The sequence below is a fragment of the Echiichthys vipera genome (genome assembly GCF_963691815.1).
Source record: "Echiichthys vipera genome assembly, chromosome: 2".
Classification (NCBI taxonomy): Eukaryota; Metazoa; Chordata; class Actinopteri; order Perciformes; family Trachinidae; genus Echiichthys; species Echiichthys vipera.
In genome coordinates this window covers 28,728,568-28,865,506 of record NC_139827.1, presented here as the reverse complement: position 1 = coordinate 28,865,506, position 136,939 = coordinate 28,728,568, and the positions used below count along the sequence as shown (strand labels likewise).

General features: G+C 43.1%; 5 protein-coding genes across 9 annotated transcripts in view; all 5 read left to right on the top strand.

The window, feature by feature from the left end:
- Nucleotides 1–55,894, top strand: part of maml3 (mastermind-like transcriptional coactivator 3) — a 121,626-nt gene extending 65,732 nt beyond the window's left edge. The window contains exons 4-6 of the mRNA XM_083931732.1: nucleotides 47,499–47,765; nucleotides 50,069–50,147; nucleotides 51,651–55,894. Of these exons, the coding sequence (XP_083787858.1) occupies nucleotides 47,499–47,765; nucleotides 50,069–50,147; nucleotides 51,651–52,753 (1,449 nt within the window). The 3' untranslated portion in view covers nucleotides 52,754–55,894. The remainder of the gene's footprint in view (nucleotides 1–47,498; nucleotides 47,766–50,068; nucleotides 50,148–51,650) is intronic.
- A 9,830-nt stretch (nucleotides 55,895–65,724) lies between these two features.
- Nucleotides 65,725–89,149, top strand: naa15b (N-alpha-acetyltransferase 15, NatA auxiliary subunit b). The gene is made up of 20 exons (XM_083924310.1): nucleotides 65,725–65,839; nucleotides 73,517–73,601; nucleotides 73,702–73,806; nucleotides 75,271–75,428; nucleotides 76,012–76,146; nucleotides 76,656–76,809; nucleotides 77,597–77,716; nucleotides 77,811–77,906; nucleotides 78,124–78,230; nucleotides 78,462–78,534; nucleotides 80,340–80,509; nucleotides 80,613–80,765; nucleotides 81,899–82,027; nucleotides 82,177–82,390; nucleotides 83,297–83,490; nucleotides 83,613–83,721; nucleotides 83,829–83,927; nucleotides 84,155–84,298; nucleotides 86,787–86,884; nucleotides 87,667–89,149. The coding sequence occupies exons 1-20, from the start codon at nucleotides 65,786–65,788 to the stop codon at nucleotides 87,862–87,864; spliced, it is 2,595 nt and encodes an 864-aa protein (XP_083780436.1). The 5' UTR covers nucleotides 65,725–65,785; the 3' UTR covers nucleotides 87,865–89,149.
- A 2,068-nt stretch (nucleotides 89,150–91,217) lies between these two features.
- LOC310959205 (ras-related protein Rab-33B-like) lies at nucleotides 91,218–97,056 on the top strand. Its single transcript, XM_083930472.1, has 3 exons — nucleotides 91,218–91,489; nucleotides 94,755–94,933; nucleotides 96,553–97,056. Exons 1-3 carry the CDS (start codon nucleotides 91,271–91,273, stop codon nucleotides 96,878–96,880), a joined length of 726 nt encoding a protein of 241 aa, XP_083786598.1. The 5' UTR covers nucleotides 91,218–91,270; the 3' UTR covers nucleotides 96,881–97,056.
- Nucleotides 97,057–101,613: 4,557 nt separating this feature from the next.
- Nucleotides 101,614–110,022, top strand: LOC310955137 (uncharacterized protein). Of its 2 annotated transcripts, none has more exons than XM_083924892.1 (4): nucleotides 101,614–101,789; nucleotides 104,687–104,784; nucleotides 105,903–105,975; nucleotides 108,597–110,022. In XM_083924892.1, exons 1-4 carry the CDS (start codon nucleotides 101,717–101,719, stop codon nucleotides 109,139–109,141), a joined length of 789 nt encoding a protein of 262 aa, XP_083781018.1. In that variant the 5' UTR covers nucleotides 101,614–101,716; the 3' UTR covers nucleotides 109,142–110,022. The 2 variants fall into 2 exon arrangements, with proteins under 2 accessions (XP_083781018.1, XP_083781017.1); XM_083924891.1 differs by having other exon boundaries at nucleotides 104,684–104,784.
- Nucleotides 110,023–117,765: 7,743 nt separating this feature from the next.
- elf2b (E74-like factor 2b (ets domain transcription factor)) lies at nucleotides 117,766–135,472 on the top strand. Of its 4 annotated transcripts, none has more exons than XM_083938839.1 (10): nucleotides 117,766–118,091; nucleotides 124,079–124,221; nucleotides 124,334–124,586; nucleotides 130,185–130,298; nucleotides 131,122–131,304; nucleotides 131,751–131,837; nucleotides 131,942–132,134; nucleotides 132,219–132,632; nucleotides 132,752–132,911; nucleotides 133,343–135,472. In XM_083938839.1, the coding sequence occupies exons 2-10, from the start codon at nucleotides 124,147–124,149 to the stop codon at nucleotides 133,946–133,948; spliced, it is 2,085 nt and encodes a 694-aa protein (XP_083794965.1). In that variant the 5' UTR covers nucleotides 117,766–118,091; nucleotides 124,079–124,146; the 3' UTR covers nucleotides 133,949–135,472. The 4 variants fall into 4 exon arrangements, with proteins under 4 accessions (XP_083794965.1, XP_083794963.1, XP_083794964.1 ...); XM_083938837.1 differs by having other exon boundaries at nucleotides 131,939–132,134; XM_083938838.1 differs by lacking the exon at nucleotides 117,766–118,091 and adding an exon at nucleotides 120,463–120,731 and having other exon boundaries at nucleotides 131,939–132,134.
- Nucleotides 135,473–136,939: the final 1,467 nt, after the last annotated feature.

Below are 136,939 nucleotides of genomic sequence, written 5' to 3'. Positions count from 1 at the left end.
CAATCATCACGTTTTGCATTTCAGGTTCCTGTAAAAAGGGTCTTTCATCCGAGTGGACATATTTATATTAGAAGACATATACGCTGATAATAACAGTGTCTGTGATAACAGTCTGGCTGTAATTCAAACAACCGCTCTGATGTGGAAAAGAGGAATCTGTAATGATTGGTCCACATTATAAATTCAGTGAAAAAATGCAATAAGCTGTGCCATGCACTCCAGCAAGGGGCGTTTGCAAACACTTATGTATTGCAGTGCGTCCCAAAGTGGGGGCCTCAACACCATAGGGTGCCATGCGTACGTGCTGCACGATGCATTAATGTCCCCTGTTAATAGGCTGCATCTCATTTTCTTCTGAAAATTTGGATTTGGGAAATCAAAGGATTGTATGATATGCATTTATATATTTACCCTAACATATAAATGATCAGTTATAAGAATTTATTGAACTTATCAATAGCTGTATCGGCCTCAAAAATCCCAAATCTGAGTGGCTCTTTTACCAACCACAATGTGAAGGATGGAGGGAAGGAGCAAGAGGGGAGTGACGGAGGAAGAGAAGCCCCTGACCAACTAATTTCTCTCTCTCTTTTCTCCATCTATCCTCATGAGCAGGAGATATTACCTTCCCTCCCTCACGTACACACATTTCATCTCCTGCTCACCCTGCCCCCCCCCAACACACACACACACACACACACACACACTTACACAGACACACACTTACACAGACACACAGACACACACTCACGCAAGTGAATACCGCTCTCTCTCTCTCTCTCTCTCTCTCTCTCTCTCTCTCTCTCTCTCTCTCTCTCTCTCTCTCTCTCTCTCTCTCTCTCTCTCTCTCTTCCATCCCTCTCTCTCTCTCAGGCACACGTGTCAGGGCATCTCTCCAATCCTGTAGAAATGCTCTGGATATGGGGAGGGGAGGCAGGTTGTGACGGGGTGTTCGGGTGGAGCGGGGAGGTGGAGGGGGCAGGGTGGAGGTTGCTGTTTTCATGTGTGTATTTACTCTCTCTCTCTCTCTCCGTGCCTTCTGAGATGCTTCCTTTTAAGACAAACGCAAGACAAACTGCCTTCTCTGTGCTCCTGCTGTCCATTTTTTCATACGTGTTCTCTTTGCTTTTTCCTCTCCTCTTGTCTCATCTCCACCTTTCTTTTAATCTCCTCTCCTCTCTTTACATTTCTTTTTCCTTCCCTCCCTCCATCCTCCTCGCCTCCTTAACCACTCTGCCCTCCCTGCGCTTAAGGGGGGCTGTTAGTGCCGGGCTACACTTCACCACCCCCGATCAATATAGTGTGTGTGTGTGTGTGTGTGTGTGTGTGTGTGTGTGTGTGTGTGTGTGTGTGTGTGTGTGTGTGTGTGTGTGTGTGTGTGTGTGTGTGTGTGTGTGTGTGTGTGTGTGTGTGTGTGTGTGTGTGTGTGTGTGTGTGTGTGTGTGTGTGTGTGTGTGTGTGTGTGTGTGTGTGTGTGTGCGTGCGTGTGCGTGGCTTATATACATTCTTAATATATATAAATGTATGTGTGTGCATGTCTGTTACATCAGTGTGTATATGTGTGTGATTTAAGACTTATTGTGAAGTTATGTAAGGTATACGCGTGTGCGTGCGTATGTGTTTGTGTGTGTGTGTGTATAAAACACAATAATCATGCATGATAGTGAGTGTATTATGCAAATGTATTGCGATAAGAGAGGGCACATAAGTGTGTGTGTTTATGTATCTATATATCTCGTGTGTGAGAAGCATCAGCAGCAGGAGGGAAAACAATTCCCATGGTCCACACACACACACACACACACACACACACACACACACACACACACACACACACACACACACACACACACACACACACACACACTCTGACAGCGCCAGAGAAAACACACTGAGACAGACCATCTCCACCCATTCGACACGCCCTGGGGGTGTTAATACAGGGTTGGAGAGGAAATATCAATACTAACCTCCACCAACAGGCTGCTTTTTCAGAGGAATGTCACTGTATGGTGGTGGAGTGTGTGTGTGTGTGTGTGTGTGTGTGTGTGTGTGTGTGTGTGTGTGTGTGTGTGTGTGTGTGTGTGTGTGTGTGTGTGTGTGTGTGTGTGTGTGTGTGTGTGTGTGTGTGTGTGTGTGTGTGTGTGTGTGTGTGTGTGTGTGTGTGTGTGTGTGTGTGTGTGTGTGTGTGTGTGTGTGTGTGTGTGTGTGTGTGTGTTTAACCAATTTTCCTCTTTAATATTAACCTTATCTGTAATATTGACCTGCAGGCCTCATTGTGGAGGAAACCAGTCATGACACAACATGTCTGCAGGCACATGGTGTCTGAGTGTATGTGGCTTTAAGTGTGTGCATATGTAGAAGAGCAGCCATAGCCGTGTGTGTGGGGGTGTGGGGCTGTGTGTGTGTGTGTGTGTGTGGGGGGGGGGGGGGTGTATCATTCTTATGCTGTGTCTGTGGGCAAAAGGGATGGAGGAAGGGAGCTGCAGTCAGAAGGCTGCATACTAAACAGACTGCTGTCACCCTGCCAGCACCTCACACACACACACACACACACACACACACACACACACACACACACACACATAGTACACACACAAACAGTCCATACACATACACACACACACACACACTGAGAGACATGCACGCACACACACAGACTCTCCTCGTGCCAGCTCAAACTTTGGCTGCCTTGCTCGGCTGCCGGTTGCCATGGCAACCATTGCCCACAGCACCTTGCAGCCCAAATCAATGGCAGCTCAAAGATGAGGGTAGTTTGTGTGTGTTTGTGTGTGTACAGGCGACAGCCTGTCTCTGTCCCAATGTTTAAGGCAATAAGCAGGTTGTACTTGTGTGTACTTTAGTGATAAATATGGCATAAGGCTCCACTGCAGATTGCTTTAACAGCGCATCAGTGTTGTACAAATTGGATGTAAGCCTAGAATAAACGGAATACAATTTCTTGGACATGTTGAGAGAGATGGGAGGGGAAATTGTTGGCTATTAGAGAGTGTATGAGGTCAGTCCATTAATTCAGAGTAATAATGTGCTTGTCCCAACTTGCTAATCACCTTGTTTGTGTTGATGGCTCTAAATCTGTCCACCATGCCAAGTGACACACACACACACACACACAAAGACAAACGCCAGAGAAGAATGTGCTTGTCCCAACTTGCTAATCACCTTGTTTGTGTTGATGGCTCTAAATCTGTCCACCATGCCAAGTGACACACACACACACACACACAAAGACAAACGCCAGAGAAGACACAGATGTGACCCCGCCCTTGTCTCCAAAATGCACCCCTCCCTCCCCATCTGCTCAGTCAGATGCTAACACACACACACACGTCGCCACTTACCATTTACACCAATCACCACTGTTCAGTGACATGCTCCAGTAGGTATACACACACATATGCATACATGCACAAACACAACAAAAGCAGCCACTCTTGTAAAGTCATACGGTTCACCTATGTGCCTCTGTTGGAGTCTCTGCATTCATATGCCAGCCTCTCCTCTCAACCCCCACCCCACCTCACCTCACCCCACCCTACCCATCCCACACGTCTATCACTCCTCATCACTCCTCTGTGTGCGCTGAAAGACGGAGGGAGAGAATAGAGGAGGGGGGAAAATGAAATGGAGAAGGCAGACAGAGGGGGTGCAGTACAGGGGGAGGTGTGGTAAGGCTCTTTGAGGATTAGTTGGAGAATTTTGACTGTCTTACAGAAGAGAAAGGAGGTGTTGGTGGTGGTGGAGGGGATAGATTGACTCCTTGGAGCAATTTACCTCAAACTGCTCCGACACAGCTAATCCGCTCTTAAAGGAGCCTAATCCAACAGACTTGTACCTGATACTGGGAAAAGAGAGAAAAGAGAGTGGCAGAAGGAAGACGGGTTTGGGAGAGAGTCAAGGGAGAGAGGTGTGTGTGTGTGTGTGTGTGTGTGTGTGTGTGTGTGTGTGTGTGTGTGTGTGTGTGTGTGTGTGTGTGTGTGTGTGTGTGTGTGTGTGTGTGTGTGTGTGTGTGTGTGTGTGTGTGTGTGTGTGTGTGTGTGTGTGTGTGTGTGTGTGTGTGTGTGAATACATTCACGCTAATAATACGCTAATGACGACCAACAATATGACGTATGCCGTATTCAGTGCCTGTGAGCTACTTTTTAAGCATACGGCAGAATATAACAGTATCACAGAGCTGTATCAGAGAGCAGCATGAGCAGCATAAAAGCAAGGAGTGCTCACTCTGCAGATACTTCTGGGGACAGAAATGTTTCAAACTGATCTGAATCTTGGACTGTCAGGGGGTGCTTTCACCAAAGTCAGTCAGTGGTAGTCATTTGGGCTGCTTGATTCTGGTTTACTCCGTGTTTTTGAGAAGCGTACAAGTCATATTAGCTACTGGACATAGCTCATATTAACTTCTGTTTGGCGTTAACATCCACAGCGGCCTTAAAGTAGCAGTGAGGATACTGGCGTTTTCCTTCATGAGGAACTGTCTGAAAGTGTGCCCCATTATAACCATTTGAACAGTTCATCATGCACCCCGCCTAGAGAAACAAACAGTTTTCTTTCAGACATGGATGTACAACACATTTTGCGACTTAGTTCATTTGGAGCCCCCCCCCCCCCCCCCCCCCCCACACACACACACACACACACACATACACACACAAACACACACACACAGACACACACACTAACACTGTTAACAGTGGTTTTTGATGCTTCTACATAGTCTGCCAAATGATTATAGATAGCAGGACACTGCCATGTTCTAGAAACTGCCATCTAACTCTTACACAACACTTCTGTCACATCTAGGAAGCCAAGTTTATATCTGAACTGTGGGTGTTTTGTTATTAATCAGTGTCCCAGACACGGTTCGTTGACATGCACATCAGTAACCCGAAAATGTTTTTTTTCCCCGGTTAAGGGAATAATCAAATTATTGAAGTTCCCCCAAAAGAGTACATGAGCGGGGTTGAATGGGAAAATGATGGGACTAACTTGACCTCCGGTACAGTAGGTGGCGCTCCATACAGCTGGTCGAAATACAGATTTTTTTTTTTCGGGTTCCCCTTTGTCAAAATCACAAACGGGGGAAATGGCCGACTTTTGGACAGAATTACGACAGAAACGTGTCTTCTTGGTAGTGATGTTACTTGCCATGGCGAAGACCTTCCTCTGTTTAAAGGTAACGCTCTATTGTTGTTGTTTTTTGCGCGTTGCTTCCTGGTTTATTCTATTTCCGGTTCAAAAGCCACCGGCGCAGAGTGGGGAGGGGGAGGTATAACCTACGGAGCATGCGGAACACGATATTATTCCAGGAAGGCTGTTTATATGCATGAATAATCAAAGACTGTTTACATGCCCCAATAAAAATAAAGGAGTTCTCTAGGTCTGTTAACTGTGGTATGAGAACTCCGATTTTACCCGGGGTACGGTTTTTAAATGGTGTTTTAGAAACCGGAGTACGCCCTTAACCCGAGTATAATCGGATTTCTAAACTACGTGTAAATGCACTGACAGACAGCGTGGCTTAATTAGGCACAACAGCCGCGCAACCAACAGGCAGTGTGAAAGGAGCTATAAGGAAGTTCACCACGCGTCCTTGCGAGGTGTGAGAAGCTTAATGACGAAGGGCTGCTTACAGGGGGCAGCTGACGATCAGGACCATATATATATATGTTCCTCAGATCAATATGCTCTTAATATGACACGTTAAGGAGTGCTTTCAAAGGATTTATATTTTCTCAGTGATGTTACATTCCCTAGGTCAAACGTTCAATGTATGTTTCGTGCGTGTTTCGTATATTTTGTGGTCCATACCAATCTCTTCACAATGAGGACCCTGGGAGCAAAATACAGTAACTGGAAAGCTAATGGCTAACACACTAAGAAGCTTTGCTTGGAAAGCTTGTTTTATTCAAAAGATGCACAGTATTTATTGCATTGACTCATGTCTCTTAACTGTAAAAAAAAAAAAACATGTCTCTTTTTGTCTTTTTTGTGCAGTTTATACTCACAACTTATACACGGCTAATAAACTAATCCGGACTTTCTGTCTCTCCGTTGCCTCAAAAACTCACATGACAAAGTTCACCACAGTTCAATCCGCACGGAAATTTCACGCCAATTTATCTTGTGTTACTCCACATACAATTTCACAATTTAAAAACGTTGTCTTGTGAAATTAGGTTTGCATTACGGTTTCCTTTCCTCCTGTGCAGCAGCTAAAACAAGCAGTTAATACAGTGCTTGAAAATGATATAACGTATCATCATGATACCAACACAATGCAGAGACCGGAGTAAGAAGTGCAGTTCATTTAACTTTAACAGGTCCAGATGAAGAGATAGGGAGAGAGAAGAGGGGAGAGATGGATGATTAAATGGTAAAACTGAAGGAATGAATGAGCTGAATGGCAAGGAGGACTTATGAGTCATATGTTAATAGGGCAACACGGAGAAGCGGGCTGCACTGGAAAAAGAGAAGTGAATGACAACATGGAGACGGGCTCATGGGCTGTGTGCTGCTTTAAGGCGGAGAAGGTACACGGTGAAAACTGATCACAGCATGAGAAAGATCACATGATGTTCATTCAAGAGAGAGGAAAAGAGTGACATGGACACAGAGAAAGTGAGAGCAACCATCATACAATTGTCCAAGTAGTAATGAAGAGCAACGGCAGCGCAGGCAGAGAGCAGGAGGGACGGAGTGATCGAGGAAAAGTAGACGGAGGGAGCTCTGGTCTCTCATTAGAGCTCTGAGGCCGGCTGTGGGTCCAGAGGCACACACACACACACACACACACACACACACACACACACACACACACACACACACTGAAAACCCACCTTGACACGTGCACTTGGCTTATGTCTCTCGTTTCTCTCTCTTTCTAGAGATTTGTTTCGCATTTTTCGATTTTCGGTTTCTCGTTCTGGTGCTCAGACAATTGTATGTGCACAGGGAGATGCAGAGGGATTTTTTCAACACTTAAATTTCTACCCTTTTCTACCCCTCCATGCACATATCTTCTCCCTCTCCTTTATTTCTTGACTTTTCTGCCCTCTCGTTCTCTTCCTCCCCCTCACTCCCAGGTAGTTTCCCCCCTCAGTATATTGCTCTCCACCTCCTTACCCCTCTTCTTCTCTCCCCTCCATGCCATCTTTCTCTCTCTCTCTCTCTCTCTCTCTCTCTCTCTCTCTCTCTCTCTCTCTCTCTCCACCCCTGGGCTTCTCTCCCTCTCTGTGTGCTGTGTATTTCAAAAAAAAAAGGAGCCAAATAAACTTGAACCCAAAGAAGGTGATTGATGGTTGCAGGAAGCTCCCCCTCTCCATCTTTTCCCTTTTTCCTCCTGTCTTTATTCCCACACTCCCTACCTCCCTCTCCTCTCTCCCACTGGCACTGTGGCTCCCGCACATTCACACAGACATACTGTATACACACACACACACACACACACACACACACACACACACACACACACACACATACACACACTGTTTGTATAGTTTGATTAATTATTTGGGTCTACAGGATATGCTCATGCAAGTCATATGTATGTTGGAGTGTTTGTGACAAGATTCACAATCATTTCAGAATCATGCTTAGTTGGTTAAAGTAGTGATCTTTCTTTTTTTGTTGTTGTTGTTTTTTGTCACCCTTGGACTTTGCGCAGCGTTCATTCAGTCATACCCAGTTCATGAAATTGTGTTAAATGGGACTGGACAGGCAAGAGTGCAACCTACAGAAAGTTCGTCAGCTGAAAATATAAGAAACAAAAGAGATCACATTACTGGACACACTGCCTGAGCTCTAAAGATTAAAAACAAGAATAATAACATCAAATACTAAAAAGTAACACTTTTGTTAACAGCTCACTACATTGGTCAATGACGATGCCGGGCCAAAATAGATATTAAAAGGGTGAAATCAAAAGGTGCAGCATCATACCAAGTGAAACTGACTGTTGCCTTCAGTTAAATACGGATATTTTGGCTGTGACTGTGAGGTTTCTTTATAAGCCCCTTTATCAGATATTATCTACAGGTCTGTTTTTAGGCTGGTTTTCCTCTGATTCTGCCTGGTGAAGTTTGTTTTTTACTGTCTTGGTGGATACTGAAGACAGAAATGTGAGCTCCTGCTTTATTTGCAGCCATTATCGTGTGTGTACCATCTCCAGCTTCAAGATCAGACTCCCCTGTTCCCAGCATGACCTCAGCTTTCTTATCTGAATAGTTCATATGAGATAAGATGAACTTAAGGTGTCCCTGAGGGGAAATAACATTGCTACAATAGCCACAAACATAACTGTAGTTAATGTCATTTAGCTTCAAAATGTGTATAATGGGCATAAAAAGTAAACTTATTTATAAATACTTACACTATTTAGGCCTTATTTTCACTGGCATGATGTGTCTTACAGATGTATACATTCATATAAGTGATTCAGCTGATGTTGATGATTATTGAAACCCTTCATTTTAGAATTAAACAAGCCAATAGGTTTGACAAGCTGCCGCATTCATTTGTACCTCATAACAATAAGGGCTGGAACCATGTATATCAGCCCAAATCTCATTTGTGTATCTATTCATATCATACAATTAAAAGTTAATAACACGCCTGTGGTACGCCCACACAGGTGTTTTCACGTATTGCACCCTATTAGAGCTCTGTGGGTGCATACACACGGTCCTCAGGTGACATTTCTGTCACACCGTCTTAGCTTAGGTGCACATTTTATTGCAGAACAATTGACACCTTTATCATTATAATTGGTACATGTAGTTTGGTGACTTTGCATAACTCACAGAATGGGAACTTGAGCAGAAGTCTAATGAGCTGGAAGAAGTGAAAACAGGTGTGCAGGGCAATTAACTTTGCCCAAACTATTGTCCATGGGTGCAGATCCGGGGGTCGTGTCGTTTCTTACACAGACGCTGGTGATCAGTAGGTTTTAAAAAAAGGGCTTTGTATTTTGATATTCATCCATATCAGTGAATCATGCATAAAGTAGTCCCAGACACTGGGAGAAAAGGAAGATGGTGAGAAGAACTGGTGGGGGGGGCCTTTTAATTATGATTTACTAATATAACAGTTACGTAAGCAGCATTGATATGCGCTGTTGGCTGTTTAGGACAAATAAACAAGAAAGGTAAGCACAGTCAATGATTCCATGTGCAGTACTTATTTGAACCTCTACCAAGTTGTGATTTATGGTGGCATGGTATGAGTTACATACCCATCAGATCTGCACCCCTGCTATTGTCCACCAGTGATGTACCTATGACTGACAAGTGACACGCTTATCTTTGCTCACTACTTGGGTTCCACAATAACCACCATGACTCAGACTTGTTTTTCTAATTAAGATAACAACAGAACAAACTAACAGATAAAGACAAGTCCTAAATAACCCTGTTGACAGCTAATGTTAATGTTACCTCGTCACCAGCTAACAAGATGAAAAGATTTATATTGATATAGCTGAAGGTTTAATTGGGAGATTGTGACTAAATCTCAGCCTAGCCTAGCTAGCAGCCTATACCACATAACACCACCTGCTGCTAACAGAGCTGCAGGCGGCAAAGTGTTTTTTTTTACCTGAGAAGACTATCTTTCACTAAGCGTGACATTACAGATACCAGGCGGCAGAGCATTAGCTCCATCCATACTAACAACTCATCACAAGGGCTGTTTGCCTGAAGCTATGGCTAGGCTTATGTGTTAGCATGCTCTGTCCTGTGTTGTTATTCTTGTCATGATCAGCAAACACAGCCACTGTCTGTCTCTGTGTGTGTGTACTAATCCAGTTTATATGTTTGTACATGTGTGACTGTACCGGGTCCATCAATCAGCTGGTGTGACAGCAGCATTGGAGGGAGGCAGTGCTATCAGGCATGGCGCAGGACACCTATCAGGGGTCTTATTGTCTCATCCGCCGTGATAACACGCAGAAAGAGAGAGAGAAAGATGGAAGGGGGGAGAGCTGTCATGGGCAAAAACACTCCAAGAGCGCAACGTGTGTTTAAAGCTCTCATTGTGTGCAAAAACAACAATTGATTTTATTTTTTCTATAAGTGGTGGCAAAAGTTAATCACTGATTAGTGGACACACGTGGGGTGAGGACTAATTAACACCATTACAATAAAACACAATCCAATCTGCATATAATGACGTCTTTGTGAGGCTTAGAGAGCTGTGTGTGTGTGTGTGTGTGTGTGTGTGTAATACACATTTCTTTTAGCTCCCCTCCCATCTGTTGTTTCTGTCTTATATCAATATTTCTCAAGCTTCAACATCTAGTCCAATTGCACAAATAAACACACACCCCTACCAGGAAAGATGCGCTGTCATGCTAATTCCCGGACCCTTTCATACACACCCACACATTACAAGTTTAGGGGGTGTGATACACACACACACACACACACACACACACACACACACACACACACACACACACACACAAACACACACACAGAGCAGTGAGGCAGCCCCAGTCAGCCAAAGATAATTCACTTTAGATACAGAGCTTCAATTTGGCGGCAGTCAGTCTCACATGCTTCATGTCATTCTGTGCTACTCTTTGCACCAGCGAAATTCCTGGTGTGTGCGCGTGTGTTAAATGTGGTTGAAGATGCTATTTTTGTCCTTGTTTGTTTCAAGTTAGTGAATGTGTGGTTTTTCTGGCTGTATGTACCCTTTGTAGCGTACTACAGTATAGACACTGGGAGCAGGAGTGGTGGGATAATGGATGGATGGCTGCAGCCTTATCAGCTGCTCCTCTTCAGTAGCTCTGCTTTTCCTGGTTTCCTGATTTCACTGCATTTGTTTTTAGTGACTGGTGAAAGCACGTGACTGGATGAAAGTGAGGAAAAGCATGTCCCACATAGTGTCAGCATCATGTCTTGAATCCATTGTTGAACAGGAAGAGCAGCTTCACAAGTCGAGCTCTTCTCTGTAGGCACAGAATTATACATGTTTGTGATAAACACTTTGATGGATGAAGCTACTGATCCTTTTTTTATGTTGAGTTTATTTTTTCTTTTGGAGTATGTCACTTGAGGACTGATTTCTTCCAGTTTGCACTTGATGCAGGCAACTATGCATTGTAGGATTTGCCTGGGTCCAGAACTTTGAATGCACCCACCCAGTTGACCTATTCGTCAGGCATCATGAAATTGCGGTTTCTCAAATGAAAACACATTTAAACCAATGAGCACCACGGGAGGCTAACACCGTTGTCAAGCTGTGTGTTTACATACACAGCACTTACTGGCCACAACTGTTAAGGCAAGGCGAGTTTATTTGTATAGCACCTTTCCATAACAAGGTCATTCACAGTGCTTCACGTGAAACATTAAAAGCATTAGAAAGAAACAAAAATATCAAAGGCACGAGAGGCAGTTTCTGAAACGGAATTTTTAATTGTCAATTTTTAAATGAGTACAATTTTGAAGACGGGTGATACAAGTTACAGTGCAGAATAGAAATGAATAAATGGTTTTGTTTACTGAAAGGCAGCAGCAAACAGAAAAGCCTTCAGTCTTGATTTCAAAGAACTGAGCGTTGCAGCAGACCCGCAGTTTTCTGGAAGTTTGTTCCAGATTTGTGGAGCATAAAAACTGAACGCTGCCTCTCCCTGTTTGGTTCTGACTCTGGGGACACAGAGCAGACCTGTCCCAGAGGATCTGAGAGGTCTGGATGGTTCGTAGCTGAGCAGAAGATGTGAAATGTATTGTGGTCCTAAACCATTCAGTGCTTAAACCAACAGATGTATTTTGAAACCAATATGATTTACTCTGTTGGTCTTAGTGAGGACTGGAGCAGCAGCGTTCTGAATGAACTGCAGCTGTCTGATGGACTTTTTCGGGAGACCTGTAAAAGTTAAACTTTTGCTTACGTCATAGTCTCTGTTGCTTCCATACAGTATGGTCACTGCTGCTGCAGCTGTAGAACGGTGAAGACATAGTTTTTAGCATCACAACTGCCACAAAATGACTCGTTTCACTACAGAATCATATCCATTTCATCCGATAACATTTGAGAAGGCCAGAAGAGCCGCATCAGTGAATTATTTTATCCTCTTTCATAAACTGAACGTTGGCCATCTTGGACCCAAAATCTCTTGTGATCGGTTTGGGAAAATCGAACCCCCTGTAAACGGAGTGAAACCATTCTGTCTGACATCAGGCACCCGTAGGACAGCTGTGCCTGTACAAAATAAAATCTCAAAGTCATTTTATAAAGGCTTCCATGTGTTCGTAAGTCGTGTCCCCTGAAATGTCCCCCTTTTCTCAAGATTACGTTAGTCTACCTACGGTGAAATTTTTCAGACATTCACAACCTTGGAGACTATTTTTAAACGGTAAAATGAAGTGAGATGCAAACTGTCTCAGACAATCCTCCTCTGAAGTCACCAAACTGAGCCGTTCAGGAGTCCTAGCAGAAATGTTTTCCTCTTCACTTACACTACATTTCTTATTTTCCATAGTTTGCATTTGAATTCAGCAGATGGAGCAGAGTAGAAGTTGTATTTGAGATGTTTAAAGAACTTTGACTCATGCAGGTACACGGCCACTTGATTTAGCTCTACCTGTGAGTAGTATAAAGCATGTGTTCTGTGCTGCTGCCATCCCAAGACAGGGAGAGGAAGAGATCTCACCTTCACCATATATTTTCTGACCTCTCCTTGTCTACCATCATTTTGTCGAAGGTAAGCACTAAAACACATTGTCATTCTCTGTATCTCTCACTTTCTCACTTTGCCTTCTCTTTCCTCCTCTCTCTCTCTCTCTCTCACTCTCCCTCCCTCCTTCCCTCCCCCCTCCATCCAACTCTCCCTTATTGTAGTTTTTGCGCAAGAAGGCAGAAAATCTGCTTACCCTACACATAGGGATGTTTGCCAGTCTCACACAAAGTTCAAACTGCTTGGGAAAGCAGAGAATTACCTGCACCATCACACTGTGTGTGTGTGTGTGTGTGTGTGTGTGTGTGTGTGTGTGTGTGTGTGTGTGTGTGTGTGTGTGTGTGTGTGTGTGTGTGTGTGTGTGTGTGTGTGTGTGTGTGTGTGTGTGTGTGTGTGTGTGTGTGTGTGTGTGTGTGTGTGTGTGTGTGTGTGTGTGTGTGTGTGTGTGTGTGTGTGTGTGTGTGTGTGTGTGTGTGTGTGTGTGTGTGTGCTTACTGTATGTGCGTGCATATTCTCTCCCGTGGCTGTGTGTGTGTACAGTAAACAATGCCTGTACATGTTTGTGTGTGTTTGTGGCTCTCCCTCTGTGTTGACAAGGACAGTTTTTTTTTCTGCCCCGAGGCCAAACACCTTCATGTAGGAACAAGAAAGTGGACTATTAACACCTTTTTTTTTTGAAGATCAGATGTGTTAATTGACAATTCAGCACAGTTCATTTCCTTTATTCTGTATTAAGGCCAGTTCATACTTCTGCGTTGAATCTACAAGAAATCGGATTGGTTCATAGCTGTGATATAATAATATAATGGTTACGACATTTACTTCCTTTGCACAAATGAATATCACAAAATTGGAACCTTGCTGTCAGACAGCCCTTTCCGATGGGGAACTGAGTCAGTTATTTAGGTTCTCTTCAAAGCCACACGACTCCTTTGACAAGAAGAGTAATTCTACCTCACGGAACACTGGTCTGCAGCTGCCTTGATCTGTTAGTTTGTGTTATTGTGTGACTTTGGTGAATGCTACCTGCTAGTGTAGATACACCCAGGAGGTAACACTATTATTTATTAATAGAAACGTATTTAAATTGTAATGTGTCTATAATAGAGCATGTGAGCGGAGCGGAGCAGTGATCCGCTCCTCCCTCACAGAGCTGTTCGTTCCCTGCCGTCATCATCTGGTCACAACTCAAGGTGGGAGCGGTACCGGAGCAAAATTGGAGTGGGAGATATGGCAACACTTTAGCGTTGTAAAAAATCTGCTCTGCTAGACTGCTCATGCTCACATGCACATAGTCTATAACTTGGATATGTGTGAGGGACGAAAACACCCCGAATCTGTTAAGTATGGTGCAGATGTGTTCCCTACGACATAGTCTTCTGTGCAGAAATGTAACCACAAGTCACGGCGGCAGCAACCAATGCGTGGCAGCATTTCCCGCTGCTCCTTCTGCTCTGTGAGCTAGGACAACATCAAGGAGAGGTTAAGCAAGGAAGTTCATAAATATGTACATTTATTCGCACACACACACAGACCATCTCCTCCAACGTCTTTTCTCTTTTTTGCGTTGCAATCATTTCAGAAATAATCACTGTTCTTCAACATTTATTGACTCCAATTCCAACATGATCCGCTCAGTTTAAGTTACCGTTGTTTGTAGTATACGAAGAAATTCAATACAGCGGCATAGAAACCCCAACGTCAACTAGAATGCAAACACACCAGTCTTTAGTAAAAACAATTGAGAACAAGTCTAGCTATTATGCTGAGTCACAGAGTGGTAATATATCAAAAATAGATAGCACGCACATAATGAGTCAGTACAAGTTGGGGACAGCGACATAGCCTCATATCGCTACAAAGACAACCAAGACGAAGAGAAAATACCAGAGTGGTGCCCAGAAAAGTCACAATAGACAAACAACAGAAGAATTTACTGCCATGCTTCCTAAATGATTAGTGTTCAGATCAGCAACCCCCCTCAGCAGAGGATATTGTGTCTGTCTCTCACTGTTAGCAGTGGGAATCCTGTCCGTCAGCATGTCGACCACAGAGAGTACCCCTGACTGCTCCCACATCCTTGGTGCCCCCGGTCCAGCACCTCGGACAGCGTCTGAGACACACAGACTGTTAATAATGATCCACCTGAGCTGAACAGGAGCAAGGCGCTGATTTATTGACAGTATTAAATCTTCACACAGAACATCCTGTTTTTCACTTCCATGCAGCCTTGTTTCAGACAGCTCCTTAACATGAGCCTGTGCTGAAAAATGAAATTGTAAAGAAAAAAATGGGGGACCAAAGGAAGCACAAAATGTGCTCCCCCTCTGGTTGACAGCAGGGTAGCAGGGGTAGCTCTAAATCCAGAAATGCTAAATATCTGCATTACATCCTTTTAATACATGTGTGGCTATGTAGGCTAATCCACAACAGCACTGCTGCTGTGATAGAGCCGGGTTCTGCTCAGCAGTAGCTGAGCTTGCTGGCTGGACGGCAATAGACTACAGATCATGCTGACAGTATCATTCAGAAGACTATTTCTGGCCAATAGAGGTTATATGTTTCTGTTTTGAAAGAGACAACACGCCGCGCACACACACACACACACACACACACACACACACACACACACGAACGAGCCACCATCAGTCTTCAGTAACCATTTGACATCTGGGCTCTATTTTACGTCACACACAAGGACATTTGGGTCTCTTTTGGCCCGTTTTGGACACGGAAATATACCCACTTCTGCACACCTCAATGCATGCATCGCAATGTCATCCTTAAAGACCTGAAATAGAAATGTTGCAGTAGCTGAACAGGTGTCACATGGAGAAAACATACACGGAATCTGTTTTTCTCATATGGACTCTTGACAATATCTGACAAATCAGGTGCGGACATAGTCCTAGGTTTCTCTTTCACACATGTAGCGCACAGCAGAAGATGCTCCGTATCAGACATGTTCCAACTTGCTGTAAATATTCTGCTTGAATGAGGGAAGGATGGTCGTCTGGGTAGAGCGTACAGGAAGCAGGAGTATGATGCAGATCACATTGTGGTCACATGGCCATAATTCGGTCACAAACAACTGAGTCTCTTGCCGTTCCTGAATTTGTCTGACAGTTTCAGCGTTGGTCTTTACCTTCTGAAGTCTGAGAATCTTGTCGTCTCTCTGCTTATTATTCACTCATTTTTCTTGCCGTCCTTCATGTAAATCAGCCTTCTTCTTATCCTCAGATGTTTTTTTTCTTCCTCTTTAACTTGAGCCGCATGATAGAAACGTCATCAACACTACACAGACTTTGTACTATGGAGCTGGCAGGGTAAAATAAGTTTGAAGTGTAATTCTGCCGCAATATCATGGCCTTTTTCGATAATTACATACATCAAATAAGCCATCAAGTTTTTTTCATGCAACAACTATTAACGGAGAAATCTGGTAGAGTCGCTAACAGCCGATGTGGCTAATACTGATCAGCTTTGGGCAGTGTGGTGAAGGCATTAAAACGTCTTTTTTAACCACTAATGCTGCTCAAAATAACACCAAACCTCTGCAGCAGCATGAGAAGAGTCCTTACACATAAAACAAAGAACCAATGGGCTCCTTCCTTTTGGACTGACTTTGCTAATCGACTTGAATGGACTTTACTACAAGAGGAGCTGGTACCTGGGCCAATAGCTAAGTCTTTCAAAACACTCTTTTAATAAACTCCAGGTTCTCTAACTAAGTTGTTGACGCTTTGTTTTATGTGTAAGGACTTTTATCATAATACTGCAGAGGTTGGATGTTATTTTGAGCAGTGTTAGTGGTTAAAAAAGCCGTTTTAATGCCTTCAACATAATCTCCCGAGCTAATCAATGTTAGTGGTTAAAAAAGCTGTTTTAATGTGTTCCCTGTGCTGCCCCGAGCTAATCAGTGTTAGCCACGTCCGACTGTTAGCGACTCTCCCGGATTTCTCCGTTAATAGTTTATACACGAAAAAAACTGTCTTGACGGCTTATTTGATGTATGTAAGTGCTGAAAAAGACCATGAGAGGATTTTGCGCTGGAATTACACTTTAATGTCTGATCGAAGTGATTTGGATGTTTGCGTTCTCACATTCTCTTTGAGGGAATCTTTCAATCATTTCAGGGTGGCACTGCCGGTGTGAAAGGAGCTCGGGACACACACAATGAGAGTAGACATCAAATGTGATTTAACATTATTTATTTTCAGATCTCTTTGATGTGTGTATGTGTGCCCCAGTAACCACAGTATATTGAAAAACCAAGGAACCTCATCCATGTGTCCTACCCCAGCCCCTGAGGATGAGCCGTTCCACTGTGGCCATTCATCAACGCACCAGGAGCATTCTTCTTTCATGTGGGGGGTTTAAAGGAGCAGGTTAGGTAACATACCTGCCTGCCACTGTGATTTAAATGAGCTTTTTTTTTTTCCACTGCAGGAATTTTTCCCAGAATGCTTTTCAAGAATTTGGGAACTGTGGTTGGCTGCAGCTCTTACCCTTAAATAGGTAAAAGTCTCTGTTGTCAGTTTTTGATTCACAGCTCATGGAGGTGGAGTTTTGAGCAACAGTACGAGAAGCATAGCATGAAAACGGAATCATAATCTTATTCAGACCAGGTGACATCAGTGGGTCAGGTGCAATCTGCACGCCTGCACACCTCTACATCTTTATTGTCAAGCTGATTGCTGGATGTAGATGGAGAAAAATAAATCATTTGTGTGTGTGTGTGTGCGTGACAGTTATGCCAGAGTCGCTGCTCACCGGACCAGTGGTTTGCCACTAGCACATCTATTTGTTTTCTTACTCCATTTCACCTTGACATGGATGGCAGGCATGGGTTTATGACATTGTGTGTGCGCGTGTGTGTGTGTCTTTCAAAAGGCTGGTATATATTTCTCCCTCTCTTGTGGAAAGCAATCTCCCAGGTTGAGCTCATAAATCAAGGTGGGGGATGGAAATGGGGATGAAGACTGCGTGCAAATGTGTGTGAGTATGTGAGTATTTCACCAAGCTCATACCTGTCGTTAGCGGTGGTGGAGTTGCATTTGCTTTGCTTGACGTCAATGCAGTGTCAGCCTCTTTGGTGATGACATGACCGATCCCTCTCATTCCCTCCTGTATGGCCTCCCATTTCCTCCTCGCGGCGGGATTAGACCACAGGGCGCCCCGTTGAAAATGAATAGCGATTTAGGAAACTAATGGGCTGTAATGGACAATGTGCCCTCAGAGCAATGGTAATGCAGTCACTCATAAGGTAAACTCCTCCCACTCCCCGCCACAGTGCGAGATGAGAGAAACCTGTGCTGGGTGTGTGTGTGTGTGTGTGTGTGTGAGGGAGAGAGAACGATGTCTGGTTTTGCTGATGACAAGCTCAACGAGGTGACCTGCCTGCTTCATCTCTCTTCTCTCTCTGTCTTTTCCAATCCCCATCTTGTACTGTTGACTTTGTATTTTAGATATATAAACACAGAATTTGACAGTGTGAGGTGAGCAGATACTCAAAGAACTCTATGGGACTAGATAAAGCGTGTAAACACGTTCCCGCATGCAGACGCCCAATGTAGTATAAAGAGAACTGCGTATGTGTCCGCTAAGGTTGTGAAATGAATCGATACTTATATTCTTGCAAAGAGGTAGAGCAGGTCGTCCTCCATTCAAAAGATTGACGGTTCGATCCCCGGCTACTTGGGTCCGCATGTCGAAGTGACCTTGAGCAAGACACTTAGTGCGTTTACATGCACATCAGTAACCCAAAAATGGTCTTTCCCCGGTGAAGGGAATAATCGGATAATTGAAGTTCCCCTCGATAGATGAAAGGGGTTAAATGGGAAAATGCTCTGCCAACTTACAGCTGGTCGGAATGCGGCTTTATTTTCCGTTTCACCTCTGTCAAAATCCCAAGCGGACGACTTTTGGGAAGAATTGCGACAAAAACGGGTCTTCTTGGTAGTGATGTTACTTGCCATGGCCCCGTCCTCCCTCGGTTTAAAGGTAACGCTCTATAGTTTTTTTCCACGTTGTTTTCTGCGCTGTTGCTTTCTGGTTCATTCTATTTCCAGGTCAAAAGCCACTGCCACAGAGTAGGGAGGGGAATTATAACCTATGGAGCATGCGTAGACACGAAACCCGATATTACTCCAGGAAGGCTGTTTATATGCACGAACAATCGGGGAAGGAGTTCTCTAGGTCTGTTAACTATGGTGTGAGAACACTGATTTTACCCGGGGTACAGTGTTTACATGGCGTTTGAGGAACCGGAGTACGCCCTTAACCCGAATATAATCAGGTTCTTAAACTGAATGTAAATGCACTGACTGAACTCCAGATTGTACCCATGCAGTGCATGGATGTGTGAATGCTTAGATTAGATTAGGTGATGGGCACTTTTCTACCCCTGCCATCAGTGTGAATGTCTGTGTGAATGGTGGAATGTGACAAGTAGTGTCACATTCAACCTAGAAAGGTGAAGACTAGAAAGGTGCTTTATAAGTACCACTGCCATTTAAACGGCGACGTGTATGCACACACACATCCATACTAGATACTAATGTAAGAAGGCTGTGAATATGCAGTGTGTATGCTCAAAGTAGACAGCTTGCATGTGCTGTCAGTGGATACTATTTTCCCTCAGGGCGATGCACTCCCAGTTGAACATGTTAATATTTTGTTAACATATTAATATCATGTTAATATAAAGTCTAAAGAAAGCTGTCTTAGGTGACGTCACATTCCAAGTTGCAGTTCATCATTTTTTTTATTAACTAGTTTATAAGTAATAAATTACGGTTATTAGTAGTAGTCCATACTTAAGACTTGGTGTGTAGTATGGATTCAGGGCGCACTAATAATCTTGACAGCTGTTGTAGCCAGCTATCATGTCGTGAATCACATTTAGTGTTTACTTGTTTGTACACATTGTACCATCTAGATTTTCATGACTTAGATATTCTGTACAACAGCGGATAAGTCAGTAAGTGATTAAATGACTGTGATTTATTGCTCAGCCCTGATTTGCTTCCTGATTTCCTTGTTTTACGATCGTGGGGCCAAACCTTTTTGGTTTAACTTAATGGAAAAGCACAGCCAAGTGTTGTGTTGAACCTGTTGGCTTTTCTTTTTTTCAGCGCCGGTGTATTTTTCAGACAGCAGGTTAGCAGCGCTGCTTAGCTTGAAGGATGCTTGTGTACGGTTTGTCTGGTTTAATACAATGTAAGCTCTCCTGTCTCACCATTGTCAAGGAGTCTTAGGAGTGCTTCTTATCCAAAAGCTACACCACTGAGCTGATTAGGGAGGAAGTCTGTGTGTGTGTGTGTGTGTGTGTGTGTGTGTGTGTGTGTGTGTGTGTGTGTGTGTGTGTGTGTGTGTGTGTGTGTGTGTGTGTGTGTGTGTGTGTGTGTGTGTGTGTGTGTGTGTGTGTGTGTGTGTGTGTGTGTGTGTGTGTGTGTGTGTGTGTGTGTGTGTGTGTGTGTGTGTGTGTGTGTGTGTGTGTGTGTGTGTGTGTGTGTGTGTCTTTTGAGGCTCCTCAAAAGCTGCCTTTTTCTCTCTCATGTGGCTTCTCTGGTATGTTTGGTATTTCACAAAGCCTCAGATCCTCCTCTCCTCAACGGCTGGGGGAGGTGTGTGTGTGTGTGTGTGTGTGTGTGTGTGTGTATGTGTGTGTGTGTGTGTGTGTGTGTGTGTGTGTGTGTGTGTGTGTGTGTGTGTGTGTGTGTGTGTGTGTGTGTGTGTGTGTGTGTGTGTGTGTGTGTGTGTGTGTGTGTGTGTGTGTGTGTGTGTGTGTGTGTGTGTGTGTGTGTGTGTGTGTGTGATCTTTTCTCTGCCTTATTTTCTTGTGTTGAGGGGGGTGGGGGTGAGTTGTAAGGGAGTGTGCATGACACTGTGATTAACACACGTACGCACGCGCGCACACACACAAACATGCTGTGGCTTTGTCGCTCAAAGTTCCTTTCCTTGTTAGCGTGCATGGTAGGGATTTCTTGGTTGGCTGGAGAGACAGCGATTGTGTGTTTATATGCACATATGCTGACTGTGTGTGTGTGTGTGCGTGTGTGTGTGTGTGTGTGTGTGTGTGTGTGTGTGTGTGTGTGTGTGTGTGTGTGTGTGTGTGTGTGTGTGTGTGTGTGTGTGTGTGTGTGTGTGTGTGTGTGTGTGTGTGTGTGTGTGTGTGTGTGTGTGTGTGTGTGTGTGTGTGTGTGTGTGTGTGTGTGTGTGTGTCTGTGTGTGTCTGTGTGTGTGTAAGGAGACCAGGATGTAATTAGACACAATAGCAGTAGCTAATGGAGCAGCTGCCTCTTTGTAAATGTTGCTTGCTGCTGCCATGTGGACACACACACACACGCACACACACACAGACACACACGCGCACACACTTTTTGTGACCCACCAGTCGCTCAGGGCACCTCACTGCGTCTTCTCCCTCATCTTTTCTTTCTTCTTCTTTCTGTCTTTCTTTTCCCTCTCGTCGTCTCACCTCTCTGTCACCTCTACGTTTTCTTTCTTCTTCTGCCCTTTTTCTCCCTTGCTTGTTTTTTAACTTTTCGCCTTGCTATTGCACTCTCTGTTCTCGCAACACAAAGGACTCTCTCTTTTCAAGCTCACTGCCTTTTTTCCTCTTCTTTCACTTTCAACTGCTCTCTTTCCTTTGCCCTCTTTTTCCTCTCCCTGTCTCTCTTTCTCTCTCTTTGTGTGAGCTCTGTTCCTTTGTGTGGCACTATGTCTCTATCTCTGCTCTCTCTGCCTCACTTTTCCTTTTCCCTCCCTCCCTCCCTCCCTCCCCTTTTCTTGGCTATCAGACCATTTTTCCAGCAATGAGACTCGTCACCCCTCCCCCTTTCTGTCCTCTCCCTCCATCCCCTGCCTCCTCCTCTTCCTCCTCTTGTGGCAGAGCTCCTATCAGAGAAATGATAACACTACGTCACTCTGTAATCTGGCAGAGGAGGGCTGCAGCAGCACACACACACACACACGCACGCACGCACGCACGCACACACACGCACACACACTGAGCTCTCTATTTTCTCCACTGCTGCTGTAGCAAGGACCAAATCTGTCTTGTTTTCATCTATCACTCTCTCCCTCCTTTTTTCTCTTCCCATCTTTCCCTCTCTGGACTTGAGACCTTGATGTGTGCGTCTGTGTCAGATAGTCACAACAGTCATCTGCGACGTCACGCTGCTGTAAAATCTCCATAGTAACATGACCTTGCCCATCGCAGCCCTCCATCTCTCGCCCGTGCTTCCATCTTTCATCTCTCCTTCTTTCTGTCTCGCTTCCCTTTGACAGGCAGCTGTCTGGTCCAATTGATAGGGAAGTAAATCTATCTTTGACCCCGTCGTGGGCGGGCCCTGCCGTCGCTCTACCCCTGAGAGAGCGAGAGAGAGATGGAGATAGAGATGGAAGGGGTGGGGTGGGGTTGTTTGTCTACATGTAACAAAAGGTCACTAATACAGACACTCACACATATTCTCCCATCATACCTTCACCAAACCTTCAATCATCCGTTCAATTGTCTGAATCTGTACCATTTAGGAGTTCCTGGAATGCTCCCCGAGTGGGCAGAGACATGACTTTAATTGAGCCGCGGTTCATGATGTTCTTGGGCGCTGATTGTTTGTTAATGCCTGCCACTGCCATGTCACCCCAGACTGGAACGACACAAACGGTTCCTGCTGAAATCGCACAAACTTGCCCTCCCCCTCCCACTCCTCTGGCTCGATCTCTCTTTCTGTCACTCTCTCTTTTCCCTTTTACTTTTTCACACTCCGCTATCGTTGAGTAAAAACTGGTCTGCTTTATCTTTCTGTCTCCCTACCTCACCAGCTCAGTTAAGGTGCTTGAATACAAGAACAGCAGTGAAAGGATGAGTCCAGTTTATTCCAACCTGAGTCTTATTTTTGTAAGTTAGGCCATTGTTTCGATCAGCAGTCATAACATTGGACTCACAAAGTTAGTTCAGATTTGGGAACAAGGCAACATCGCTTAAAATAACTGAAAATCGTTCAGATTTTAAACCCCCCGTCCACTCAAAAATGTGATTTATGTTTATGCCCTTTAAACCGTATGACCTTGACAAAGTTTGTCCCTAGAGAGTTGTTTTCACATGGCTATCCTGAAGGGGGAGATGTCTGTGCACTTCCAGAAAACCTTAAATTCAAATGTAAGCCAGGCGAGCTATAGTTGGCACGTCACAACCTCGAAAGCCAATCAATAGCCGCAAAGAAACCTGAAACCTCCAGCTCAGAGCGGACAGTCAGTACAGAGAGAAAACACACTGTCATCACAGCTGTCAGCCACGGACGGTTACAAACTAACAAGCTAACAAACAACAGAAACTGATAAAAGATGCTAACTACACTTACAATTCGGTAGGTCTGCTACTCTCTTATTTTAGTGCACAGCATATTCCTCATCTGAGTCTGGGTCAGAGGCTCAAACATCCACGGCTGAATCTCTCTGATCTTTCCAGCCTCTGAATGCGCGCTGCTCTGTCACCAGTCAACATAATGTTAGCACGGGTGGTGGGCAGGATGCTAGGTCAGATTCACGATTTCTCAATAAGGGAGAAAATGTAGATGTGCTTCCAGCCCCTTTTCAGAAAAAAACAAACTTTTTATGTGGTCAAACCATGTTAAACTAAATCTTAATCATAGCTGAGTCTTTTTACATACTTATAAAGTTCTGTGGAGGGGGACTTTAATGGGATAGTTCGACATTTCAGGGAATGTGCCCATTTGCTTTCTTCCCAAGAGTTTGCTGAGGAGATCATTCAAAGTTTGAGATAAAACCCCAAAGCCATGCAAACAGAAAATCACTAGCCAAAGTGTCAGTCACACTTTGCAGACCAATTTCTTACTTTGACCTTGCTCCACAGTTTTCTTGTCCAGTGAAGGGTTGTTGCTGACATATTGGGTTCTTATTTTCAGTTTTACCTCCAAAGAAATGGGTTCCGATAACCTGGCCAATCTGTTGGCTCTCCCGTCTGAGGGTCTGACTGCTTGTGTTTCTTGGCTTTGCCCTGTTGGACAGTGATGTCAGCTATCACTTTGACGATGCGTTTCAGTTCTCAGAGAGTGGACACGATTATTATGTGATTATTTGATGACTTTTGGTGGTTTGCATGCTTACTCACAGAAACGCACTCGCCGACAACGGTCACGTGTAACACATATAGCAGGTGTTTTGATACGAGCACACGGTTACCTGGTGGGTGACGCACCCCAAGCTGTGCGTGTGGTCATGTGAGATATAAGCCATACTCAGCAACAACCACACCATCAACTCATGTCCTGTGTGGGGTGCGGGGGAGGGAGGCGGTATATGTTTTCATTCCTGTTACCTTGTATCTTTTCATCCTTATCCTCTACTCCCTTTCTCTCATCTGTCCCTCCCTTCCCTCTCTGTCTCTTTTCTTCCAATACCTCTTCTCCCTTGTTCTTTCAACCATCCTCCTCCCCTCCCCTCTTTCTCTCTCTCTCTCTCTCTCTCTCTCCCTCTCTCTCTCTCTCTCTCTCTCTCTCTCTCCCTCCCTCCCTCCCTCCTTCCCTCTGCAGAAGGTCAGGGATACGAGGACGAGCAGAGAATCACATGATAGTTTCCCTGAGTACTCAAGCTATGAAAACTTCCGTTCACAAGCAAGTGGAAACTTTTCATACCACACAATTGTTTCACTCTCGTTGGTAGACTATTGTCTCAAGTTCAGTCCTTTTTTGAATGTGTTTTACGGCCTGTAAAAATGGGATCATCGTTGTCTCTGCATATGTCCCACCTCTGGTGCCTCTCTCTCTCTCTGTCTCTCTCTCTCTCTCTCTTCCTCCACTAGCAGCAGCAGCAGCAGGGGGAAGCAGTATTATTCTTCTCTGGAATGTCGCATCGGGCTAAATTTAGAGCCTTAGTTTCCGTTCTTCCTTCTCCTACCCTCCTGCTCCTCCTTTTCTCCCTCCTTGCAGATGAAACTGAAATAGCCGGTGTTATGTCCTGACACTCACCTGAGAATACAGACCCTAAACGCTCCTGTCATTCTCCAACTCCGTCATGCCTGCCCAAAACTTGGCATAGATACTGACCTTGCTGCGCTGTCATATTAATTTGACTGTCTGTGACCTCCTAATACCTAGTTGCATGTTTTCCAAAACTAAGTCAAATCTGGTTTCATATTTGATTAAAAAAGTTTCGCCCCCAACCATCAACATACAGTCTCTGCTCCACACAGAGAGAGCGACTTTAGAAGCGTTGAACAGATACATTTAAATTTTGTTAAATATATCGACTGACACCCGTGTTTTCTCCCGCTGTACAGGCCGATGTGTTTTGAAGTGCATCTACATCGACTGATCAGCTCAGTCTGTGTGCGTCACTTCCCCTCACTCACTGCACTGGGCGGGGAAAATTAAGTCAATGAATCAGTTAAACAGTGTTGGTTTCTTCCCATGGAGCCTACATGAAAACGTCTTTGGTTTATTAAATGTCTGTCAGTCAGCTGGTGAAGGGAGGTTATCCAGGTTAAACCGTCCTCCCAACTCATCACACACGGAGGCTTCAGGGTTGTCAGGTTGGAAGAGCGCTTACGTGCCGACACTGTTACTGTAACTTGTAGCCTGATGTTTGGGAAAGCTGCGGGGGCCCACGTGTTGCATGTTACGTACGGCATATAGTGATGGCACTATCTTCTTACAGTGCTTACATAGGCTATTGTTCCTGTCTTATCTGTCACTCTGTTATCCTTTAGCTACTAATGTATTGATATTGTGAGACAACTTTTCAGCTCGATAAGAAATATAGTAAATTTTTAATATCGCAATATTTTGTCACATCTCTATTTAATATTAATCATTTCTCACTAACTTTTTGAACGTGCATTTGTGAATTTTAAAAAACTGAACGTCAAAATTATAATCTGCCTGATTTTCATCGAGTTAACTGTCTTTTAAGTTCCTAGCTATCAAAGAGTGAGTTAAAACAATGATGATTGACCATATGACCCACTAATGAAAGCACTTGTTGCATTTTTGCAGAGTATTCCAATATCCGTGTCTGTGGCGAAATGCTGACCGAGGTTGGTCTGCTGGTGAAACTCGTCGTTGCCAGTAATTCTGCGTTCACTTGTTATCAGAAATCGTGAACTTCCAACTTCTGAGTCAGGCTTGAAGTATGGGCAGAAGTGTAATAGGAACATGTGTGTGTGGGGGGGGGACATATAGGGGACGAATGGGAAGTAGAGAGGTGAATGCGTTTCAATAAAGTTAACAAAAGAGTACAGTCAACACCGTGAACGTGACAAGATGAAGGGCTGAGAAAGAACAGGCTCGACCGCAGTTACATCTTACCACCAAAGAGGCCACTAGAACAAGGCATCTCAAATCTTACAGGTTATGACTTAATTATAATATAATTCAACTGAGAAAGTTAAAAAACTAGATAAATAAATACAGGAAATAATGTTTAAATAAAAAATTGAAATGGGTATTTCATAAATATATTTATATATTTTTTATAGTGTTCTTCTACAACCCACTGAAACTCCCTAAACATATTCAACATTTGGATAAACTATATTCAACATATTTTTAACTTAAACTGTAAAGGAAAGGACAGAACGAGAGGCATCATTGTGAAACAGAATGCGATGGATTCATGTTTTTTTTCATGATTATCTCGTTTTCATGATCGATGGAAGCCAAACTCAAAATTTAAAATAGAGTTCCATTTATCTGCAAGCCCTAATATTTCTTGGTCAAAAACACTGTCTTGATAGCTGTGAGTCCAGCTGAAACATTGTATGTGTGGATATGGCTTAAAAGTTAACAGATGCCATTTCGCCGGGTACGAGCTTGCTAGCATGTGCATCACACACACACACAACACATGGAAACAGTGTGAAGTAGTTAGAGAGTGTGCTGGGCTCTCAGTCGGGAGATTGCCATCCAGGAGGAGTTGGTAGCTGCATTTCTTTCACTTTGGACAGAGCCAAGTTTCCACCTGTTTCCAGTCTTCATGCTAAGCTAGGCTAAGTGAAGGTTTAATGTCCCCACAAGTCCTTGTAGTAGCTGTTTTGGAGCTTTCAGTTTCATCCCCTGATCTTCATTGGCAGAGCTTTGCAGGCGTCAGATGGAATTGTTGGATTTTTTCGAGCACTTAGTGAGCATCATGTTATGTGAACAGAATAACCTCTAAATGGACCTTGAGGTGAGATTGCTTTGGCAGAGTTTGAATTCTGGCCAGTTGATACGCGTCAAAGCAAAGTTTTGATCAACATTTCTCTCGACCTCCTGCAGATATGTTACAGTCACATGCTGGTGGGGCCATTAAGAACCACTTTGTTGCCCCCTTAGCAACTGTTCACTGCTAAGGCTGCGTTCACACTGACATCCAACATTTTGTGAAACTCACGACCCTCTCCTCCCGTGGAGACGCTGTTGCTTCAGCAAAAACGTTTGCCTTGTGTTGGACATTCACATACATTTATGGTGAAATTCACATTAGGGTTAGTTTGTAACGTGAACTTTGACTTACGATTGTCAAGGTTTGAAATAAGAAAAAATAAATGTTGTATAACTTTCCACAATAAATGTAACATAGACCTGTCGTCTGCCGTTTGTCGTACCTGCACCCTGATTGGTCCTAAATGGCTTGATGTCAGAATGTGACTTGTCTTTGTTCCCTTACAACCCTTGGACACGTTCTGGGTTTTGCAAATGTGTGGCTCTAATTGTATTTTTCTCTGTGCTACCTTGTGTGTATTTGTATGTGTGTGCATTTATATGTGCTTGTACATGCGTAACAATTTATCAATACAGCCCCTCTCTTGTAGCCATTACCACTGATTCATGACTCACTCCTAATGGTCAAATCATTAACATTTTTGAGACCACAGGCTGCCGTGTGGATGTGGAGTGTGTGCATTTCTCTCCCTCCATGTTTGCCCATAGAGGAATGTTTGTGTGATTTGTGTGTGTGTGCGTGCGTGTGTTTCTCACTGTCCTCGGGCCGCTCTAAGTATTGATCTCCATATGGTCAATGAGCAAGGCTAATGACGCTACAATATGCCACTCTCGCCCACCCCCAATCAATCTCAGCAGCCCCAGCACAAATGGACCTCTCTGGTCTGTGAGAGGCCCTGACGCATTAGCCCACCTCGGCGCCATTAGCCAGCACTAATGAACACCTTCAGGTTTGAAAGACATTGTCGCTCCTGAGCAGATAGGTGAGCATGTTATCTCCCCGTTATGCCCCTGTGTTGCAGGGAGGAGAGGATGTGCTCACATAAACACTCATAATCTTACATACACTGTGTGCACACTGACACGCACGCGTTTTGCTAACCATCGCATCATTACTTTTCTAAGGGTTGTGTTGTCATTGATTTCTCTGCAGCAGAAACTGGAGGCATAAGATTAGTCTCCCAGGACAAACGCACATACATGCACACAAAGAAATGTGGAACGTATCAATACACCGGGTCAATAATCTGGGATATCTCATCTGTTAAAGAAGCATCCTATTTGTGCCACAGGACGGGAGGAAGGATAGAAAGTCAGAGAAGAGAAATGAGACGCAGGGATAACCCTTCTTCCGTCTACAGCAGGTTCTTCTCTTCTTCTGTCTCCTGAGACTCAGAGAGAACCAGAAAAGCAGAAACCGAGTGAAATCAAGAGAGAGAGAGAGACGTTACTGCCGCACCGGTGGCATTACCTTCACCATTAGTCCCCGTAGGTTTCCCTATCACTCACTAACACCAGTACGGCACAGTTAAACACTTACATGCTCAGTGAGTCATTCATTGCACTCTTTTACTCCCCCCCCCTCTCTCTCTCTTTCCTCTAACTGTTTGAGGTCTAAATCCCTCCATACTCAGCGTCTTAACCCCTCTCTTTCATTTCGCCCTCTTCACTCGTGCTTGGATCTGCCCAGTAACCATTAGCTGCAGCGTGCCTGCGTGTGTGAATGTGTGTGTATGTGATCAGTAAACTAATGCTTCTCCGAGTGCCACGTTCCTGGCACGTGCGTACCTCACAGCCACAGTAAAATACAGGAACTGCAAATGAGCTCTCGGCATAGACACAAGTACACACACACACACACACACACACACGCTTCCTCTTTTACAGTTATATTTTCTCTTTCTCTCACAGACACAGGAACATAAAACCATATGTAATTATATGAACTATGAACAAACATAAGGCACCTACAGTATGCACAAATTCTTCCATAAATGAAATCAATAATCAATACAATTCTTGCCATAAATCTCCTTACCTTTTCCCAGCAGAAACATCTGTGTTCACATTCTGAAGACTATGGCATGAAGTTAAAGGTCCCGTATAGTTAAAAGTGAGATTTCCATGTCTTTTTTTATATAAAGCAGGTGGAGATGCTATATAAATACTGTGAAGTATTAAAACACTGAAGAAATGCACACTTTGAAGGAGCCGTCAGGACCTGTACACTTTTGATCTCACATCTACAGCATACTATACTGTATAAAGGTAGAAAGTGACACTACAGTTTTGTTACAGTCATTCCCCGGCTGCAAAGATGGCGCAGAGGACAGATGCAGAAGACCCAGAAACACTGACCAATCAGAGCAGACTGAGCATTATCCAGAGGCTTAAAGAGACGAGTGCTACATCAGAGCATTTCAGACATTTCAGAGGGTGAATGCAGGTATATTCAGACAGACAGTATGAAGAAATTTAAGAATGTGTTTTTTGAACATTAAAGCATGTAACATGTTTTAGTAGAAACCCCAAATACAAGTTTGAGCCTGAAAATGTGCACATTAGGTCTCCTTTAATGTCAGTTAGCTATGATTAGCTAGCTACAGCTAACAATATCAGTAGAAGCAGCGACCATAAATGAGATGCCTGCTTTTGTCTACTTCTGTGTGAAGTCATGGACCCATTGTAGCTACCTAACATAGGTTGTATGAAATGATGTCAGTTTCTGAGAAGAAATATCATTTTATGCTTTATTTTCAATTTTGTGTTTTAAATCAAACTTCACATACGGGGGAAATGAAGAAAACAAACAACCTTTGCCCGTACCACACACACAAACCCTGCATCTGTCTTTTCTAAGTAGCAATTATTAAAGCCCAGCCAGTGTTTTCAGATGATTTCCCCTCATTGACATGCCAGTGTCTGCATTATCTGCAACGGTAAGAGCCTAAATGAAGCTTTTTAATTGTTAGTTTATGTAAAAGCTGCTCAATGCATGGGTAAACAGACGTCACAAGTTCATCCCCTGGGGTTTGCTCTTTTCTCTTTCTTTCCGTCTTTGTCACTTAGCGGAGTGGTTTCAGATGACTTCAGACCCACACCTCCTCACCCCTCCCTCTTCTTCTCTCTTTACGTCCATCTCCGTTCATCTGCTTTTTTTTCCCCACCTCGTCTTCCCTCTATCTTTCCCTCCGGTCCCTCCCACCCGGGCCATCAGGGTAGTGTGAATCCTTTGGTAAACGTCTGTTGCCTTGCAGAGCTTGTCAGTAAAGCCAGAGCTAATTAGCGGAATCACAGAATAATTAGTTTTTCTTCTTGTCGTTTAATTCCCACCACCCTCCATCACCCCATCCCTTTCCTCCCACCTTGCCTTCTTCCCGCTGTCGACAGTCAACAGTCAGTACAGTCACGGAGCTACACTGTCACTGACTGCATTCCTTTACTTTCTATCACCCTCATAATATCTCACTTTCTCTACACCTCTCTCTGAATCTCTCGATACGTCTCTTTCCTTCTCCTCCCTCTGTCTCTTTCTACATCTCACAGTGCCTGTTTCTCTTCTACATCTGTCTCCTCTCTCCCCGTGGAGTGTTTTCCCGCCCACAGCTTTTTTTTGCTATTGAGGTTTCTCTTGCTGTTGTTGACTTAAACACATGGTCGAGCTTGTTTTCTCACTCCGTTTCTTCCTCCCACTCTGCTTCCATCTTCACCTCCCTCTTCTCTCCCTCTCTTCGGCTCACTCTTGTTTGTCCCTATAGCCAGTGTTTGTTTACACATCTATTTCTCCCTCTAGGTTGGCCGACAGTCCACTCCTTCAAAAATGATTTCCCCTATATATCCCTGCCTCCCTACCTCCCTCCCTCCTCCTGCCGCCTCTCTTCATCTCCTCAGGGTGGCTGTTTGCTCCCATCCTTTATCAACAGCTTTCCCTCCATCCTTTCTCAAGTCATTCCGCCACCCATCCTTCACTCAGTTCTCTCCCTCTCTCTTAACCACTCCTCAATTGCTCTTGTTTAGAAGAAATGATAAGGCCGCGGGAGGAAGGGTCTCCGGTCACAACCGAGATAATTGACTCTTTACGGCTCATTTTTGTGTTGAAAGCGCTCCGGTTTACTCTGGTTTAGCAGCCACCAGAGCCCCACAATGTGGAGTCAGCCAGTGAATGTCTGCTGTTTACTACTCAGGTACTTTCAAGGAATTTGTCGCATTAATGAACAGATGGGTGCTCTTTGATGATCCGCGTCTGCAGTCTGCTCATGCTTTATGCTTTGCTCTTACCACACCGTTGGATTCATCATAGGCAGGCTCACATACGCCTAAGGTGGTGTATGTTTCATTTTCTGAAACGTAAATGTTTGTAATCAATGTGTAATGCAAGGAGGTTGCTAGTAGTGACAAAGCCACGGACAGTATCACCAGTTCCTCTCACCTCTACAGAGCATTTAGCCTCTTTTAGCTGAATGGTTTTTTTACGTCACAAAAATGTGCTGTTTTGGTTCACCCTCATCTCCTATTTCCAACAGTAGGGTTACGTTGCACAGCAGCCAAGTTCTCGCGATAACCGCCTTCACATGTCATCCATCTTGTCAGTAACGCAGTAATGCATTTGTGTTTCGGCTAGAAGTCATTGTGACTTCAATACATGAGGCGGCCGCTTGTTCAAAACAACAATTGCGTCTCCTAAAGAGGTTAGCCTTTTTATCAGAACTGGAGAATATGGCACTGAAAGCTTTTCTCGATGGAAATGATGTTTTCTCTCTTCTCTTGATTGACTTTGGCGAGAGCTTGATAGACAGATGGCTCATCCAATCACCTGCCAGGTATGTTTTGAAAGCGCTTGCCCTTTCCCAATCAGTTTCCAATAAGCCCTCCTCAAATGGTTCTGTGAAATAAACCATCTGACGAGTCAGGTGAGCAGCAGGAAGCTGTTTGCAGCAAAACAAGCACTGATCTACCAACTGTAGGCTACCTGCCCAGCACCAAATAAAGTTAACAACTAGTTGGGGAACATAGTGGAGCCTTTAGCAGCTAAAGAGCCAGAGCTATACTGCCTTTCACAAGTTTTAATGGTCTCACATGCACATACAGATGCTATTTTATAATAATGGTTTGCAAAAAAAGTTGTGTTTTGTACATGGAGAACAAAACGCTGTACAATGGTTCAACCAGACTGACACCTGAAGGGGCAGAAGAGACAAAGATACCTCTGAGCAAGAGTTGGATAAGAATAGAAGAAATCATCAGTCATGGGTTGTTAAGCTTTAAATAAGAACTGGTCCCTGGTTTCAGTGTCAAGTGCACATTCATGCAGCCGAACAGACTCAAATTAACAGGTAACGTGTTGCTTTTGTAAAGCACTTCTTCACACTTTTAGAAATAGAAGGTTAGTCTAGGGGGAGCACTATTGGAGCTCAGCTGAACAAATCACTGTTGAAACCTCTTCAGAAAAAAAACTTCCCAATTCACTTAGAGCCCATTTGTACCGTTGTGGTATAAACAACAAAATGATCCAGGGTCACTTACGCTTTTCTGGACTGGAAACAAGTTGGGGGGGTCACAACAGTATTCTCAGCATGCTGCCACATCGTCTAAAGTGAAGTTTGAACCATTTAATTCTTCTTTTTGGGCCAAAATGTAAATAGTAAATGTAGTGTCTGAATTTTACTGTTTTATGGCCAACTCTGGCTCCACCTTAGATCAATGTGTTTTTCAAACGTTTTTGTTTATTTTTGCATTTCAGCTTTGGGTTTCATTGATCAATCTCAAATCAGGACCTGTGAAGACTGTGGTACAGTAATTGAAATGATGCCTACTGCAACAGGGTTATAGGGTTGGAATCGATTGAAATAGCCTTCGCAAAACTAGATAATGCTAGTAAGTTAGAGTTTTAGTATGTTAGATTTTCATCTAGTTAACTCTATTAAGTTACTATCTATCAAAGAGTGACTTCAAACAATGGTGATTGAGCATATGACCCGCTGATGGAAGCACTTGTTTTTGCTGCTTTACAGAGAGTGTCTGTAGGGTCTTTCCTGCACTAAAATCAAAAGCGGTGCTATTTACATAGTTCCCCTTGTCACTTCGGACCTCCTATCAGTGTGGAGCATATGATGCCATCACATTGCATCTACTGATGTCACACAGTCAACACTGTTCGGTATAGAAAGGAATTCTGGGAAATGAGGTCCCAGAGGCTCACCCGAAACTACATCTTACTGTCAAAGTGGCCGCTAGAAACAAAGTATCTCAATTCTTACGTAATACAATTTTAAGAGATACTGCTAAGTAGGGGTGGGAATCTTTGGGTGTCTCACGATTCAATCCAAAATTGATTTTAGATCCAAAATGATTCTCAGTTCACAACTATTTAAAATCGATTTTTGAATCAGTACGTGCTTTAGGATCCACTCCGGTCCTCCGTGAGGCAGTGTGGCAAATGATAAGGTACTTTATTTTTTGAAAAAGTTATCAACTGATTGCAATAATGTAAACACACAATTGTAAATCTATGCCCAAAGGTAATTTATTAATGCTTGATTTGCACAATTTTTTCGCATATCTCAATTCTCAGTGACAAGATACAACATAGATACAATTATAAACGTGGCTAGTAGCTGCCTTACTTTTCAGATCCCTGGCCATTTCAAAAAAAAAAACTGTACATTAGTGATACTGCAAAACTGGTATTTTGCCAGTTTGTAATTTTTAATACGATATATTATTTTAGTGTACTGTATATTTTGAAAGACCTTTTATCCTGAAATTCCACAGTGAAAAGTTCTGCAAATATTATGCAATAAATCTTATTTCCATATTTATTTGGTATATGGGCCTGGTTGTGTAACACTTTGTTCTGAAAAACTTTTGGCGCAATTTGGCGACTTGTATTTACCGTGGTGTTCTCGAGTAAAGGTAATACTTCATCCCCAAGTGAAAGGAACGACGGTAAAGTGTCGACCCTCGCTCTGAGCAGTTTCACGGCATTTACAATAAATGTCAGAATACGGGCACACAGGGCGGCCGGTGGCACAGTGTAAAGAGGCTGATCTACGGAAGCCGCAAAATGCGCACGGTGAGACGGGAGAAGAGTTTGTAAAAATAGATTTTTGGAAGTAATGACTCGATTTGGAATCATAGAAGATAAGAATCGTGATTTTTACATGAATACTTTTTTTTGCCCACCCCTACTATTAAGCGATAATGATACCTTCTGTGGTTCTGTCAGAGGGCTTTGTACTGACATTTCCGTGCAGCCACTGTGCTACTAGTGGTCTATAACGATCTACTGCACGTGTGTGGAACTCAACTCAACAAGCGGCTAGTATGATCAGCAGAGCACCACATCTGTGGTGTCCGCAGCTGTCCGTGTATGCGCCCGTTTGGGAGTATAATTGAGCCTTTAGAGTAACGCCTTTGATTTCAGGGCTTCAGGAACACTTCCACAGTCTGTTTCGAACAGACTTGCTTACTAGAACAGGTGTGACTTCACAAGCCGATCAATATTTTTCCCTGTCAGACTATGGAGAACATCTTCAGCCACAGTAAATGTGCTAGCATGGTGTTTGAAGATACCCCGCTGTAATATGGATACCAGCTGTAAAGATTATTGAAACAATATATTAGCTCTCAGCATCTTCCATCTACACACACTACATACGTACATCCGCACACCTACAGACAGACAGACAGACACACACACACACACACACAAACACACCACCGCAAAGCCCTTTTGTTACCTCTCTCTCTCTCTGTCTTTCTCTCTCTCTCTCCCTGTCCATCTGTTCTGCTGAGTCGTGCGATCAGGAGAGGGTCCATACATCACCTCTCCACCTCCCTTGGGACAACGCAGTGGAGGAGGGGAGAAAAGGAATGAGGGAGAGATGGGCCTGGTGCGCTCTGTCTCTCTCTCTCTCTCTCTCTCTCTCTCTCTCTCTCTCTCTCTCTCTCTCTCTCTCTCACCCTCTCCCTCCCTCTCTCACTTTCTCTCTCACACACTCACACACACACCAGCAGTAGCAGCTGTTAGCAATGACAGCAAATTGTTTTTCCTGCGCCTATTTGTGGTACACTACTGATTGGAGAGTCCTTTCCCCCCTTGTGTAACAGTGCAAGCACAGTCACATCCATGCACATCCACATCTGTCTGCATGTGTGTAAGAGTGTGTGTGAGTTGGCGTTTTAGCTGCATTAGCAAGAGACTGAGACCAACACTTAGTTTAATGGAATTTCCATTTTCTACTTTTTGAGAACAAAGTGACTCTCATTGAGAGTCACATAGACGGAAATGAGGTGAGCGAGGAAGAGACAGAAACAGAAAGTGAGAGGAGAGGAAAGCAATAGAAAGGAGCAGAGTGTGTGATTGATGGAGGGAGGGGTATCACCAAATAAACAGAGAGAAAGAGACAAACAGTGAAATGGAGATAATTTGGAGGAAGACACAGCAATGCACCGAATGTGGGAGGGAGGGAGGCAGACGGAGAGAGATGAGTAGAATGCAATAATGTGATAAAGGAGCTGAGGAATGGAGGTTTTTCTACACTCTGACGCTTTTAGTCCCATTTCTACTTTTTACGGCAGATTTCATCATATTACCAAAGGCCATTTTGGCTCTATTGTGGATAATAGGCTGCTGTGGAATTATTGCAGATGCTGGCTTAGATAATGGTCACTCTCTCTCTCTCTCTCTGTTTTCACATTTCTCTCCCTCGCTCTGTCTCCCCTGCATTACAGAGGGAGAGGTAAGGCAGAGGAGGTAAAGCAGGAGAGAGATTAATGGCATACAAAGATGGGCAGAGTCGGGGGCGATGGAGATAGCTCGAGGTGCAGCACTTAGAAATGCAGCTGAGACAAAAGCAAGTAAGGGCAGGTTGTGCACTGTAGATAGCGTTAGTGTGTGTGCTCTCACTGATTTGTGAATGTTTCCTTCTAATACAATAAGTGGACAAGAAAATTGGATTTATTCATCATTATATCCCTTCTCCAGAGCGAATACACCAGCCAGAACTGTGCTGCAGATGTGTTCCTGAAGGCCCACAGTATGTTTAAAACAACAAGTACCAAGTACAAGTACCAGTACTGCTGGTGAAATGTTTTCTTGTGCCGATCGTATCCACACCATATCTGTCACAGTGTAGTAGTGCATATACAGTATATATGTTATATATCGTACAGAATATACAGTATATAGTGTATCTAAGCGCATCCCGCTATCTCACTAGAATGAATAGAGGGAAAGAAAGGTAGGGGGTAGTTGGAGGGGTGGAGAAATCAAGATGGAGGTAGCGCGAAGAGGATGGAAGCGGAAGGGAGTTGAATGATGTGAGAGGGGGAGGGAAAAGGAGGAGAGGAAAGAGTGCCTGAAGAAACGCAGGAAGAGAGAGATGGAGAGACCGAGGAGGGATGGCAGGGGGGACGGAGGGAAGGGAAGGGGGAGCCTATTTCCCAGAGAATACGGCACTCCCTCTGTGGAAAGAGGGAGGGAGTGTAGAGGAGGAGAGGAGAAGGCATAATGAGGGGGCTATGACAGAGGCAGAGATAAATTTAGAGAGGTGGATGGAGGGAGAAACAAAGAGAGGTGGAGGTTGTACGGCCGTTCGGTAAAAATGGAGAGAGTGAAAAAGAGGAAATGGGTAAATGGTGAAAGGGAGAGGGGGTGAAGATGAAGGCGCAGAGTGACAGCCGCTGAGGCAGGGACGGATTCAGACATTAAATGAGCTACGGCCAGAATAAAGATGGATGGAGCGTGGATGTAGAAAAACCAATGTGAAACCGGTAGAAAAACAAATAACAGCAGGGGTGAAGAAGGAAGGAGGAGGAGGAGAGAGAGAAGGCAGCGAGAAGAGGAAGGATCAGCCCTTGGGTGAACAAAGAAGGAAGGCATAAATGGAAGATGGATGGAGTCGAAGGGTGGACAGAGAACAAGGGAGGAAGGGCAGCGTGGGGCGGAGGAGTGGCTAGATGGAGGGATCTAAAAAGAGATAGAATATAAGGGAGGGATTTGAGAAGAGATGAATGAGAGAACGATGGAAAAGGAAAGAGATTGAATGAGGCGAGGAAGAAACGGAGGGAACGATTGAATGAGAGCGAAAAGAAAGACAGGAACGCAGAGTGGGCGGTGAGATAAGGGAGGAGGAAATTGAAGGAGGCTATTCAGAGACATGTAGGATGGACGGATGGTTAAAAAGGCAGTTTACTGTCATAACGAGAGAGAGGGAGGGAGGTAGATGGGAGGATGGACGGATGTGTGGAGCGTATCTTCACCTCCGCTAAGAGGCGTGTTATAGCGCTGATCGTAGCTGTGAATAATTCAAACCCTCTAGTTGGGAATTCTCTGTGGGAAGAGCCCGGATGTGATAACCCCACACACACTCACACTCACACACACATCAGGACACACTCACCTCGCTGTGTGATTTGTTTATTGCTGCCTCTAGCTACAAGCGTTGTATATTACCCTCAATGCACAGATGTATACGCACAGGAGTAATAAAGGAGGTTACAATATGAAAGCACACAGGACGAGAGAGGAGAAGAGAAAGAGCAGTCCACCTGCTGTGGCTCTAAGCTGTCACTCGGATGTACCACTCTCAGCCGCCATGATTAGATTATAAACACATCTCTCTCTCTCTCACTCTCTCTCTCTCTCTCTCTCTCTCTCTCTCTCTCTCTCTCTCTCTCTCTCTCTCTCTCTCTCTGTCTCTCTCTCTCTCTCTCTCTCTCTCTCTCTCTCTCTCAAAAAACTCACGCCATCCTCCGTTTTGAAACACACACATTTCAATCCCTCGCTCACACTCTCCCAGTCATTGCCTCTGTCCCGTGCGCATGTGTATCTTTAAGGTCTCCATAGCGACCGTTTCCAGGGTGATTTACTATAGCACCTGGTCCCTCTCAGGGTGGTACACTCGTCTACTCGCCACAATCACTCCCTGACCACCAATGATCTCATCCCTTTAGTCCGCTCACACTCCCTCCTCCTCGCTTGTTGTCATGAGCATGATTTACTCCTGTCTTCTGTCCTCTCACTGCTCGTCATATCCCTCTGTCTGACACACTGTTTATCCACCTCAGTAAAATTCATAAGCGGGGAGCTCTGAGCATGGCAACTCTGTAGAAGGGCGTCTAAGTTGCTCGACAAGATCCAAACAACAGTGAAAAGTAGGGCTGAAACAACTTCAACAGTTCAGTTCGTAAATCCTCTTTTGAGTGCAGACTATAGGAAACTTTACATGTATATGCTGATCCTTGAACAGTATTTTCATTTTGCACTTAGTCATAATCTGTACGATTTGAGATACGTTGTTTCTAGTGACCTTTTGTGCGGGTAAAATCAATATTTGCGGACGAGCTTGTTCTTTCAGAGCCTCTATCTCGTCACGTTTACAGTCGCTCTGTGTCGACTTTTTTTTTGCTCTTTTGTAAACTTTATTGATTGAACTTTATTGAAACACATTCACCTCTCTACTTCCAGTCAGTCCCCTATATGTTACACTCTCACTAAATCCACACACACACACACACACACACACACACACACACACACACACACACACACACACACACACACACACACACACACACACACACACACACACACACACACACACACATGTTCCTGTTACACTTCTGCCCTTACTACAAGCCTGACCCACGAGTTTGAAGTTCCCGATTTTTCGATTCCAAGTGAACTCGGCATAACTGTTAGTGACGAACTCCACCTGGCAGACCAACCGCTGTCAGCAGCGTCACTTACAAGGCGGCTTATTTACATGTAGGGTGGGGAAAGTCGCCACAGACACGGATATTGGAATACTCTGCAACAAGTGCTTTCATTAGTGGGTCATCATTGTTTTAACTCACTCTTTGATAGATAGGAACATAGACAACTAAATAGATGGAAATCTTACAGATTATATATTTAAGTTCTTAATTAAATGAGAAAAGGCTGCTTTTTAGATTAACAAGTATTATAAATGTTTTTCATTCATACAGAGGTACTCTAAAATAGGCTTTACCATATGGTCATATAGACTGTTTATTGCTGTATCATGATATATATTGTTATCAAGATATAAATTAACTTTATCAGGATTTTGAAATAGTCAGATACCTTTACTAGCAACCTCTTTTTAATTTCCCCCGATCCAGATGTTTTTTAAATGGCAGCCCACGAAACTTCTTCATACACTATGTCTTACACTGCTTCCTCCACTACGCCGTACTATTGATGAAGTGCAGACGTTGCTCTGTTGTCAATGAAAGGATTCAACAAACGTCACGTTGAAGAGGATGTCACAGCAGTTTCACGTAACATCGCTATGGTGATCAACTGAGAATCCCCTATTCAGAAATGGCACAGTAGTGCTTTTTGCTAAATGCTAAACTAGCAGGTTAACATACTCCCGTAGCTAACATGCAGATGTTTAGCAGTCATAGTGCCTACCATGTTCACCATCTCAGTGTTCAGTGTTAGCATGATAACACTAAGCACTAAACACAAAATACTGGGAACTAGTTTTGCAGGTAGTCTGTCATAAAGAATGTTAGAGCAATTCAAATGTTAAATTGGGGACTGTAACATGAGAAATGTTGCAAATGCATTTTGTGTCATTCTACAGAGTGAATATTAAAGGCTTGCTGTCTCTGTACAGTATATATTACTATAAAGACAAACATGGATGAATGGAGTTTTTGTTGGGTAAATTGTAATTTAAAGAATACCATGTGAAACGATTGCAAACAAGCATGAACTGACATTCCAGGCTTTTTGCTGTCTGTGGGTGGCATCCTGTGTGTGTAGAGAAATGCCTTGGTTAAGCACAGGGCCTCTAAACAGCATTCATGCTGCAGGGATTCATTTACTTAAATTGATCCACTCCTGCATGCCTACATGCATTTCACAGCATCCCTGCATGGCAACGTGTTGGTTCAGTTATGGTTAAAGCATGATCCCAAGAAAACCTGTTATCCCAGGCTAGTGTTTTGTGGGTCCGTGAGGGGAAATTGGAGGAAAATAAGGGTGCGTGCGTGTGTGTTTGTGTGTGTGTGTGTGTGTGTAGATTCCGAAGATTCAGAAATAGGCCAGTTAGGGTTTAGAGCAGAGAGATGTTAAGAGATTAAACAGACCTCTGTGGGGAGCAAAACTCCTCTCCAGCAGTTTAAATATAACTCTCTTCAGGGACAAACTGAGTAAGAGTGTGTGTGTGTGTGTGTGTGTGTGTGTGTGTGTGTGTGTGTGTGTGTGTGTGTGTGTGTGTGTGTGTGTGTGTGTGTGTGTGTGTGTGTGTGTGTGTGTGTGTGTGTGTGTGTGTGTGTGTGTGTGTGTGTGTGTGTGTGTGTGTGTGTGTGTGTGTGTGTGTGTGTGTGTGTGTGTGTGTCAGTCAAAGTGATGTCTTCTTTACATATGCCGCTGTGGGGATAGTTTGATACTGTGAGGTCTGGCTCCACCATCTGCTCCAGGTTAGTGTGTGTGTGTTTTGTATGTACATGTGTCGTTATGGTTGTGTGTCAGGTGCTACATAATACTTAATAATACTTTTAACCATGCGCTCTAATACACAACATTTGTTTTTTTCTTTATTACAAATACTTTAGTCCTCGACTTCACACCGTGTTAGGCAGAGAGAAACTGAAAACATATGTTTACACACGACTTAAGATGGGAACAAACTAACAGCCAACAAGCTGTGAAGACTTTATTCCTAGACTATAACCGCAGACAAGCACACTGCAGTCATGAACCAGCCAAACTACATGATGATGTTCATATTTGTGCAGATTCCATTTGACCACTTTGAAAATGATCAAGATAATTGTGATTTGAGGCTCAGTTGGGAGGCAAGACCATCGTCATGCCTTACACTTAGGCTACGTTCACACTGCAGTTCCAAGTGACCTGAATCTGATTTTTTCACTCATATGTGATCCATATCTGATTTGCTTTTGACAGTGTGAACCGCACAAGTCACATTGAATCTGACATTTTCAAATCAGAATCAGGCCACTTTCAAATGTGATACTGAATCAGATACGTATCAGATTTTTTTGACAGCGACCTCAATCTGAAGATCCAGGTCGCATTTAATGTGACTTTGATGTAATTCTGAGCTGCGCTGCATGGTTTTGTTAATGAATGACAAATAAAGTTGGTTGAAAATAAAGTGTGCCACAGGCAGGAGCTAGAACAGAATCCAAACAAACATGGAGGACAGCAGTGAAGCCGGCGGCCAGTGGAGGGAGAGTGAAGTGTTAGACCTCAGTAGTATTTGGGGTGACACTTCGCAAGCTAGACTATATACAATACCGGTTGCCGTTGCCATGTTCGCTTCCATAACTACCATTGTGTGGTGATGTCATCATTGATCAACTGTACATGCGGGTCACTTCAGGAGCGTGAGCTGCTCACACAGCGAGCCGTAGACAGGCCACATTTAAAGATGTAATGTTAACAGACAAACCAAAAATCGGATTTGAGCAATAAATCGGCATTGTGCATCAATACCTGCAGTGTGAACGTAGCCTTAGTTGCCAAAGGCAGACTATGGTTCTCATCTGACTTTAAACCTCGTACTTTCCTGTGTTTAGTCCTGGGAGTTACAAAACTTTTGTAACAGCCTGATAGTGTGAATACACACACGCTCTGTCCGTCTCTTTCAGCCCCCCTCCTAAAAAAAGTCACGTTTGCTCTGATTGGTCAGCATTTCCTGGTCTTCTACACCTGCACTCTCTGTGTCTCTGCACCGTCATTGCAGATGGCGACTGACTGTAACGGAGTACAGTAGCACTTCTACTATAAAAGATGAACAATAAATGCCTCTTCATCAAAAACTAGAAAGGTAGAAAGTGCCAATACAGTCATTCTCCAGATGTAATGGTGGTGCGGAGATGCAGAGAGTGCCGGTGAGAAAAGACCCGTACACGCTGACCAATCAGAGCAGACTGGGCTTTTTAGGAGGGGCTCTTAAAGAGACAGGTGCTAAAACGGAACGAGGGTGAATACAGACAGACAGTATGAAAAAGAAGTTTTTAGAACATTAAAGCATGAAAACATGTTAAAGTAGAAAACCAAAATACAAGTATGAAATTTAAAATAAGCATAAAATGGGACCTTTAATTCTGTATATTATACAAATCTATTAGCAATCATAAATATGATGACAATGATGCATTTGTATATAGTGGCTGCCTTATATTGTTGAATATTATACTACAGATAATGTATTATATCATCTGGAATAATCATTTGTAATGTATACCGTAGAGGTATCTTTTATCTGCATCGACAAAAATAGCTACAACAGCAGTTATATTCCTCTCTCTAGTCATCTTACATCCATCAATACTTGCAATCTACACATCCATTGGTTCAGGCTGCAGGTGAACGCAGGAATGCCACTCTAGCAGACACTCTCCATGAGGTGTCCAGTCCCACTACCGGTGTCTTTTAGAGCTGTTTGATTTGCATATTTCTACACATCTCAGACGTCACCAGCAGGGTTAGAGTGTAAGGTCAAGCAGTGTGGCGCTCAAGGACATTCAGACATTGATGAGCGCTGGCTGTGAAAGAGATGTGAACCTGTGACCTTCAACATTTAACCCTCTCAATGCATCTGCACCAAAACCACTGCAACTGCTGCAGCATCCACAGGTTGCTTCAGCTTTTCTGCTGATCCAAATACAGAATAAAAAAATACTGCAGGCAGATGTATTTCCTGTTCACTTTCTCAGTCTGATTAGAGCTGTAGTCTGCGTAAGAGTCTAATGAAGCATCTCCTCATCCATCCTGCCCTCACTCTCTGTTTCCTGCTCTACTCCTCCTCACACTCCCTCCCTTCCTTCTCTTACACAAGTGGGTGACAGATGTGAGACTCTGGAGAGCACACAGACAAGAAGCACTCTGCTGCCAGGCGCTGCTGCTCTTATATACTGTGTGTGCGTGTGTGTGTGTGTGTGTGTGTGTGTGTGTGTGCAGTTGTTTCGCTGAATGCCTTTATGCATGAACTGTAAGGCATCCTGTAGTGCTGTAGTAGTCTGTCCATCTGTTGGTCTTCATTCTTTGAATGTGGTTACACGTACTGCGCTGTGGATGCGTGCGTGTGTGTTATTTCATATTAGCAATTACAGCCTTTAATTTCACCCCTGTGTACAGTAGTCACTATGAGATGAGGTGATTTAATTCCGACTTGAGAGTGTTAGCCATACTAGTGTCAGTGGCGATTGCATTAAAGACTGCAAGGGAAGCTCAGCTCCCCCTTAAATGTCACCACACAAAAAAAAAGTGGTGAAATGTGTGCTGCTGTGTGTACATTTCATTGACTAAATACGTGCTAGAAAGTCTTCATCTTTTGTTCAGAATCAGCTCCTTATCACAGGTAACCGGCGCAACTTCCTTCTCATTCATCCCCACAGCGCCACAGAGCTTTACACAGTCAGATGCTCAGCTTCTACTGACTTCAATAGGGAAGCGTAGAGCAGGTTGTTCCACTGCAGCCAAACTAGACCATCATTGGATAAATGCTGGGCTTTGTCCCGCCCATCGGACGCTCAGCGTCTCTGGGGGTCTATGGGACAGTGAGCTGGCCTGGACTATCGGCTCCTGCATGATGATTGGATGAGCTGTCTGAGGCGGAATCCTTTTTTCATTGACAGTTAAATGAGCGAATCATCCACCGGAGCATTTTCCAAGTTTTTCATTCCGTTGTTCTGAACTGATCTGGAGACTTTGCCGATCCCCAGAGACTTTGTCTTTGTTAAAAACAACTAGCGTTGTGTTTGGTGACTCCGTTCCGTCACTCACACTCACCCTCACAGGCGGTCACACTTCACAGTAACCTGGCGCAGCAGCTCCAGCTGGAGCGACAATTACAATGCAGGTCGAGGTGCTATATAAATACTGTGAAAGTATCAAAGCGCTCCACAGAGAGATACACGTAGCCTCTATTCAGAAACTGTGCAGTTACAATGCCGTTACAGTCATTCCCCGGCTGCAATGCCGAAAGTGCCAGAAGACCCATAAACTCAGTGGGAGAACTCAATCAGAGCAGACTGGGCTTTTTCAGGAGGGGCTCTTAAAGAGACAGGCACTTTCAGACAGAGGGTGAATACGGATATATTCAGACGGACAGTATGAGAAAAATAATGTGGTTTTTTTTTAATTAAAGCATGTAAACACATTATAGCCGAAACCCAAGATACAATTATGAACATGAAAATTAGCTAAATATGGGACCTTTAAATACACACACACACACACACACACTAGACACATATTGCTGCTCCACAAGACACAGGAATGAAATAGACAATCTCTCTCACTATCTCTCCCCCTTATTCTCACTTACACACATGCACACGCTCACACACACATTTCCGCTCACTTCACGTGTAATGTAATCACCTGGGCTTTCCATGCTTCCTAACTCAATAATGCTGACAGCCTCCACCACACACACACACACACTCACATACACACACACACACACACACACACACATACACACAAACACACACATCCTCCGGAACATCCTGTGATACATTCACCTCCACCTTTTATTCGTCCTCTCTGATCCTTCTGACCACAAACTGATCTATCTGCAACGTATAGCAGCTTTTGTAGTTTCTAACCGTTCCTCCTGTAGGTAGGCGCTACCCATTGAGTCTCATTAACCACTTACCCACTTCTGTTGAGGAGCACAGAGCTCGGGGACTGACTTGAGCCCGTCTAAGGTGCCAGAATGAAGGGTCTGGGGGCCGGATGGAGAAACGGAGAGAGTTGGATCGACAGGGTTAAAATAGAAAACAGACTGCGGAGGCTCTTAGAGAGGGCATTCCGCAACATTCAGGAGTGGAAAGAGAAGATGGAATATGTACATTAATGAGCAGAGAAAGAAGAGATCCAAAGCCAAAGTAAAAATTTCAGATGAAACTCAGTGTTTGTGGAGGGTGACCAGGCGTGGTGGCCATAACCACTCCTCTGAGCGCCATCTGCTCTGCGCCACAGCGACTGTTGCCAGGGTACCTGCTCTCCTCCCCTCTATCCCACCTTTTATTCCTCCTCTTGTGGCTCATCACCTCTTCGTTTCATCACCTTTTATCCTCTTTTATCCCCCAAAACAAGATCTCCTCTTCATTCCTTCTTTTTCTCCTTCTGACCACTCCTCTTTCCTCACACATTCTTCACTCTTCCCTTTAACTGATTTGAGGGTACCTGCTTTCTATTCAATAAGCTCTATTGGCGTGACATTTAATTTAGTGTTTATTAGCAATGCTTCAACGAAGTACTAGTAACACTAAAAGACCACTGGTACTACTGCTAATTTATTAGCTCTTTTTTCATCCTTTCCCTCATGTGCCTCTGTCTTTTGCATGTCATCTAACTACATATGGTGTATAGATGCAGTTCTTTAGCTAACTGCTGCTGTGCTACTACTGCCACTTCACCCGCAGCACGCACACACACACACACACACACACACACACACACACACACACGAACACCAACTCCCCCAAAAGCTTTATTTCTCTGAGACTTTTCCCCTCCTCCTTCCTTTGAAATCCATCTCTCTTCCGTTCCTTCGTTCCCTGGCAATTGTGCGGACATGACTCAGGGCCCCCTGTCTACAGAGAGAAAGAGAGAGAACCGAAGAAAGAGAGGAGAAAGGAGTTTGATGGTGGAGTGTTTAGAGGGAAGGGAAGAAAAGAGGTAGAGTGAGTGTGGTAGAGGGAGAGATCGTAGATCAGAACCGTCATGATTGAGCCATCTGCTGAGAGGAGGCCAGTGAGACTCAAACACACACACACACACACTCACACTCATGCTTAAAGATCACCACTGCCACCCGTTGGTCATTTTCTGACACTACGCCTCTCCTTCCCCTCTCTGCTCCTTTCTTACATCGTCTCACCGCCCCGCTGCCATCCGGTAGGAACATGCCAACCGGAGATGAGACACGTAGCTCTGAACATCGATCAGTCTGGTCTGGCTGTCTGTTGAGCCAGTCTTAAGCAGCCGATTCTGTTTGCTCCACAGGGTTTTTTGTGCTCTAATATATGAGGTTTATCTCCACCTAACTCCTTTCTAAGAAGAGCGGAGCCTCTATACGGATTATGAGGCTTTGACTCTTTCAAAACATATTGAGTAGTGATGTGTTACAGACTCTTGCCAATGCTACGATGCGCTACTGTAATCCTGCTTTTGCTGTTTTATTCTTGCCCTGCAGTTAAATGGGATTTGTTGTGTACTGTCTGTTCCTCTGTGTAGCTGTGGGTGGCTGTGTGTTGTTGCATTTATATGTTCACAAAAACTCTTTACTGGCCTGAATCATTTTTTTCTTCTCCTCTTGGGCCTTTCCCCACTCTTACTGCCGGCAGGCCTAAACGATGTCCACTCTTGTTCAGCTGTCTAACCTTTAATAGATTCATAAACACTCCCCTCCCATTGGCTAGAGCAGGCCATTCTATCCTATTAGAGATTAGCATACGGCTGAGTGGAGGAGGAAGTGCTCTTTATATGCTAATGAGGAGATAATGTATGCAGCGAAGACCAACCAATGCCCCATTGGGAGGACTCAGGGTGGCCTGACGAGCTGAATCTTTAGGCAGTCCCGTCCTTATCTTATATTTCACTCTCATTCACAGACAGCTGCACTGTGTCTATTTTAGCTAACATACAAAGTAATGATTGACTGTAGTTGTATGGCTAAAAAAGACAAAGACAGTGCAAAGGTGCCACTGTAGATGCAACAATGATGGGAGAGTCCTGTATATGCATTATTTTTGTACCTTGTGTGATTGTGCGACATGCGAAAATGGCTACGTTACGTGCAAAGAGTGAGATTTCCATGTCTCAATGTTTCCATTTCCAGACTTCCTTTTTTTATTATAAAGAAGATATATGTGTTGTATAAATAGTGTGAAAGTATTTAACACACTCGATCCACAGAGAAATGCAAATAGTCTGTATTCAGAAACTGTGTCTTTAAACGAGCTGTTGTGTCACAACTATACTATGTATGGGTAGAAAGTGCTGTTACAGTCATTCCTCGGCTGCAATGACAGCACAGAGATGTGGAGAGATTAGATGCGGAAGACCCCGAAAAGCTGACCAATGAGAGCAGACTAGGCATCACTTTGCTTAGCTAAGCAGCAGCTATGTGTAGCCTTATTAGAGTTTGATTCTCTGTCGGACCCGACCTGCTGGGTTGGGCTGTAATTTCTCCAAAATCTGCAAAGTCATGCAAATATTCCTGTTTTTTTGTCTGTGTAATGTACTGAATAATGTAGCTGTGTACCAATGCGTATGACCACCAATCTCTGGTTTTTGATTGGGATCGGGCCGGGCTTGGACAGAAACTCTACGAAATCTCATAGAGTTTTCGTGCCCTTTCATAGCTCTAAGCTTTATGTTTAAAAAATAAGAACGGTATCCATCTTTTCAAACTCTTGGCAAAAAATCAAATAAGCATGTATCCCAAAATGTTTTAGTATTTTTTTTTCCTTGTTTGATTGATGCCTGATTAATTGCTCAACAGCACATCTGACCAGCTGCCCCCTCCTCTCTGCCTTTACAGGAACAAGGTGTGGTGGGAATGTCACGACCACCGGGTGCCATCCCGCCTCCTCACCCTGCTGGGGGCGTGGCCTCAGGGGTGGGGCCCAACCAGGGGTCAGGACCACCTCCAGGCTACGTGGGCAACCAGCAGCAGGCGGCCATGATGAAACAGATGATGGCGATGGAGCAGGAAAAGAGGGTGCAGATGCACATGATGGAGCAGCAGAAACAGCAGCTCTTCAGAGAGCAGAGACAACAGCAGCAGCAGCAACTACTGGCTGAGCAGGCGAGTGTTTTTAAATGAGCGTGCTCATAGCATAATGTTGTGTAGTGTGATGGTGTGGTGATGAAACAAAATGGCTAGGCCTGTTTGATTCATCTGTCATGCATTAAATTCTAATTGTGTTTGTTCACACACTCCCGTGTCTGTGTCGGCAGCTCTAACAAGAGCAGCTCATCCTCTCCTCTTCCTTACTGTTGTCTGGTTGCATGTATAATTACCCTCAACCAGCCCCCTCTTCACTGCTTTCTTTTCATCTCTGCTGTGTGTGTGTGTGTGTGTGTGTGTGTGTGTGTGTGTGTGTGTGTGTGTGTGTGTGTGTGTGTGTGTGTGTGTGTGTGTGTGTGTGTGTGTGTGTGTGTGTGTGTGTGTGTGTGTGTGTGTGTGTGTGTGTGTGTGTGTGTGTGTGTGTGTGTGTGTGTGTGTGTGTGTGTGTGTGTGTGTGTGTGTGTGTGTGTGTGTGCACGCACCACGTGCCGCCTGCTGTGATAATGTGGTGTTTTCTTTTTATTTCTCTCTCTGTGAGGGAATCAAGTGTTAAAGAGTTCTGAACTCTGAAGTCACCACCCACTATGTTGGTTTTAATTGGATCTGCAAAAACATACACAGACACACAAATATGTGTGTGAAATGAAACCCATCCTGCTGGGGTTTAGTGTCTGTTGTTAAATGGATATCATACCTCCATTTCAATGAGCAACACCTTCTGCTTTCCAGGCACACATTCAGTAGCTGCTTTTTATGTTGCAAGGACCCAGACTATTAGGTCTTGCAATTACGTTTTCAACTACGGCTGTGAGAGAGCATCAGGGCTGCCTCTGGTTTCATACTTGAACACTAGTCACTAATGTTGTTATGTGTGTATGAGAGCATCATGCAGATACTGTACACTAATCTAATGCAGTCAGCACACATCTGTCTCACTTCTGATATGCCAAACATCTGTCTGTCTCTACTTTACCAAACATCTGTCTCTACTTTACCAAACATCTGTCTCTACTTTACCAAACAGCTTTCTCTACTTTACCAAACATATGTCCCTACTATACCAAACATCTGTCTCTACTTTACCAAACATCTGTCTCTACTTTACCAAACAGCTTTCTCTATTTTACCAAACATATGTCCCTACTATACCAAACATCTGTCTCTACTTTACAAAAACATCTGTCTCTACTTTACTAAACATCTGTCTCTACTTTACCAAACAGCTTTCTCTACTTTACCAAACATATGTCCCTACTATACCAAACATCTGTCTCTACTTTACCAAACATCTGTCTCTACTTTACCAAACATCTGTATCAACTAAACCAAACATCTGTCTCTATTTTACCAAACATCTGTCCCTACTATACCAAACATCTGTCCCTACTATACCAAACATCTGTCTCTACTTTACCAAACATCTGTCTCTACTTTACCAAACATCTGTCTCTACTTTACCAAACATCTGTCTCTACTTTACCAAACATATGTCTCTACTTTACCAAACATCTGTATCAACTAAACCAAACATCTGTCTCTATTTTACCAAACATCTGTCCCTACTGAACCAAACATCTATCTCTACTTTACCAAACATCTGTCCCTACTATACCAAACATCTGTCCCTACTATACCAAACACCTACCCCTACTATACCAAACATCTGTCTCTACTTTACCAAACATCTGTCTCTACTTTACCAAACAGCTTTCTCTACTTTACCAAACATCTGTCTCTACTTTACCAAACATCTGTCTCTACTTTACCAAACATCTGTCTCTACTAAACCAAACATCTGTCTCTACTAAACCAAACATCTGTCTCTACTTTACCAAACATCTGTCTCTACTAAACCAAACATCTGTCTCTACTAAACCAAACATCTGTCTCTACTAAACCAAAAAACTGTCTCTATTTTACCATCTATTTTACTTTGTCCGTGTACTTTTTGGAACCACATTCACAACACAACATTAAGATATGGACAAAGGAAGACTTTGCACATATAGGTCCAATGCAAGTATTTAATGGTAACAAATCAGGCAAATATGTTTGCCCCAATGAAGGTCTGGTGAACAAAAGCTTGGGTTTATCATTATATACTATCTCTGGAGCTTAGACTTTAGTGTGCATTTTGTAACAGTATTTAGTTCTTTAAATAACAATATTGAATGTTCATCAATTCTGTTTTGTTTAACTGTTCCTTCTGTGCGACCCTTTTTCTTGTCTGTAGCCCATAATGATACCAAATCCTGAATTATGAAATACATATGAAGGCATGTAAGACATTTCTAACCTACACTCTTTAACAATTCTAACAGCTCCAACAGCAGCAGCATCTCCCCAGACAGATGGGCCAAGGCCAGAGGAATCCATACCCTCAAGTCAGTCAGTACCAAGGTGAGACAGACAAACGCATGCATCCATTTCATCTGTGCAACAAGCACACAAGTTGTGCATTAAAAACAAGAATGGCAGCACCCCTATAGATTTTCTAATAAACAAGTCAAGGCCTGACCTAAATTCTTGGCGGCATTAGTAAATGGATTTTTTGGTAAATCGGTTTCTAATTCTTTGCAGAGCATCCTGATGGTACTAGAGAAAAAACTTGAAAAAACAACCACACATGTACACTTGGTCTGCAACAAGTATGGTTTACACAGCCAAGACATTTAGACGTTTAACAGATTTTATAGTTCACTCTGACATATTTAGAGACAGACAAACAAACACTTGCAAACAGTATGTATGCAAACAGCAGAGCTGACTGAGCATCACCCTGAAACCAAAGCTTGTCCTGTCTGTCTGTCTGTCTGACACATCAGCGCTCAGATGCTCTTCAGCCTCTTTCTCTCTCTCCTCTCTCTCACTCTCTCTCTCTCTCCGAAAAAAAATAGAATATTCCTGCTCTGCCTGTTACCACGGCAACATGTCTGTCCTGGATCCCCCAGAGTTCCGGTGAAGTCAGAGAGATGGATGAGAGGAGGGAAGTGGGAGAGGGGGAGGCTGGCAACAGGAGGAATAGGTAGATGGTCTTGTAGGTAAAAGGAAAGGTTGGCAAGAGAAAGAAAGAGAGAGAGAGAGAGAGAGAGAGGGAGATGAGTGGGTGGGAGGATGATGGAGAGATGAAGAAAAATACAGAGAAGGAGAAGGAGAGTCAAGTCAGAAGCCATTTATAGCCTTCAGAGAGTCTGTCTGTAAGTCTAGGAGATAATATGGAGAGGAAGAGGGGGCTTCAGCATGAAACTCTGGCCTAGAAATGTTTCTGTTATTTCAGCTCTCCTGCAGAGCATCAGTGACTTGAAAGCACTGACCGCGCTATTATCACCTACTGTCAGAACATAATCATACTCTCTATACTCATTTATATTTACATGAAGTAATGTGTGGAATAAATGATGCTGTTGTGTCATGTTACATTACCTTCAACTCTGCTCACTCCCCACTTACTTATGAGTCTGGAGTGCGTGATCCTCTTCGTTCTGACTCCTCTGTTACAGTTCCCGTCTGTGCTGTGAGGTGAGGGATTAGTGGAATGATGTCAGATGTGGGTTTATTAGAGGATTTAGAGCCATTTCCACGCTAGCAGACCTGCTCAGCTCTGCCACCACCCAGGCTCTGATAGGAAAAAGTGGGGAAGTGAGGTGCTGGCGCCTTGGTGTGTAAAGTTTGACGGATTTGAACTAAATTGGGAATGAAGCGTTCGTTTTCAGAGTAAACAGGTTGTCATGAAACATAAATCTTTGCCTCAGCACTGAGTTATTAAGTGCCATTTGGTGATTTAAGTGGACCTAGTATACAGACTCCAAAGCTGTTTACAAAAGTCCAACTCCTTTGTGATTTCTGTCTCCATATGCCTCACCCAACTCAGTTGTTTCAACTCCTCTGATTCTTCTCCTCTAGGTCCTCCTCAGGATCTGGCATCCAGAAGCCAGGCTCTCCAGAACATCCGGGCCGCCCGTCTACTACAACAGCAGCAGCAGAACCAGCAGCAGATGGTCCAGATGAGTTCTGTTCAGGGCCAGGGAGGCTCTGTGGGACCCCAAACCGACATGGGCTTACCCTATGGCAACCAGGGGTCCAACCAGGGTTCCCTTTACGGGCTCAACCCCTCCATGAGCCAAATGATCCACCAGCAGCAGCACCAGAGCCAAAGTGTCCAAGCCTCCATGGGTCTTCCACCACAACACAACCCCGCCGGAGGGCCGCCCCGGCAGGCAGGTACAGGTCCGGGGGTTGGAGGTATGCCCGGAGGCCCCGGAGGTGGAGGAGCTGGAGGGTATGGAGGACAGGGGATGTTAATGAACTCCATGACCCAGCAATCCCTCAAAGGCCCTCCCAACGCCAAAGCCCAAGCACAGAGACTGCAAAGCATGCTGGGAGCAGGAGGAGGAGGCGGGGGAATGGCGGCGGGTGGCTGGCCGCAGCAGCAGGGACAGAGTCTGCAAGCCATGGGGGGAGGAGTCGGAAGGACTACAGGAGGAGGGGGAGCGGATATGGTGGCGTTCAGCTCCACCCAGGGTTATGGGATGCAGCCAGGTCAACCCCAGCGCATGGCCAAGCAACATTTTCAGGGTCCGGGCCAAGGCATGAGCCAGGGAATGGACCCCAGAGTGGGCAACCCAGCAGCTGGTATGGGTGGCCCAATGATGGGCCCTCACATGGGCGGTCAGCCCAGGACCAACCAGGCCCGGCCCATGGTCATGAACCAGGGGATGAACCAGGGGGTGATGGGCCAGGGGATGACTGGGATGGGGGGGTTCGGGCCAGGCCCTGGGGGGCCTGGAATAGGGGCAGGAGGTGGAGGAGGTGGACCCTATGGACCAGGGGGAGTCGGGGTTGGAGGTCAGCCACCGGGCTACCAGAGGACAGCCAATCAGGACATGTCATCCTATGGATATGGGGGCGGGCCCTCAGGGGGAGGCGCCTTCGGATTGGGCGATGGCTCAGGGGCGGAGCTGGACTCAAGCGACGGTTGGATGGAGGAGTTTTTCCCGAGCCAATAGCCAGCGGGGAGACTGGAGATGAGTTTTTACTGGATGAACTAAACATTAAAGTAGGAAAAAAGTTAAAACCTGAGAAAGTAAATCAAAAAGGATGACACGATGTGGACTGGCATGTTTTTGTTTTGTAAAACATGAGCAAGGTTATAAATGAGTTTTTGTGTGTGTGTGTGTGTGTGTGTGTGTGTGTGTGTGTGTGTGTGTGTGTGTGTGTGTGTGTGTGTGTGTGTGTGTGTGTGTGTGTGTGTGTGTGTGTGTGTGTGTGTGTGTGTGTGTGTGTGTGTGTGTGTGTGTGTGTGTGTGTGTGTGTGTGTGTGTGTGTGTGTGATGGAGAGAGCGATCATTATGTCTCGTGCATATTAATGAAAAAACAATATAGAGATTAAAAGGTGTGTTTCATTAGTTCCCTTTTTTCTCCACGGAATGAATTTTTCTCATGTTCCCGCGTTTGAAAGCGAGCGCCGTTTACACAGCAGCGCTTCGAGCTTCAGCAGAAGCTGATTGAACACCGCAGACTGATGAAGGGGAAGGAGGACTTGTTCTCAAGACAGCAATTTATTTGTGTTTGTGTGTTTGTGCCACCCAGCTCAGTGCTTCAGATCTCTCAACTGTGTGAGGAGCTGAAGGGAGTAGAAAGCACTCTCAGCGCTCCCATTTCCTCTCTTAGATTTGTGCCCCCCATATATGCACACGCACGCACACACAAATCTGTCGCCTTGGCGCTCTCTCACTTTGTTCTCTCTACTTGATCTCTCTCTCTCTCTCTCTCTCTCTCTCTCTCCCTCTCACACCATCCTTCCCTCTCTCCTCCCGCCTTTACCACCCTCTCTCCAGAGACACGTTCCTCGCTCTCAACACTCCTTTCTGTTTAAATTGTGAACATCACAACAGAACAAATGATGTTCCTCTATTGTGCCACACGAGCACACTCTAGTGCCCTCTAGTGTTTTTGCTAGGCAACCGACCTGGGGGTGTTTTTGGGCTTCGGGTTTCATTTACTGTGCGTGGATGACGGGTATGCAGTCAGAGGAAGACAGAGTGAAAAGCAGAGAAAAAGGGAGAGAATAGGCAGCTAAAGAATGCATTTGGACATAAAAGCTCATACACACACACACACACACACACACACGCACGCACGCACACACACACACACACACAACAACAAACACACCAACAAACACACCAACAAACATCAGCCTGGGAGGATGAGCGGATGTGTGAGAGGCAGCTAGCGTAGCTAATATTACATTACACCCTATGCCTGTGTGACACAAACCACATCACATGCATCAGGCTGACACAAAGCAAAACGATCGCTGGGCACTGAATGTATTCAAGCACCACAAGTGACTTCTTCTTTTTAAGGAAAAAAAAAAAAAGCTCATTGAAATCCCACCCACACGTTTTGTTTGTTACTGTGTTTTATCTCCAACAATGATGCTGGCTGTGTCTTTGTCGATTAAAAGTAAAAAGAAAAAATAAGAAAAAAAAGAAGAAGAAGAAGAAAAGTTAGCCTTCTTTTAGTTTGTGTCGTCTTTTGAAAATCTGTTTGTCCTCCCGTCACAGCACAACCTTCCCTTCCATTGTGACACAGTTGGTTGTCAATCACCGTAGCCCTGCTTTACATCGCGGCTTCTCTTGTACCGCAGCTATAAAACGCCCTCGCTCCAAACTAGAAAGTAACTGTGCTACACTGTAACACTACTGTGAAGAAATACGAGTTGTCCCCTTCCAGCGCTTTACTAGGAAACTGAACCACTGCTAAGCCTTGAGTTTGTTTTATAGACCGTAGAGAAACCGATTGGGCCTACACGGTGACAACGGTTAGCGCCAGTTAGCATCAAAAAAACGAGTGCTTCCTCTGAAGTCAGCGTCCCTCCTTCTCTGAGCTTACTTAAGTAAACTATAGGCGTTACACCATTTCATTCATCATCAACAAGCTGTCAACTCTTTTGCCCTAATGGTTGAGTCATAAATATGTGTCAAATAGGTTTTAACACAATAGTCGTTGGTAAGGTGACAACTTCCTTCTCTAACTGTTTTGTAAAATGGGTTAAAAGATGGATGAAAGTGCGTTTGTACTTGCATTACTTTGTATTTAGCTCATCAGAGTGAAAGTTTGGAGGACGATGCTGTAATCAACAAACCAAAAAGCCTTCTTCTCTGTAAACTTACTCCTTGGCATCAACACATATGTTCTCATGGTTGTTGATGTTGTATAATACAAACCCTTTAAATACAAACTTTGACAACCACGCCCATATTCCTGTAAACGTTGCTACATTTGGTAGCACCCACCACAATGAGGTTCTGTACTTCGATTTTGTCATGTTTGGGGGGGGGGGTCCTTCGTCTCAGCGTGTGGAGTCTGAAGGTCGACGGCAGGCGGATGTTTAGGGTTGTGGCGTTCCCCGTGTTTTATCAGGGGAAGATGGTGAAGTAAATCAAAACTCTGTTTCGGTGTCTAGATAAACTCTTGGATTGTTGGAGCCTTCTCTGTGCAGGAAAAGCAGTCGAGAGCTCACCGCTTCAATAGTTTAAGTGCTCATGCATCCGAAACCTTGAGAGCGCTCCAGTACTCCAGGCAGGCTCAATAAAAGGTCAGTGTAGGACCAGAGAAATGGAGGCGGTGTGTAGGAAAACACCTGAGGTTTACCCCTCCAAACTGGAGGCAGCAAGGTAGAGAAACATTTCTGGGTCAGTGTTAAGATCCCGACCTCTGGGACCTTTGGGACCTTTCAGTGAGGGTTCATGATATGGTTTGAAATCCCTCCAGGACGAGAAAGGAAGCTTCCTCCAATTATCATTATGTACCGGGACCAAGTCTGTAGACAACATTTTAACAAAAAATTGTTGTTGTTGATGTTCTTCGTTTTATTTTATTTGTTTGTTTGTTTTTTTTTACTGGTGCTGACATATATGTGATTATGAGAAAAAGTATATAAAAGATAATGGCTATTTGTAAATATGTTTTTACAGGTTTAAATACATCAGATAATACAGTCTCTACTCTGTAAAGAATTTACTGTTTGTTGGAAAATAGAGAAGTATTTTTATTTTGAAGTTTTTTGGTTTTCACGTTTAACCCATCTGAGCTATGCCATTGCACTTCAGACAATGTCTTACTACTAATTTGTATTGTAAACCTCCTTTCTTTGTTTGAATTTTTTTCTTCTTTTTTTTCTAGTTTGAGATTTGACTCTGTTCTTAAGCAGTGCTTATTTCTTTTTATCCTGTACAGAATTCTGAAATGTTAACAAAAGAGAATTACAAGACTTTTTTTTGTTTGTTTTTCAAAAAGATACAATAAAGAGAGAATGTTCTCGCTGATCATACGAAATGCACGTTTCTGTAGTTCATTTGTTACTGCTGTCATTAGACCACAACTGACAACATGTCATAAAAGAGTATAAGACAAGTGAAAAATACAGCTGAATACATCAAAAATATACATGAAAACACTCACGCTAACAAAGCCAGCTCACACTACTTGATGGTTTTTAGTATAAGAAAATATATTTATATATAATATATATATATATATATAATTTATAATCACACACATAGATACAGTACTACAATGTATGGAAGGTGATACAATAACACTCACTTGATGTTCTAAAGAAAGACAAAGTGACAGTAGCTAGCTAACTTTGTTCATCTGCGGGCTAAAATGATTTAGCTAACGTTACCGTTACAAGAGTTTAGTAAGTGATGCTACAGCTTTATAGCACAGAATATGGAGAATTAACGATTCATTTAAAATATAATTAAATATTAAAAATGCACTGGCTGTTTTATGACGAAAAAGAAAAAAGAAATGATGAAAAGTTAGATTATTACCCGAGCAGCAATCTCTGGTGCTGAAAAATGAAGCCATCTGAGAAGTGCCAAAAACTTCAGCTCCTTCAACGGCTACTTGAGTCTGGCTCCAAAAGTGGGAGACATAGACATAGACATAGACATAGACACATCCCATGTTAAAACGTCCAACTTTACAGCAGAAATAATCACATTTACAGCCTGGTACCAAAATTGGTTTTGGTCTCTAGAGCTAATTTCCCCATTCATGAAACTGTATGGGGGGAATTCTTTTAACTCACCAATTTAAATGATATTAAAGTGTAATTCCAGTGCAAAATCATCCCATGGTCTTTTTCGGCACTTATATGCATCAAACAGGCCAAAGTGTTTTTTTCGTGTAGCAACTATTAACAGAGAAATCTGGAATCAAAAACTGACAACAGAGACTTCTACCTATTTAAGGGTAAGAGCTGCAGCCAACCACAGTTCCCAACTTTTTGAAAAGCATTCTGGGAAAAATTCCTGCAGTGGAAAAAAAAAAAAGCTCATTTAAATCACAGTGGCAGGCAGGTATGTTACCTAACCTGCTCCTTTAAACCCCCCACATGAAAGAAGAATGCTCCTGGTGCGTTGATGAATGGCCACAGTGGAACGGCTCATCCTCAGGGGCTGGGGTAGGACACATGGATGAGGTTCCTCGGTTTTTCAATATACTGTGGTTTACTGTGGTTACTGGGGCACACATCAAAGAGATCTGAAAATAAATAATGTTAAATCACATTTGATGTCTACTCTCATTGTGTGTGTCCCGAGCTCCTTTCACACCGGCAGTGCCACCCTGAAATGATTGAAAGATTCCCTCAAAGAGAATGTGAGAACGCAAACATCCAAATCACTTCGATCAGACATTAAAGTGTAATTCCAGCGCAAAATCCTCTCATGGTCTTTTTCAGCACTTACATACATCAAATAAGCCGTCAAGACAGTTTTTTTCGTGTATAAACTATTAACGGAGAAATCCGGGAGAGTCGCTAACAGTCGGACGTGGCTAACACTGAGCACATTAAACAGCTTTTTTTAACCACTAATACTGCTCAAAATAACACCAAACCTCTGCAGCAGCATGAGAAGAGTCCTTACACATAAAACGAAGCGTCAACAATGTAGTTAGAGAACCCAGAGTTTATTAAAAGAGTGTTTTGAAAGACTTACCTACTGGCCCAGGTACCAGCTCCTCTCGTAGTAAAGTCCATTTAAGTCGATTAGCAAAGTCAATCCAAAAGGAAGGAGCCCATTGATGCTTCGTGTTATGTGTAAGGACTCTTATCATGCTACTGCAGAGGTTTGGTGTTATTTTGAGCAGTATTAGTGGTTAAAAAAAAGACGTTTTAATGCCTTCATTTGAATGGTCCGAGCTAATCAGTGTTAGCTACGTCCGGCTGTTAGCAATTCTCCCGGATTATTTGATATATGTAAGTGCCGAAAAAGACCATGGGATGATTTTGCGCCGGAATTACACTTTATGCGGGAAAAATAGGGAAGAGGAGTGTTTTGTTGTTTCACTGTATTGTATTGGTTAGTGATTATTGTCCATCTCTGGGATCCATACACCACCACACTTTGTCTGCGAATAGGCCCCACACAACAACATCAATATTACCCACTTAGCTGACAAGCACGTCATTTCATTTCATTTCAGGGTCGCCAGACTGACGGAGACAAATGCACGCACATTCATGTAGCGCCTATAAGCAGACTGACTAACTGCTGTAGAAATGTTTTGTCTAACAGACCTGATTTGCATAATTAGACTTGCATATGCTAAAGAGCAGAGCCTTAATTCTGTCTGGCAGTAATAGCGACGATGAATCATGGGCTCCCTGTTGTTGTCAGCAGACAGACAGACAGACCACATGCAGGGCCAGGACCTTTTTCTTGTAATTCATCTTTTCCGCCCCTTTCAAGCTCACTCCTCCTCATCCTACGTCAGCCACGCCCCTTTTCTTCATCTCTCCTCCTCATCATGGCCACCTTTCTCTACCTCTTCTCCTCACACTCCTGCTACATCGCTCCTTTCCCCTCTACCTAGCTGCTTTGTTTCTTCTCGACACTCTAACCCCCACCCACCAGCACCACATACAACGAGACACACACACACACACAAAGACACAGACGTACACACATTATCCACGACACTCCTGCTTTCCATTTGACATTGATAAATGGAGACTAACAGAGATGACAACATCATTACTCATGTTCAGTAGCAACACCACCTAGGACAGAGACAAACGAGAGGAAGAGAGAGGATGAAGGACAGAACAGGAGGAAGATGGGGAGTGAAGGGGTGGAGGGGGGAGGGGGGAGGCTGCAGTTGGGGGTGTCTGCTACAATCCACCCCCAAGCACACACCTTAACATCTCCAGAGGGTACGATGTTGAGGTGTTCATTACTGTTGTGCAAAACTAGAACAACTGTTGCTCGCACAAGCAACTTGGAAGATTGAAACTTATAGTTTTACTTCCAAATCCAATCTCAACAGCTTCAGAGCAGTAACTACTTCCTCTATCACTGAATCTGATGCTCCTTTCAACTATCCATTTGTTATATTGGTCTATCATACTGTACATTACAACAGTTTCATGGAAAACAATAAATTGTATTTTTATGCATTTATTCATTGTTTATATTGTTTTATATCTATTACAAAAGCTGTACACCATTTTATTTTTATTTGAGAGGCTAAAACTGGCAAATATTTGGTATTTTTACTTGAGAAATTGCTAAAATAACTACTTTTATAAATAAGAAAAAGTGATATGACAAGTGTAGTAAGGAGAATGGGAGGGCTTTATTTTGTATCTATTTTGGTGGTGGTGGTGGGGGGGGGGGGTGAGAAAAAAATCTTGCACTTCATTTACATTCAAAGTATAAAAATACAACTTTTTTTTTTCATTGTGAATTAGAAAATGGTCAGAGGGTCACCCGGCCCCCTAGGCCGGACGGGCGGGGAGGGTGAGAGGATCGCCAAAGTCAAAGGGCTTCATCCTCTGAGCAAGATGAATGCCTGCACCAAATTTCATGGCAGTCCATCCAATAGTTGTTGAGATATTTTAGTCTAGACCAAAGTAGTGGACCAACCAACCGACTCTCGCAAGCGTGGCTAAAAAGCTAGATCATTTTGCAGTGCAAACAGTGATGTTGCAGAGTGATTTTTGCAGCCAAAGAAACAAAAACCCAACTAATTGTGTAATGCACTGTGCAAGTGGCAGGTAAAAGGCCTCACAAACTCAACCACAAGGGTCTTTCTTGCTCGTCAGCGCTCAGAAGATCTGAAGACTATCCGCACTGTAAACAAGTCAGCCATAAGTCCAAGTTAATGACAGCCAGTTTCCTCCTGTAGCCACTTACACACACACACACACACCCCATCAACCTCGCACACACTCCAGAGGCACCATTATGGGCTCTCATCACAACGACAAATGATGTGTCACAAAAAGTGGGAGATGAGTTAGAAGAATCATTCACTCTCTCTCCCTCTCAGAGAGTAATAACGTGAAGAAATGTAGCTGGAGAAATGTGGATTGAAAAGACATATGGAGGGGGGAAAGAGAGGACAAGGGATGGGATAGTGTGGAGTGAGAGGAAGAACGTGTGTGTGTGTGTGTGTGTGTGTGTGTGTGTGTGTGTGTGTGTGTGTGTGTGATGTCAAGTTGATGAATGTGGTAGCAGAAGCCATTGTGGTGGTGGAGGACTTGGAGGCCACCAGATAACAGCAGAGCAAGGCCTAAGCTGTCTCACACTATGAATAAAACACGGTGAAAGTCTCTCTCTCTCTCTCACACACACACACACACACACAGATTTCTAATTACCTTCAGATCACTATATCTTTATGTATCATTGAGTTATTTAAATGGAAAGTATCAGAATATGGAGTAAGAGCTCTGTATGCTTCCCCAGCTTGTTTAAGATAACCTGCATGTAGATGTATATGTACTGCATACAATATACACACACTTACACATGTGTTTGGTGAACTGCCCACTCTCCCTCACAAATTAAAAGTAGTACAAAGTTTGCTTGTTGGCTAATTATAAACAAGAAATGGTCTGCTTGTGAGCAGCGGTGTGGTTTCAGTTCTGTTCTGTAGCCATGGCGCCCTTTAGTGGACGCTGGCAGGAACTGGGAGAAGCTTCATCCTGCTCACTGTACTGCTACATCTATACGGTATGTGTGGAGCGATGAACACAATCAAAATGTTACACCAATTAAGGGGCAATCCACCAATTTTTCACATCAGTGTCAATTACCTAGTCATAGTAGTGAAAACAGCTGTATAATATCTTCTGTGGCTCTAGAGGAGCTTACCAAAGTCGAAGAAAATAACCCTGATGCTGTCATAGTGATGTCACCAGGGTAATCTCTGCTTGGACTAGATATGACTGTATTACAGATAGCCAGTGCAAAGCGCCAAGTGTCGCAATCTCAGGAAATGGAGTTTGACAGACATGGGTGTTTACTAAGTATTGGACATTAGTTTTTCAATGTGGACATTAGTATTCGTTCAATATATCAAGAAAAGAAATGTCTTTGTAACTGTCAATACCTACTGTTTGCTATTATGACGTATAAGTGTATCACATCAGCCACCAAGCAAATGTGCACAGTGCTGCTATAACCTAATAACATTCAGCGCACTCATGAGGTTATTTTTTTGTATGATTGTTTTAACAACCGATAATCGTGGGCTACCCAATGTCTATTTGCCACATACGGTTTGCTACAGTAGCTGTTTTAGGTAGTCCACTCGTCCAATAAGTTAATGTTATGTTAGCTAGCTAACATTAGCTAACATCACTTTTTTCATTGAAATGAAATGACATAATGTGAATAAATGGGATTAAAACTTGATGTGCTATTATGAGGTGGCTAATTCCAGCCACCAAGCTAATGGTAACATGACAATGTTACATTACAAGTTATTTTGAGTAGGATTGTTTCATCCCTATGTTCACCGGGTTGTATGTTTCCCGCTCAGAGAACATAGGACCCTTTTTCCCAAAAGGATCCTATGTTCCCCAGTTGCATTTGCCTATGCCACTGCTGATTTAATTTAGCATTTTGTTAGAGTTAGCGGTTATGGTTAGGGTCAGGGTTAGGGGGTAGGATTAGGGTATAAATAAGCCTAGTAGTAGGCGGGAAATTCGGCACTGAAGCGAGAAGGGAGAAAAAAACAGCAAGGAGGAACAAATAGATTGAAATAACTGAAAAATAATAATAAATGAATAAACATAACTAAACGTGACTAAATTTTACAAGAACAGAGCTTTAATACATTAACTCATCTTTGAACAATTTTCCCGCCTGAGTCTTGTTAGATATAGGTTTTCTATGGCATAGCTTATGTTGCAACTTAAGTATATTCTTTAGGCCCAGGAGCACAGAACTCTACTACGTAAATTATGTGCAGAGTCTGATTTGTGCTACGTTTATGTTTCATATCTTGTTAAAGTGAAATTTCAGCATCAAATCATCCCAATGTCTTTTTTCGGCAAATACATTCATCAAATAAGCCATCGAGACAATTTTTTTTGTCTGACAACTATTAACGAAAAATCCCAGACAGTCGCTAACAGTCACTAACAGCTGAATGCGGCTAACAATGATTAGCACGGGGCATTACAGTGAAGGCATTAAAACCGCTTTTTTTTTTAAGGCAAGTTTATTTGTATAGTTTATTTTGTATAGCACAATTAAACAACAAGGCAATTCATAGTGCTTCACATAAACATTAAAAGCATTGGGAGAAATAACACATAAAACATATAAAAGATTTAAAACGCATAAAAGGTCATTTTTAAAACATAAAAATGGTTACAGTTACAAAAGTTACAATGAAGTTTACTGAAAAGCAGCGGCAAATAGAAAAGTCTTCTACTTTAAACAACTAATGCTGCTCAAAATAACAGCAAACCTCTGCAGTAGCATGATAAGAGTCCTTACACATAAAACAAAGCACCAATGGGCTCCTTCCTTTTGGATTGACTTTAGTAATCCACTTGAATGGACTTTACTATGAGAGGAGCTGGTACCTGGTCCAGTAGGTAAGTCTTTCAAAACACTCTTTTAATAAACTCTGGGTTCACTAACTATGTTGTTGGTGCTTTGTTTTATGTGTAAGGATCTTCTCATGCTGCTGCAGAGGTTTGGTGTTATTTTGAGCAGTGTTAGGGGTTAAAAAAAGCTGTTTTAATGGCTTCACCGTAACGCCCCATGCTAATCACTGTTAGCAGCATTTGGCTGTTAGCGACTGTTAGCCGAAAAAAACTGTCTTGATGGCTTATTTGATGAATGTATTTGCAGAAAATGACCCTGGGATGATTTTATGCCAGAATTTCATTTTAAGTTCTAAAAACACAACCCCAGTAATAGAAACCCCATTACCATAACCAGGCTATTCAAAAGTCAATATGGTCAACAAGGCAACACTGTCAAAAAGAAGAGATTTGAGACTAAAAACAGTGACTTTGGGTGAGACCCACATCATTTTGTAACCCATTCTTCACCCGAACTTTAGAATGAGTATTTTGTCCTCCAGCTCCATGAAGCTCTTATCCATTGAGACCAAAATGCATGTTATCAAAAACCAGGATGCCAGTATATAAACCTGAGGACCGTGTCAAGGACAAGATGGTGCCACTGCCATTTTGTTTGAAAACTACCCTCCTGAACTCAAGTGCACCTTTAAAGTGACCCAGAAGGTTGTCATCAGGGGGCTGGAAAGTAACACCATTTGAGATTTTGGACAGTATTGTTTCCTCCATTGCCCTTATGCTGGACTTGATGCATTATGCGTAAAGGCTTTGGACATGTGCTGTATCATCTCACATGGTCTCGGACTGTCATTTCACTCAGAACATCATGTGTTCTAGCTTCTCAAAGTTCTATCAAAGCTCCTGATTCATTTTCACCAATCATCTATTGGGAAAATATTCACCTTATATTTTGGTTTAATATGTCAGAGCACATAAAAACACCCACTTTGCTTTATTGGGCACAGGAGTGAACCGACTTTTGCTCTTGAATGAGACAGTGGGAATCATTTCTGCCCCAGTCAATATCATTGTATCATTTTTAATATAACCCTGCATCTCCACTGTGCCTGTAAAATTACAATGAAAAAAATGTCCCACGGTTGAACTTGAAGGAACTTGAAGGAATGAAGAAAACAAAAGAAAAAAGGTTTGAGGTGTTGAAATAGTGTCAGGGTGTCCATCAAAATGAATTGAATTACTTTTTTGAATTATCAAGTTTCTATATTGATATCAGTCCAGTGCTGGTTGGGCTATAGACAGTATATGCTATATAGACTCGTCTATACACAGGGATGACTCAACTGTGATTGAATCAGTATTCAAGCCAGTTTCAATCTTTTCCAGTTGAGTTTTACAACAATCTGGAATAGAGCCAAACCAATATATTGGCCTATCACAGACATATCAGAATCTATAGGTATCAGCGTATATATGCACTCCAATAAGAAACCCTTTTTACAGAACATATAACACGGCTATAGCTACTTATTTTATTTTAATTTTATGATATTTGATTGATACTAAACATGATGTTTTTCAGCTATTTAATTTTATAGCTATATTTATTCTTTATTTTCTCACTGTTTATTTTGGTTGACAATGTATTACATATACATTGCATATATAAGGTATAATAATGTAAAATAACGTGAAATAGTCTTTAATAAAGGTACTAATATATATTTATAATATAATAAAGGGTGTTGGATATTATTCTGATTTTATTCTGTTATCTTGTTGTGCGAATAACAAGTTATGTTTGTAATCATAAACTTGAAATTAGCTTAATCTAAGTCGTTATCACGAGAAAACAAAAGATTGCTTCCTCTTATTTCTTATGATGCAAAGATTAGGAGTGCCACGTCGTCATGAACTGCAATCATCACTCACATCATCACTGATGCTAGCACAAAATATAATTCAAGTAGTTTTAATCTTTTTTTCCATATTTTGTATATGACCTGTGTTGACATCTTATTTTGAAAACTGGACGTAGTCAGTATATCCATCCACTAATTTCCCCAAGTCTGTCACTGTCAGCTCCATCTGATTATTTCTGATCTCTGACAAACATAAATAATAATAAATATATTAACTTGTGATCTCAGGATATCGGCATAACAAGCTGTTTTTTTTCTTGTGCACACTTTAGTCACTTTGAATCTGAATATAAGACATAACAGCAATATGAAATGATGTTGTGACATCACAACTAGAGGTCCAGTTTTTAAACGTATGTGATATGTTATACTTTGGAGTTCCTTTTCAACATTCAGTACAATCATTTCATTAATTTGGAATTAAAAGACATTATCTGCTATGAAAAAAAAAAAACAATACAGTGGATTGTCAACTTACTAATTCTACAGGGAAAATGTCATATCCATAAAACTAAATTCTCCAAATCCCTGCCAAACTTTAATCCCTTCAAAATTGAATTTCAAAATTATTTTGAGTATATCCAAATTATTTATAATGACAAATGCGCTTATACCGCTGATATATTACATTTTTCAAAGAAAATGTTATAATATAGTCCACTTTTTAAGTTAACTTCTTTGTATGTATCCATTTATGCTTTATTTATTTTCTGCCTTCTTATTTTATTGTGTATTTAAGTAGTCTCTTTTCCTATGTAAAAGTATGTTATGTCATTATAATTTAAGATTGTAACGTTTATTAAAAGAAGAAATGACAGATATACCATTGTTTATTGTCATGTATTATGTTGAATTGTTCTACAATCTTTGTATTATGATAGTTGTGAAAATATGCAAATAAAGTAAAAAAACAAATGTATGTGATATGTAGGTCTACCTGTGGCCTAGCTGTTACACTCCTTAAACTGGAAATTCAGAGGAAATACACGTGTGTGGAGAAGCAATCTTCCAATTCCTTTTCAATTCAAAAAAACGAATTAATAAAAAAGCCGCGGCCATTTTGAAAGGTGTTGGAGCGTCCGTCACCATGTGAGGAGGAAGTGGAGAGAAGACGGAGCAATCGAGCGGAGCTGAAGCAGGCGAGCCCGGGCCATCCCTCCCCTCCACTCCACTCTACTTGTCTGGACTACCTGGGCTAACTTTAGCTACATGTGCCGAGGTCGAGGGGGGAACTGATCTCAACTGCAACGATGCCGACTATTACTCTACCGCCGAAAGAGAACGCGCTCTTCAAGAGGATTCTGGTGAGTTAATGGTTAAAGAGTTACACAACGACAAGTGTCGTCAAATAAGATAACTGACTGGATTTATCTTGTGTCAGTGTAGCTGTTAGCTCTGCGGCTGCTAGCGTCAGCTCTAGTGTGTTAGCAACATGGCTTCATTGAATGGACATGCTAACGTTAGCCCGGCCCTGACATGCGCTGTCACCGTGCGTGAGGCCAAAATGGTTGTTCTTGACTTTGTTGTGATTTTGACAGACCTCTTCGTGGTGATTAAAATACGGTACGGTTGAAATCACGTTGATTTTGTTGTTAAAAGTTAGTTAGCTGCAATAGGCCTCACTTCTATAATACAACAACCGATAACTCACGATGGCTAACAGCTACCTCAAATGTTAGCCGGTGTAACGGTTGTGTCTGCTGTTGAGTTCGCGCTTATAACGGTTTTTGTTTAGTTTGTTGTTATGTGAATGCACAGCAGGTGTTTTTACAGAGTATGTCTGTGTTTTTGTTTTGTTTTGTTTCAGACGTGGGACAAGTTAAACAGCTAACAAGCTAAGCGAGCTCAGCCCACTGACTGGGCATCTGACGTTAGCTCATAATATTCGGCTAACATCAGCTAACCAGCGTTAGATATCATGGTTTAGCAGACTTTGGGTAATTGTTAGTCTTAACCCGCCTGTGTGGGACCCCCGCCTGCACATATTACCATCACGGGTTTAGACAGGGTTAGGTCAAATTGGTGGTGTTTGTGTTAAACGTGAGGAAGCAGGGAAGGACCGGTGTGACTGTGTCAGCAGATCTGTGGCTGCTTCAGGCCTGCTGTGCTCTGGCAGCTACCCACCCCTCATCCATCCCTCCATCCCTCTCTAACACATGAGTTACTGCGCTATTTGTTTGCTATCTCCACACTTGTATGTGTGTCAGAGGAGCTGTTGGACAGGTGGATGAAGTCTACTTTTAATTGTTACAGAATAATTGACAGTTCTTTTATAGTTTTCCTTCTCTTCTACCGTGCTTATTTGTTGTCACTGTTGTTAAACATCTCTGCATGGACGCCAAGCGACATACTTTTCCAGGAAACTGTGTGGAGTATAACCTTCATTGTTTTGAAAGGCAGGGGCTCTACCGGGAGTTGGTGGCTGCTTATCAGCACATTGGCAGAGGGCATTCATTCACTCTGGGAGGAAAAACAGACCTGTGACCTGCACTTGATCTTGAAAAGTTAGAGCCTGTATTTGCTACATACCCTAGACGGGGTATTGCATATCATCGAACTGTTATTGGGCCACACTGTTTAATATGTTGGACTGGAATTGTGTATTCTGATCTTGCTCTTCATTGCAGAGTTAACCATTAAGAAAACTTAGATCACGGTAACTTTTCTGTGGAACACAGTTAAGAATTTGGGCAAGACATAGTTTAACTTAGTTTATTACAGCTGGGATTGGGATTTTTTTTGTGTTGGACAATAATTCAGGAACAGAAAGTTCCAAAGCCTTCACAACAATACTCGAGTATGGTCTGGTAGTCTTAATTTCAGCATTAACATCTACGCTGAGAGTTTAATGTCAAACTTTTTTTTCAGCTACACATCTTTGTCCAACACTGGCCGTTAATAAAGTGAGGTGACCTGTCCTTGTCCTTTGAGATCTGAAAGCATTTCGTCTGGTCGAAATTGTTTTGTGAATGAGAAACTCCAGGGAAAAAATTACTGAGATTACCCTTTCTGCAGTGGGGAACCTGGGTCATGATATGAGATTTGAAGCACTTTTCTCTCTGGCTGTAGTCAGAAGTAGACCACACCCCTATTTATTTTTGCTTTCCCACACTGAGTGCCCAAATGCATTATTAGAAGCTGGCAGGTCTCCAACTTGTGCATGGTTCTGGAGCTTGTTGAGTTTCAATGTTATTCAGCTGTGGTAAGGAGGAACACTTTTCCTTGCCGTTAGCTTCACCTAAAGTTGGATGTTGCACCATTAATCTCATTAAAATAGTGATTTTCATCAACGCTTTGTTCTGACATGATTACTTTTGGGCTAAATTTGAGTTTGCAAATGTCAAATCGATGTTGCAGACAGAGGGCGGTAAAATAAAAAAAAAAGAATATTTCATTGCACGGATACCTGTAGCGACAGGCCCACACCAAAGGGCCCCTGACGTTAATTTAGGTTCAGTGCTCAACATGCTGTGTTACTGGTTCAGTAGAGTGGAACTGAGTCTGCTGTTTAGAGATTTATCCAGGACCGTCTAGATGTGCGAGTAGTGTTTGGTGCCAAGACCTTTCTAAACTATTGTTTAGCATGCAGTGTTTCCCCTACCATTATATTAGGGGCGCGTTTCAGTAATTAAACAAGTTGCACAAAGTGATACTATAACTGGCTAGCTCCTATAGATCCCTTGTATTCCTGTGAATGTCCAGGCGACGTGGTTATGTGATTTTATAACATTATAAGAGGGGACATTATTAGGCTACCTTTTGTGTTTAATACTGATGCAGAGAAGATGCAGATTTAATTTAGTCCTCAGATGCTTATATAATGCTGCATGGTGGTTATAACTCATATATTCATTCATGCATTTGTTTATTTGTGTTTTATTTCAGAAACAAGTTTATCCTCTGTACTACTTGCATTTGCTATTACTCTGGGAGTAAAGGACTTAAATCAACTAATGTCTGTGTTCTCTGACCAGAGCTCTCTAGTGGCCACAATCACATCTCACTAACCAGTTTCAAGGGTCATATCCCCAACAGCACCAGATAACAGCAAAAGTCATTTAAGGATACCTTTCCTATAGAACAGGTCTATACCATGTCCTTTTATTAAACAAACTAAATAGCCTAATTTATACGATGGTATGTCATTTCTGTCTTTGCATGGTTAAGTGTTTACGATTATCCTCTGTATCGCGCACAGTGGAGTTCAGTCCCGTTGCGCACATACACAGACAGACACGTGCGCCCACCCACAAGTGGACACACTCCAATCAGCGGACAGAAAGCACGCGACTGAAAATATGTCACGTCAACCACCTGAAAAGCAGACAAAACATCTGTGTTTCCTAAAGAAATGTATGGATGTTTAGTTAAATGTACAGTTCAAATAATTGTTCAATTATTGACTGCTGTCATTAAAAGAAACGCATAAACAACATGTTTCCTTTAAGTGTTTGTGCCTGTCGAAAATATACATAGGAGAACCCACAGGGAGAACATGCAAACTCCACACAGAAGGGCCCCAGCCGGGATTCGAACCAGGAACCCTCTTGCTGTGAGGGTGGGTGCTGCATAACAAAGAAGAGTCTGAAAAGCTTATGAATGCGTACGGCCCCACTGAGCAGGAACCACATTTTAACTAAACTGCCTTCTAAAGAAATTAAGTGTCTGACATTGGCACCCGCCAAATGCAAGTAAATTGTGGGCAGTGGTGTGTCAAATCCTCAGGCCATTCATCCCTTTGGCATGAAAGTCATGTTCAGTAGTGTTAGGGTATGATTTAATAAAGCTGACGTTACACATTCGCTCACAACTGCTGTATAAAAACAACGCTGTTGGCATTAGAACCTGATTCACTTTGATTGACAGGGACTCCCGCCTACTTGTGCGTGTCCAAAGTAGTTGCATGGAGCTAAAGACGCAGCGAAATGTTAAGTTACGGTAGCTTGCAACTGAGTTAATCTGAACGATCTAAATGTCCTTCTTTCATTTAGGCACATAACATTTCTGAGTGGCAGACAGAAAAAATACTTTCCTGCTGTAGTGGTTGGCAGTGAAAAGGTTAATTTCAGACCCTGGTTGACACCCTGGTACAGCATCAAAAGTTGTAATACAGTTTTGCATCTTCATCTTCAGTTGCTCTTCTTCACTAATGTGAACATAATCGATTAATTGAGAAACTAAACGACAGAATAATCCACAATGATGATAATCCTTCTTAAGAGCCTCAATGATAGGAATGTGGCATCGGTACTTTGGAAAATGTTTCCCCTAAATCTATTGTTTGCACTCGCTGCAGCTCAGGCCGAGTTATTTTGGATGAGGCAGAGAACATGCTGGATAAGCACAGCTGGTGGTGTTAATGTTGCTAAATTTAAATTAAATGTGTATTACAGTGTGTGTGTACTAGCATCTGTATACTTGCATAATGCATGTGACTTTTTGAACTAGTTCTTACACTGTAGACACTGTCTTGTCTTGTGTGCTGTGTAGCATGATGTAAAACCTTCTAGTGTAGCTTTTTGCAGGGGCTCAGTGTTCTGTTAGTTTTTTCAGTAGTGGGAAAAAGAAAGACCCAAGGCAAAGCTGAGACTGTGCATTGCACGTCATTACATTGATTATGGAAAGTATCAGGACAATAAAAGTGTTAGCTGGACCAACCATTTTCCCTAGTTCTGTAACAAGTAAAAGAATAGAATCGAATATTAGATGACAGAATGTGGAACATAAAATTATTTCTTTTTATAAATTAAAACGCTTAAACCTAAAAAAACAACAATTAAATGATTATGCAGCTATTTAAAAAAAAGATTTGTCACAGGACATGGAGCATGTTTGTTATTCTTTGGCCAATTTAAGGTTCTTGGCGTTGTTGTGTTGTTGATCATACTTGTAAACACCAGCGCATGTTATGGTAAAGTTAACGTCTCCAGTGTCAATGTTGTGTTGTCATACAGAGATGTGTGAACCACATCGGACAGTCAAACAGTTAGCTTTACCCCTGACTGCCCCGTGCAACTCTGACAGTGAAAAAAGTTCACTTGTCACAAAATAAACACTAGCATGACTTAACTTCACATACAGGGATATTTATAGGGCTGGAGCTATCGAATCTTTTTGTAATCGAGTATTCTACCAATTATTCCTGTGATTAATTGAGTAATCGGATAAAAAAAATTATAATTTTGCGTAAAAATGTATTATAATTTGTGTTATATTGCAAAAAGAAAACATGTCTGGGGTAGACCTATTTGGTGTGGTAGCTTAACAGGGGTGGCTGTGTGTGTTTGTTTGAGTGTGCCTGTGTGTGCGTGAGGGGGAGAGAGAAAGAGAGAGACGAGATGTGTGTGTGTTTGAGGCAATACACTCGCAATTTACCATGAATAAATGACTCTTTAAGCAATTCAAAGTGGTGCATAAAATTATAATTAATTTTGTGTCTCATTGTCCTTTTATGCAGTTTTTCTAGAATACAGTATGTAGATGAAGCAGCAACTGACAGGACAAAAAACCCCACCTAGTTCAACAGTGAATTACTTATAATTTCATAACCAACCTTGGCACCCATGTGTGAGTTTGACGTCATCTTTTTTCCCCATTAGTGAGGTCCACGGTGGGACAGCAAAGTGCCATCTGCCCGCTTAACTCTTCTTATCACTTACACAAACAGTGATCAGCTTAAAAAGAGAGGGGATGTAGTGTTGATTGTGCAACTGCATACTAAATATAACGCCTGGGCCAAAAGCGGATAATTCTTTTAAGGTGGTGTAATAATGTGTGAGTCTTAGTAAAAGAAAAAAAGAAAGTCAGATTCAACATTTAAGCAGGGCTGGTAAATGTTAATGTGGATGGTTTGGGGTAATTATTCTGTAGTACTTTGTCTGATAATGCTCTGCTGTTGTAATAATATCATCGCTGATGAACAACCACGACCCACTCTGAATTCATGCCCAGAACTCTTAAATTTACTGTCTTACCAAGACTTCATGGTTCCTTGTCCTTTTTAAGGTAGTTAAAGCTAGGGAGGCTCTGATCCAATAGTGTTTCCAACAGACCAGGTAGCAATGTTTGGTGCAGGGCCGTACGGAGACCATTTGAGCGGCAGGGGCTCTGACCTCTCCCCTGTGCAGACTGACAACAGATATGTGAACTGCTTTTTATCTGAATCAATAAAAGCATAAACTTCAATGTTTCTTGGAACTAAATAATCAGGATCCAATTTGAGGTTAATAGCATGAGGGGGCTGACATTTATTTGATTAAGGAGATCTATTAGGCTATACTTGTATATATTTATGTGGGACACATGTGGGACACATTAAAGCCACCCAGTCCCTTTGATCTGCAGTAATACTTTTTTATTGGACATAAAAATTACTTTTTGGCACCATGGCGGAAATGACAGACCTTTTCTTCTGCTTTATTATTGTGTTTGTTTGGACAATCTATAACCAGGCCAGGTGCCTGACAACAACAACAGTAACAACGATAACAATACTGCAGCTGGACCAGAAGCCTGTTATTAAACACAGTTTAACAGACTGATCAGTAGGGATGGAAGGATACACTGACTCAACTCACCATGGGATTAGCAACACGATACTGAGTTCACAATATGATGTTTTTAACAAAAAGTGATACAGTCTACAAATAAATAGGCTATTCTCTTCTTCAAGTTTAAGAATGATTATTTCTGAGGTATAAACTGCAACAGTGCACAGTTACTTTTCTTTGTAAAAGTTAAACGGAACATTTATATTTGTTCAAATAACAAAAGCAATTGAATTGAATTAAAAACAAAGAAACTATGACGTTGCCTGTGTTCCTACAGTAGTTAGGAATTTACATGTTTTTTAAAGAATATCATCATATCTATAGTTTTGTGAGTGGCGCGTGTGCAGCCAACAGCCAACACCAGCAACAACATGGAGCGAGCAAAGACTCAGCTGTATGGAGATATTTCACCCAGTTTAGTGAACGGGAATAAACAGAAATAAAGATACAATTGTACAAATTATAATGTGTTCACAACTGCAACAATAGCTCATGTTACGATTTTCTTTTATTAATAGTGCAGAAAAATGACAATTAGCATTAATGCTAACTTAACATTGAAAATGCCATGTTTTTTCACATGAATCAACAGCAGTTTTAAAACCACAGCTTTGCCTTAACATCACAACAACTACGGCAAGTCTGAGTGGACAAACAGCCCTGCACTGTCCAAACACTTTTAAAGGGGCAGCACATTGTTATTGAAGTTACTTTATCAGGTTTAGTTGCTTTTTTTATTTTGAATTCCTATTTTGGATATCTAGTGCAAACTAGATATTTACAAAAAAGTTTCATTACTGTTCAGCTGTTACATTTAATTTTAATTTTCAGAAGTTTAAGCTGGTTCACAATTCTTTACTTTAATAACAAATTAATAAATAAATAACAATTCAGTACATTTGTATCTGTTTTAATCTGTTACATTTGTTTTACAAAGTTATGGAAGTAATGTTTAAGTTAAGCCTGATAACTTTAGTCTAATCCACACAGTGAGGTGTACAGTTTATTAAATCGACAATGGTATTGGATGGCAGCTCTTAAAGAGGTTAGCTTAGACGCTACAAAAGCATCACTGAAGGCTTTTCTTGATGGAAAAGATGTTTTCTCTCTTTTCCTGATTGACTTCGGCAAGAATTGACAGATGGTTCATCCAGTCACCTGCCAGTTGTGTTTGAAAGGTGCCTGCCCTTTCCCAATCAGTCTCTAAAGCTGCCTTCCCGGATTGGAACGCGGGTTAGTTTTGTCTACTCTTCAGTGGAAATGCAAAACAGATCTGGTGTTTGGATACGGGTCTGTACGGGTTACGTATGGTTCTAAAGGTACTTTACCAAAAGTGTGCTGCTTAGTGTGTGTTTTTTCTTGCTGTCTCTCTCTGAAATCTCGCTGTTGTTCTCTTGGCTAAATTAGGTTTCTCTCTCCTCCTTTTGACAGCGATGTTACGAACACAAGCAGTACAGAAATGGACTCAAGTTTTGCAAACAGATTCTGTCCAACCCCAAGTTTGCAGAGCATGGAGGTAAGCAGCAGAGATACAAATGGAAAGATGGATGAAATTCTGTCAATGGGCAATATGCACTGTATTATTTATTGTCTGCGGGGCCGTTGTCTCCCTGCAGAGACCCTTGCGATGAAGGGATTGACCCTGAACTGTCTGGGGAAGAAGGAGGAGGCCTACGACCTGGTGAGAAGAGGCCTGCGCAATGACCTCAGGAGCCACGTCTGTATCCTTATTCATGTCGTGGCACATCATTTGTGGGTTAGTGATGTAACAGTCACGCTCTGGGTTAATCTGCTGTCACTCAGGGTTTTTGCAGCTCCTTAAAAATGATTAAAATAAAATCAAGGAAATTAAGGTAATAATGTCTTAAAAAGGTCCTGAAAATCATCGACTTTTAAACTTTAAAAATGGTGCAAGAACATAACTTAAGTCTGGGGACTTAAGACCTTGAGCTGGTGTGTCTTTGGTAAAACCTTGAGATGATACACATTGTTCTGAGAAGTGTAGTCAGCACATCCTCTCTATTGCTCTCTCTCACCCTGTGACTCCCAGGCCTGAGGGAAATCTGTGCACTTTTCCACCAGATAAGTGCTGAGCAGCCTAAGCCTAAAGTCAACATATCTCCGAGCAGACAACGCACTGCAATCGTTTTTAGCTTCACCAGACATTTTTTATCTGGAGAGCCTGCGGCAAAAATGTGTCTTGTTTATTTAGTGTACACTTTGAGGGATCTATGTTGTGTCACAAAGTGTTTTGTTTTAAAGATCAGGCACATTATAACAAATCATCTCATTTATAGTTGGTGACTTTGGTCATTTAGTTCATCAGTTGTGGCTCTAGGAAATTGTGATACACTGTAGATCTTTTTCATTATTTTCTGACCTATTTATAGACTAAAGATTCAATCGATTCATGGAGATAATAATGAGAATGAGTTAGTTAGTTGCAGCCCTATTTTAAAACCTAGTCAGCAGTGAGAGTTATGTTCAACACATTCTGTTTTCAAGTGTATGTACTGTACTGTATTAAGGTTTACACCCGCTAGATTAAATCAATGGCATGAGCAGTTTTTCCTATTGTTGCATTGAAATTGTTGAAAGAATGTGACTTCTTCAAGAAGTATGCATTCAAAAATGTTGTTGTAGAGGCCAAGGCTATGGAAAGAGGCAAGGACACCAATCAAAGATGGCGATGCTTTGGGGGGTGTGACACATGCGCAGTTGAACTGGAGCTCCGCTGCTTCCGATAGAGCAGACCAGATTTTCCTGCACATGCATCATACTCCCAAAGCTAGTAAAGAGTCTTTGACTGGTGACTCTTTCTACTCCTCTGCAGAATCTTGGAGCACACACAGGGCTCCAAACTGTGACGAGATGTCTCTCCATATCAACGTGTAAGTGGATAAATAGCAACAGAGTGACAGATAAGACAGGAACAATATGTAAGCACAGTAAGAAGACAATGTCGTCAGCACCGTTACACAAACACGTAACACACACGGACCTTTAAGTGACCGATACGTAGAGCAATTAAATCAGTTGTCCCTTCTAACCAGGAGAGGCTCATTGGAGCCCACTGATGGCAGTAAGGAAAACATCTCTGCAATTTTGTACATATATCGTTTTAAAAAGGGTTTGATAACATTAGATAGAATGGAGATTGTTCCTTAACTCCATGTGCGTCCCAGGTTGGCATGTATACGGCCTACTGCAGCGCTCGGATAAGAAATATGATGAGGCCATCAAGTGTTACCGCAACGCTCTGAAGTGGGACAAGGACAACCTGCAGATCCTCCGAGACCTGTCCCTGCTGCAGATCCAGATGCGAGACCTGGAGGGCTACAGGGTGAGTACTTAAGTGGATGCTTTCTATCTTGTTAAATAGTTATTCTAGATACATCTTAGATTATCATAATGAGGGCCCATTTTCCGTCATCCTGCCCCACTCACGGTCAGCTCTCAATAATTTGTGGGAATAGGAGTTTCTGGAACACACACTCCCATCTGTCACACTGCCTCGTCCAGTATGGCACTGATTTGGAGAGGACAGAGCATATCAGCAGATATCAGGTTGCAGTCGGGCGTCAAAATGTAGAACAGCTCTCATGGGACTGCCTGGGATTGAGATGCTTATTTAGTGAGAGGTATGAAGTGGCAAGATGAAAGTCTGGTTGAAAAGAATAAAAATATGGATGCCAGAGGGAAAGGGAGGGGACCTGAGTCAGTTATTAGGTGGTGTTTTTTTTTTGTTTGTTTCTTGTCCCTGAGCCCGCTTAACAACCTGGTGGCAATACCATGAATCAGCAGAATTTCTCTTCTCCACTTTGTGCTGCCCTCCTAGTTTATCTCCCGAGCTGCACATGGCATTATAAATCCTTGTTTCCCATGGTAAGCTAAGTGAACGTCTGTCTGCATATGTCCTTCTGTAGGAGACACGGTACCAGCTGTTGCAGCTGCGTCCAGCACAGCGGGCCTCCTGGATCGGCTACGCCATCGCCTATCACCTCCTGGAAGACTACGAAATGGCTGCAAAGATCGTTGAGGAGTTCAGGAAAACACAACAGGTTAGAACCAATGGCAGCTTTTCATTTGTTTTATACGGAGTCTCGCCTTCTCATTCTTACATGAGGTGAGACATGGTGTTATTATCGGAACTGAGAGCAACGAAGATAACATATTTTGTGTATTGCAGATGCTGTTTAACACTCTGCAGTGTAAGATGAGTAACAGGATTACACACTCTTGTCATGTCTGACTTGGTGATTGATGCATCGGAGTTACATTGCGTGCTTTAAGCCAGTCAGTCCTTCCTCAACACATTTAAATATGGGTGTCATCTGTAGACTGGTCACAACCACAATAGAGCTCTCACGTTCTCCCTCTCTCTGGCTGGCTCCTGATAAGACCGGTCTGCTTCCTGTCTTTGTGCCATCTCTGTAACACAGCAAGCTTGTGTGACTCGGTAACTTCACAGGAGTTTCCTGAACATAGATGCAGATGAAGTCCACCCAGTAGTTTTCCACTGTTGCTTGTAAGAAATGTTGATTTCACCAACACCTATTTGTTTGTCCAGACGTCTCCAGACAAAGTGGACTACGAATACAGCGAGCTCCTGCTGTACCAGAACCAGGTGCTGAGGGAAGCAGGCCTGTACAAGGAGGCCCTGGAGCATCTGTCCAACTACGAGAAGCAGATCTGTGACAAACTGGCTGTGGAGGAGACACGAGGTGGGTCACTGTGCTCCATACTTGTGTCAATGTCACACTGCATCCAAAACATGTGTATACTATTAAATACAGAACTGCTATAATAAACCTACAATAGTAGATATTAGGGGGTCAATTATTTTTTTTATTGTTTTATGTGATTGTCAATATAATAAATACAGGAACATTTAAGAATGTGCTACTTTGGCTCTGGTGCAGCAGCCTCTCTCTGTCTGTAGTCACCGCTCTGTAGCCTCCCTCAGTTTCTCACTCCCGGCCACAGCACAATCCATTTCCTTTTCTTTTTTGATAATGAAAAGTTCTCTTCTCCAATAAGATTTTCATTTTTACTGAAAATGTATATTAGTTCCAAATGTCAGTAATAGGTCTCCTGGATTACAAAAAATCTGTATAGTCCCTTAAAACAACGTATCGGTGTTCCCTAGTAGATGATGACAAAAAACATCCAACCCCTTCAGCAGTGTGTTCTGCCCACCCTGAAACCTGATAGGAAATTTGATGAGTTAACCTTTTAAAAATGTACAATGTAGGCATATTTCCACCCACTCTTTATTTCAGACTGTGGACAAAAAGGCACAGCGATGTTTGTTCATGTTGTGGGATTTGAATGCTCAGCAGAGCAGGTGGCGCTTTGCTCTCTATTTGCTTTGTACCTGCTGCATTTCACTAAGAGAATGTCAGAAGTGACGTGGCAAATGTTTGAACTTCAAGTTGTTGCTGAATTTGAGCAATTTTTGACTCTGTCTTTGTATTTTGTCACCAATGCTCTTCTCTCATGTTTCTGTAGGAGAGTTACTGTTGAAGTTGGAGCGCCTGGATGAGGCAACAGAGGTCTACCGCCGTCTTCAGGAGAGGAACCCCGAGAACTGGTCCTATTACCGCGGCTTGGAAAATGCCCTAAAGCCAGGTATGACACATTATCCTTTTTTGCATCATCGTCACTTACTTATTGTACAAGCTACAGTTGTCAAAACTGCTGTTTCTGTTTCTATTTCCTTCAGGCAGTGTAGAAGAGAGGCAAAAGATCTATGAAGACGCCTGGGAGAAGTTTCCCAAAGGACTGGTTCCTCGCCGGCTGCCCCTGAACTTCCTCTCTGGTGTGGCAAATAATATGTCTCCTTTCAACTAAAACAGGGACTTCAGTCAACATTTCCATCCATGTTATAGGAGCAAGCTTGTAGCTGTATTTTATTTTTTTTATGCTACTTGGGTTCCCAGTGTTTACTCCACTTTTCATTTTTTGACCATGATGAACTGCGATAGACGCAGAGTTAAGTTTTCTGATGTTCTCCATCTCACCGTGTTTCTCTGCAGGTGAGAAGTTCAGAGAGTGTCTGGACAGATATCTGCGGCTGAACTTCAGTAAAGGTTGTCCGCCCGTCTTCACCACCCTCAAATCACTGTACAACGACAAAGAAAAGGTGACAGCACTGCTGCGAGACATGTCAGATGACTGCTCAGAATCTAAGTCACAATGACACTTTGTCCTCACTTCATTCTGAACCAGCTTATATAATGCACTGAGGGAAGGGAGGTCAATCTGAGGGAAAGATTCCAGTGTACCAGATTTAGCTTATTCTGTGGTATTCTCTCACATATGCGTACTCTATACCACTGTGAGGTAATGTACTCTGTCCTCTTTCTCTTTGCAGGTGGCAATAATAGAGGAGTTGGTCGTCAGCTATGAAACCACATTAAGAAGCTGTAGAATGTTCAACCAGAACGGTGAGGAGAAAATGTATAAAACAAGATGCTTATGAGTTTGGTGTCTCTCTACTGTCATTTTGAGTGTGCAGTGTATCGAATTGGACAGTTTAAGGGGGGGGGGGGGGGGGTCGTTAGTGGTTTCTTAAAGTCATTCAATTTCATTCTCCACACATTGCAAGTAGTTTCCCTCAACGTCAGAGTACAGTGAAGTTACCTGGGTGAGGAGCTGGAGGTGTGAAGCTCTGCAGCCCTGTTCAGACCTGTCCAGACTTGTTTTAGTCCTGCTCAGGCCTGGCATTGGCGTTTTCAAATCTTCCCACTCTGGGACCAGGTTACAAAAGATACGGTTTTCAGGCTTTGGTCGGCCAAAACGATACGTCGTTCGGTTACAGGATACGTGTCTTCGTGTGGACGGGCCCTCAATTGCTGTATTAGACGTGTTTACTACGTGTTTAATTGCATATGAAGCGTTGAAGTGAGACCCGATCAGACGTAGTCACTCAGGACGCATGTGAAGACACATTCTAACAGCAGGTGTGAACGGACACACTTAGGCTACCTTCACACTGCACTTCCAAGTGACCTGAATCCAATTTTTTCGCTCATATGTGATCCATATCTGATTTGCTTTTGACAGTTTAAACTGCACAAGTCACATTGAATCTGACATTTTCAAATCAGAAGCAGGCCACTTTCAAATGTGATACTGAACCAGATAGGTATTGGATTTTTCTGACAGTGCATCAAAAGTCGTATTAAAAGCGTCCTGGCACTTCAGATTGAGGCTGCTGTTTTGTAAATGAATAACAAATAATGTGTGCCACAGGCAGGAGCCAGGAACAGATATCCATCCAAATACTCCTCTGTACCGATGTTGCCGCTAGAGCCATCATTAAAATAGGAATTTTCTTTCTCCTCTTCCTCCTTCGTGATATCACCTGCTCACAAATTTGCCGGCTACCACCACACACTGTTTTTAGCATAAAGTCCGGTTGCCATGATCGCTTCCATAAACATGGTCGTGGCTTGACGTCATCAATGATCAACTGCACACGCGGGTCACTTCAGGAGCATGAGCTGTTCACACAGCGATCCGTAGACAGGCCACATTTAAAGATGTAATGTTAACAAACAAAAAAAATCGTATTTGAGCAATAAATCTGAATTGTGCATTAAGACCTGCACTGTGAACGTAGCCTTAGAGCGGTCCATTTGTAGACAAATCCTCCAAGACACAGTAATGGCAGGTCTGAACGGGGACCGACAGCTCACTGTGACTGCTCCTTGTTATTCCATTACTCCCTGCAATATTCAAATCAGATCCACTGAGAAGAAAATGCAGTTACTGATATTGTATAGTTTTGTATGTAAACCTCTGGGGCCAGTGCTAACCTTGATGACAAATGCATTGCGTTTCCTCTGACTGCGTCACAATAAATGTTTTGCCAGTTGAATCGTTTTAATGTGAAGTAGGCAGTAGGAAATGTGGAGTTTAAAAGTAACTTAATCCAACACGTTTAACAGTGTAGCTGATATTGATAATAAATCATTTAAACGGTCAATTACATGTTGCATCGATTGTGAATCCATTGTGGGAATTGCAGACTTCACCCCTAACAATGTAAACTAATAAGAAAGGTTTTTACTGAATGTGAATAATGAAATGTCTATTGTAGAAAAATGCAGAATTTAAAAAGGATCAAAAATGGGTTTGATTTCTTTTAAAACTTTTCTGTTTATCACTTACCAGCTTAACTATTGCAGTCCTTTGTTTACAACCCTGAAGACGTATACTTACACAATCCCTCATTTCACTGTCCCAGATGACGGTAAGGAGGAACCACCGACCACGTTGCTCTGGGTGCAGTACTTCCTGGCGCAGCACTACGACATGATTGACCAACAGACACTGGCTCTAGAATACATCAACGCAGCCATTGAGAGCACGCCTACGCTCATCGAACTCTTCCTTATCAAAGCCAAGATTTACAAGGTAACATACACCACACATTTTGTACGCTTGTTTACGGCTCTCTAAGTGAGTGTGTTGCTGTGCTGATGTCATGACTGTCGTGTTGACCTTCATCCTCCTGCAGCATGCTGGGAACATCAAAGAGGCTGCTCAGTGGATGGATGAGGCCCAGGCTCTGGACACAGCTGACAGATTCATCAACTCAAAGTGTGCCAAGTACATGCTGAAGGCTGGCATGGTCAAAGAAGCCGAGGAAATGTGCTCCAAGTTCACACGGGTGAGAAAAACAGTGTGTGCGTGTGCTTGTGCGTGCGTGGGAAGTTCACTGACAGCTGACGAGCTGTTGGTGCTGGGAACCAACCCTATCTCCAGCAGGTAAAAACTACATAGAACTGTTAAAAATGATTAAAATACAAACCTTATTGTACCAAAGGGCAGCACAGCTTCCAAACCTGCAGAACCAACTGCATTAGAAATGAACATGAACACAGTGAAGCCACACATTACTAACGGGTGACTGGAACGGTACTCTCACCCTCGTTTCACTCCAACTCGCTATAAACGACGGATGCAAGCTTCACCACATAGTTGGTGTGGTTGCAGTGCAACCGCGCTGAAACTCGTTTTCAGCTGTGGTGACATTCGTCTTTGCATGTTGCTCCTGTTTCTACAGTAGCATGCAGCCCATCTCACAGCACTGTAGTAAATGCTATACTGCCCTCGTGAATACAGACTTCAGCATATTCTGAACAACATAATCAGCTGCCCTTATTGACAAATAAATAATAGAGAATCCAAAACAGTTCAGACATATTTGTAGCCGTGTGGCTCTCATTCACTGCTCTCATTAGGAGCACCTGAAACGCTAGTTGCCAATCATCTGTGATCAAACGCGCAATTACGGCGATATAAGATTCTATGGCAACACATATGTTTAAGCTATCCTACCAACTTTGTATAGTGACTTTGGTTTTCATGACTTCGATTTTCATCTCCTTGTCAAGTGAGCAGATCGCTGTGTCAGTAAAATATCTCCGAGCCGGGACGTTGTAGCACGGACGCAAATCCTGGACAATAAAAGTTACGATAGAGTTCGTAATTTGATTTGCCTTTTTCCGTGTTGGGTGGAAGTGCTCCCGCACGCAAGCTCTTAATGAAGAGGGTGTCAGTCGGATTAACTGTTTTTTTAATTAACTGGTGACATAGAGACAGATGTGTCATCTAACCAGGAAATAAACACGTGTCTCTATCTCATTAATTTGTCGTGTCTTCTGAGACTTTGAGATAGAAACGGTTTGCTGGGACATTCGTTGTGCTCTCAGCAGAAACACGTGGAAATATTATCTGTCAGCATGCTTTTTTTTCATTTACTGTACTCATGCGCTTGTTTTTTGCTTTGTCTTTATCCAGGAGGGAGCGTCGGCAGTGGAGAACCTGAATGAAATGCAGTGTATGTGGTTCCAGACGGAGTGTGCACTCGCCTACAAGTCAATGAACAAGTTTGGGGAGGCCCTCAAGAAGTGCCACGAAATTGAAAGGGTGAGCCCTTTATTATCAGGGATTGTTCTTGGTATTCCATGTTTACATGAGACTCCTTAGCTATGCACATGAAATCTGTTTCATGTATGGGTCACATCCTTGATTGTTTTGTTTTTACATCTTCCTCCTTTGCCTCCCTCTCTCATCAGCATTTTGTGGAGATCACAGACGATCAGTTTGATTTCCACACCTACTGCATGAGAAAGATGACGCTACGCTCTTACGTGGACCTGCTGAAGCTGGAGGACGTGCTCCGGATGCATCCCTTCTACTACAAGGCTGCCGTCAGCGCCATCCAGATCTACCTGAGCCTCCACGACAATCCCCTGACTGACGACAGCAAGGAGCTGCAGGCCGACACCGGTGAGGGGCAGTCCCATTTACGCTGCTGGGTTTACAATACATTTTAGAAGCATTTGTGCGTTTTGTCTAGGGCTGAAACAATTACTGGAGTAAATCGAGTTACTCGATTACAAAGAATCCTTAAGGATTCGTTTAATTCCTATCTTGCGCGTTATGCGGCCTGCTCAGCGGAGGTGCGTTTTTGCGGATTCACACTACTACATCCCAGAAAAGGCAGAGAATAAGTTGGGATCATTTCAAACTTAAAAAAGTGGCCAAAAAGGTGCAGTGTGTCCACTGTTAACTAGAACTGGCGTACTAGAACTGGCATACCACAATATGCCGTTGTTAACGGCACTTTACCGAGCGCTGCTGTTTCGGTTTAACGAGTGACCCGTTAACTGGCCACTTTCAGCTGAGTGTGTCTGCGTTTGCTGTAGTGACTGCAGATGTTAAAAACAGGAAGAGAACGGTAGCTGTCCTTGTGAATGCCTCTGTTTAGTTTTTTATGACAATGTTAAAAATACCGCTACCTACCTGATCACTCTTTATAGTTTTGTTTGAGTAAATGTGTCAGTGGTGTTTTGTACGTTGCTTGTTGTTACAGTAAACAGGAAGAGAACAAGTCGCTCTTCCTGATAATATCTATCTCTAATTCATTTTCAAAATAAATCTTTTTTTTTTTTTTAAATAGTAAACTTATTCATGGTAAATTGTGGTTGTATTGCCTACAACATACACACCTGTTCTGTTACCACACCAAATAGACCTACTCCAGAAATAATATATTAGTAATGCTAACTTTTTTTTTTTTTATCCAATTACTCGATTAATCGATGGAATAATTGGTAGGATACTCGATTACAAAAAGATTTGATAGCTGCAGCCCAAATTTTTTCCCTCATTAACGCCCGCCCTCTTCTCTAGCTAACCTCTCGGACAAAGAGCTGAAGAAGCTGAGGAACAAGCAGCGGCGAGCCCAGAAGAAGGCCCAGCTGGAGGAGGAGAAGAAGAACGCAGAGAAGGAGAAGCAGCTCAAGAACCAGAAGAAGAAGAAGGAGGATGATGACGAGGAGATTGGAGGGCCAAAGGAGGAGCTAATACCTGACAAGCTGGTCAAGGTTAGAGACGGAAAACTGCAGAATAGATACTGCTATTGTTGTTGGCGCTGCTCACACAGCTACGCATAGAATAGCAACGTTAAGGTGATCTGTGTTCCCTCTCTGTCACTTCCTGTTAACAGGTAGAAAATCCACTGGAAGAAGCTGTCAAGTTCCTGATGCCTCTTAAGCACCTGGTCAAGGACAAAATAGACACACACCTACTGGCCTTTGAGATTTACTTCAGGAAAGGTAGGCGAGCACATTTAAACGATACTTTAGTGACTTTTCTTACAGTGTGGATGCTACCCCTTTCATTTCTGCTTCACACACATTCACAATCCGTCTTCTCTTTTCAGAAAAATACCTGTTGATGCTCCAATCAGTGAAGAGAGCGTTGGCCATTGACCCAGACCACCCATGGTTACACCAGTGTTTAGTACGCTTCTTTAAAGGAGGTACGACAGAGGGTTCCTCTCTAATACCACAGCTGTTGACGACATATGTTTGTTTCATGTCTTTTGCATTTCTATAACATGCCTTTTTTATGTTTTCTGTTCCTGTTATTCATCCATTCTTTCTATTTTATACCTCCTCTTGCCCTTTGTTCTTCCTCCTGCTTTCTACATTCCTCCCACCGCTGCTCACACCCCTCCCTCATCTTCGACTCCTCCCCTTCTTTCAGTCTCGGAGAGCAAGGAGCTGCCGGAGGTGGTCAGGACGGTGCTGAAGCAAGAGATCACCCGGCTGTTCGGAGACAGCAACGCCATGAGCTTCAACCAGGCCTACCTCACCAAGCACTCAAACTCCATACCACACCGACTGGCTGGTAGGCTTCACTCTCTCTCTCACACACACACACACACACACACACACACACACGTGTTATTGAAGAATAGGGTCACTTTTAGTTTGTGAGGTCAACGAGGTACTGGTGCAACTTAAATATCTGTAACAGTGTCATTTTTCAGTAGTCCACATTCCTCTTTCCACACAGTCTCCAGTAGGGCTGTGGGATTTTATAGATTCTTCGATATAAATCGATATTTTGTTTCCACAGAAAGTATTGATTTTTTGGCCACAAGTATAGATACATTAAGTCCCATTCAAATCCCCCTGGCACTCTGCTCTCTGCCCATTTCCTCCCCATTCGCTTTGCAGGAAGAGCTGGTGTCGCTGTAGAGCATTTCTAGCTGTCTGTCACGCAGAGATGGGGACTCAAGATTTGAATTCGAGACCTGTGCACAATCTTTAGATTTCTGTACTTTTTGGAGCATTAACATCAGAAGCAGAAAGTCAATCTCTCCCATAGAGATGCACGAGCAGATTACACAGAGAGCAAGTCACCTGCTGCTGCTGCTGCTGCTGCTGCTGCTGCTGTAGGGGCGAAGTTAGTTTTAAGTAGGATATGAAACAGACCAACTCTGGTTCAAGTCTATCCAAATATCCAACTTCGAACTAACTTCACCCAGGTCTGCTGCTGCAGTTTCATTGTGTCACAGCCAAAACAAAAGAATCACAGAATGCAACGTCTGTGTTAAGCTCAGCCACATAAACTATCAATGTTCGCTTGTTACTAATGTTAGCTTTGTGAGAGGTTGATTTTCAGATTGGTGTTCATTAAATTACATATTTTTGAAAAGTGTTTTCTTGCCGGTGCTGCCTCCATCTGCTGGCCAACGACGTTAAACCTCGAGAAATACAGGTTCATTCATTCATTAATATCAGCTAAAGGCAAATTTACGTTACAGGTATATTGTTGACCACGTAACGTTAATGTTACTGCGTTATTAGCTTTAACCTTTACACTGCATTTGAGAGGCTGGAGAGTTTTTTATTTATTTCACAGAAAGAGCTCGTTTACATTAAACATCTCTTTTTTCAGTGTCCTGAGACCGACAGCAGCACGAGTGACGTTTCTGACAAACAGAATGAGCAGCCAATATAAACTATATGACCATAAAACAATTAAAATGTTTCAAATAAGTAAGCATAATCGAGCATAATCATGAATATATAATGCAGAGATATTCTGCAAAATTATTATAAAATGTCTTAAAATCCTCCAATGAGAGCAGGACCTGAAGTTTCTGTACTTAGTTCCAGGTAATGGGAGCCACAGACTTTGTTTATTTACACTAGACTATAAGTATCCTCAAAGCAATTTCAGTCAAAAACAACTGGACTGGTTGTTTGTCTAGGAAGACGTTTCACCTCTCATCCAAGAGGCTTCATCAGTTCATGTACGCATCTGACCAGGCTGGGACTGGTCCAACCCCAAGACAGTCGTTGGGGTCACCCGGGCCATGTGACCGGGTGACCCCAACGACTGTCTTTCAGACTCAATAGAGCACTAACGAAGTCGAAACCAACTGCCCACCAACGACTGTCACTCTAACGACGGGCGTGGGCACTTGGAACACAAAGGGGGTCAGTGACATCATCGGCCTTGTGAGAGGTTAAATACCTGGATCTCCACACCAGTTAGTTGGACCAGTCCCAGCCTGGTCAGATGCGTTCATGAACTGATGAAGCCTCTTGGATGAGAGGTGAAACGTCTTCCTAGACAAACAACCAGTCCAGTTGTTTTTGACTGAAATTGCTTTGAGGATAACGATGACCTGGACGAATGAGAACATTCACAGGCACTAGACTATAAGGTTTCATTAGTTAGGACTTTGTGTAATTTGCACTTCAACTCTATTGTATTATTTATTAAAACCATAAGGGACCTGATTAGGACTTGCGGCTTCCCTCAGAAACGAGACTTGACTTGGACTTGCAAAAAGTGACTTGTTACCACCTCTGCTGTCCAGTCAGAGCCAGATATTGTGTAATTGATTCACAAGAACTCACTAAAATCACACTGTCCCTTTTAAAATCTTTCAGAAAATGATGAAAGTGTATCGTATCAAATTGTATCGAGTCGTATTGTTGGCGCGATATGTGTCGTATCATGAGATTAGTGTATTGCTACAGCCCTAGTCTCCAGCGTGCCTGTCATGTCATGCACAACTTTGATTTAATCTTGGGGATAATGAAAAACCTTTCCACAGACCGGAGCTGGTTGTTGTAGGTCGTACCATTGATCTTTTGATATTTCCAGCTTGAGTTTTGTTTCCTGTTTCTCTAATGTGCGTTGTCGAGATTCCTCTGCCCAACCCTGAAATCACTCAGCCAACACTTGTTGTATTTATGATTAGTTTCACATAGTTACAAACAATCTTTTTGTTTTCCAAGTCCCTTTAGTTTTTAAAAGCTTTGCTACAAACACACCCTTTACCTCAGACTCACGGTCACACTTCTCTCTCCTGCAGCTGCTAAGATGATGGTGCATCTGGACTCTTCGACAGAAACAAAAGCAGCAGAGCTGGCCACGGCACTAGACGAGTCCCTCAACAACAGAACCATACAGGTACGCAGTCACAGATTAATGCAACGGGACATCTGTCTGGTATAAAATTGGAATACACACTATCAGTGTTAGTAAGGTACAATATTTGACAGTTTGCACATGCTCAGCATGGTGCGTGGCTTGTTAGATGGCTTTATTACATGTAAATAAAGCAAACATCTAAGCAACAGCCACACCGTCTCCTCCGTCCGGGCATAGTCCAGAGTTTCCCTTTCACACATGCAGCACACAACAGGAGACTGTCCATGTGCGTTACTGCTAGCATTCCATTAGGTTTAGATGTGGGCTGGTGCCTGGGTAGAGCGTGCAGGAGGCAGATCCTGCAGATTACCAACAGAAGTTTGTGAATCTCGTTGTCTCTGAAGTGAGACATTTCCTTTGTCTTTGTACGAGGGAGCCTGAAGAATAAACATTGATGTCTAGGTAATTTCAGGTTAGCAGTGCATGTGTGAAAGGGGCTTTAGTGTTAGTATAAACAAACCTCTTTTTTTTTTCTTATTGACTTGAACTGACCAATTTTTGAACAGTGTTCGGCGGGACGTTCATGTGATACAGAAAACGAGCAAAGATAAAGCGTGCTAACTAGGCTAACGGCTGATCGGAAATGTGCAAAACAACGTTTTACGAACTCTAGATATCAAACGCAAGCCAAAGTGTATGTTGTATTAAGTCGCCATGAGCTGTAAATGAATCTGAGTTGGAATGAAGGTTGACTTTTAAGAAATACAATTGTGTAGATGTGTAGCGCACTCATTTTATTTTCTCTTCCCTGTCCTCCTCAGATATGCACGGAGGTCCTGGAGTGTCTTCGGAGCACCCTGCTGGGCGACTGTAAGGAGCGTGCAGAGTCGTACCGCGCAGAGTGTCACAAGCTTTACCCCTACACGTTAGCTTTCACACCTCCGGGATACGAGGAGAACACAAAGATCGCCAACGGAGATGTTTCCACCGAAACGGAAGAGCTAGCCAATGAGATGTGAGCGCGACAGAACAACGGCAGACGAGAAAAGGAATTGAGCCGAGCACGGAGCCTTGTGGTACGCCTGGCAGCCATTTTGTAGAGCCAGACACGGGAAGCGAAAAATGGGTGTATCGTTCTTTGGCTCAGCTAAATCGGGTCTGTCCTGGCATGGCTTGGCTCTCTCCCACATGGTGAAAATCAGGACTGTGTGTGTGTGTGTGTGTGTGTGTGTGCGCGTGTGTGTGTGTGTGTGTGTGTGCTGAGAGCATGTGTGCGGTTATGTATATTTGTGGGAGGGGAAGGGGGGGGAGAGGAAGATAAGAGAATGGCCATTTTACTTTTTTTAACAAAGCTGAATACGAACATAATACTTATTGGCAAGCTGTCGGGAGAAACTGTGACGGACTGACACGGACTGTCGGATTCCTCGGAGATGGTCAATAACGGTGACAACAAGCACTCGAGTTTGACTCTGTGCTGTTCCGACACGTCTTTCGTGTACCGCGTTCCCCTTATTTTAAAAAGCTAATTTAAATGAAAATAGGACACAGCTGTCACTGGGGGACGGGAGACTGAGCTGAGAGGATCTGATCTCTGACAGATCTGTAGGAAGCTGAGCAGGAAGAGTTACTGAGGCCCCGACGTAGACACCGAGGAAAACCAGCAACAACAGGCGCATGTGCTGTAACGCTCCAGTAAACCGCTGATCTCCGTGTGGCAGTGCAGTGGGGTGAGTGAGGAAGGCCCAATCTCTGCGAGGCACAGCACGAAGAACGTCGCCTCATATGTGAACAGTTTTTTTTTGTTTTGTTTCTGCGTGTGTGTTTTTTCGGTCAGACTGTGCTTCCCTCACGGTTCCTGCTTAAACTTGGGAATATGTAATCCTCTGTCTGTTAATATGGAGCACCTTGTAGCACAGATTAAAAACTGTAAAAGGTTGTGCTCTATTTCAAATACACTTCTACTCTTAACATTTTTACATAGTTCTGAGAGAGTTGGATGGATCAAAGCAATACCATAGACACCTTCCTGTCCATAATGGAGCAATTGAACTCTAACTATGAACGACAATTATTTCTAGATCGGGTTGCAGTGACAGTCACTTGCGGTGTTGCTGTTGTTGGAAATGGTTTTATCTGCATGTGCACAGGGACTCCAACAGTCAGCAGAAACATTCAGAGGGCTCCTCTCTGCTAATTTAAACGGCTCCTCTTAAGGTCAGAGTTCAGCATCCAAGTTTTATTTGTTTCTGTTCCCCCTTCTTTTTTTTCTCCCCAAACTCTTCCCCTTTTTCCTCTAATTTGGGTTCTAATGTGAACGAGGAAATCTGAGATGGCGATGTATATCTCTGGATTTTTGTATTAAAACCAAACGAAAGAAAAACCATTGAGTTCTTTTCATCTGTACGTGTAGTGGTGTCGGGCGGTATGAAAAACAATGTTTATCACGGTTTTCAGCCTTATAGGTTTACAGTGGCTTATTCTACTGTCAGGAGTAAATGGAATATTAAAAAATGCTGTTCAGTGGTGTCATTTTTTAAATGTGTTAGAATATTTCCACACACATTGTTGTGCCATGGTGTTTTGCCCTGATCAACAGAGTTAAGGCTTATGTGTTTCTCTGCCGATTACAGTTACAATTATTCCGGCTATATGAATACATATGTGTATGAAGATTTCAGTTCATATGGAAAACCATCCAGCACTGTTGACACCTTAGGTCAGACAGGAGGACACACTTCGTCCTCAGATGTAGCAACTGCATATTTGTTAGGTAAAATCAGGATAATGTATTAATAAATGAAGAAAAACTCCAATCCGTAGTTGGTTTAAGTCAGGGTCGATTATTGTAATTATTTTCAAAAAGATTTCCCATAAATTAAAAACTATAGGAGATAGTTAAGGTGCTCTAACTGTATTTAGATCATTCAGAGGCACTGACCTGCAGACAGAAACATGAGTGGAGAGCAGTGGTGTAGTGGAGGGCATACGCAGGCATACGGAGTAGATCCACCTGTTGTTCTGGCAGTTTACACCTTATCAGCCAGGAAGACACTGGAATATTTATGATTATAGTATCTTTTATTTCCAAAAAAAAGGTGTCTTGTAAGCCTGTTTGGTTCACCCACTTCCTCCATGATTACATGCACCACGTAGTACCCCCACCTCCACCTCTACTACCACTACAACAGTGACTGGGCAGCAGCAGCAGCAGCATGTTCCTCTGACAGGACAGGAGAGGTGAGGGGGCTGCTGTGGCCACGAGTGTGTCTGACAGCGTGCTCACACTATCCTTTTGGCCGCGGCCAAAACCGGTTTTTCAGCTAAAGTCTAGTACCTTTAAGTAGTGTGAGCGCACCCGCTCCGCGCTCAACTGGGGCCAGCTGGCCCTCCATGGCCCGCTTGAAATAGGTGGGCTTTAGCGGAGCCGTTTGCACATGTACGAGCACGAGCGTGCGCACGTGTACGCGCACGAGCACGAGCCCTACGGCAGTAGCGTTATGTGCGCCTGTTCGGACATGTAAATAGAAGGACGGACCATGCGCGGACATTTAACAACAACAACAATGGTGGTGAAAGGTTCACGTTGGTGTGATGCGGAGGTGGAGTGTTTACTGCAGATTTGGTCGGATGAAAATATTCAAAAACAGTCGACAAGACACACAAAAACTCTGAGGTCTATGGAAAGATTTGTAAACAAAGCCACACACACGCGATCAATGCGTGTGACGTGTTACGGCGTGATGACATATGGACAGCAAGAAGTATTGGCCGAGGCCCTGGTAGTGTGAGTACAAACGGGGCTGGGGCGCGGGGGGGAGAGGGAGGGGGGACAAGTACCCTAAAGCCCGGGTCTCAGTCCGGGAGGACAGTGTGAGTCCGCCCTGAGGTGAGGACTTGATGCACACGTTTAGTTCAACATGTAAATCTCTGTTCCACAATAATCAAACTATTGTATCTAACGGATAACAGAAACAGAGGGAGATATTGTAGCTCGTTTTGGCCGTGCACATCTTTGTACCTCCTCAGGCAGGTCCCACATGATTAAAGATTGTTTTTGGATAAATCAAAGGCTGGGGGTCTTGGACTCGTACCATATTAACCAGTCACCAAACTCAGGCCACATGCTGAGGCCTGCTCGTCATTTGACGCGCTCTCCCCAGTCACACACCAATCATCACCATGCTGTCAAGTGGAACACCCGCAGCTCTCCCTCCTCTCATTCACGCTCCTCTGCGCCGTGAAGCGTTTTAACCAGCTCTTGTGCGGAAGCCACCTAAACTAAATGTGTTTAGCCCCAGAAGGCGTGCGTCTTGTGTGTGTTCCTCCTGGTGATCTTTAGAAACCGTTACTGGAGAAAACGTTTCAGGCGCAGCGCGTTTGTGCGCGTTTGTTTCCCCGTGAATCTACTGTGAACCAAGGTCAATGGAGTCGTCTCTTGAGTTTTCCAACTCTTTGGGCAGTGTGTCCTCGCTGCTGAGCCGCTGCCGGACCTTTAAAGTGCTGGTGATAGGAGACTCCGGGGTGGGGAAGACCTGCCTCACACACCGGCTTTCCGCCGGAGAATTCCCCTGCAGAGTGGAGGCTACCATCGGGGTGGACTTCCGCGAGAGACAGCTGGATATCACTGGAGAGAGAATTAAGGTAACTGCAGTGAAGAGTACACACCAATAAAAACCAAATAATGAAACGGTGGACGCATTAGCTTATGAAGTGAGTGTGCGCAGGACTGTGCCAAAGGGATGTTTCCAACTGGTGCTTTTGCTTCAAAAGTTAAACAAACCCCCTGATAATGAAGTGATCAGCGTCATGTCGGCTCTTCTGGGTTGTACACTGGAGAACAAATGGTTGATACTTGATTTATTATTTTCTTTTTATTGTTTTATTGTTCAGAATGTGATAGAATATCCACTGTGGCTAAACTACTGCTGTACCCGCATGTTTTTTGAAATAACCAAGGCACTTCAACAAAAACCCACTACACTGCACCCCAGTGTGGGTCTCCAGCGTATATTTATCACAGGTAATTTATTTTCACAGTGAATCTGTGCTCTTCATGGGCCCAGTTCAGCCTTGACAAATAAAACAAACCTCTCTAACCACCTCCCCAAAGCAATTTCAGTCAAAAGCAACTGGACTTGGTTATCAGTCCCAGCCTGGTCCTGGTCCTGGTCCTGGTCCAGTCCCAGCCTGGTCAGATGCGTACATGAACTGAAGAAGCCTCTTGGATGAGAGGTGAAACTTCTTCCTAGACAAAGTCCAGTTGCTGTTGACTGAAATTGCTTTAGGGGATAACGATGACCTGGACACATGAGAACATTCACAGGCCTCTCTTACCACCAGACTCGATGTGTAGAAGAGGGCAGAATATTCCCTGCAGGTTATCCAAGTGTCTGTGCTTTTCTTCTTTTTTAACCCTAACTTTCTCATGTGTTATACTTTTTTGTTCTCCCTTTATCTGCTCTTGGCTCTAAATCCTCTCCTGTCCTACCCTGCAGTGTCAGTGTGCTGAGGTTGTTTGTCCCAGACTGAAGGCCTGTGATTTCTGTTTGTGTGCAGAACTAATGCAGCCTGTAAATCCCTGTGGAGACTGCATGCTTGATTGTGGTGGCATGTTAGCTGATCCACCAACAGCCTCGTTCACCCATCTTTTAATTCAGCTCTGATTTTGAATCCTGAAGGTGGCTGAACTTTAATTTGGGCCCCATTGCGTAAAGGCACGTGGAGATGATGATTCTATGTTCAAAGTGTGGGTAGTCGTTGGCTCCGGCTGTTTCCTGAGTGTTTTGAAATGACCACATGACAGAGGAAGTGTCTGTGGTGATCAAGGATATGTTTATAGCTTCAGGGTAGAGTTGGTTTCAGGACATTAACTCCCAACGAAGCACCAACTACGTAGTCAGTGTACACAGAGTTCATTAAAAGAGTGTTTTAAAAGACTTACCTACTGGCCCAGGTACCAGCTCCTCTCGTAGTAAAGTCCATTCAAGTTTATTACCAATCGCAATTCAAGTTCCAAGTCACATTGATTCTGACATTTTCCAATCAGAATCAGGCCACTTTCTAATGTGATAATGAATCAGATACGTATCGGATTTATTTGAATGCGACCTCAATCTGAACAGCCAGGTCGCTTTTAATGTGACTTTGATGTAATTCTGAGCTGCCCTGCATTGTTTTGTAAATGAAATACTAATAAAGTTAGTTGAAGAAAAAAAACAAGTGTGCCACAGGCGGGAGTCAGGAACAGAATCCAAACAAACATGGAGGACAGCAGTTGAGCAGGGACGGGGAGAGTGAAGTGTTAGACCTCAGTAGTATTTGGGGTGTCACTTCGGTGCAAGCTAGACTATATACAATACCGGTTGCCGTTGCCATGTTCACTTCCATAACTACCATTGTGTGGTGATGTCATCAATGATCAACTGTACATGCGGGTCACTTCAGGAGCGTGAGCTGTTCACACAGCGATCTGTAGACTGGCCACATTTAAAGATGTAATGTTAACAGACAAACAAAAAAAATCAGATTTGAGCAATAAATCGGAATTGTGCATCAAGACCTGCAGTGTGAACGTAGCCTAAATGGAAGGAGCCCATTGATGCTTCGGTTCAAGTGTAATTGTGTTATTTTGAGCAGTATTAGTGGTTAAAAAAGCTGTTTTAATGCCTTCACCGTATTGCAACGAGCTAATCACTGTTAGCCACGTCCGGCTGTTAGCGACTCTCCGGGATTTCTCCTTTAATAGTCGTTATACAAAAAAAACTGTCTCAATGGCTTATTTGATGTAGGTAAGTGCCAAAAAAGACCATGAGATGATATGGCGCCGGAATTACACTTTAAAGCTGCAGTCGGCAAGTCTGGCTAATATGTTGACTCCCCCACTACCACAAGCGCTTCCGCGCTCTCCACGAGCACTCGTCAGTGCGCGTGCACCAGATTGCTGTGAACGCACTTGCCCGTGATTTCTCTCATCAATAAATGGCATGGAGAACGCTACATGGACGTAGGCTGGCTAACTTACTCAGATGGTGGATTTTTGCAAATGAACAACGAGCTCTAAGTGCACGTAGAGGTTTTTTTTTTCTAAAACCAGTGAATATCTCATCTCATCCTCATCCACTTATCCAGGGTCGGGTCGCGGGGGCAGCAGCTTTAGCAGGGGACCCCAAACTTCCCTTTCCCGGGCCACATTAACCAGCTCTAACTGGGGGATCCTGAGGCGTTCCCAGGCCAGTGTGGAGATATAATCTCTCTATTTGACAAGCTTACTAATATAGCTTGCTTAAAACCCACCAGAGTAGACCAAAGTGCTGTACAAGTTAAAGTGAACGAGGCAATATGGTAATATGTGCAAAAAATATTAACAAACACAGAATTAAAACCACCAAGAGCAACTAAAGGTCATTGAAAACATGTATGTCTATAGTGTGTCTCTACGTGTGATGAGCTGAACACTAAATAAAAAAATAAATAGTTTATACAGAGTTGCAATGCCTAAGGGTGGCCTCTGTGGCCTTGTTAAGAGCCACTGTTCTGAGGATCCAAGAGGCCGAGAAGTGGAGTAGCAGCAGAGAAGTTCTGAAAATATGTTTGTGTGTTGTTTGTGTTCTCCAATGTATCAGCTATTTCCAGAGGTATTTATATGGTCTGTCATTGATTTGAACTGACATTTAGCACTTGATTTATCTAATTCAAGGGGGAAGAAAAGGAATCCGCTTGCGTGTGTGCGTGCGTGCGTGTGTGGTATTTCAACACATGACTTATTTTCCTCCCCTTGACTTCCCTCTCATCATTTCCTCTTTGTCATGTTTTGTCTCGGCCTCCTCCTCTTCAGTGCCAACCTATAATGTCAATCTCATCACTCTCCTATCATCCCTCCACCCCCACCCCCACCCCATCCCACCAGCTCCAACTGTGGGATACAGCAGGACAGGAGCGCTTTCGTAAGTCCATGGTGCAACACTACTATCGCAACGTCCACGCTGTGCTCTTCGTATACGATGTCACCTGCCGATCCAGCTTCAGCGGTCTGACTGCCTGGGTAGAAGAGTGCAGGCAGAACTCCCTCGGGCAGGAAATCCCCAGGTAACTACAGCAGCTCTCTGTGTGTACTGCTACTCAACAAAAGGAGAGGAGTCTTTGGGCGCACTCACACTGTCCATCCGTACCGTGCCCCGTGCTTTAGGGTACGGGGGCCCGTTTGTACTCACACTACCTGGGCCTCGGCAAATGCTTCTTGCTGCCTATACGTCATCACGCCGTAACACGTCACATGCATTGATTGACATCATCGTGATGTGTGGCTTTGTTTACAAATCTTTCCATAGACCTCTGAGTTTTTGTGCGTCTTGTCCGACTGTTTTTGAATATTTTCATCCGACCAAATCTGCAGTAAACACTCTTTTCTATGTCCGACCAGGTGAACATAGAATGACGTCAGGACCGCCGTAGGCCTCGTGCTCTTGCGTGTACACGTGCACACGCTCGTGCTCGTACATGTGCAAACGTGCTTTACAATGCCCACCTTTCCCAAACGGGGCGTGGCCGGCAAATCAACTAGACTTTAGCCGTGAAACGTGCTTGGGCACAGTACGGATGGACAGTGTGCGTGAGCTCTTTGTTGCTTTTTTAAAATCAGATCGAACCTTTCTAGTTCAGTCTACGACCATTTTCCGTTTTTGAGTTCTTAAAGGTTCATACTTGTGTATTGGGTTTACCTGTACTCGCCCTCTGTCTGTTGTAGTGCCTGTCTCTTTAAGAGCCCCTTCTGAAAAAGCCCAGTCTGCTCTGATAGGACAGCATTACTGGGTCTTCTGCATCTGCACTATTGGCGTCTCTGCACCTTAACTGCAGCCGGGGAATGACTGTAGTGACAGTTTCTTACCTTTATGTAGTATAGTTGTGACATCACAAACATGCAGAAGTCCTGACGGCTCGTTTAAAGACACAGTTTCTGAATACCACTGTGTGTGTTTCTCTGTGGATTGAGTTTTAGAATAAAAACGACATGGAAATCTTTCCTTTTACAACAATGGAACCTTTAATTGGTCAAAAAGTGATTTCCAGATTAACCAATAATGAAATTAATTTGTTGCAGACTAAGATAATTTGCCTTGTATGAAACTAGGATTACACCTCATGTAAACTGTGAGCACAAGGCATGCGCCGTGTGCCACACTCTGCCTTTTTGTGTAAATTCCACTTACCTTGAGCGGGTGTCTATCACTGCACGGTCTACAGTCACCACAGGTTCAGGGGATACTCTACAGGAGACACCTGCCCACTTCATGCTCCGTCTGCTGATGTTACCTTTTTAGAAAGTGTGAAACAAGTGATGTAACGAGAACTCAAACACATGTAAACAACTGGTTTGATAGCACTCAATCTCATGACATAAACCCTGTATTTTTATAAAGACATTCCCCAAACAACATTCAAATGACTTCATGCATTGTTGGATGGTAAGCATCCCTGGATTGCCAACAACAACGTCCCATGAGAAGACAGTTTCTGAATACAGGCTGCGTGCATTTCTCCGTGGATTGAGTGTTTTGATACTTTCACAGTATTGACAAAGCACCTTGACCTGATTTATCTTTTTTTTTTTAAAAAGACATGGAAATGTCACTTTTTACAATGTTAGACCTTCAAATTCATCATAATCCTTCATTTGTCCCATTTTGTGCCGCTTATTCTCCTCCCAGGTTCCTAGTGGGTAATAAGAGTGACCTCCGTGACCCCAGCACCACTGACACCCAAGTGAGCCAGGAGCAGGCAATGGGCTTCGCCAAAGCCCACGGCATGATGTTTTTTGAGACGTCCGCCAAGAACCCGCCGAACAAAAGTGTGAACAGTCGAGGAGGTGACAGGGAGCTGCAGTATCAGCAGGATAATGTGGAGGACATCGTTGTCGCTCTCGGCGCCAAACTGAAGAGACAGAAGAAACCTTTGGCAGTAAACCCAGCGCTGTACGGGTCCTTTAAAGTCCTGCACAAGAAAAAAGCTGAGAAGGAGCTGTGGACCTGCTGCTGAGAGAGCCAGAGTGGGGAGACTGTGGTGTTTTAGCTGTTTTTAAGTATATGATTGTGTGTGAACGTGTTTGTGTGAGCGAGAGAATGACCATTTTGTGCGTCATCTTTGACTAAAGACAAAAGGTGATTTTTAACATTTCAAATACAGTAGCTGTTATTCCCACACAGGACAGTGACGCCTTTCTTAGAAATGAAGTGTATATTTGTGATCTTATTGTTTACAATCGCTGCAAATAAACATGAGTGCAAACATTATTTGGTGGAATCTGGCTCATTATATGTGGCTCTGGAGCAAAGTGGTGCTATGATACAATGTAATCCAGGGTTTGGAGGGTTCCCCACCACAGGACGGCATCCAGATGGACAAAACGTCACAGCAGTCATGTGCGTGAGCTTTGAGGATCACATGTCATGATTGTGCGTCCAATCGATGATTCAGAGGTCGTCACATGAGGACAAACTTCTGCTCAATGGTCTACACGTGTACGTGTGTGTGTGTGTGTGTGTGTGTGTGTGTGTGTGTGTGTGTGTGTGTGTGTGTGTGTGTGTGTGTGTGTGTGTGTGTGTGTGTGTGTGTGTGTGTGTGTGTGTGTGTGTGTGTGTGTGTGTGTGTGTGTGTGTGTGTGTGTGTGTGTGTGTGTGTGTGTGTGTGTGTCAAACTGGTGCAACATTCAACAGCCCACTGATAAATGTCTTACTCTAGACTCAGGAAAGACGATAACTGAGTATTTTTTTAAACACATGTTCTTAATAAAATGTAATGTACTGAGAAAGTCTGAAAGGTGGAAATAAAATAACGTGTAGAAAACAAAATTCTCTATTTCGTAGGCTGTTTACTGCAAATGGAACAGCTCCATCATTTCTGTCTGTCCAAGGACATGGAGAAGACAAAAAAAGTTTGAACTTCTGACATAACACTCTATCACTCTAACCGACGTGATTTCCACAGAGTTCAATACCTCAGAGCAAGCTAAAGAGGCATTCTACTCATTTCACACATTGCTATACTACTAAGCATGTGAAAACAGTCTGGAAGAGCTAAGTGAAAAAATAAACTACAGAAATATCACAGTGATGCTTGTTCAGGGTTATTTCATTTTGAAGGATATAGACTTTGAGCAGAAAGCCTTTACAGAGTTACAGGGAATAAAAGTCAGCATATTCCCATGTCTGCTGCTTTGATTTTGACTTATTTTGTCCCTTAAAGTGTAATTCCGTCGTAAAATCATCTCATGGTCTTTTATGACACTTGCACACATGAAATAAGCCATCGAGACAGTTTTGTGTTTGTAACAACTATTAACGGAGAAATCCGGTAGAGTCGTTAATAGCCGGATGTGGCTAACACTGAGCTCAGGGCAGTACGGTGAAGGCATTCAAACGTCTTTTTTAACCACTAATACTGCTCAAAATAACAGCAAACCTCTGCAGTAGCATGAGAAGATTCCCTACACATAAATCAAAGCATCAATGGGCTCCTTCCTTTTGGATTGACTTTGGTAATCGACTTGAATGGACTTTACTATGAGAGGAGCTGGTACCTGGGCCAGTGGGTAAGTGTTTCAAAACAAAAGAAGCCATTTTAATGCCTTCACTGTACAGCCCCGAGCTAATCAGCGTTAGCCATGTCCGGCTGTTAGCGACTCTCTGGGATTTCTCCATTAAGTTTATACACAAAAAAAACTGTCTGGGTGGTTTATTTGATGTGTGCAACCATCGGAAAAGACAATGGGATGATTTTCCGCCTGAATTTCGCTTTAAGTGCCTAAATATGTTACGTCCCAAATATTGTCTCGGGCAGGGGTGTCCAAACCCTGCTCCTGGAGAGCTACTGTCCTGCATGTTTTAGGTTTCTCTCTGCTCCAACACACCTGAATCTAATGATGTGCTCGTTATCATGAAGCTGGAGCTTGTCACAGGTTCAATAATCATTAGACTCAAGTGTGTTAGAGCAGGAGAAACCTAAAACACGCAGGACAGTGGCCCTCCAGGAGCAGGATTGGACACCCCTGGTCTAGGGGTTAAAGCACATGTGTCAAACTGATGCAGTAAAGTGTCGCTGTGGCTGCAGGTTTTCATTCCAACCAAGCAAGAACACACCTGACTCGACTTACTCAATCACCTGAACTGCCTACAGTTTTTACTTGGTTGGAATGAAAACCTGTAGCAGTGGCCTTTTACTGGATCAGTTTGACACCTTAAAGGGACAAACACAAAACCAAAAATTAAATGAATCCGATGGGAAGGGAGTCAAAGAACAGTTACTTTTAAAAAAAGTAGATCAGGCTTATATTAACCCTGGGCTTGAACACAAAGAACACATGGCTGGCAACCCACACAGCTGTCACCAGATGCAGGATGGGTGCGAGAGTCAGAGAAAGAGCCATCACAGAGCCCCTCCTCCTTTTAAGGCCCTGCTGATTGGCTGGAATTGATGTCAGCCACAGCGACCAGGTGGCGAAAGGAGGGACCTGCAGCCAGTGAGCACAGAGAAAAGAAAACAGCAACCAGAAAAAACACACAACCCTCCCAGCCGTAACAGCATATGAGTAAAAGTGGGTGAGAGGGGTTATTACTGCACATTGAAATGAATGATATCAAACATGCAAAGACATTTATTGAGCACAGGATATGTTTTTGTTGGCTCAAATGAAAATATGTTTTGCTCGTGTATAACTTCTCTTCAAAATCGAATCTATGTGCTTGCAAAATATATATTTTTTGTGCTCAAAATCTCACATTGCTCCTTCACAAATGTGGCACAAATACAACTCTCACCTCTGACGTCACAAGCGAACATGGAGGTGACTCCGCTAATTGGTGGCTGAGCCCAAATGGTGCCGTTTCAAAGGGACGGGGCTAACATGACCTGCCCGGCTACCAAAAGAAAGAACTGAGAAGGTCACATAACTACACACACAGAGGGACAGTGAGTGCTATTACTCCACTAAATCTTTATATAGAAAATATTTGTTGTTATATATTGTAAATGACCCTTTTAAATGACTTGAATGTAACTGTATTCACGAACTGGCTCTAAACAAGCAGTAATCCCCTTTTTCTTATTTGTTTGTATAAGCAAAATGTGCAGTTTTAAAAGAGCCTTTGCTTGTCCTTTCACTCAGCTCTTACGATGCCTTAATGATCATGCTCTGTGAATAAAATCTTCTGGGAGCATCAGTTCCAGAGCTGGAGATGTGGAATATACTAAGCTCAGCACAGGAGGAGGACGAATAAGATAATTTAACACAATTCACACTAGATGTTTATAAAGAAACGGTCAACTATTGCTGCATTAAAGGGATCAGGCTGTCTTTTCCCTCACTGCAAAAGTCAAATGGGACACAAGGTGGCAGGAACTCCATTCTTTCACAGTCAGTTCTCCTCTGAAGTCATCCCAACACCGTCTGCCAACAGGGTTTATTTTATGGTCAGCTGTGGGCCGGATATTTCTGTCCCTACTCAGAGGAAGAGCATCCTCAAAAGAACGAGCGTGCTTGGGAAGCAGCGTTCTTCATTCTGTTGTCCTCATTCAACTTTTAAAGAATTAACAATGAATATTTCAATATTATAAATGAACTGGAACTGTGACATCTTTGCTGTCTGAAAAACTTTGAGCGCTGATGCAGTGATGTGTGTGAACATCTTAATATTAGGATAAGAGAATACAGCACTTTATTATTTTGGCTCCTCCAATCAGAGCCATGCATGGTACCGTCCCACAATAGCTCTGGGACAGTGTGTATTATGCAATCACAGTTCACTGTCTGTTCACATGCAAACACATGGGACTGTAATCCACTGTAAACCAGCATGAGGGATGGCTGATCCTCCACAGTGCAGTCAACAGGACTTTAGCACATAATGCATCATGCCACATACACATCCCACATAAAAACAGCATCATCTACCACAGGAAAAAGCACAACGCTAGATTTGAATTATGTTCTTGACACTGAAACTGCACTGAAAGGTCATAGAGAGTGAAAAAGTGAGCTAGGACTACCGTGTCTTTTTCCATTTATTATAAAGAAGTTTGATTTGCTGTATAAATACTGGGAATGTATCAGTCAGCACAGTCGTTCCCCGGCTGCAATGATGATGCAGAGATGCAGAAAGCAAAGATATCAACGACCCAGAAACGATGACCAATCAGAGCAGACTATGCTTTTTCAGGAGGGGCTCTTAAAGAGACAGGCGCTAAAACGGAGACAGAGGGTGATCACAGGTATATTCAGACAGACAGGATGAGAAAAATAATGTGTTTTGAACATTAAAGCATGAAAGCATGTTCTAGTAGAAACCAAAAAACAATAGGTCCCCTTTAATTATAATATTTATAGTGTCATGAAGCATGGATGGAGGGATTCAGGGAGGGGAAGGAAGGGATCTTTTGCAAAAAGAGATTTATTTTTTATTTTTTACTAAATCATGTTTTTGTCCAATCCTGGAAATATGATTTAAATCGGTGTTTTTTCCATGAATCATGTTTATTCTTGTTTTTATTGTGCACTCAAACTACTGTTGGATTATTTCATCCTTAGACTGGCTTTCATCTGTTTGTGTTTTTTTCTTCCTCCATACATTCCGCGACTTGTACAAATGAACTCTTTAAATCCATCGCATCACAACACACCTGACGCAGCAAAACACGGCCGCTGTTCTGCCAGCGCGCCTGTAGGGGGCGTGCTAACGTGCCCATCACTTTCAGAAGGGGGTGTCCTCTGTGCAATCGGCATTGGACAGCAGCTGTGTCGAGTCTTCCTCCTCAATCACCTTTAAAACCAGCAGGAACACCCGGACACGCACTCACTCACCTGCTGACAACCGAGCAAACATGTTCTGCAGACGGGCATTGCAAAGAGTCGGGCCGCTGGCACGGAGGGCTTTCAAGCCAACATCCAGAAACGGTGAGTGCTTACTGCCCCCTGAATGCACTTTATACACGTTGTGTCGTCAAATGAATGGAAGTAGAGTAAACCTGCTCGTCTGGATCGAAACGAACTGACCGTCTTATCCCTGAGGTTGAAGTGTCTAAAGCGCGGTGACGCGTGCGACGACGTTTTTAAATGAACTTCTGCAGCGGAGACTCATTTTAAATCTCTAATTTTCATGCAAGAAAATGTGCAAAAGTGTTATAAAGACGGAGAAGTTCATAATTCTCCCGTTTTGAGGTTTTCCATTGTGCAGAGCAGCAGTCGGGGGAGGTGTGTCCTGCTTTGGGAACACACCGTTCTTGCATCAGTTACGCAAGAGAGCGCATCTCGCACACACACGCACACGACCCAAACTCTTTAAATCGAGGTTTGAAAACCAAGTTGCATCGAGTGCACTTGACTTTTTGCACTTTTAGTTCAAGTTTTCAAGCCTCGAGCATAGTAGTGTAAAGAAACAACGTTTCACGTCGATTCTTTGTCATGGTGACACGTTGTCCCAGGACTTCTGATGGGCTGGACCACATGGTTGTGCCCCACAGGCCTGGGTAACCTAGAGAATCACATAAAAACAACCCTTTACATAAGCCCTGACATTTAGTCTGCAGTCAACACTTTACATCCATTACGCATTTATTTATTTATTTTGATGATGCATTTGTATTTTCTCCATCACCCTGGAGCGTTTGCATGCGAGCTGAAGAGGATTTGAGGCTTGCTCACTCGTGTTTTCTGCCTGGCTCATCCTTTTACTTTGGGATCTGCGCATGTGGAATTCAGCCTGAGGTCAAACTGCTGCTTTAATTTCCTGTGCCCCAAAAACAGACCAACTTCTTGTGAAGCTGACTGATGGTGCATACAAAATCAATTATTCCTGCAAAAACAGAGTTGGTCTTTATTGGCTTTATTCTACAAAAAAAAAGGATTTTTAAAAAAGTGCATGTGTGTTACAGGGTGTCAGCTGTCCTGACCTGGTTGTCCTCCAGGTCTACATGTCCCCTCCCCTCCCTCAGTCAGTCTCACATGTCAGCTGACAGACAGCAACAGGAGCACATACGGCACATGTGTGTAACCACAGCAGCCATCTTGTGTGTTGTTGCCTGACATGTGTGTCCCTTTTTACAGGCTTGAACTTCACTGCAGGATTAACTGATTACATGTATAAATAACCCGCTCTTGGCCTTGTCCCATCGTAGCGCTGCTGTGTCATGGGTATTACAGGAGGAAGGAAGGAGGACTTACTGCTACATTGGCTCAGCATCCACACCAGGGCAATGTGTGACTGGCTAACATGGTGTTGGGGGTCATACTGCTGCCTGTTGTTGTAGGGTGACCAGATGAGACTGGGTGAAACTCAAGACACGGGAGAGTCAGTGATAAATTCAGTAATAGATTCAGTGTCAACGGTAAAACGTGAAAGTTTAAACTCAATACTAGAATGGGCAACACTAATGTTTGGCAAGAATCAATATTTTTGAACTAAAGCTCATCAAAACTCCGGGTTATTCTAATTTTCAGGACAAAAGGCTCACATTTGAGAACTGCTCATAGTTCAGGGCTGATTTTTTTTTTAAAGCACTGCTTATGTGAAGGGGATTTATGAGAATGCAGGGAAAATCCCCCTTTAAAAAAACAAATAAAATACGTGTACGTTTAGACAAGGCCTCGGTCTTACAGCTCATTTTGCTCTCCAACTCCTGTGGGGAAATATTCACGTCTTTAGCTGCTAAATGTTCCACTTTGTTCCCCACTCACTTTGTCTACAGTTTGGTGCTGAGCAGGAAGTGTACAGTGGGTTTTAAGAGCTTCTTCTGCCCGCTGCAACTGAAAACGACACTGCGATAATGAACCAAAGCACAAAATGAACACTTAAATAAGTGTCTCGTTAAACACTGAAAATACAACAGTTGAACAATGTCTTTATATAGATTATATAGGTGTCAGGGGAAATGTCACAAGCTGAGTTATGATTTGCCTGAACACATGGGAAGGACGAAAAGGTGTGGAGTGGGCTGTACATTGTGTTCTTTCCCTTCTTCAAATGGCCTGCTCAGGTTGCTGAGTAAACCACACACATGTGCACACGCAGAGGGCGTGGATCATGCTAAAGATATATGTACTGTAACCGTGTGCATGTATGCTCTTTGGTGTTTGTGTGAGAGAGGGGGGGAGAGAGAGGGAGAGATCTCGGTAGGAAGAGCTTAGGCTGAGGCATTGTGGTTTTATTTACAGCCTCCTCTGCATGCACCACTGGCAATCCTTTTAAACACCAGCAAATCTTTTCCCAGGGTGCACAGGCTGCAGCGTCATCTTCACCACCAATACAAGTATCTGCCAGATCCTCAGCAACTCCTGACGTGTGTGTGTGTGTTGTGGGGGCCAATTCATATGTATCCAACCCCATTAGACCATTGAAGTTGTTGTTTTTTTATGCAAATTCTAAAATGGTGAAACAGGAAGTGATTTGGGATTTAATTTAAGGGACAGTTTGGTGTTTAGCTTGGCTGCTGCTAAATCTTTCCATCTCCTCTGTCTTGTGTAACTGGATTAAAGGATGGAGACATGTTGACGTTATAAAAATGCACTCGTATTTGTGCCAAACTGTACCTCTAATGGGACATTTTTTCTGAATAAACCTCCCAGAAATGATCACATTTGTCATGCTTTTTATGATTTCTCTTTTGGTTACTTCATTACTGATTCTTATTTTGGATCTCATGTCATGAAAAGCACATGCCCGGCATATGTCAGCTAGTTGAATGAAGGTGCACACTGCTCATCCTAGTCCCAAATTACAGTGATTTCTGGATAATCTAAATTTCAATGGCTGTGAACTGAACCCTATGACTCTGCCCTGCCGTGTCTCTCAGCAGCTCCAGTGCGACACATGGCCTTCGGGATACCCGGTGGCTCCAGCAACACGGCGTACTTTGTTCTGTGTGGAGGAGGCCTCACTGCTGCAGTCGTCTATGTGAGTACCCGTGTGAGATTTCTCCATTCCAGGTTTCCCTCACCCTGCAAGTCTGCATTCTTACCCTTGCGTCTCTCTGCTGTGATGTCTTTCCCCTCATAATCTGTTTTCTCAGTACCCGCAGTGGGCGTAACATAAGCAGTTTTCTCATACGAACTCTTGACGATGTCGGAGGAAACTGATGACATTGTCCAAAGCTGCCCTGTCACACATGGCACATAAGAGGACATTTTATGAGTCCGATCTGTTCTTGCTTAACGGAACTACTCTGTTGGGGTTTGGAGTGTTAGATTACTCTGCGGCCACGTAGTTTGTTTTTGTCGTAAACAACTGAGACTATTGCTTTTCCTTCATTTCTTGGAACGATTTCAGCGTCTGCTTCTAGTGTCAGAAGTTCCTGAACCTCGTTGTCTCTCCAGTTGGACATTTTTGTTGCCGTCTTCATGTAAAACGATCTTCACCCCTATTTTTTTTTTCACAAGCCACAGGAGAGAAAAGTCAACATGCCCACTCTCGCTGTGAATTCTTCAGACAATGACCTGCTGTATTCACATGTGGACTCAATCGGACATTACACAGACTTTGTATTAGGGAGCTGGCAGGGTGAAGTCTGTTTTGTCTGCGCCAGCGTATTCGGACATTTGCATTCTCGCACAATTCAGAATGTATGTCGCGATGACTTTCTATGTTGTATGGAAACCGAAAGTCTTATGCTGGCATGTATTAATACTTTCCATTCACTTATAAATGTACAAACACAGGTGTGCATCATTAACAAGAAATCAAAATCTGCACCAGTGCAAGGACCGTTGTGGTGTCTGTGCAGGTGTGAACTGTGAGCCAGTTAACGTGTGTCCTCAGGACAAACTGAGCTGTGTGTAGTAGACTTCAGCACAGCTCAGACGCTGCAAAGGACATAGAAGGTTCTTTGTGCTTTCTACACACAGTAAACGGGAACAAGCCTGCCCAGACACACAGCACAAGTGTATCTCAGCGAACATGAACTGTTTGTTCATGTTCAGTGTAAGCTGGCATTTTGTCATACTGTTACCATTTTGTGCTGGTATTTTTTGTTGTGTGCTGGAATGTAATAAATAACTGCCCTCTTTCTCCCTCAGGCCTATAAGGCAGTCAGTGGTGACAGTGAGCCCAAAGAGGACATTCTCGCCAGCGTGGGCTCCGCGGCAAAGGGTCAGTTTTACACGTACACACACGCTCAACCTCCTGTAATTAGATTTCCAAACATAAATGAAAGCAAACAATTCTTGTAAATTACATTTCAGACTTGTCTACAGCAAATGAGTGATTCTAGTACATCCAAGCTAATGGTTTTGTGGGCGCTTTGCTGCTAACCTCAGCATGCTCACAGTGACTGCACCAATTTAGTAGGTATAATGTTGACCTCTGTTTTAGTGTTTTAGCATTTGCTAATGGCACTAAACACGCGTTTCCATGCACAGCAGTAGCTTGAATCTGGTCTTTCCCCTGTTAAGGGAATACTCCGGTTTCTCAAACGCCACGTAAGAAACGCGTCCCAGGTAATATCTGAGTTTTCATACCTGGTTTAACAGACCTAGATAACCCGAGCATTTGTGCATGTAAACGGCGTCCCCGGAGTATCACCGGGGCACGAGTCTGCGTATGCTCCATAGGATGTAACTGCCCCTGCCCGCTCCGTGGCAGAGGTTTTTGACCCGGATATAGAATAAACCAGGAAGCAATGACTCAAAACAACAAAAAAGCATTTCCTTTAAACTGATAACATCACTACCAGGGAGGCTAATTTTGGTCATGATTCTTTCAGTCATCCATTTTCCCCCAGCTTTCCAAGTTGTTGTGATTCTGACAAGGTGACTAGGAAGACAAAGCTGTATTCCCACCTACTGTACCTGAAGTCGAGTTACTCCCGTCATTTTCCATTCAACCCCCTCATGTATAGGGGGGGGGGGACTACTACAATGATCCGATTATTCCCTTAACCCGAATATAATCAGATTATTATTTTAAAAAATGTAACTGCTTGTAAACGCACTAACCAACAACATTAAGAACCACTTCATCACTTCTACTCAATGAGAATTTCAGGGTTTCATGAGTCCGGTCATGAAAGTTTGATAACATGATACGGAAGAAAGTGGGTCTCCATTTTTTTTTCTCTCGTTAAATTTTTTTTTTTTAAATCTGCCACCGTCAAAGGTCACACGGCAAGATTCAACTTGGCAACTGCCTTTGGCTTCTTGACATGGATTTAGGGCCATACATTTGCTGAATGTACATGTTCTGAGAAGTAGAGAGCAAAAAAGCGAGATGTTGCTGTATGTCCCTGTTGTTTCTAGCTCCACCACCCAAATATCAAACATGGTAGAATGATCACTCTCAATAGCTGTATCTTGCCTGTCTGTTTTGATTTCTGTCTGCGAATGATTTGTCTATTCAGCCACGCCGAGCCTGGAGAGATCATGGCTCTGCGCCCAGAGCGGCTAACTAGGGGATAAGCAGCGGCTGCCACTAGTTCAGTTGTCATACAGCTCTGCTCCCTACTGCGCTGACTGCAGAGTGACCTGCTTGGGCTTTAAACTGATCACATTATGTAATTGAGCAAAACTGTCCTGGAAACAGTCACAATCTTCTTGATGCACACAGTGGTGATTTAAAGTGATTATGTTGTCCTGATCATGTCCTGTGCAATTAGTGTGCTCAGCTGCACAATCAGGTGGGCCGCTCAGGTGTTTTCTCCACTCTAGTTTATTATGTCCTATCTCTGTTGATCCAAATGGTTGAAAAGAACCAGTTGCCATTAAAAATAAATAAAGTTTGTCACAGTTAGTGTGCACACTCGATACAAGATTGTGTAACTGTTGTAGTGGCTCCACTGTGGTCTCTTGTTCCACTATTTCAACTTTAATTTTTGTTCTAAATCAGATGGATGGGAGCATAAAGGATTGAACATGTTAGCTCTGAGCCATTTATCTCATAGATGGAGCCCTATAATAAATGTTTTGTAGTTGATGAACTGGTTAGTATTGTTACTTTAAATGCCAGCAGTTCTATGTAGCATCTGTACGGACTGATACCACAGCTGATGGTTGTATGATGGGGCTGTACTGACTCCTTTTAAGACATTTAAAAAATAATAATTTGCCTACTTGATGGGTTTTCAGTTATGCCACATTTGAACATTTGACAGTCTGCGCTGAGTGGACAGGATGACTTGGGCACTGTGGATTTTTGAAAAACAACCTAGGTGCATGTAGAGGCACTTTTAAAAAAAAATATACATATCTTTTAAACTGGATGATTTGTTCTATCGGAGCATAGTGTCGGCTTCAGTGAATATGATAAACAAATGTTGCCGACTGCGACTTTAACCTAACATGTGTATAACCTTTAACCACACAGTAGGGGCCCCAGCCCACCGTGCCCCCTACCACCCTCCAAAAGTGCTAATTTATCATCACGTATCAACTCTGCTGTTATTAAATAATACTATTTTTAAAAAATTATTACAGATATAAAATCAATACCACAAGTAATGATGATTTTCACCTTAACTACGTTTTAGTCATATTCACATAATTAAAAGTCCTGGAGTTATTGAGACCAACATCTTCAGCGAGGTCAGCAGATATGTTTTTGTCTGGAGGATGAATCCATGAATGTAGGATTAAGGATTATTCATCATTTTCACTTTAATATTATGTTGCATTACCATTAGACTAAGAGACCCTAAGATTTTTCTTGATGCACCTCATGTCAATTAACAGAAACAAGTCAACTATTATTTATTTTTGCCCCAATCTCTTAATCTGCAGCTCCTGAAGCCGAGGCAGCACCAGAAGTAGCAGCTCCCGCATCTGAACCCGCCCCAGTGGAGGAGGCACCACCCGTCCCAGAGGTCGTCGCCGAGGTTGTCCCAGAGGTCGTCGCCGAGGTTGTCCCAGAGGTCGTCGCCGAGGTTGTCACAGAGGTCGTCTCCGAGTCTGTCCCTGCTCCTGCAGAACCAGTAGCAGAAACCGCCGCCGAGCCTGTCGTCGAGGCCGTATCTGAAGAAGCAGCGGCCGTGGCCTCTGAGGTGGTCGTTGCTGAGGCTGCAGCTGAGCCAGCGGTCACAGAAGAAGCTGCTCCGCTTGAAGTGGTAGAGGCAGTTCCTGAGGCTGCTCCTGAAGTGGCCCCTGAAGCTGTAGAAGTCGCCGCCACGGAGGAGACCCCAGCAGAGGCCCCTGCAGTAGAAGCCCCCGCAGCAGAGAGCGCTGGTATGGCCGCAGTAGATGAAGTCCCTCCTGCGCCCCCCGCTGAGGCAGAGACTGGCGTAGCCCCTGAGGCTGAGGCCACCCCTGCTGCAGAGGTGGCTGCATGAAGCTGTGATGGTGCCATAGTTGCCTAGAAAGTAGGGCTCCGAGTTAGTCGTGCTGTGTCCCACCTCTTTCGCCCAGGAAAAAGGACTCATGAACCCCTATGTTGATAAAACGGGGGTGGTTAATAAATACCAGTTAGGGGTTCATCAGTCCAGTTTTTTTTTAGGTGCCTTCCTTCCCTTACCTCACCCCATCCTTCAGGTCCAAACCAGAATGTTTGGTTGTTTAAATTCAGTTTGGAAAATTCACATCCTATAGGAATTTGTCTTCTATAACCAGAGCAAATCCAAAATATGGTTTGGCTGCTGTTAATGGAGTGAAGTAGGTGACATAAGGGATAGAACTGAGGTGATGACTAATGTTCTCTGTGAAATGTTCTAAGTGCCCTTAAAACTGGACGGTTCAGATTTTCTTCTCTAATGTCAGCACGGTGAATGAATGTAGCCCATTTGATAAGTTGTTCAAGTTTGTTTCGTTCAACATTTGCACTTGGTCTTCTTCAGCAAACGCTTGCTTCCAGCTGTATCCCACGAATCTTTGCTTAGGATTATTATGCAAACAGCAGAGGGAAGAAACGCGCTTCATTTCGTTTCTCGCTCAAGTTTGACCAAAAACCAGTTTGCTCTTTTTCTGGCTGCATCTTTTTGTCTACTTTTGTTCATTTTTGCACATCTGTTTCCTATTTTTACTCCATAATGACCATATTCTCTTTTCTCGCACGTTCATATACTTACTAAATTACCAGCCATGTACGAGATGCTTTTTTTCTCCCCCGTTTCTATCCTCTTTTTAAATGTGAAATATTTCAGGGAACACGACAGAAAATTCATTCACCTCCTTGAGCAAGTTGTCATGATTAATACGTTTTCAAACAATAAAACATCACTGGATGAGAAGGAAGTGTCTTTTTTTTTTTGTGGTGAATTTATGATTAAACTGTCAGCACTTATCAAGAAAATCTGTAGGTTGTAAAATAACAGGTTTTTCAGATACTAAGAAGTATCTTAGTTGTAAAGGGCTAAGTAGTGGCCCAGAATGTATTCAGCAACTCTTGGCTGCTTGCTTTGACTGTAGATTGTGACGTATAGTAAATATTGTAGGTGTAGAAATGCACACTTCCTGTAGAAAAGCTTACTTTCCTGAAGAATCCCTGTGCCATCTTCATGCTCCTGTGCCATTTAAAGGGAAATTGTAAAATTATGCCATGGTCTTTTTCGACACTTGCACACATCAAATAAGCCATCCAGGCAGTTTTTTTTCGTGTAAAAAGGATTAAAGGAGAAATCAAGTAGAGTTGCTAATAGCTGGACGTGGCTAACAGTGATTAGCTCGGGGCAGTACGGTGAAGGCATTAAAACGGCTTTTTTAACCACTTATACTGCTCAAAATAACACCAAACCTCTGCATTAGCATGAGAAGAGTCCTTACACATAAAATGAAGCATCAACAACGTAGTTGGTGAACCTGGAGTTTATTAAGAGTGTTTTAAAAGACTTACCTATTGGCCCAGGTACCAGCTCGTACTTGTAGTAAAGTCCATTCAAGTGGATTACCAAAGTCAATCCAAAAGGAAGGAGCCTAATGGTGTTTTGTTTTATGTGTAAGGACTCTGATCATGCTACTGCAGAGGTTTGGTGTTATTTTGAGCAGTTTTAGCTGTATTAATGCCTTCACCGTACTGCCCCGAGCTTATCAGTGTCAGCCACGTCGGACTGTTAGCGACTCTACCGGATTTCTCCGTTAATGGTTTATACACAAAAACTGTCTCCATGGCTTATCTGATGTAACTGTAGAAAAAGATCATGGGATGATTTTACCCCGGAATTACACTTTAAGATGAAAGACCACAATTTATAAGTTCTGTTTTTGCCCTCAACCCTGTCTTCTCAGTTATTGCTGATGTGTTTTTGTAAAGACGGGCAAAGCACTATTAAGTTAATCAATTGTATAATCTATATAGCCCTTTATTACAAGCATCTCTCTTTTCTAGTTTAGTCTTACTTATCCATATGCAATCACAGACTGTTTTGTGCGTAACGACATAAAACGCAAGGTATCAAAATCTACCTACAGTAACAAGTCTCTAATGTATTCTGCATAAATATTCATTATGTTGTACAGTAGGAAGGGGCGAATCGAAGGGACCCTCAGGCAGCGCTGGGTAAGCAACCGTCAGATGGAGGTGGCAGGTCCTGTTCAACAAGCTGGGGGAGGGGGGGACTTCTGCAAGCACTCGACCATATGCATGCAGTTTTAACAGTTTTCCTTCCTAAAATTTCCTTGAGATTTGATTTTCAAAACACAGATTTCTATGAACCTTTGATTTGGAGTGCAGTTTGAAGCAGTCACAGTCAGGTTAAGACTAATCCTAGATTACAATGCTTGTTTTAGGGTGCCCCTGTGGCTCACCAGGTTAACTGACTGGTTATGTCTTGAGATTAAGCACTCAACATAAGAAGCCAACTGATTTTTCAAGTGCAGTTTTTCGAGATGGAGCATGAAGTGGGCAGGTAGTCCCCCTGTAGAGTATCCCCTGAACCTGTGGTGACTGTAGACCGTGCAGTGATAGACACCTGCTCAAGGTAAGTGGAATTTACACAAAAAGGCAGAGCACGGCACATGGCGCATGCCTTGTGCTCACAGTTTACATGAGGTGTAATCCTAGTTCCACATAAGGCCAATTATCTTAGTCTGCAACAGATTAATTTCATTATTGGTTAATCTGCAAATCACTTTTTGACCAATTAAAGGTTCCGTGTCTTTTTTTTATTCTAAAGCTTAATCCACAGAGAAACACACACAGTCGTATTCAGAAACGGTGTCTTTAAACGAGCCGTCAGGACTTCTATATGCATGTGATGTCACAACTATACTACATTAAGGTAGAAAGTGCTGCGACAATGCGGTTAGTCATTCCCCGGCTGCAATAACAGCACTGCCAAGAGTGCAGAGGCAGAAGACCTAGATATGCTGTCCTATCAGAGCAGAATGGGATTTTTCAAGAGGGGCTCTTAAAGAGACAGGCACTACATTCAGGTATATTCAGACGGACAGTATGAGAAAAAAAATAATATTTGTTTTAACATTAGAACATGTAAAAATGTTCTTGTTGAAACCAAATGTTCAAGTTCCCAGAGTCCAGTGTGACGTCTTCAAAAACTTCAAAGATATTCCATTTGTAATCATTCAAAACCCATACAAGCAGCAAATCTTTACATCTGCAAAGCTGGAATGAGTAAATATTTGGTATTTTTGTTTGATTAATTAACTTAAACTTATTAAAATGATTGCTGATTATTTTTTTGTGATAGTTTGACGAATTGGTTTACCACCTGAAATAGTTTCAGCACTAAAATACACAGTCAAAGATTAAACATCCTATAATATAGTGCAACAATCCAATTTCAGTCATACAATCATACAATAGCCATGGCTTATAGTGTTTACTGCAATCAAAATTATTTTAATCAATAATATTTTAATATTGAAGAGCTTTTGCAATGTGTGAACTTATATTCTTTACTGTAATCACCCTCAGCCACTACTTCCTGTCCTCCTTCTGTCCTTCAGAGTCTATTCCAGATATGGTCACAGCTGTGAAGATGTTGGCCGGCTCCACAGTTGAGATTGCGGCAGCTTCTGTCGCTGAGACAAGTCTGGTGAAAGCTGTCCATAAAATAGAGGGTGATGGAAAAGGTTTGGACTTCACACTGGAGGTGTCAGAGCCAGAAGTCCTGGAAGCAACCACAGAGGTGGTAGCTAAAGAAACAATTGAAGAGGTGGCTGTTGTGGTGAACGAGGAGGAGCTGATGTCTGCAGAGGCTGGTGCAGAAGCTCCAGAAGCTCCAGCTGCTGAAGAGGAGGAGACATCTGCTCCTGCAGCTGCAGCAGAGGAGGAGGAAGAGGAGGAGGTGCCTGCGCCTCTGTCTGAGGAACCTACAACTTCAGCCCAGACAGTGAAGGAGGTGGGTGAGGTTGAATCTGAAGATCAGACTGTAGCTGCTCCAGAGGAGGCTGCCTCCCTCACAGAGGCCTCGCCTGAAGATGCTGCTCCTGCCGAGGAAGCTACACCAGCAGAGGAGGACACCACTGCTGCTGAAGCCGCTTCAGTGGATGAGACATCACCAGGTGAGACGACACCTGCTGCTGAGACATCAGTGGAGGAAGCAGCACCTGAAGCATCAGCAGAGGAGACAGTTGAAGCTGCGGCGACACACAGCGAAGCTGCGGCAGTTGTGGACACGACTCAGCTGGCAGCAGCCTCCTCTGGGTCAGACCTGGAGGTCCTGTCAGCTGCTGCACCAGAAGCTCCATCAGAGGCTCCAGCACATGAGGCCAAGCAATGCCACTCCTGCCACTCTGCTCCATCAGCAGCTGAGGAAGTGGCTCCACCTACAGCTTTGGGAGTGCAACTGGCCAGTGAGGAAGCTGTGGATATAACGCATGATATCAAGGAGGAAGTGTCACTGGTGGAAGGACAAGGTAAGAACAAACTGCATGAACTGCCCATCACAAGCTTTAAACACCCCATACCTACTTTAGCATTATCTACCATGCTGCATAATAGAAAACATTAATAAAAACACATTACTTTTTAAATTACACCCAACATTTCAGCTTGTGTCGAACTGTTAGACGATATACTGCATATATAATACTTAATGATATATAATTGACCAAGGTAAGTACAGGGTGAGGAAAGGCTGCCCTCAGATATCATTTTATTTTTATTTTTTGCCAAATAGACAAAGTATTCGCAAATCAAAAATCCTTGTGTGGGCACAGTGGGCAGAAAAGTGTCAATTTCAGATGCTAGATGGACACCATACATCTTTGTTAAATCTTTACTGACTGGTGTAGCTAGAATAGAACACAATATCCTTATTGTCACTGTAAAAGTTCAACGAGATTAAGTTTGCAACTTCCATATCGATGCTATAATAAACAGATATGGTTAAAAATAATGTGGAATTGCAATTAAGTGGCAATAAAGCTTTAACATAACACTAGTGACTTCATTCCATTCAGGTGTGCCAGTGTAAGGGTTCTTGTATTGTACATGCTGGCCCATGACACGGCTTAGAGATACACCTGAATGGATCTGAGTCATTGTTAGTGATGTTAGTTCCACTTGTGCGTTTTTTCCTGCTATAAGAAACTGTCGCTGAAGTAAAGGCAGACATGGATTGATGCATTTCAATTTCAAACGAGTGGCGACAGAGTCACTGCCCACCTCTGAGGAACAGATGATGGCCATAATAAAACAAACAATTTTAAAAGGATATAATCTGAGTCTGTTTTTGGCTCTCATCACATGTATTTCTGCCTATATCCACAGAGCCAAGGGTGTCTATCTGGACTGTAAAAAGCTGCTCAGTGATGTAATAGTACAGTTAAGAAGGTAAAAGCAGCACAGCTCTAAGCACAGCTGTCTGTGTAGAGCTAGAGACAGTAGAATGGACATCTTCAGGACAGGTATTATTCTCAGATTGCCACATTTTAGAGGCCAAGGTGACTCTTACACCATTACTACATTATCTTTTCTAAAACAGAGAGTTTCAGACAGAGGGTGAATTGTGACAGTATGAGAGAAATAATGTGTTTTTGAACATTTGAGCAGGTAAACATGTTCTAGTAGAAATGCAAGCATGAACCTGAAAATGAGCACAATATGGAACCTTTAAGTCCTGCTGCCCATGTCCATTCTACTTATTCAAAACTCTAGGATATGTATGTTGCAAAATGACAGCGTCATGTTCACTCAACGTATCGATTTCTACCATATAAGCTTGTTTTGTGCTTTTTTGTTTCAGCCACAGAGACTATGGTGGTGGTCACGACCCGGTCATGACACGACAGACAGTGTGCCTTCCACAATCTATCTGTCAACGGAGCCAGGACGACCAGTGAAAACAACACGAGGAGCACAAGCTGCTGGTTTACCTAGTTAATGTCTCCTTTGTGAAATGTCAGAGTTTTTTTTTAATGTTCCCATCTGTTTCTGATTAATCTTCATTCCCATTTGTGAAATGATTCCTGTGGTGTCGTTTGTCCACTAGGTGCCACTGTTGCAAAGCTTTTCATCACCAGTTGAATGGAACAGCAGTTCCTTTGTATTTGTTCCTGTTGTAGTAGGCGGTGGAAGGGGTCTGTTGTTAATGTAATGTTGTGATAGACTGATTTCCATAGAGATTGCCTAATCAGCCTATCAACATTATAAACTGCACAACGAGTTTTAAGTGGGGGTACACCCATATGTGTTCATTAAGAGCATACGTTAATTTCCCCACTCATATCATATTTTGTCACTTTTGTCAAAGGACAAACTTAGATGCAGACATGACAATCTTGTGTGTTTTAAGGCCATTATACTTTTATCATGTTGTTAACTTGAAAGTGATGCATTCCTAGAAGAAAACATGACAGAAATACCAGTTGAAAATATTGCACCAATGCTGATATTTTCTTTTTAAAGCTGATTCCTTCGATCAATAGTATATGTTTATTTTGGTGTGTATCTTTTTTCTATTTTAGCGTTATTGTTGATAAATGATATACAGGTTCTAAGTAATATAATGGATTTTGTACCCTTTCACTTTGATGATTATATTCAACAGTTGAGAGTTGTAAGAATTGTATATTTATGTAGACTCACTGCATAAATGATCATATATTAACTATATATTATATCAATTCATTAAATAGTTAATATAGCTATTTTAATGTAGTTTATTATGATGTCCCTGTTTTCATGAGAATGTGCTCACGAGGATACTTTAAATAAAGTGATGTATAAACTATTTAACTTGCTGTGAATTAAGTTATTTGTGTGTTAAAGGGAAATAACACATCAAATATCACGCTGGACATGTTTTAAGACATACAGTATATGCAAATAGTCTGCTTGGAACAATAATGTCTGTCTGATGTTTTTTTTCACAAAACAAAGTATGCATTTTGTTGATTTTTAAAGTTTTTCCTGCTGGACACAAGATGTACACAAGTGTGTATGCACCATATATGCACCGTATAAAAAATGGATGTAGCATCTCCGTCGGGGTCCGTTCTTTCAACTTGATCCTATCGTCCTCGCCTACGGGAGACGCCATCTTGTCAGACTTTGACTTTGTCTCATTTCCTCTGACCAAAAAAGGGCATGTATGTGACGTTGGGGGGAGGGAGATACCTCCATCAGGCTGAAATATACCTCAGAAGAGAAGTGAGGGCCTGGTACAAAAAATTCCCCCCCCTCAGTGTTGTCATGGAGATATGACCTAAACATGCAGACTAGAATGTTTCTTTGTACCAGGCCTTAAACAGGTTTAATTATGCTGTGAAAACGGGGGTCAGTGAGAAACTGCTCTGTTGTACAAAATACTCCTAGTGGACACTCAGAAAACTGCAGTTTTTGGCACTTCCTTAATGGATCAACCAGGAAGTCGCTGTGGTGGGGGCTTGGTGTCTACATCACACTTGTATAAGTTGAATATTGAAACAGGGTTGGCCTTCAAACTAGTTTTGATGTCACAAACCATGCTCTTAGGCCCATCCTTTAAAATCAGATTGTCAATGAGTACAGAGAAACGTTGCTCTCTCTAGCTTTCTCATGTCACACTCTGCTCATACATCTTTTTGTACAGTGAAGCTCAAACATCCAACTGTAGGAACAAGAAGAGTGGAGGGGGACTTTAAAAATCATCATCTGTTATTTTCATGTTTCAGGAAAGTTCAGTCAATATTTGTGAAGTCTCAAACTTGTGATGTATAAAGTGCAGAGCTGCTCCATGAATGGACACTTTTATTTTTTTATACTCAAATGAGCTTTATTCTATTGAAGTGTTGTCAGGCATGAAAAAATCTCTCTATATACTCATACCCCTGTTGATCTCACTGTTATCTGTAACATATTTCACAATCCATTGTCTATGGAGCAGCTCCACTCTTTATACCTAGTGACATCACTCATTTGAGCTTTCATTTCTGGATTTGGGAGAGGGCTGTTCATATTTCGAGACTGTCTTAGACCACAGGAATGTATTGGAAAATTGGCGCAGTTCCCCTTTCAATATATGAATCCACATGGTAACACACTGTGATAACGTGAATGTCAGTGCACCAGCTTGGTGGAGACCAATAGCTGTTATTTGATTATTTGTCTAGGCTTATGGATATTAGATTTTCGGTTTTTTTTAATAACTTGTGACTATTACCTAAGGCAAAAAGAGGCGAGGAAATAAATACTTTATTGACAACTGATGGGATTTAGCATGTTTCAAAACTTAATAGTAAAACAATCAAACGAATGGGTGAGTTCAGTCTAATTATTATTATTATTATTTAGCTCGGATTATTATTATTTTTTTCCTTTATTTGCACATTTTTAACAAATATAGCACAAACATAGAACACTATGGCATCGTACTTGACAAAGATAGGAATGTTTGTAAAGACTTTCAATAAACAATACACTTTAAATGATGATGAGTACTTAGGTACTTAATAAGATACAAAGGCACACGCTCTGATGATTATTGTTATTGTGGATTGCACGCCGTGACGTCACACGTGTAACTCCAGAACAAGCTGAGAGTAAACTGACAACAGTCTCCATTAACGTTAGCAGAGCCGCAGCCCGCCCGTCCACTGCCCCGCATGAGACACCGGGGCACCGAGGTGTTCGCACCCGTCTGTGTGGAGGCTCACGAAGACAAACAGCTCGCTTTACCGCTAACTTGTGAGGTTAGCTCGTGTTACCGTCAGCAGCAGACTGCTCAGCCTGACAGTCGACAGCAGCAGCAGCAGCGGGACCAGAGCGGAGCGAGCCTCCGGACAGGAGGAGATGTTTCTGGATGTCACACACGGCAGACCCTCATTAGCCGGACGGCTAACGTCAAGTTGCCGCCTGTAAACTAACTTGGTTACCAGCCCGGCAGCGGGGAGAAGCATCTCACGGTGAGTGAACTGAGCTGAGCTGACATTTAGCCACATGGTTTGTTGTGTTTCTTTTCTGACAGCTTGTTCTTCCCAATGCTAACGTAGCCAGCTAACGTTAGCCAAGTTCATGTTTCTGTTGTGTGCGCGACCTGTTCTCAAGAGGCGTCGCAACATTAACTGAGCAGCTCGGCATACTTGTGTCAAAGAAAACTGTATGGAAATGATGCGAGAGCTTGCTAACAATTCATTGGTAATGTTAGCGAAGAGCCAAGGTACAGCTACAGTGAATCCCTCCTGTGAGTCGCCGTGCATGCCTGACATCATTCCTCTCATGCCCATTCATATTCAACTGTTGGTGAGAAGCTGTGTGATCTTGAATCACTTTGATTCCGAGTCTCCTCTCACCGCCTGTGTATCAGAGGTGTTACCACAAGAAGACGAGCTCGGTGGCGACACGCTGAAACTATATTTGCTTTGTAGGAGAGCAAGTGAGTGCATGTTATTGTAACCGTGCAGTGTGATGTGGTAAAGTAGGCCATTGATGCTGTCAACACGGTGACACTTTGTGAGTAGCTTTCTCGAATACATAACAACATATTTAGGGATTCACTTCTCTCCCAATGCTACTTCTTCACATTCACGGGATCTGGTTTGTTTTGAAAGTGCAATTTGGAATATTTGAAGTAAAAATAAATCTTGTTTTAACTGCTAATCATTTAGACTGCATCAAAATGCAGCTAAACACAATCAAGCAACTAAGCAACTGTTTAAAACGCAAAATAAAAAGTTGAATTGTTTCCCCTTATAGTTTCCTCAGCACTTCACCTACCTCTGTACCTATATTGTTCTCTGTAGATAACTTTAGTGTGTGTGTGTGTGTGTGTGTGTGTGTGTGTGTGTGTGTGTGTGTGTGTGTGTGTGTGTGTGTGTGTGTGTGTGTGTGTGTGTGTGTGTGTGTGTGTGTGTGTGTGTGTGTGTGTGTGTGTGTGTGCGCGCGTGTGTGCGTGTTTGTGTGTGTTGTTTAGTTCGCAGCCTATGTGTCCAGTGTGAGCTGTACTGAAGTGTCTGTGCTTTGTGCTGGTAAATGATTGACCATCCTGCCTTTTGTTCAGTGGTATATCCCTACAGTCGTCTGAAGGTTTCTGCTGAATGTCCTGTAACAGGGCTAAATCATGAGAGGCATGTCCAGAGAAGACTACACCCAGACACTGAGTGCAGGGATTGGTACCACAGAGATGGATCGATGATGAGGGGGGTGCTAACATCAGTTAAGTCAGGGCTCGTCTAACGATTGCTTTCCTCGTTGATCAATGGTGACAAATGCTGATAAGTGTTTCCCAAAGCCCAATATAATGTCCTCCAATGTCTTTTTGAGGAAAGAAACCAGAAATGAATTAAGAAGCTGAAATCAGAGGATTTGACATTTTCTCCTTTTAAAATGGACTCAAAGTAGTTTGCGATAAATGTTATAGTTGATGACTAATTCACTAATTGATGAATCTTTGCTGCATGTTACAGTGGGAGGCTTCTAGTGTGTGTGTGTGTGTGTGTAGAAGTGAATGCAATCGTCGGCAGTCTGATGGTCATTTTTGGACTAAAAATCACTATTATATGTAAATCCACATAACTCATTGTATTCATTCCCATGCTTCATGTCTTTATTTGGGCATCCAGGGCTGCATCCCGCTGTTTTCCACTGGAATGTCTGCAGAAATTCTTGATGAAATAAAAAGATCAGCTCTGTAATTTACAATGACAATGATAAAGGCCTAAAAGGCTCAATTCATAATTAAAGTAGTGATGCCGAGTTAAAGGCACATTTTGACACATTTGCTCATTTCCATGCCAAGGCTGAAGACATAATCTAGTACATTTTTTGTGTTATCTGGGAGTACAGTTATAATAACACAATCTGCCGACTTTCCCCCAGCCCTCCCTCCCTCCCTAGGCAAGACAAATCTGAATAATAGAACAAACTGTGACAGTTTCAATTGTATATCCACACCAGACGCTGTAACACTAAATATCATTTATATACAACTGAATTATGGTGGAACTTTTCTGTATATACATGATGTGTATGGGTTTAGTGGATGTCAAGTTAATCCTGAGGACACACTCGCTGTGCGTGTGTGTGTGCATGCGTGTGTGCGTGTGTGCGTGCTTGTGTGCGTGCGTGTGTGTGTGTGTGTTTGTGTGGAGGGCAGGGCAGGGCACAAGGCAGGGCGTTGTATCTTTAACAGCAGCCCCAGTTTCTTGGAACAAAAGCTCTGTTGTTGAAGGATCATGTGACTGTGTGTGTGTGTGTTCCACCCTTGTCATGTGATCTGAGCTCAGGGTAGGGTCTCAGAAGTGCTGACTCGCTCTGAGAGGATCCTTCCACGCAGGGAACAGGCAGAGCATGCAAGCAGAGAGAGGTGATGGACGGCCAGATGGATGTACGGATGGATGTTGGGCAGAGAGGAGGTGCGGGAGAGAACCGGAGACAGGCAGAGAGAGGGGAAGGTGCAGGAAAAGTCCTGTTGCTCTCTCTTACGTCGACACGAAAAGCAGCACTCTCATTCTTTCATTCTCCTCGTCACTTTGTGGATTTTAAAACAGCAGCCAAGCAAAGATGCAAGCCCGCATTGTGACTCACATCAACTTTTCTGTGGCAAGGCAAGTTTGGACTGTTCTTCAGGATGACTCTGCTGTATTTTGTAAGGCCTTGAGTCTGCTACCGACTCAACATTTGTGAAATAACTACTCAACTCGTGTGTTTCCACCTTGGTAATCAAGGGTTAAAGTGAACTGAATTTGAAGTATTTACAGGGAGCTGTAGCTGTAGCTCTTATCCATGACTTTTACTGCAGCAGAAATAAATTTCAGTCTCTGGGATACCAACATGACTACTGGCTAACTGTGAGGAGGTAAACGGTCGCTTTGACCTTTTTAAAATGATTTATCCTTTTCCCTGTAAAGTGTCAGGTATTGGCTGGTGGTTTCTGAATAAAATAGTTTGTTGTTATGATTATAATGCAGCTTCTTGAGCTCAGAAGAGACAAGGCAGCCACGTGTTTGCAGTTGTCCAGGAGGTCCTGTAATACTGGTTTTAATTTAACCTGAAAGTCTGGCTTGAGAGACTCAACTCCTAACAGATCTTGTGTGTGTGGGTTTGATTTTTTTGTGTGTCGCACGCATGTGATTGACCCATTTTTTAAAACTCTGCCTGCAGTTTGCATATTTCATATCCCATATTTTCATGTTTCATATTTTCATATATATTGGAGGGTCTATTTTTCTACCATAGATGGGTGTTCACAATATCTAAGTAAGTGAAAATGACATGAGAGGTTATTGCCATACTGGCGTATCCTGTCATCGTGCCAGATCATTTTGTTGACCAAGTGAAGATATAAAGGCAGTAGCACCACATACAGGACTCTGCACTTTGACCCTCCCTGTAACTCAAACTCTACCTAACTTTCTAATGAAATGACTTGTTTGTAATGACTATAGATGGGCTAGATAGATTACAAAACCCACAGTGTCACAATCTCCAACTCTTCCATGAGCGTAACAGTGAAATAACGGCACAGTACAGCACATGTAGACTGGTTAGCCTGTTTTTGTGCCAGAGGGGAAAAAGCCAAATGTAATAGGCAAAGTATGAAATAGTCAAACAAAGTTTAGTATGGAGGGATGAGAAGAAATGGAGATTGGAGGAAGTTAATTCACTTCACCATCAGAAAATTAAACTAGTCAGTCCTGATCTGGTGGGACTCTGCAGCAGTACGTCCCAGTGGGATGCCCTTCTCAGAGATCTGTGGACACGTCACATGGTTATTTAACAATACCCCCGCATGCAAACTGCAAACCTGAATTAACCTTGCACCTCCGAAACCAAACATGCAGCTCTGTAGATGAGTGTATGGTCTTTACTGTTGAATAATTAAACAGAGGATTTCCATCCGAGCTGATAGAATGTTGCTCTCAGTAGCAGAGGGAACACCAGTGCAGCATGGCTCATCCATTATACAGCGGTTAGACTAACGGACACAGTCGTCATACACACCATGTGAGAGGACGTTGTATGGTTAGTTAGGCTTGTACAAAATTAGAAATGCCCTGGATCATGGATCTATGGATTTTACATTGTGTTCTGGTTATTTTCAAATGTGTCATTACTTTTTGCACTGGAGGAAAATTTAGTTTCGGATTTTCTTTAAGCAGAGGGTGGCCTGCCTTAGCAGTACAAGTGGGGAGGTGTTCTGTGGTGGATGAGGAGAATAGACTTTATTCTGTTTGGGACCCTGTTGATGGAAATAAAGTGTCACAGTACATTTGCAGTTTGTGGCCGGTTCACTATGGGTTCACCATTGAAATTCTTAGTCATTTTCAAAACAAGGGTACTCAATAGTAGCCAGCGTTAGAGGAAAGCAGACTTTTCATTTCCAGCTGGCAAATGTTGATTTGGCTGGTTGTATTAAAGGGTAGAGGAAGTTAGTCCCAGTATTAAGTAAAATATAAGACTTGTGTGTTATTCTGACATAACACTTGCATTTGGACAAGCAAGACTAAATGTATCCTTTTATAATCTATATCCCAGTAGGGCCGTGGTCAAGTCTGCCCTGTAAAGGTAGAGTAAAGGCGGAGTAGGTGGAGCATCAGCGTCATGAAGTTAGTATGGGACTGCCTCTCCATGCTCCTGCGTTTGTCCTATATCCTGTTGCCGCCCCGCAGAGCAGCGCAGAAGAGCGACTGAGGGCCCTGTGGTTCTTAGCAACTGTTTCCATGGCTCCAGTCTGACCGGCCTAGATCTTCCACTGGACACTGTGTGCATGTTTAAGGAACTGACTTGGCTTCCTGTCTGTGCATATCTTCCTGTAATAGCAGACAGGAACTTCCTGCAGATCAAAGCTAGAAGGAAAGAGATTTAAGAGAGATTTACAAGAGATCTCTGTCATAAGGTCTGCAGTCAGGACAGATTTTTTATTTATTTATAAAGAATCACTCTGGCTGTTAAAGGTATAGTTCACCCCAAAACAGGGATGTACTGGTACAAACATTTGGCTCGGGACTTTGGGATGGAGTGGCCTTTCATGAAAGCGTGTGGCGGCACTCAAGTTTTTTTTGTGTGCAGCACCAGTGGCTTCTGCGCTTGACCCGAGATGCAAACACCTTTGATTTTTGGAACTGGCTCTTTGCCTCACCATCAAAGTGGAAGTTGTTTGACCTTCATGACGGGGTTACTGTGCAAGGCCCAGAGCTCCATTTTGCCCTGTTTATGGATGCGAAACCCGGGCCAGCCAATGTCGCAGCTGAGGGCTCTACCATCACCTGTTTTAACACGTCCATGACTGTAATGTTTGATATGCCCATTAATGTATGTTAATTTATTTTTTTCACATATTCGAAATAAACTATCTAAACTAAAACAAACTAAACTGTAACTGACATCATACATTTAAATATGACCGCCGGCCGGTTTGTCCCGTGATGGACCGGCCGTTCAGGAAATCTCCTGAACCTCCTAATGGCCATTTATGAAGCACAACTTTAGTTTTCCGACCACTCAAGGTGCTATAACAGTACTTGCCACATTCCCACACATATTCATGCTCTGATGGCAGAGGCTGCCATACAAAGTACCGTCTGCTCATCTAATCTAACCATTCAGAGGCACATTCTCATTTCACACTTTGGGTTTCACTGTCTTGCCCAAGGACTCATGCCGAGGCTGAGCTGTAGCAGCAATAATATTCTAACTAATAGTGCAGTACTGTTAGCTCTCCTGAGCAAGACAATGTTTAGCTCAGCCAAGGAGGACACCATTCATGTTTGCATCTTGCGCTGTCACAAGCATGAGCCTCTCACACTTCCTTCTTCGCAGTGTTACACCACAAGGCTAACTTAGGGAAACTTCTGTCATCATCACCATAAAACTCACTTTTGACAAAAAATATGCATCACATACTTTATTGTGTTAAACAAAGTTGTTTACCAAGTGTGTCCTTTCTCTCCAGGGGCCTCTGTTCACCAGACAGAAGGGCTGTGGCTAATCACTGGCTTTGACTGCTGAGGAGCATGAGTTATGGCCTCAGTGGTGCTGGTCGACACTGGTGGGACGGTGGTGGAGTATGTCACAGCTGAAGAGGACCCCCAGCAGGTGGGTCAGACACAGGCAAGAGTAACACCGCAACTGTAGCTCACAACAGAATCCTGCCTTTTTTTTCTCATACTTATTTCTTTGCTCATCTCCCGATCCCTTTCCCCTGCAGGAGGGAGAGTGTGAGGTGGACCTGGAGTTTGAAGGAGAGGCTGAGGGCGAGTGTGAAGCAGAAGAGGCCTTTGAAGAGGTACAGGACAGAGATGAGGCTGAGGACTATCCAGCAGTCATAGTTGAGGAGGTACCTGGTGCCAGCCTGGTCGATGAGCAAGGCTACTCAGCCCAGGTGTTCGTGTATGGTGATGAGGCTTACCTGATGCAGGAAGTAGGCGATGAGCAGGAGGTGGAGACAGAAGGGGAGGCAGGTGAGACACATTTATTCCAGTATTTATCCGAATGTGGAGTTAAAGGTATAAAATACATTATACTAAAAAAACAATGAATTAATGCAAATTTAATCCCGCTCAATCATCATTTATGATCCACTGGAAGTGTGTGGTGGTGTCTACGCCTGCAGAGAGCCTGTCCTCTGCCTGGATTTTGCGTGTACTTGGTATTTAGAGAGGGACAGGGACGTTTCTAGGTGTAGGCTTAGCCCATGATGGTGTCTAAGCTCGAGCCAATAACAGCATACAGGGTGAGTAGCCCTCTGGTTCCCAAACCCTACTTTATAACGCCCCTCCTCCTCAGCGTAAGATACTGATGCACAAAGCACAAGGCAGTATGTCTTTTTGGTCTGTTACTGTTGAGCGCAAGCTGGGGATGAGAGGAGGGGCTGACTTCAACTGCTTTGTGTTTACTAACAGTAAGCAATACTTGTTACATATTATACCTTTATTGTTTACTCATAGCTTTTCTTTTGGTGCTGTAGGTTGGAAAAAATCAGACTGTGAAACCCTGGTTAGTAAGTAACCTGATTTGTCCTTTCATCTGAGGTGCTGAGAAATTTGACTCATGTTTCGTTTCTTTATCCTGTTACCAGTGCTTGTAAATACTTCCCATTTCGTCTGTTGTCACTGAGGTTTTATGTTATTAGAATAAGAATAAGAGGATTTTTACCTGCTGTAGAATAGTCAGTCGGGGGTCAGTTTTTATGACTCCAATTTTGCTTTAACCAACAGACTGATGGGTTAAGCTTACCACAAAGAGCTGTGCCACGGTTCACAGTCACACATTGTTAAAGTGTAAGTCCGGCGCAAAATCATTTTCTTTTTCTGCAGTTGCGTACATCAAATAAGCCACCGAGACCGTTTTTTTGGTGTAACAACTATTACCGGAGAAACAGCTAGCTAACAGCCAGACGTGGCTAACACTGATTAGCTCAGGGCAGTATGGTGAAGGCATTAAATGTCTTTTTTAACCACTAACACTGCTCAAAATAATAGCAAACCTCTGCAGTAGCATGATAAGAGTCCCTACACATAAAATGAAGCACCAACAACGTAGTTAGTGAAGTGAACCAGGAGTTTATTAAAAGTGTTTTCAAAGACTTACCTACTGGCTCCGGTACCAGCTCCTCTCATAGTAAAGTTCATTCAAGTCAATTACCAAAGCCCATTGATGCTTTGTTTTATTTGTAGGGACTCTTCTCATGCTAATGCAGAGGTTTGCTGTGATTTTGAGCAGTGTTAGTGGTTAAAAGAGACGTTCTAATGCCTTCATCGTAATGCTCCGGGCTAATCTGTGTTAGCCACATCCGGCTGTTAGGGACTCTCCTGGATTTCTCCATGAATCGTTCATACACCAAAAAAACTGTCTCGATGGCTTATTTGATGTATGTCATTGCCGAAAAAGACCATGGGATGATTTTGCGCTGGAATTACACTTTTTTAGATTTATGCATTTACAGAGATTACAGCTGGTGCCAGGGCCGGAGCTGTCAGTCAGAGCAGCAACTCAATTAATACAGGCAGTGGATTTTTCAAATGTTTTTTTCTGGTCTATTACAGAGGTTAGAGCACGTCATAAAGGTTTTGTTAACATGACTCTAGAGTCAATGTCCACTTGTTGGTTACATAGATCCAAGCTTACAAAGCGTTGCTTCTGTTTGTTGCGGTTGTGCTGAAATGTGGCGTATTTGTCAGATGATTCTGCTGCCAGCATCAGTGTGATGTGGTCTAGTAAAGTAGGCTGTGAGGGTTACAGGCCTCTGTGTTCACACACTGCCACCTTGTGGGTATTTCTTGGACAGTAACTATTTCATGAGCAGTGAAGGTATCCAGTATTAACTCTCTAATCATCCTGTAATCCCTTATTATTAGTGACTAGTGTCCAGTCCAGTGCAGTGTTCATAAATATGAAACAGATTCACAGACTGGGTCAAAAGTATATGAAACTAATAAAAGATGAGTTCATGCAAATTACATCTCTAAACTCAAGTCACACATAAATCTGCTACCAGGATCAAAAATGTGTCTTAATCACTGGGAAATGTTTTTACATCACTCCCTATTCAGGCAGCTTAAAAAAACAAGTACATTAGGGTATGTAAGCACAGTATATAGTTGTATTTTTAAGCCTGGTTCCGAATATAAAATGTGCCGTCTCAAGCAGAATGATACAGTGATTCATTTATAAAATTCACAGTGCAATAGTACTGGTTACCACCCCTGAGATTTTAAAATGGCCCACTATAAATACACAATTGTTGTCTTTTTGTATACCTCATTACATTGTGTCTCATAAACCGATTTCACAATTGAACCCCCAGACTGTGTCAGGAGAATTAGGTCGGGACATAGTTTCTCTTTCACACACAACAGGAGTTTGTCTGTGTCAGATGCGTTCTGACTTATTGGAAATACTCTGTTTGGTTTAGAGGAGGGGTCATGCCTTGGTAGAGAGTGCAGGAGGGACGGCATGATGTGGATTACACCATGTCAACAGAACCAGTTGGTAATTTTGGTCCTAAACAACCGACTCGTTCCTGGAAATGTCTGACGAGTTTGGGGTCAGTCCTTACAGACAGAATTTCCTTAGTCTTGTTGTCTCTCCGGTAAGACGCTGCCGTTTTTGTGTAAATCGTCCTTCTTCTTCTCCACCGTTGAACCTTTGTTTTCTTCTGGTATTGGCGGCAGTGTGATAGAAACGTCATCCACATACATTTGATCTCTGTGAATGCACATGGGCTTTGAACTCGAGGCTTGGGAGGTTAAAATCTGTTTGATGTTTAATTAACATTCTTTAAACGTCACCTTCCATAATATACAGTATATTGCTTATAGGCAAGTAATGCAAAAGAAACTTTTTCAATTGTGGGATTGATACTGTAATAGTTTAATTAATGAATTTGTTGGAGTGCATTTGGTTGTACAAAACCCTAGTTAAATCAATTGAAAAACAACAAAATTCATGATTATTTTTAGTTTATTTTAAGTGGGTTCTTGAAGTTGACTTTTCTCATCAGTCAATTCGTTGTGCAAACTGCAACTTTGTTCTGTAATAATACATATTTTGGTCAACTGAGTCTATTTAAAAAGCGGCTATCACAGTACAGCTTCATCTGACGTAGTCACTACGCAAGTGAGTCAGGGAGGGCGATGGAAGGAAGGATTTCCTGTGTCGGCTGCGGAGGGATACCCTTCTGCCGCCGTAGTGTGTCTCGTTGAATTCGAGGAGATTTCCCCTCAGTGGCGGAGTGATTTCAGCTAGTTGCTTCCTATACAATTCAGTGAGAAGTCAATGTGAATCTGCAGCAAGGGGAAAACATGGCGACTTCACAGCATGAGGGGCACGCAAACCAGCTCGATCTACTCATCCGAGCCGGTAATGTATATCCATGTACTTATAACCTCGGTGCGGGAACTAACTTTAACGTGCGGGTTGTTTTGAAGCTCGACCGCTGCGCCTCCGTCCGCGGAGTAGTGTGGTGAAGTAATGGAGGGCAATCAGGAAGTGATCACCTTGGTAGCAACCTGCATGGCGTTGCTCCACGGTTTACCGGACCCGGTTTAAGAGGTGAAAAACTTCCGCGGGGCTTGCCAGTCTGCACAAACGGATCGTTGTCTGCACGGAGTGTGTTTTGCATGTTGGAGCAGCTCGTTCCCGCTGCAGCGCGAGTTAGAATAACGGTCTGCACGTCGGCTCTGCACAACCAGGAAGTGCAAAGATGTTGTCTTTCCTACGTCTTTGCCACGCTGTCTGAGTCGGAAGGACATGTGGGTTTATTTTTACTGACATACATTTGACACACACCATCAGATATTTCCTCTGGTATTATTCTGACTGGCGTGTGCGGGAGTATTTTAATGTGATCGTCTTAAGTTAGTCCCGTTTGTGTCAATATAACAGTCTTAGCGCATTTTCTTAACAAAGTCCATTAGCCCCAGAAAGGTTATGATCGGTATTGTGTTTTTCTCCACGTTAGGTGTAATGTGGTCACTTCAGACATTTCTGGCTTTAGGTTCTGAGCCGTGGTTTCCGCTCTCGTGTTGTGCAGGCTGGTTGAAGCGTGGATGGCCTGGCTCACTCGCTTTCTTCCCCTGACGGTAGTTGGTTAGTACGGCTGCTGCCGTCGGCCACACTGACCTGCCAACACACTTATTGTTTGATTTTATTCGGGGTTTAACACCTTCTGTAAAAAAGCTTTGTATTGTGAAAACGTTTCCTCTTCCGTTTTTTTCCGCACATTTAAAAGTATTTTTGTCCCACTTCGATGGCGGAAGCATTGTGTACGGAGAGGGTGTGGTGTGTTGTTGATTGACGTGCCCGTTAGTCCAATAGGGTGCGCGCTGGCTTAGAACTCAGCAGTAGTCCAATCAGATTTCACCGGGGCGGACTGTTTATGGAGAATGAGCCAATAGAAGGCGAGGCGGCTGTTGAGTGACAAGAGGATTTGTGAGCTTCTTCGAAGAGAACTGGAGGGAAAGGCTGAGGACTGTAAACACGGAAGTCATCAGAGGCAGCACTACTTTTTGTCGGACTTCCTTCTGTTCTTGGCGCCGTTACATAGTAGTAAAGGTTCATGATATAATTTTTTCTAAATTGTAAAAATATTCTAACGCTTTTATGTAGGCTACCCACACAGGGTGCATACTTGTTACACATTTTTGTTCTTTTTTACTATTCAATAATGAATTATACATCGAAATCCTAACATTTTTGACAGGCTAGAAATGGCCAAAGTGTCTATATGTGGTTATTTAGGTCAAGCCAAGCTGCAGCCCTCTGACCTCACACCTTTTGGTGTCTTATTAGAGCCCAGCTGCCTGGTTTCAAGGGCAGCTCAGTGAGCTATAGGGTCTCTGCTGTGATGACTATGTCCTGTGTGTTTATGAGAGGGATTGAATGAGTAGGCACTCTAAAGATAGCCCATTTCTCTCCCCTATGCTGTGGCTGTTGCCTCAGTGAGATAGCCAAACATGGACAGGGCAGGGTGTAACAGGATCTTGTTTCCCACCAGTGATTGACACCGACAGCAGGTACCCAGGGTTCCTTCTCAGGGTCCCAGATGGGGCCACTTGCCATTTCCTCCAGGCTGAATCCCATTTTTTGAAATTTAAACAGCATTTTTCACATAGTAAACAAGGACATTTGCTATGTCACTTCTCAGGTTCCTGAGCCAGTCCCGGGATTTTGGAACTTAAAACAACAGTAAAAACTGTTATTATAACTAGTTTAACATGTACAAATAGGCAAGATCATGAGGACATTTCCTACTGCTATGGTTGTACTTGACATCGAGTCATACTGTACCTGGACTGAACTCAAACTGAATGTGTTTTCTGAAATTGACATATCATTTTGGCAATTTGTGATTTCACTAGGGGGCGCCAAAGAGTTGCATTTTGCATGCTGCATAAGCATACATTTTAAGTTAACCATTAATATGTGAGCATATAATTGAGCCGTGGCAATTATTAAAGTCTAACTCATGTATTTTGGAAAGATAGGCTCCGCTGGGCTCAATTAGTAACTTATTATTTCTAAATGATTTGCTAATTGATTCTGTGCATGTGTTTCAGTGGAGGCTTCTGTCCATGGCACCAGTGTCCACTGTTCTGACAAGACCATTGAGGCTGCAGAGGCTCTGCTTCGCATGGATTCACCTTCCAGCCTCAGAGAAGGCCGTAGCCCAGGTAACGCACACTCATTATTTATACCCCAAAACACAATTCGGAAACTGTTACTCTTAAAACCGATATTTGTAATGTTTCATAATCACCTAAACATTATTGTATTCATCTGTATGGTGGAGTGTAGTTAAATACCATAGACTGTATAAAAAAATTGACGCAGCATCCACTTACCAAAAAAGGGCATTTGTGTAACGTTGGGGGGGGGGGGGGGGGGGGGTGCGTCCATCTAGCTGCCGTTTACCTCCAAGGAGAAGTGAGGGCTAGCCGCAAGCTTTCACTCAAGATGCACGCCACTAATTATTCATAAACTTTAACCTCCAATAGAAAAAAAACTAGCCTGGTACAAAAAATCCACCCCCCTCAGTGTTGTCATGGAGATATGACCTAAACATACAGACTAGAATGTTTTTTAGTAACACGTCTTAAACAGATTCAATGATGCTGTGAAAACGGCCCGTTGACAAATTGTTCACTGAATTTGTTCACAATTGGACACTCCACAGGATCAACCAGGAAGTCGCTGTGGTGGGGGCTTGTTAAATACCAAACGTGGTTGGTCCGTTATCTCTGCTGTAGTTTGAACATGCAGTGAATAATATATAACAGCTTAAATATTTCTGAAAGCTCCAAAACAGAGTTTTCTGCAGGTTTCACAGCCTCTACAGAAAACCATAGGGAGTCTGTGGATCTTTTTTCTCAACCTTTTTATTACTAGTTTTTAAACATTACCTTTCACACAGGGAGCTTTTGGCCTCAAGCTTTAATGTAACAGTGATGATGCAGCTTCAAATCACTTACTCTTCCCTCTAATTCTTCCTTCCAGAAGCTTTTATCTCACCTTGCATAGTGACGCCAGACTTCCTTCACGCTGCCATGCGTCCTGACATGATCACAGAGACAGAAGTGGAGATATCGACCGAGGAGTGCTGCGATGACGAAGACGAGGAGATGGTGTCCCTGCTTGAAGAACCAGAACCAGGCCACGAGCCTGTCAGGAAGAGGAGAGGTAGACAGAAAGTCATTTTTGTTTGTGTCAATACAGAATTACTTTGTAAAGTGAGTCCTCCAGTATCCAGTCCATTTTGTATGCTTTTCCAACTGTGGAAAAGCATACAAAAATGGTCAAAAACTTTCTTTCACACAGTTGTAGACCCACTATCAGCCCCATGTTGTGGAGTGTGGGGAGTTGATCTTTGGAAAAAGGCAAAACTGTGTTTGGTGAATCAGAACAGAAAACAACTGGTAGCTCTGTGATTAACCTTACCTCTAAAGCCAGACCACAAACCTCAAACCCCATAACACTGTTAATTGAAGCTATTGGGTTAATCCAAGAGCACCATCTAGTGGTAGAACCTCACTGTTGTAAACTGGTGTAAATTCAACCTCACAAGTCAATGACTAAAGCAAATGAAGTCTGAAGAAAGTCTCATTTAAAATCTTTCCTTGTTATAGCTGGACGGAAGCCAAAGACGCACCAGTCAGCTCTTTCTAACGGTTCACTGGACCTCGGCATCAAGAAGAAACCAAGAGAAGGGAAAGGTAACAGTTCTAATGTTACTGGATGTATACATAATAATGGGTGAAGCACTGATACACGTGGCTTACTATTTAGCAGTACATTCAATTTTCTTGACTTCCAGCAGGCAGCACCACCTACCTATGGGAGTTCCTGTTGGACCTCCTCCAGGACAAGAACACCTGTCCCAGGTACATCAAGTGGACCCAGAGGGAGAAGGGCATCTTCAAACTGGTCGACTCAAAGGCTGTGTCCAAGCTGTGGGGCAAACACAAGAACAAGCCAGACATGAACTATGAGACCATGGGACGGGCCCTCAGGTGAGCAGCCTGTGTGCGTGTGTGTTTCATATTTGTGTTTTTAGAAAGCGGCACTGTAACTCCTGACGATCCTTTTTTCCTCAGATATTACTACCAGCGCGGCATTCTCGCCAAAGTAGAGGGTCAGCGGCTGGTTTACCAGTTCAAAGAGATGCCCAAAAACATAGTCATCATCGACGACGACGACAAGGCAGACATGCCCTCCCCTGATGATCTGATGGACTCTGAGACCATATCCTACGAGCGTGTGTCGCCTCCGTCTGACATGCTGCTGCAGGCGACCCAGCTGTCATCCTCCAAGAAGCCCAACATCCTGCGAGGCGGGAACAGGGCCAACGTGGTCCATGCTACGGTTGCCACAGGCAGCAAGAACATGCCGGGAGGTGGTGCAGGGATGGTGACAGGGATGCCCACTATAGTGTCTGTTTCAGGAGCATCAGACAGGAGTCAGACCCAGCAGTCCCACACGGCCATCGTCTCTACCGCCGCCGGGCCCAGGTTAGACTCCTGCAGAGAGACGAGGCCCTCCAGTTAAAAGCTTTTCTCACGTTAACAGCGCTAATGCCATCTTTCCCATCCATAAGTAAATTACATATTTTCTTTCTTCACGTTTACAGGACGGTGCGGGTGGCAATGCAGGTGCCTGTAGTCATGACAACATCACTAGGTCAGAAGATCTCCACTGTTGCTGTGCAGCAGCCCACAGGAACAACAGGGGCCGCTGGCCACACCACGCTCCTCACCAACACTTCTGGTAACAGCAACTCGCAACAGAAGGTGCGTGTATGTGGACACTCATTCACTGACAAGCATTTTTGCAGATCACAGCAGGGTATCTGAAGTTCCAATACTGTAAAAAGTGAGATTTCCATGACTTTTCATGTTTTTTTTAACCCAGGTTGAGGTGCTATATAAATACTGTTAACGTATCAAAACACTGTCTTAAAACGAGACGCCAGGACTTCTGTACAGTTGTGATGTCAAAACTATACTATACCATGGGCAGAAAGTGCCGTTACAGTCGTTCCCTGGTTGCAATAATGGTGCAGAGAGAGCAGATGAGAAAACCTGGAAACGCTGACCAATCAGAGCAGACTGGGCTTTTTGAATACAGATATATTCAGACAGACAGGATGAGAAAAATAATGAGTTTTCTGAACATTAAAGCATGTAAATCTTTTTTAAATGTATGTGTTTTTTTTGTATAGGTTGTGATCCAGACCATCCCCACCATGGTCCCAGCCACAGCAGAGAACGGAGACAAGATCACCGTCCAGCTTGCCAAGATCATCACAATCCCAGCCCACCAGTTAGCTCAGTGTCACCTGCAGGCCTCCACAGGCTCGAGCAAGCCCAGTATCGGGGGCTCCCATGCAGGCATCAGCCTCCTCGGTAGCCCCCTGACGGTGCGAACCCTGGCGCCCGTCAACGTCACCCCGGGAACGCAAGTGATGAGACTCACTGTGCCAACGCATAGCCAACCACAGACCCTGGTGGTGTCGCAGCCGGGTAGCGGAGCGGGCGTAGTAACGGTATCAACAGCCAATCAGGCGGTGACTGCACATCCTCGGATCATAAGCGGCATCATTAACGGTTCAGAGTTGATGATAGGAACGTCAGCAACTGGAGGAGTCACATTGGAGAAGCTGAAGGCGGCAGGAGTCCAGGTCCAAACTGTGCAGGTGCCGGTGGCAGTCCAGCAGAACCAGGTTAGCCCCAGATCTGTCCAGAAAGTCCAATCAGAGGCTGTGGATGCAGTGTTAAAACTGGAAACACCCGGCGTGACGATTAAGACTGAGGAGCCAGAGTGTTGAAGTGCACACGTTTCAATGGGTTCGTTTGTATATGTCCGGCGTCATTTCTACTCTTGTAATAACCAGCAGCAGTCTGTGAGACTTTAAAGACTCCTGAAGGCCTGTTTTTAGTCCTGAACCCGTCTTCACATCTTCCCTGTTGTTACTAGAACTTGAATTGATCCAAGCCAGTCCTCAGAACCACACTGAAACCTCTCCGAGTGTCGTGCAGAGTTCAAACTGTACTCCACAACATAGGGATACACAGACTCTAAAGGGACTTGTCGGGAAAGGTGAAGGGACCAACCTCGAACACTACAATTCATAGCTTTCCAAATGGATCGCCATCACTGACTTAAGTTGAGTGGGGAAAAGGAAAAAACCTTGAAAAGGAAATGGGGGTGGGGGGGGGGGTGAAACACTACAAGACAAGGCAAATAATTTCAACACACCAAACTGTGAATTTTCCAATAAAATAAGCACAGTCTGGGGTGTAATGAAGCTTTTGTAGAGACCTTTTGTTTCTTATTTTGCCTCTACAGATCATATTGAAAACCAGCGACTTCTTTTGATTTTGTACGTATATCACTGTGCAGGGGAGTGTGGGTGGTGCTATGTGAGCGCTAAAAGCGCGAGAGAAAGACAGAGAAAGTGGATCCGCGAGGAGCTCTGAGAAGGAACGACGGTCAGACAGACAACGGTCATGTATGTACATATTTATATAAATATATATATATCTACTATATACAGTTTACAGAACAACCTTAGATTTTAATTTTAACTTTCTTTTTCATGTATCGTCTGAACAGTACGCTGACTTTTGTTTCGGTGTTTTGATACCTTGTACCAAGCACAGTATTATTGAAAGTAGGAGGAATGAAATTTGTATTGTTATTAGTTCCTCTGTCACTATGAGGCTGTTAAACACTCATACAGATGGAAACAGCGACATGGTGGCCAGAGTGCCCTGCACTGTCCCTCCAGCGTCTAGGAACATCTGTAGGCTTGCATTTCAGACTTATCGGACTAAAGGATCTTGTCTGTCATTTCTTTTTTTCTTTTCTTTTTTTTGACAAATGTTTGCTCTACTCACAACCCCACACAGTCTGACTGCACGGAGATGCAAAGAGGCGTGACTCAGAGCCGATGCATGCTGCCACGTCTTGAGGGGGCAAAAAAAGAAATAGGAATGTATGTAAACTCAAAGAGCAAGAATTAACTGCAAAAAATGATTTTAACTCTCGAGAGGCATTGAAAATCCCATGTTTATGCAAATATGTCTGCAAAAAAAATCTCAAACCACTGTGGGTCCCAGGTCACTTTACTTAAAACAGAGGGTCAATTTGTAAGCATACTTTTTTGTTTTGTTTTTCACTGCCTTTCTGGCCCCGCCCCTAGATCTCATTATTTTTTATCTGAAGAGGGAAGATGGAGAGAACAGATGTGTGTTCAGACTGAACTTTGTATATTCAACATTTGAAGTATATTCTATTTTGTTGTACTCTTGTTTCAAAGTGTATTAAAGTAGATTTTACTGAACTATAAAAAGACATTTGAAACCTGACAGTTCTTGTGTCCATTGTTTTATGAAGATTTTACACTGCTGCATGTGTGTGTGTGATTTTTACTTAATTTGGCTTGCTTCCATATGTGATTTAGTTGTTTAAAGGTCCCATATTATGATCATGCTATATATTAAGTTCAGGTTAATTTTGGTTGTCTATTAAAACATGTTAACATGCCTAATGTCCAGCTGCACTTTCTACATATAATAGTATAGTTGTGACATCACAAGCGTACTGAAGTCCTGACGGCTCATTTGAACACAGTTTCTGAATTCAGACTGTGTATTTCTCTGTGGATTGAGTGTTAAAATATCCAGTATTTATATCGCACCCCCACCTACTGGAACTCTAACTTTTTACACTTTGGTTCCTTTTTTAAACATTTGTTTTCCATACAGGTTTTTGTCCAGCCTTGTAAATATCCACAGTTGTTTAAGGTAGAACAGGAAGGTTGGCCTAAATCTCGAGGTGATTTATAAAACCAAATCTGATTGGTAACATTATTTTGAAATAGCCATAACATTTTTCCAATTTATCAGCCATGTGATATTCAGGCTTGCTGTATCTGAACGCATGCTCATGAACACAGAGGATGGAGAAAAAAAGTTATTTTAATATGGTGCAAATGCACAATCCAATGTCTTTGGTATAGGGAGTGTTCTCAAACGTCTGCAGCAGCCTTCGACAGTCTAGTTTGCAGGACATTTAAAAACGGTTTCTGTATCACTGTAAGATGAGCACCTACACACTAAAGCAGGAACGCGAACAGTACCCATGTGGAAGTGTGGTGTGCTCTGACACTGTACAGGGGCGGTACCTGGCCAGAGGGTAGACTTCATTTCCCATACTAATAGCTACAGTTCTGCCAGTCTTCTGTTAACACAGTATGTCTGCTTAAATACACCTGTTCCCGTGACTACTTCAGTAAAATTTCATAATCTGTCGGAAACCTTATGACACTGTGTGATTGCACTTTACTCTTTAGGCATTCAGATGACCACGTGTACCATTATGTACGTTTAAAGTGTCAGTTCACTCAAATTACAAAACATGTCCTGGGTGAATGAATTTAGTCTGTGTTGCTGTAACCCTGTTTTTATCGAGACTATTTCTTCTGCTCTCGGTGAGGTCTGCGGATTACTCCGAAAAAACAGAACATTAGCCTCGCATTGCCAGACCTATTTCCACAGCCCTGCGTCGGTGCTGGAGTACGGTGTGTCTGCACATTTAACATGCTGGTACAGGGCTGTTTGCATTTCTTTACACCAAACACAATCGCCTGGCAACGACAACCTTCCCTTTAACGAACAGACCCAGCTCTATGGAGGACGGACATCTGTCTTGACCGGTTGGGGATAGAGAAGAGACAGAAAGACATCTTGTGTGTCTCTCACGCAGGCTTTTTACCTGCATTTTACATCCAGTAAGCCAGACTACCAGGCCAGGA

What these genes read in the sequence shown, in the direction of transcription:
- elf2b (XM_083938837.1), top strand. Translation starts at nt 124,147, where the DNA reads ATGGCCTCAGTGGTGCTGGTCGACACTGGTGGGACGGTGGTGGAGTAT. An exon ending in GAAACCAAGAGAAGGGAAAG is followed by an intron (nt 131,838 to 131,938) that starts GTAACAGTTCTA and finishes CTTGACTTCCAG; the next exon opens with CAGGCAGCACCACCTACCTA. An exon ending in TCTACCGCCGCCGGGCCCAG is followed by an intron (nt 132,633 to 132,751) that starts GTTAGACTCCTG and finishes TCACGTTTACAG; the next exon opens with GACGGTGCGGGTGGCAATGC.
- LOC310955137 (XM_083924891.1), top strand. Translation starts at nt 101,717, where the DNA reads ATGTTCTGCAGACGGGCATTGCAAAGAGTCGGGCCGCTGGCACGGAGG. An exon ending in TCACTGCTGCAGTCGTCTAT is followed by an intron (nt 104,785 to 105,902) that starts GTGAGTACCCGT and finishes TTTCTCCCTCAG; the next exon opens with GCCTATAAGGCAGTCAGTGG. An exon ending in CGTGGGCTCCGCGGCAAAGG is followed by an intron (nt 105,976 to 108,596) that starts GTCAGTTTTACA and finishes CTTAATCTGCAG; the next exon opens with CTCCTGAAGCCGAGGCAGCA.
- LOC310959205 (XM_083930472.1), top strand. Translation starts at nt 91,271, where the DNA reads ATGGAGTCGTCTCTTGAGTTTTCCAACTCTTTGGGCAGTGTGTCCTCG. An exon ending in TCACTGGAGAGAGAATTAAG is followed by an intron (nt 91,490 to 94,754) that starts GTAACTGCAGTG and finishes CCATCCCACCAG; the next exon opens with CTCCAACTGTGGGATACAGC. An exon ending in CTCGGGCAGGAAATCCCCAG is followed by an intron (nt 94,934 to 96,552) that starts GTAACTACAGCA and finishes TTCTCCTCCCAG; the next exon opens with GTTCCTAGTGGGTAATAAGA.
- naa15b (XM_083924310.1), top strand. Translation starts at nt 65,786, where the DNA reads ATGCCGACTATTACTCTACCGCCGAAAGAGAACGCGCTCTTCAAGAGG. An exon ending in AGTTCAGGAAAACACAACAG is followed by an intron (nt 76,147 to 76,655) that starts GTTAGAACCAAT and finishes TTGTTTGTCCAG; the next exon opens with ACGTCTCCAGACAAAGTGGA. An exon ending in TGTACAACGACAAAGAAAAG is followed by an intron (nt 78,231 to 78,461) that starts GTGACAGCACTG and finishes TTCTCTTTGCAG; the next exon opens with GTGGCAATAATAGAGGAGTT.